The sequence below is a fragment of the Plectropomus leopardus genome, chromosome 13, assembly GCF_008729295.1.
Source record: "Plectropomus leopardus isolate mb chromosome 13, YSFRI_Pleo_2.0, whole genome shotgun sequence".
Lineage (NCBI taxonomy): Eukaryota > Metazoa > Chordata > Actinopteri > Perciformes > Serranidae > Plectropomus > Plectropomus leopardus.
The window spans coordinates 14,445,552-14,579,231 of NC_056475.1; the positions used below are offsets into that span (position 1 = coordinate 14,445,552).

The 133,680-nt window shown below is 38.9% G+C and overlaps 1 protein-coding gene across 1 annotated transcript; it reads right to left on the bottom strand.

The window, feature by feature from the left end:
* Positions 1 to 48,481: 48,481 nt before the first annotated feature.
* On the bottom strand, positions 48,482 to 118,022 carry LOC121952482 (gamma-aminobutyric acid receptor subunit beta-2). Its single transcript, XM_042499199.1, has 10 exons — positions 117,940 to 118,022; positions 117,696 to 117,793; positions 116,971 to 117,038; positions 82,852 to 83,072; positions 70,117 to 70,199; positions 56,978 to 57,115; positions 53,855 to 54,007; positions 50,763 to 51,007; positions 49,940 to 50,080; positions 48,482 to 48,948 (listed from the first exon to the last, which is right to left on the bottom strand). The coding sequence occupies exons 1-10, from the start codon at positions 118,020 to 118,022 to the stop codon at positions 48,601 to 48,603; spliced, it is 1,578 nt and encodes a 525-aa protein (XP_042355133.1). The 3' UTR covers positions 48,482 to 48,600.
* Positions 118,023 to 133,680: the final 15,658 nt, after the last annotated feature.

Sequence of the window (133,680 nt, forward strand, 5' to 3'; positions counted from 1 at the left end):
CCTATGCAGCAGTTACCTAGATTTAATTTTGTCCTGGTTTGCTCAGGTGCTCAGTGTTGCTATACTATCCATACCATGCATCATCGCTGATGAGAGCAACACATCTTCTGCGATTGGAGGCAGAAAATGAGCTGACTTTAAATGCCCTTCAGAAACGGTGACACCTCACACTGGTGGAAAGGCCATCAGGTGAAACACACTTGTGTTTTATTAAAGGGGATGCAGAGATATATTAGGTGTCTGTGTATGTGTAGGCTAGGTAATATGCATATATATTAATATGTGTGTGAAAAATTACATGAGTGCATGCCTCCTATGAATAGCTTTTATCTGAGTGCATTTGGTTGGGGGGAGTATTAAGTCATTACTTGAATGGATGGGTTGTTTGAGTAAGTGTCTTTGTGTATATTTCAATTTTTGTAAGGGACAATTTTACATTATGTAAATTATTATTTTTACTGGCCGGGACATATTTATTTTTTCCAATGAGAGATCCTCACTCCTTCAAACATTTGTCCCTTGTGAAGATGTTTTTAAAAAGAGACGACAAATACTTACATTCAAAAAATGCAAAATAATTTCCCTGAACAGCTAAGTAATGCAGCCATGGATTTGGTGCACAAGTAAACTTTGATGGTAGCAGACACATTGTGGCATTTTGTATGTTACTAAACTGCTTTCTTAGTTATGTTGTTGTGGCAACATAATTGCAACTTGGATTATGGTCAGAGACATTTCTTCCACCTAGCAAAGTGCTACCTTCAGGTACTTGGGTCTAGGCTTTGGAGGTTATTGGGGAGGATGATAGGCTTTCAAAATGCAGGAACTTGACACCAGAACTTGTTGTTCGCATCTAAGGTTTAGACAAGAAAAACTGTTTCATTAAGGACGGGTCGTGATTTCAGATACATTTTTTAAAAAACATTAAAAAAAAAAAGCTCCTGTCTTTGGTTAAGGCAACAACTGCATTTTTGGGTAAGGTAAGAGAAAGATTACGATTGTGATTTTGTGATTAAATGTTGAAAAGATAAAAAATGCTTAAGTACTAAGCATTATCTACTACTAGTAGATACTGTATAGCAAGAATGCCTATTTTGGCAGAGAACACCTGAAATATGTTGTCAGTGAACATTTTACCAATAAGTATCAACATTTCTGTGTCTTGCCAGACATGTTCATTATCTACATTATGTTGATAGAAAACATAGTATTTCTTGTCATTATGTGACCCTAAAAACATATTTGTCTACTTATTTTGCTGTTTCAAATTAGCTGTATATAAGCAGAATCTCCAGGAAGGCTGGACACAGCGCCCAATTTTCTCTGCATAATGTTTTACGTGAGCTTTTTTAAAAAACACACAAAAGAAAATTCAGTTTTGATGTGGAAACTCTTTACAAAGGTTAGACATATGCTTCTGATAGTCAAAGACAAGGTTAAGAGCTACTGTAGGTAGTGTATTGCGCCCATGACGGTCATGACGTATATTATTAAAAATGTGTGTGCATGTTTCACAGACAGAAGGCGAGGCAGTGATTAATCTTTCCTCAGGTACCCGCCACTCTAAGTTTCAAACTTTCTTTTTGTTTATCCTCTCATTCTTCATCTTCCTCTCACCATCTACATTTTACCTCCTGCCTACCTCTCTCTCTGTCTCACACACACATACAGACACACACACCCTTTAGCTCCTGTGTGCCCCCATCATGGGCAACATTTCTCCCATTCCCCTTCCATTAGCAACTGAAGGTCATCTTAATGGGGCCACTGGCAGACCAATGGAATTGCAGTTTAACACAAAGACAATTAGACATCGATAGGACAACCCACCCCCACTTCTGACACACACATACACGAACACACACACAGACACACACACACACAGTATTCCACAGCAATCCTCTCATTACGCTTACAAATCCCTGCCTTGATTGCCATCATTCCCCCACTCCCAGTCATTCCATCTGCCATCAGCCATTTTCTAACTCAGTCACTCCATCTGTCCTTTTCTCGGTCTCATTGACCCTTTCAGTCATTAGCTTTTACTCACAGTTGTCCAAAAGTAGAGAATGCCAACGCTTGCTGTTACTACTGTGGGTAATTTTCAGTTAATTGTAACACAGAATAAAGTGTACGTCTATTGTACACAGAAAGCACCCGTCTTTCTTAAGATGTTGTCAAACTCTCTGGGGTGTTGCTACCATGATGTCAACAAATGCACATAGTGGGACGACATGGCACGTGGTTGTGTTGAGGCAACAGCATATGCAACAACGGCATGGAGGGTTAGATTTAGGGCAAGGAGCACATGGTTAGGTGTAGAAAGAAGCTAATTCTAATGTGAAATGAACACCCCACTCCAGTATCAAAGTCCAGGTTTATGGGACTTGCACCAAAAGCACTGACAGAGCAGTGCTATTTGACGAGTTGAGGCTCACTTAAATTTTAATGAATAATCACTAATTAAATAATAATCATCTCCATCTCACCTTAGGAAATAATGGTCTTAACTTTAGCATTGGTCCTCTGCTGGGAGAAAAAAAAGCAACCAAAAAGAAAAAAACAACAAAAAAACAGGAAGGAATCAGACAGTTCAAATACGGGTTCAGAGTCAGTGCCTGTCTGCAGGGAGGAATGGTGCCAGCAGAAACAGCCACAGTGAGCTCTTAGATCAAAAACCTTATCTACCCTGATCCCTGTCTGCCTTCTGTCTCCCCAGTGCCCTGCCTATCCAAAACCATGAACGTTTCCTATTTAGTTTTTTTTTTGTCAATGCCATTGAAAGTGTGAGTGCATGGCATTCATGCTACCACAGTTGAGCGTGACCTTATTAAAATTATACACAGTCTTGGCAGATGCTTGCCCTTCTGGGAAGCATAAAACTAAACCATCTGCATTTGTCTTGCATGCCCAAAAAACACAAAAATCATTACATATTAGATAATAAACTCTAAATTTCCATTTGTACATGGAAGACAATAAATGTCAATGATTGTTGCATCAAGGGCAGATAATTCAGACAGTGAAAGACATGATACCTACCCAATACGATTGTTGATGTAGGCGTCATTCCACAAAACACTGTTTTTTGAGAGCCTTGTTTGATGAACATTTGTACAGCACATGCTTCAATGTAATGCAGAGAAGAGCTTAGATATGTGCATAGATTACAGCTTCCATCTAGCCAGTAGGATAAACCTCCTCAGGGCATCACTGATCTCGGAAAGTCAAAGTAGCGCTCAATCTAGTGTTTTCTGGTAACTCACACAACACTCAGACACGACTTACGTAATTTGGAAGACTGTCATGCTGAGTCAAGGGAGGTGGGGAATAACATGGCACTTAGATTTTGCATGCATTTGTGCGTGTGTGTGTGTGTGCGCGCGCGTGCATGTTCACTTGCTTGCACTTAGCACAGTCTCAGTTGATGAATAGTTTAGCAGAGTTTCATTCCATCTCATTTAAAGGCGTTACATGTCTCCCCTGGTTCCGGGTTCCTTCTAATCTCATTACTGCTGTCAGGAAGGAAAAAACCTTCCATGAGCATCAGCGTGGAAACACAGCAGACTGAGATAAAGTTGCTGTCGCAGCCTTCATTGGATAAAAATCTGATAGTGTTTGATCAGGTTAAGTTATCTTGGCTGTGTACATATGTGTGTGAGAGGAGAGTTTTGGCTCTGTATGAGACTTTCAAATTACAGATTGAAGAATCTAAACAATGATAACATGATTGGCAGGGGATGGTTCCACCACCATCATCAGATTCCAATCATCTCGGCTCCATTTAGAAATTGCACAAATTTATGTGACTCATGAAATCATTTTGACATGTGAAATGGGCTGCGATACTCTGAATATTACAGTGATTTTACAGGTAGGTTTTGTGTGTGAATATTGTTATTATTACCTTTTTTTCAATGTGAAAATAATGTGGTAGAAAGTCAATCCCAAATGTAGGAAAAAATGTGATGGTATTTGGAAAATGTCTTTTTCCTGAAGCAGGGCCATGGTAAATAGAAGAATTTTTTTTATTTAACAACTCAGACGAACTACCAAAGTCCACAAACTCATCCATCATTCACAAAAGCAAAAACTAAACAAAAATTCAAAAAGAAAAACAGGAAAAAAAACTTCAATTAAAGATCGGAAGCGCAAAACTAGATTTCCCACTGTATGAAACACTCATCCTAAAGCCCGTTTAAAGCCGAGTAGCTCCACACTGTCCAATCTTTACTGATTGGCATTTTTCATTAAGGTTTGCTGCTCCACCGGCTTCAAGACCTTCATTGGGTGATCTGCCTTGAACTCTACTCTGGCCAGCTAAGCCAACCATATGAAATTTACCAGCAAGTACACATGACTTCAAAATGCAAACAAACTCTTAGCTCACCTCCATGGCCTCCTGTTACTGCCGGGGGCTGACATAGACCGTCTATTGTACTCTGAATAGAACCATGTGCGCATTCGCATCTGTGTGACCGCAATTGTCCCTGGACATTCAATTCCAAAAGTATGTCAGAGCCTTAAGTGTCTCTGTGTAGCTCTACCCTCCACTGGATACCAGCTTTTTAATGCTCAGCCCCTATTGTGACCGCAGAAACCTTCATCAAATTGTTTTTCAACCACTTCATGCCCTTCTCACAGGATTTATTCTTAAACGCTCCTACGCTTACCCTTGCTGAACTGTGATCCGGCTCCCTTTTAAGATAGCAGCATGCAAGCAAGTCTTTTCCACCAACCCCCCATTGACTGGATGACCAATATGCTCTTGCAGTCCACTAAGCCCAGTTGTGTCCTGTGGTTACACAGCATGCAAATGTTGACACACAGCAGTCAAGATACAGCGATCAAAGTAAATCCCAAGTCACACATGAACCCGCTGAGCCACTGGTATGTGGTGCCTTCAAAGTGGCAGAGAGAAAAACAACAAATCAAATAGTTTTGTCCGCTCATTACTTAACTTCGACCTTCGATAAAATGTTAAGAGTATTTGTGAGTCCATCCCCATGACTCGATCAAGATCAGACTAAATTAATGAATGGTGCCAATGGGTTACTGGTATGTGTGAGATTAATAAGAGCTGTGAGGTGCAATAAAAACCAAGTGGGAAAGTATAACTCCCCAAGATTTGCTAAAATGTAGGGTCTGTGTGAATTTTCAGTTTTCTGGTGTTTTTGTTTGAAATTTCATTAATAAATCAGTCAGTCAAAAAATTGGTTAATTGATATGAACAGGTAAGTTCCTCAGAAATTCATACAGGAACAGACCACACTGTATTTGTAGATGGTTTACTTTTTCAGATTCAGGGTCAGTGCAGCAGCTTCCTGTGAAATATCTGCTCGCATAGCCCGTGACCATTTATTAAAGTGGCAGCAAATGTTCTCCATTTGTCTCTTTGTGCCTATGCCTTGCATTTTTAACTGTAATCCAGTTGGTACAGTCATGCTCCTACTGTATCTTCGTTTTTCACAGTAACCTGACATTTCAGTGGATACAGAAACTGCTAAAATTGTTATTGAGCCAAGCTCTGCCACTTTTTCTCACTTTACATAAAGATGGCCTTTGATGATGTACTATGAAATTTTATGTTATATATCTAAAAAAAAAAGGTGATGCCGATGTGGATCTGTTTCTGTAAAAGGGATGGGATTTCCTCAACCTCTCTTCAACCACAGTGAACAAAACACTAAAGTTCATTTTTAGCAGCATTTTAGAGTTATGCTTCAATGACAGCATACCTCTAAATGTCACTGAAATAGATAAAAAGCAAACAGTTTTAAACCAAAGGCAGTTATCTCTCTATCACTTGGTGACGCTGTCATATCATATGTTTTGTGTTGTCTATTTTGTGGCCCAGTAGTCAGTCACCACTCTGTTCTTTGTTTTAATGGTGCACAATGGACACAGTTTTGACAGCTGGCATTTATGAAGCAGCAACAAGGACTGAGATGTCTGGCTTTACCAAAAAAACACCTAGATTGGCCCTTAATGTGATCCTGGGGATTGATTTTTACTTTCACTTAAATTTCAGATGACATAGTTTACTGTATGGTTTGTTACTTGGTTTGACTCTGGCTGTAAATGGTGAATTGTTTTGCATTTAGCGCCCTTCTAGTCTTCCAACTACTCAAAGCACTTCTACACTACATTCCACGTACACCCATTTACACATTCAAACACTGGTGGTCAAGGCTACCATACAAGATGCCACCTGCTCAGTGAAACATTAATATGCACTCACACTCCCATGGCAGAGCCATTGAGAGAAGTTTGGGATTCGGTATCTTGCAGACTGGTGGAGCCGCAGATCGAACTGCTGAACTTTTGATTGGTGGACCACCCTGTTTACCTCCTGAGCCACACTTGCTCTGTGATCTTATGGATCATGTGATGTTTACAGGAAGCATAAATAGGATTATTTATTTTTGTTCACCTGTGTCTAAAATGGCTCAACGGATGTTTGTTAAAGCTGCCATAGGTCACAGTGAGTGGATCTCTACCTCTTTACCAGATTGTGCTTTAAAATGCCATATAATCTATTCAAAAGCATCTATGGCACATTTTTCAATAGAAATCAAACCAAGAGCCAAAATTGTCTATGCGATAAAAGACTGCTTCCAACCTTCCTAATCCCAAGACTTTTCGTAGGTTTTAACAGCGGTATAGTAGGACACACAGAACATTTCAGACACTGGTGATAAGAGATATACCCAATGTCTGCATAGTAAATGATGCATATTTATGTATGCATGACATTATTATGACATCTTCATCATTCTGTGAATCTTTGTGTAATCACTGATCTTCTCATTTTCTGAATAATTTTCATGTTCCTAATCTGCATAACATCATCATTTCTTATATACACTAAATGAGATCATTTCATATATAAAAAGATACCATTTCATCTTCTAAAGCTCTTCATATTACTTTTCATAATAAAAGGACATGGGTGAATTAGGATCTCTACATATCATAAAGTACCACCAGAAAGTACTTAACATAATGGAGGTTGTGTGTTACACATGGCAGACACTGTATTATTATTTGCCCAACCCTCAACCAGCTTGGAAGTTCCAAGGTGCGATTATGGTGTGAAGAATCACAAAGTGAAGAAAGAGGGTTTTAACACTCAACTTTGAGATTTAAAAACTCTTTTAGAATTGTTTTCAGATCAGCAAGCTGAGGGAAAATCACTGCTTGACAAAAAGCAAGCCTCTCCCTCAGTACCCAGAGATTACTTCTCTATTGCACATAAGAGACAATCTTAAATGTCAACTAGGGATGATCCATAACTGTCAGTTAAACCACTTCAGAGTGATGATGACATGGAAAGCTGAACAAATCCCTAGACCTTTATTTGAGAACTGAGCATGAGAATAAGACTAAATAATAATTGAATGAAAATTGCTATAATTGACAAGATGAAGAAAAATGTATCCTTGTGATATTGGAGCCGAGGCATACTAGATGCATACAAATTACAATGGCTATTCTAATTAAGCTAAGATAAATGTGTGCTTTGTTAGAGTGAAACATAAAAACAAAATGACATTCTATCAGCTGAGGGTGAATATGAGAAAGGGTCATCAATATTGTCATTATATTTTTCTTTTTGCAATATTAAAAGGTGCAAATCAATCAGTGTGCTCCAGTCCTTAATCTGCAAAGCCAACCACTTATTATGCTGCGTGCTACAGTTTTAACATTTAAGTCATGTCAGTGGTCTTCAATTTACATAGAAAACTCTTCTGAATTAGCATCAACTCCCCTTGGCTTATGCATTGCCTTGGGCACCAAAAATAAATAAATGCCAAAGCAGCTATACGTATGTGCTACACTAGCTAAACGTTAACTATGCACACCATATAATCCAACCTGAAATGTGCAATTTGCGACTTTGCCCTTAAGTGCTATGTGATCCAAATGCTCATGAGTGCCAGTCGTACTCACACTGCTCAATAAAATTCATCTCTGAGCTAAAGAATCAGCTTTCCTCTCTGCACAAGGCGACTGATTACAGAATAGTAAATACAGCGTGAAAGATGGCAAAAACTATTTTGTTTATGGCATTTAAGGCAGAAAAAGACTATAAATATTAAATACTTGCACTGCACTGTATTTCACATGGTTAGAGGAGGGTGGAGAGCAAGAAAATAAGAGAATGATGACAAAGGGAGAAAAGGGAGTCAGGAATGAAATAAAAAAGAACAGAAAGGAGAAAACTATGAATATATATATACTATGTGTTCCTGTGTGAGGAAGAAAAAGAAACCTTTATGCAACAACATAAGGCTGTATAAAAAAGCCAATGTCACACTGCCTCTCCCTAAACTCTGAATTTCTATAAATTAAGGGGGAAAAACTTCTCAGAGTCCTCATCTGCATAGCCTGTGAAACACCTATTGGCATGTCATGTTCCCCCTGTGAGAGGCAGTTTGAAGATTAATTAATCCCTCAGAACACCATGGCTCTGATGCTGAACGTGATCCCTGCAGCTGTAAACAGGTCAAAATGACTTTTGCCTCCCTTATGGGATCAATGTCAAAATGACTCCCCTAGCTTCTTATTAGTGTCAAAGCCACAGGGACGTCCCTTTTGTACCGGTCATATGAACTGAGTTTTTTCTTTTACCACTTGGCTAACATTAATGTGTTCTTAAGGATTGTCATGGCTCTCATTTTAAACACTGTAGAGACTGTTATCAATTCACAAACACATGCCAACCTAAATTCCACAAACACAGTGATGCTCAGCAAACCTTTTTTAAAATGTATAACAAGTAGTCCAAATCTGAAAGGTAGCAACACACCCAAAACTCAAAACGAAGGACTGAAACATGTTATCATTTCTAAATTACAACAGGTTTTCTTTTTGTTTGCCTACCTAAAAAATACAATATCAGTCAAAGTGGACGCTGTATGGAGAGTGTTTTCAATGTAAAGCTTTGTTTCAGTCGGATTCAGCCGTGAACAGCAATTTCTGAACCAAACAGCCGTCTGTTTTTGCAAACCGGGAGGATTGACCACCAGCTACTGTACGTAATACATTGACTAAACATCCCAAACTACTTCAAGGTTTTTTAGAGTGCCGCCTGAAAAAAAATTACTTTGAAATTAACGCCGTTGGACGTTTTTTTTCTCAAAGGGCCAACAGAAGGGATCATAGAATGAGTCCTAAAGACCTAGTATGTTCGAGTAAGAGAGATCTATTGGCAGAAATTGAATATCATGATTAAATCATTATATAATCCTTCAAAACTAAGGAAAGTTGTTTTCTTTACCTTAGAATGAGTCCTTCATATTTACACATGGAGAGGGCCATCCTCCACAGAGCCTGCCATGTTAAACATGTTCTTATTTTATTTTTTACTTGTGAATTATTATTATTATTATTATTATTATTATTATTATTATTAAACTGCCATGTTGGTTTTGCATTTTAACATTACTCTGATGGCCACCATATGTTTTCTAACATGCTTGAAAAGGAAGGTGAAGGTGTATTTAGTAGGTTGCAAGCCACAAAATGCTACACACTGGCCCTTTAAGTATAATTTCAAGCTACAATTAAAACAAAACATAACACAGCAGTAGCCAAAGTTAGTATGTCTTTTCAAGATAAAATGTTCCCTCTCAAATGCGATCTTATCCATTTCATCCATGTCATTATCTTTCAAGATTATACTTTTGGAAACTTAAGCTGCTGATCCACTCGATAAGGCATATGAATTTTCACCCAAAATGCTATCAAAGCTCTCATTAATTTATTTCCAATGCAGTCTTGAAGTGGAAAAAGAATTGCAGAGAAAACAAGGTATTATAGCAGAAAACACAGACCTCACAGAAAGAAAATCACATGGAGGTCCACGTAAAAGTAGTCCTGACCAAAATAGGCCATGCTGTAGAATAACATTGTAGGACAAACTCATGCTTTTAAACAAATGCTCCAAAGTAGGAGCATGTCATTTTTCTGTCCCGAAGGTACGCTCACAGTATGTAGGAGGCTTGACCTCTGAATGATTCTTTGGATATGTTCATAATAACACAGATATATAAGTAGTGTTAATGTATGTTGAGCTCATATAGCACATTCTGAGTAGGAGATAGTGGAATACACAGGGGAGCGGCTGCAGGTGTTATGCATGTTAATCAGCCATCACAATTGTCTCCTACATTGGCACACACATATGTAAAACCCCTACACACCAACGCATGCCTATGAATCTGTAAACAAATGTGTGCACACACAAACACCCTCCTACAGAAGAACACACTCCTACATAGGTTAACTAATTCAGGCTTGTGATGAGGAAAGGCAGAAAGCAGCACTGAGCCAAAATAGATAGACCAGTTAGAAGAAAGTCAAAAACTCAAACAAAACGAGCTAACTTTGATTGGCATCTTTGTTGTCAATAACTCTGTCATCTTTTATAATCAACATTACACACAATGAAAGCCAATACGGCAACAAAACATTTGAGGCAGCCTGTCATTACTGGAGACAAGCATGGCATATAATTATAACTGTCAAATCATTAAAATCACTTTCCCCACAGTATTGTTTTTGTGAACACGTATAGGAAAAACAAAATTCTGTTGTGATTGTTTTGGTGCTCAGGCTAATGATTCATTTCCAACGAATTGGTGGCTTTGTGGAGTTGTCTTGATGCTCAGTGATTTCTATTCTCTTAGTTGGTGATTTAGGCACACAGTGGTTTTGACTATCTTGACTTGAAGCTTACAATTCCAAGTCTGTGTGCATTTGCCTGCCAGAAGTTCACTCGACATAAATAAATGCGTCAGTAAGTGGGTGAGCTTCTACTAGTTTGGAGCTGGAACAGGTGCACCAGAAAGTCCCCTCTCTACCTCCAGCTGGTGCTCCAAACACAACAGCCCATGGCACAAACAAACACCCTCAGCTCGCATCTTCATCACTTCCCTCTTTCTGACATGTTCCTTAAAACCTTTTTTCATCTTTAATCTCTTCAAAAATCCCCGAATCCTTCACTTTTCCTGTAACCTGGCCTTATACCAATGGTGGTATTGAGGAGGTTATATTATGCTTCTGTACATTTTGATGGGGGACTTTTACTTGACAGAAGTCCCCATCCACAGATCACAAGACTTCACCTGAGAAAGGAAAAAACAAATCAAGCACTCCTGCCTGTAAAGGACACGCCCCCCTCTGGTGAAATCACTTCAGCCTAATCAGAGGCAGTACATATCGCCTTCTTCTGAAAATAATATAAAACTGCTCTGCTTTTGAACTCTGAACTTGGACTCTTGTCTCCTCCATGGTTCTCATACACTCCAGCATATCCCTAATCCACCAGATACAGAATTTGACAACAGGGGTATACGGTTTATGACAGCGTAAGTGTGCGGTGCTTACAAAACCCCCTGCTACCACCACCCAAATGGTGAATTTGCTACTTACTTTGAGATTTTCAGACTGATAAATATACAATAGAAGCCCATAAAATGTTGTAAAAAAGTAATATTCTAAAGTAATATAAAATACAACTGTGCACTGTTTTAATTCAATTTACTCTTGTTCATGGAAGATTGACGAAGCTCAACTGCCTCGTTAACTCATCATAAAAACACTTCATTTAAACTTGACAGAAATGAAATAAAAGTCACCCAATCTTGGTTACTCTTGCTAATATTTGAGTAAGCGAATCCACTGTTCCAAAAATCACCCGCTCCTGTTTGGTCGAAATAAAGTTGCTCGTGTCCCCCTGCCTGGATTGGCTGGTTTGTTAGTGTTATTGTGTCTTTTGGATCCAAACAAATATGGCGTCCACAGCAGCACAATGCTTAGCTTCTGTGTCAGTTAGGGGGTTAGAGGAATATAACTCATTTGGAAGAACGATTACACACAAATTGCAAAGAGGGCGTGACTCAGTCACAATGAGGCCTATTAGGCAGGCTTTGGGGTTCACGTAGCGATGTCAAGAAGAAACCTACATCCGGTCGCGTGGGAAAAGGTTTTTAGAGGAGCTTGGAGAAATGGCATTTTGATGCTACAGCATACATACTTCCAACAAAATGTTGTTGCTCTGATTCGAATATGTGAGGAACGCTACAAAATGATATAAAAATCTCCACAAAAAGACAACATGAAGTAGGCGATGTGAAACAGTTTCCACCACTGCTTTAGCACTTCAGCACTCTGAAAGGGTAAGAAGGCACAAGAGGGGCCCCATGGGTGGTTTTGCCTAGGGACCCCAAACCACTAAATCAGCCCTTGACTTGCCATCGTGTCGTCTCCTTTATACCCCTGCTTCCCTTGCTGCTTCTTCACCTTCCTTTTCCCCAATGTCCTCGCCATCCCTCTAACTGACATTTGTGGCCAAAGGAGAGGAGGAAAGAGTGGAATTCAAACAAGTGAAGCAGTTCCTCTGCTGACAGCCTGCTGGCCGTCCATCCAAACACAGGTCAGGTGTGAAATAAGAATTGCTCAACCAGAACTCCTTTTTTTCTGTACTGCATGTGTGTTGGTATCTATGTGTTACTGCATGTATGTGGAGATAAATGACTCTGTGCACCTTCCCTTGTTTGTGTGTGTAAGTCACACACCCACTGTGCTGACATATGTGGTTGCCTCCTTACAGCAGTACAGGTTTCCCTTTTCTCCTTCTTGACAGTGAGTGATTGGAGGATCTAATTACATTAAACTAAGTGGAAACTGTGCAACAGCTCAGAATCACACCAAACACTGGAATTTAAATGTCAATCACAAAAAAATGACACATGGCTTTGTTCCAAAGAGAAGTAATTATAGCTAGTGACTGGACACAACACACACCTTTTTCTTATTTAATGAGTGTGGTCTCCACAATAGATATTTATTACTTTATTGTTTTTTGCAAGGAGGTCTCCCCAAAACCCCATTTCTGTTTCCTCTCCATCTCCCTCATTACAGAAACAAAGGGCATCATGTTGGCGTAATAAATTTTTATTGAGACTAGCCAATATTTTGCTCACTTTAATGGAGTGGTCTTTGTTAATCCAATTAACAAGTTGCTTTTTTGTATAGAAATTGTTCATAAGTGGTCAAAGACTTCAGGAATTTTAGACTTGTGTCTGAATCAAGAGGCGAGAGATTTGACATGGGTCTGAGAACGAGTTAAAGTATAAAGCAGTTGGGCTTAAGTCTGAACATATCTAAGACTGAAATAATGAGCAGGACCACTGATTCCAGTTTAACAGAAGCGTGTGACTGTAAAAATGATACGCACCCCTGCTGATATGTAATTGGACACATTGCAATGTTTATCGATTCTGCTCTACTTTCAATGGCTGGCACCATGGGACTTCAAAACTGCATGAACAACAAAGGCACATGCACTTCAATAAAAACAAATGAATTATAAAAAAATTTTAGAAAAGAAAACATAGTAAAAATGCCCTTCATAAATGTCTGAAAACTTTTAACAAGTCACTAATTTACTTACTGTTGTTTCCACATTGCTTTATCTGTTTTACAGTATGGGATGTCAACGGTTAACAGTTAACCAGTTAACTGCAGAGGATATGTTTGACCAGTTACACTTGTTGGTTTAATGCTGCATTCACATGGAATCTGGCAAACAGCAAACCAGATGTCATTTTAGTGAATGAAAGTGAGACGGGAAAACTAGGCGAGGCCAGCACAGAATACGAGCGATGGCAACAGTAGACTGCACTGCCATCCGAAGTTAAATTTTGCCATCCTCCGGAACGGAATTTATCACTTGGATATTGTGTATCTCCCACACAAGGAGAAAACATGGTCAATCTGGTAAACAAAAAGCTAATCATTTCAGTGCAACAACACCTGGAATTGTATGATTAAAAATTGAAATCCTACCAAGATGATACCTAAAGAGTGGACATATGGCAGGAGGTGAATAATGACTGTGGGAGCCAATAATGACTTTGCCGTCTTGGGTCAAACTACAGGGCGGCCCTGTTACTATTTCATTATCTTCATCAGTATAGACACAACGCTAGCTAGCAACAGATAGTCTAGCGAGTGATAGTCTGGCAGATCAGCTGATGTACAGTGCAGTAAACAGTGCTGCAGAACTAGTAGCACAGGAGCACTTCAGAAGCAGCAGAGCCGTGCGCTTCTATATGAAATTAAAACGCAACAGAGACTCTCAGTTTAATTCATTTAATGACTTTTTTACAAACATTTAAACAACATCGATAGCCTTCAGAGATTTACTCACCGCGTGAAAAAATCTACCTGCATTTGGTGCTTGGTGGGTTTTAATTTCAGGCCCTGTTTACATGGCTGACTGGAGCCAACAGAAAAGGCACAAAACATTACAATTTTACCTCCTCTAAACAGATAATGCTTCGAAATGCATCGCTAAAGCTCACTGAAGCAGCTGAGTGCTGGACTGAAGGAAAGACCGTTTTGAATTTCATGTCTTTTTTTCCCTTCAAAATTAACGTGATTTACTAGTTAATGGTATCGAAAGCAATGTTAACAAAAGCTGACATCCCTATTCACAGAAAATCTGTTCCAGTAAAATTCACTTTTCTCTTTGGCTGATTAACTATTAATTTACCTCCAGTCCCTTATTTGAAAGTACCATTTGTATGCCATGGTTGCAAAATTTTGTGTATTTCACCTCAAACATTAAAGGCATATGGAGGTCTTGGGCCCCTCGCAGTACACCCACCCATTCTCACTGTAAATTTGACAAAAATAGAAGTGCATAAAAATAAAGACCAAATACACAGAAATATGGCAATAGAAGGCTCTGTAGGAAGACGCGGGAGCAGCCGTATGTCTGAGTGAAAACAGAATGGAGCAGCATGGATGTTTAGATTCAGGCGCTGTGGCCCCCTGTGGGAGGCTGCTCACCTGAACGCCACAGCATACCAATGAGCGCGCACACACACACACACACACACACACACACACACACACACTGAGGAATACTTGTCAGATTGACAGGATGCCTGGGGACTTTTCCATTCTGGGAAAAGGCTAATGCAGAAGCAACAGAGCTAACTTGTATGCGCAAACACACAAACACCATTGTATAAACACGAAACAAAAAAAACAACACCTGCAGAATTTGACTTAAATGAAATGCTGACTCTCACTTTGTAATAATTTATATCTACATCAAAACACTAATAAGTTTTAATGGGGGGGAAATGTAAACTTCTACTAGATTCTTCAAAGAATACTAAGAGGAAAGCCAAGCTGCCCTTGGAAAAATTAAACATTCACTTATTTTAATTGTGCATCAACATTATTCAGACTAGGTAGGGTGTGGGGCCAAGCCTCTGCACATTCATCTGGCAGCAGGACAAAAAAAAATCTTTTGAACTGGAAATCAGGTAACAGCAGTTTGTTAGATAATTGGGTTTCAGGGCCAGCTGTTGCCTTTTTTCACAGCATTCACTACATTACATCTGCAAGTCAAATTGTTGAACTAGAAACAGACAGCTTTTAAACCACCCTCAACCCCATCCCCCAAGATTGCTTTCCATTTTCCTCAAAGCCAAGCAACTACCAACAACAGGACACACCTCAATTTCCTTTTTACAGTGACCTCAGTTGATCCACTGCCCACCATTTCCACTGATGATAAAGGGTTAACAACACATTCATTTGTGGTGGCATGCAACAGCATCAGCATTTGCCACCACGTTTTGAATTACTATTTTGGGGGCTGGACTGTAAATTCAAACTGCAAAGAACTTACATTTATACTCTTTGTAACTATAAATAGCTACCAATAGCTAATATGGAAAACAAAATCACTGTCCTTTTCCAGTTTTGGTTACACAATGGTTGAAACACTTCCCTTGAGCCATGTCCGAAATTAACTTCGACTCACCAGCCAAGGTTGCTTGTGGAATAAAAAAATTCACCGGCCAAGCATTTTTATATTTTTTACAGGCCAAAATGATAAATTGCCCTTTTTTTCCACATATATATATTTTCTTCAGTACATTTCACCGAGATAACAATGTATCATGTTGGATGCAAACTTAAAGAAGAGGCCAAAGTGAAATCTGAAGCAAAACTATTTGAATATAGTAACATTAAACTAAGTGTAGCACTCTGGTAAGCAGTGATGCAGTGTGCATGTTTAGAACTTTTACTATGAAGGTTAAGAGCAGAAGAAGGAGAGCTAATGTGCTTCACTGAAGAGGCAAGAAAGAGTTTGCTGTCTTGGTTCAAACTACAAGGCCTCTGTGTTATTATTTTATTACCTCCATACATATGCGAGCAAGGCTAGCTAGCAGCAAACCAGTGGCAAGTGACTGTTTAGTGGATCGGTTGATGTCCAGTACAGTAAACAGTGCCGCGAAACAAGTAGCAAGACGATCAAGCTGCACCGCACCAGCAGAGGCGAGTGTGTATGTGGGACACAGCACAGGAGCAGCAGAGCTGTGCAACCCTAAATGACACCAAAACAAGTCATACTCTTTGCATAGTTTAATACATGGCTGGTTTTGCTAAGACATTTACCCACCAATCCAAAATTTCTATTTCCACATTAATGTGTGAGACAAATACACCTCCTAAACCCTTTTAATTCATTAGTCCTAGTATAACAACCCTGCCCTGAGGATTCTCAGCCAAAGAAGTAATGGAAAGTAATTAAAGCTGAGTCTGAAATGGTTTGTCTGAGGAAAGCTTCGCCAAAAGCTTGTGCATTAAGGTTGATGTCTTATAGCTCATAACCAACAGGGATTAATTGCTACACAAACCAATAATAAAATGCTTAATGCACTGCCCAAAAAGTGGCCTACTTTATCATACATGGTTTAAATCAATTGTATTATGCTGCCTTCCAGTGATGTAAGATAATTTGTGGAGCAACATGAAGACATTGTGAAAGCCTTTAGTCTTAATACACAGTGGACTGGTCCACATCCATAGTTATACCTCATGGATGTACAGGGATTAGAATTATATGAATGAACTGAATTTAATAATTTATCAATACCTTTAATCACGTGCCATACACCTCAAGGTGCCCAGCCTATATATCTGAATACACGTGTTGAACACATCATGTACAGACGTTGAGTCTGTATACAGATCTTTAACTTAAGTACAATACCACAGTGCAATCCAAATTGTACTTAAGTAAAAGGATTTGCATCAAAATGTCCAAAGTTTCAAAAGCACTTATTATGCAGACTGACTCGTTTTAGAATCATGTATATTACATCACTGGATTATAATTATTGATGCATTAATATGTACATCTCATTAATGTTAATCAGATGGCAAAGGCAGCGCTAATTTTAATTGGCCTACTTAATATACAGCAGGGTAGATTGATCTATAATAACACATCATTATTTATTAGTTGATTATATTTTGTGTTAATAATCATAATCTGCAAAATACCTGACTTAAATCTTTAAAAAATCATTATTGTGGAGAAAGAAAAGCACAAAATTTCCCTCCAAAGTTTACAGGAGTACAAGTATTTAAAAGTGGGAAATGGAATAATTTAAATAAAGTACTTTACTTCAGTAAAAAATGAATAATGGTGTTTATTCTAGCACTGATTCTATCATATATACAGTAAACTTAACAAATTAAACATGGTCAAGTCAAGTCAATTTTAATTATCAAGCCCATTATCACAAAGCACAATTTGCCTCCGAGGGCTTTACAGCATACAACACCTCACTGTCCTTAGACTCTCACATCGCCTAAGAAAAAACTCCCCCAAAAAAACCCTGTAACGGGGGGAAAAAGTGGAAGAAACCTCAGGAGGAGCAGCTGAGGAGGGATCCCTCTTCCAGGACGGACAGACGTGCAATAGACAGATAGATAGATACAACGCTCCTGAACGCTGTTGGTAAGCATTTAACAAAACTTGAGAAATATCAAACGTCCCGTAAACATGCTCTATAATATACATTCATCTGTTATATCAAACAGACTGGGATGAGATGACACTTTGTGTCCTCCTCCGAGACTGAACGAGAGCGTCCAGTTTCCACAGCCAAAGGCAGAACGCCACATCTTGACTGAGCACAAATAGATCGCTGAGTGCTGACATGACCTTAACATGGAACTACTAATGAGAATGTAGTTTGCTGTTAATTGCATTTATCTTCTTTGTCAGGTGTAATATTGACGTTAATTGGATGAGAGAAATAACAATCAGCAGGGCTCTGTGTCCTGAGAAATATTAAAGATTCCAATGTTACTCCCCAAAACAAGGAGGTCAAAATGCAGAGCAACTACAGAAAAACATTTTTGTGTCTCGCATTCCTTCGGTGTCTTGCTCAAGGACACATCAACCGGGAATACACTTACTAAATTGGGGATGAGGAGGCCTCAGCTTCTAGCTGAAGGGCAGGCTTTCAACTGGCTCCACCACCCTGCTGCCCAGAGCACTGTCAGTATTCATATCTGCAAATTGCTTGAGGGACTTGGGGCCCATAAGGCAGGAGGGAGGTGTAACACAATGTTCAGATTTTTATAACAGTGTCCACATGAGATCAAGTTAACAGGATGATTTTGGCATGCTCAATTTCATGCCATACTGTGAAAATTACCTAAACTGATCACATTTTAGAGCCACTCCATCAATGCACTTGCCAGAGCTTTCTGTCACCATTTTAGTGATACTGGCCAAATGAATCCCTTTTTACGAGGCCTTTTTTTTTTTTAAATGGTACATAGATTACATCATGTCTGACAGGGAATCATGGCTGTATGCATTGCAGTTAGCCTCATATTAACTCTGTAAACTGCACAGAAGGTAGCCAAGTTCATAATCACCAAACATTTTAAGCAGCAGCTCTTACTGTTTGGCTTGGGAGTGTAAAATTTGTGGAGTTCATGCCCTCCTGGTCAAAAGCAGTGTCATGGGAGGAGGGTAAGAGGAGGACTGCCGTGCATAGGGATTTACTGATTCCACTTGTGTGCAAAAATGTCAGATTATCTCTTAAAAGTAAAGAGATTCCCATTTTCAAGCCTTTGGTTCCAGATACGGAACAGTAAAATTGATTTTTATGGTTTAATACAGATTTGAGAAATGTATTAAACAAATGTCAAGCAGCTATTTAGGGACTAGTTTTATTACAATGAAACAGCAGTTATTATTGATGTCTGCTTTGGGTTTTCATAATAAAGCACTTTGCTGTATCTTAAATAGTTAAATATGCTTAAATAATATAGCACGCATCTTTTAAATGCATACAAAATAACACATTGCACTCAAACGTTTGTGCAGACGTGCACTTGCATGTTGATTAGTCGTCAACGCATTGTTTGTTGATGGGGAACAGACTTCTGCATCCTTGGCTGTGATCCAACTCGGCTGATTATACTGATGCTGGTTTTTAATTGGTGTTCATAAATAAATGCAACAGAAAGGAACTGCCTGCTTTCACTTTCCTCGCTACCTCACTCTGATAATAATCCAACGACTTTGAGGCATGATTTTTAGATTGGTCAAGATGCTGTAGCATGATCTATGATGCTGAATATTAAAAAACATCCCACTGCACCGCAGCAGTTTGTTACTGTGTGTATAACTCTCTCTTAGTAATGTAGAATGCATTTCCCTATTGGCTATAACTATCCAATTACTGCAAAAGGTGGGAGCTCACTAATTAATCAAAGTTGGAAACTTTTTGAAGGGATTGATGAATTTCCCATCACATGTGCCTTAATTAAACTGTCTCTTGGACATGTTTTTTTTTTTTCTTTAAGGTTGCATTGTCTCTTGAATCATCCCTCACCGCTCGGCATACAGAAGTGGGTTACAAGTTATAATTAGCTTCTAGATTGGCCTTTATACATTGGCTAATTTGTCCCCTAAGGATAAATTCAAGCCTTACCAATCCATGTTTTTCTGCTCTCCTTAGTTTGAATATGTATACTAAGAAAACAAGTTAATCATTGTGATTTGTCCCCATGTGCACACAGTTAAAATATGAATTCAACTTTCAATGTGATGTTGCCAATGGGGCTGTTGGGCTGAATTTCAGGAGGTGAATTTTAAATCAAATAATTTAAAAAAAAACTTACTGCACATTCAATGCTGAAACTACTATTCAAATGTGTTTTTTTCTTCTTCTTCTTCTTCTCCTTTTTTTTTTAAATAAATGTGTCGGCAAACGGCGAAACTGCCCGTCACACTGGCCTACTCACAAGTAGAAACAAAAAGCTATTGTCATGTCTGACAAATAAAGTTTTCTGAATTGCAATCTCACAAGAGACATTTTATTGCCTCTGAAAAAGTCTCAGTGCAAAACTCTATCATGTGAAAAAAATAATGGAATATTCCCACTGTAAGATAGCAAAATATGATAATGAACTCAGGGAAATAACATTGCAGGGCAAGTCTAATTGAGGTTAGAATATTTTAAACTTAGTTTCTTTTGAGATGTGAGGGGCACACCAGCAATGACTTTTTTTAATTTGTTTTAAGCAGAGCAAATTGTACTGATGACCTCTGTGACTGTGCAAAGACTGAAGGTAAGTCTGTGTTTTATTGCCCGGACTGCCAATCTTGTCTTTTATGTGACCCAAAGGAGTAAGCGTGATCACAGGAGACTGTGTTTAGCGGTCATCAAATGACTGGTTATCTATAGCGGAAGAAATTAGGAACACAATGAGAGATGAGAGTGTAGGGAGCTGAAGGTCACCTTTTGTTTCATAAAGCATTGTGACAATAGGAAATTAGACTAGGCCTGATTTATTCTGAAGTCATTTTCTTTCCATCAGGGATGGTCAGAAAGAATCACAAAAAGTGCCACTTCATACATTGAAATGCAAATTCACTTAATTAAGTGGTTTGTTAAAATTATCAATCAGTCATTTCAACCTTTTGATTGTACTTTGCCGTGATTCATCAGCTTCATTTCTTCCTGAAGCGGAAAAACAACACCAAAAAAACTCATTCGTAACTGATGTTGAAAATATTTTACGAGTGCCTCAAGAGAAGCTGCTCAGTCAAAAGTTTACAAAGGCCCGGAAGCACAAATTACTCTTTGATTTCACAAGCCTACAGACAGTGTGTGTCTTTCTGTCAAAGTCAGCACTTGAGAGAAAAAAGAAAGACAGGCTTTAACTTTGTTCAAATTAGGCGATCAGGCACACACAGATCAAGCCTTTAATGAACATGTCAGGGAAAAAAAACAGAGGGAGGAAAAAACAAAGACAACATAGAACGTGTAATAATGTTAAAGTATGATTAAGATACTTAAGCCAAGAAAATTAATAAAACAGATGAGTTTCCTTTGAAAATAACCACAATGAGTTTGCAGACTAACTTCTGATAATTATTTTGTCCTATGCTTTGTTGGAGCTGTCTTGTTTCCTAAAAATTAAGTTTAGGACTATATTAAAACGGTTCGCCAATCATGTTTGGATGAAACTTGGGTTAACTGCTGCAAAGATTGTGTTTAATGCGCTTGATCAAAGTGGAACAGCAGAGACTATGTGTTAAATCTACATATTCTTTTAATTAACCCTACATGTTATATTTTATTGTGTTTGTTTTTAACTTTTACTATTATTTCTGTAAATGAACATGTCCAATCTTGTTAGTAAAAGACAAATTTTCACTTTATGCTTGAATGAACATGAAAATTGAGGTTTTTCTCTATTTGACTTATAAAACTCTTTTTTTGTCTTGTTTATAAGCAACAAAACACTACGAACATCTGCTGTTTCATGCTTACAGGAAGTGTTATGCTGTCATTGTGAATAAGGCCGTTCTGTTACTGCTTACATAAACAACTAGGGATGGATGTGACAGATCCCATTAAAACCCATAGATCCCTTAAGTAGTTCTCCACCTCAGCCCTCAGAGAACTGCAACTATGGCCCTTTTGCATTTTAAATGCTGCTCGAAATGTGAAATGCTTTAGAAATATTTCAATAGTGCTAACCCATAAATGTGGGCTCTGATTCAATTTTCTGACAATCCACATGAGGGATTTACTCTGTGTAAGACGTCTTGTTGGAAGCTTTCCTCCCGACTTCTCATTTCAGACTCCCATGACACCCCAAAGAACAAACAGGATATTGCCAACATAGTTTTACAATTCAAGCTAGACACTAAAATTGGTAGATGAGTCGAGGCTAGAGATTGTTCTTCCTTATTCCTCATGTTTTGGGGCACATGAAAGACTTGCAGCACTTCAGTGTTTTGTATTGTATCTCCATCTGCATCTGTTCTAAATGCATACAGTCTAAGCTTGCTTCAATACAAAATGTTATGCTGTCACTGTGAATATGGCTGATAACAGCATTCTTGTGATGGATATTCCACTTCTGGGCCTTAATGGAGAGTAAAAGAAAAGCCTCCTGCTGCTGTAAGTAGGGTACTCACACTTTAACATATTAAAGGATTATTTCAAGATGTTTTTTTGTTTTGCTTTTTACCTTTCTTTTTTATTATTGCAATATGACAAAGCATATGTGTGCATTGTAGTGTATACAGCCTTTTAGCTCTGTAAGGTTGACAGTTTAATTCTGTATTTTTGTTTTTTCAAGTTATTTCTGAATCTGGAGAATTTAATCAAATGGGTGGTGGCTGCATTGGAATCATAAATTTTTAAGGTAGCAGCTTTGACAGCTTGGGGTAAATATTCACATCTAGGTATCTTAAAGAGCCTGTACAGGATAAAACTTTATTTCTCCCAAAGGAAATTTTGTAAGAGCAACTGAAACTGGCTGCTGCTCTTACGGCAGTTTAACCTTATTTAAGGAATAGCATTACTTTTAGAGAATTTATTAAAAAGATTAATGGTCTCTTGTAGTGTGACTCAGTTCTGCAAATAAAGTCATATGTCCTCTGCGTATATACTTATTCTATGGTTTACGTTAGTAAATTGTATACATTTATCTCTGTGTCTTTGGACAGCTGTTGCATGGAGTTCAAAGAAGATGCAGAAGGGAAATGAGAATCATTGTGCCCCTATACAATGAGAAACTTGGAGACGCTGGACGGTTAGTTGTGCCTGTTGCCCAGGTGACTTTTAAGCCCCGATTTTTGTCAAGTGGCAAAGGCATTTTTTGCTGTGGCCTGACAAGATGTCACTCCAACAGCAGCAACCGATACTGCCAAAAATTATGTAATGTACTGCCAATGTCACTAGACAAATTGAGTATGATTTATGAAACAAGTGGTAAGTATCATCATTTACCTGTTTGGTGAGTAATGTGAAATGCGCATGTGGTCAAAGTGAGCAAACTTAAAGTGAACTACTGAGTGCAAACTATAGCATTTGTATATGCAGGAGAATTATTAATATCTAAATCCACTGTGTGGCATCAGATGTTGTCATCACATTCTTGTATTACAGTGTCACTAGTGAGGAAAAAGTCAAGTCAGGATTATTTATGTAACCAAATACATCACTTATGTCTAAAAATACTTGCTATGATAAGATCTATGTTATTGTTTGATGCCTTTAAAATAATCAATCTGCCGTTTGTGGCAATAATGAATGACTTACGGCTTTCAAGATGATCCCACTGACTTACAAATTCAAAGGAGAAAGTATAGCTTGATTGGACACACCCTAAGAAAACTTGCCACAAACATCACCGGACAAGCCCTGAAATGTGACCTCCAGGGATCCAAAAAGAGATCACCCCAGGAAAAGCTGGATAAGTGGTGCCCAGGTAGAAATGTCTAGGAGCCAACTGGGAAGATCTTGAAAGAAGTGGCAACAGCCAAGTTAGATGGAGGACATTTGTCAATGTCCAATGCTCCCTAGAGAAGCAGGGGGCTTAAGTGAAGTATGATGTCATGGGACTTCCTTGTGATCAATATGGACACACTTTTTTGCCCTGAATTGCATTGGCAAAAAAAAAAGGTGGCTGTAATCTGGTGAATTTTGGTGACTGTAATCTATGATTGTTAAAGCTGGATGCACAGTTCTCATTAAATAGGCACAGGTTGTATCAGGGGTGCATTTATTTCAGTTACATAATATTTTTTTCCTTTTAGCCTGAGAGCCAACACTGCATATGTTCCACTTTTAGAAATTTAGGAGGGGCAGTGATTGAGGGAATTTGGGATGATGCGTCTTGGTGAGTACTTGCCCCAAGTAGTGTGTTTGTGTTTGATTATGCAAGCTTGTGCATGTAGGTTGAAAAATCTTGGATTTAAGCATGTTGTCACAAAAAGACAAATATAATATGAATTCTGTTCACATGTAGGAGACCGTGGGAGAAAGAGTCTGTTATATGAATGTGTTTGAGAAGGGAGGGCCCAAGGAAAGTGGTATAAGTCATGTTTTCACTATCACTGATGGGTAGGCGTAAAGTAGTATGTTAGAAAAGCCATGGTGCAGCATTGGTATCACTATGAGTCTTTCAATGTAAAAATTTGTCCACAATAAATAAGCACATTTGTGGTTTCATCTGCATTGTTTCATGACGGTTTAGAGAACTTTAGTTAGAATTGTTCATTCCAGGTCATTAAGTTCATATTTAGTATATTTTAGTTCCTTTCCATTGCATTTAATCAGTTTCCTTTGTTTGAAATGTTTGAGATCTGAGACGATAGATTTGGTGGAAAATGATCTATTATACAGTGTCGGTGGTAGAGACTGAGTTTTCATACTCTTTAATCAGTACAGACAGGCAGTTGGGATGTCGAAGAAAAGATTATCTTGCATGCTCCTACTTTGCAAATGCAGTCTAGTTTCTTTTACTCTGTATATTTTTTTAAATAAATTATTTTCTCTTAAATTAAGGCACTATTATTACGCTGCAGTGCCATATGCTGTTCAATGCTTGTGGCTGATGGTTCATTTAAAGCACTTGCCCTGTGATTACTAACACCTGTTATTTAATAGGAAACACCTGTGTTTGTTTTATGCTGATATGCAGTATACTTCAATAACAGTATGAACAAACCAAAAATCACAAGAATTCAGAATCCTATCTGAAATTTAGCTCTGTTTTCTGGTGCTGTGTGAGGCTCTCTAATGTGCAGCTCTTTTAAGAGAGGGTGTGGGATTGACTACTATTACTTCACCCACGACAGTGTGACAGTGGGCTAGCATGCACAATACTAGGACCCTGAAACTGATGCAGCTGAATAGAGTTAATCAATCACTTAAAGTAAGGGATGTACAATATGGGATTTTTTTGCAGATTCCAATATTTTATTTGAAAGCCATAATCTGCCGATAATGTGCCAATATTGTGTGCATTCTTAACTAACTTGTATAGTGTGCAGGCATTGTCAGCTACTGTCTGCTGTTGTTAACAGTAGCACCAGCAAGAGTGAAAATGAAAACCAACCCAAGCTTGTCTGCTTGGCAGTTTGCCTCACTATCTTTGTGTTTTTTCAGCATTGCTGTGTCCATATTGCCCAGCCCTTCTGTAGCCAACATCAGAAAAAAAAAGATTTTAAAATCTGTATACACTAAGCCATATCATGCACTCCTTGTCTGTACATTGCAGCCCTAATTATTTCCCCAATAATTGGACTTAGAAGTTACAGAGCTTTATCAGATCAAACCTGGTGCCTTGCTATCTTCCAACACACAGATCTAAGAGGTCCAATGTCTAGATCACCAGCCATCATCACTGTCTGTGCGACACTGATAGGAGGCTGATACTGTCGGGATGCCCCAGAAAATCTGGAAGCAGTTTAATCACTTATATTTTGTGTTAGCTGTAAACTACAAGTAACATTTTGTTGTTTGAATTAGTTTCTTGAGTGGGGCGCGATGACATTGCACTGAGATATTCTTTATTTGTCTTGATCTTTTTTAGATGACATCTTAGACATTATTAGTTTTTAAACCCATTTTAGTTAAGTACTGTGTTTATGACATGTATTCATGTAGGCTACTTCAGGCTTACAGGGACGAGATTTATAGAAACATCATTCAGTAAGCTTTATCATTTGATGCCATAAGTAATACCAATAATTTGTCATTTGAATTAGAGAAACAAAATACAATAGAGCTAATTTAAGTCTATGCAAATAAACAGAAATTGCATTGAGAACAATTCCACTGCTCCTATGATTATGATGATGATGATGATGCGTACATTCTCTAGACCAACTTATTCAGTGCACAGTGAACTCTGTCTGGCTGAGGCCAGAGACGCCTTATAAATAGGCAATAACCAATAATCGAAACCCAGCATATTGCTATTGCTGCCTGCTGGAAGCGGGTGTTCTGACAGTGATTGCAGAAGCAATGGCTGACATGAGCCTGCACTGATGAGCTACGAGGAGGCACTCAGCAGGAACCGTCTGTGCTGTGGCGCCGTTGCGCCATTGGACAGTTAAATGGCCAGGCATCCAGTAACCAAATGGCCTTCAGGAGGAGCCAAGAGGGTCTGGCTAACTGACCGAGTGAATGACTCATCCCGCACAGCCACACGGTTTAATCAGAGAGCACACAAACATGAGGCTAGATGCTGTGGGGGGAAGTGAAGCACATTAACATTCACATCATTTGTCACATAACCATGCATGCATAGCCTATACCACACTCACCTCCTCACATTCAGCAAGACAGTCAGCATGCACTGGGCGGCAGTGGACAGTTACTGAAAATTCCGGGCGTAGGGGAAAATATTCACACAACTGACATTGTGAAATAAAACAAATTTGGCAACTGTGTCAGGACTCTGCAGTGCAAGCATTGCCAGCATAGTTTTACAAATCATTTGGGCGCACTGGTGCAAGTGACTCTGAGTTGTAGCAACAGCGTTGGCAAAATACTCAGATTCGCTAAGCTTCACCACAAACAAATCTGTTACTAAATCTCTCTTCACTCTTTCTTGTTAGCAAAGGTTACTGTAAACAAATATTTAGGTTACAGGCTTCACATTTTTAGCAGTCACTGAGCATTACTTTAATCACCTTAAATAGAAAAAAGCTGTAATTTGTCATTATATCATCTAATAAATCTAATAATTACAGTTAATTCTGTGAGTAACTTAGTAGGCCTAAATTTAAATTTTTCATTGACTCGGAAACGATTCTGACACTAAAGGCAGGCTAGAAAATATAACAAAATAGATATGTACATTAATATTTGGGAATCCTATCCATAAATGGAGCTGATGGATGACAGGGATGAGACAGAGCAAAGTGTTTAAATCACTGGTGTGAAATATTTCTGATGGATTGTCATTAAATTTTGTACAGATCATGATCCCCAGTGGATGGATTCTACTGACCTGATCCTCTGACTATTCATCTCGCAACATTTTCTGATCAAAGTTTCAGTTTGAATACTTTGGTTAACACATTCCCATCATTCTCAGTTCTACTTTTTTGTAGGGCTGCTAGCTGTTAGCGTGCTAAAACTCTCAACTGAGATGTTGATCATGGTTAACATTTTATCTACTTAGCAGCAGTATCATAGTTAGCATCTACCTCAAAAAACTACTGTATCTGACTACAGGCTCACAGAGTCGCTGAGTGGCTGTAGACTCAAACTGGCCTGACAAATGACTTTAAGCGACTTCACTGTTGCAGACAATGTCGGAATAAAATCATCTCTCAGTTGGTGCACGCTCCCATGGTCTTGATTTTTTGGTGTAGGGTGGTTACAAAACTCATATCTTAAGTCCGTCTTTGTCTTGACATTCTGAGAAAATCAGACATGTTTAATACTGTTTTGGCTGTGGTTCAGGCAAATATTGAAGTTAAATGACATAAACATTGTCAACATCCAATAGCTGTGCAGCACCAAAACATAAGCTGCAACCTGGTTAGACAGTAAAACTGAAGAGGCCTCAAGGAGTAAACAGAAGTTTAAGTTGGCACTTATCCGATCCACAAACCAGCACTTGTGTCATTAAGAAATCATTACTTTTCAAAGTGTTCGCCTCTCATCCCCACGGTCTTCTCCCATTAAAATAGTGCAGGCAACAAATAAATGCTGGTAGGTACATTTTGACAGGCGTTTTATAGTTATTATTAAAATGCTTTCTACGACATAGCTGAATTTTGCACACAGTGGATTGGCAGATACATATTCCCAGATACATAATGTATCAGATGGATTTTTTTATTTCATGTGACCCTTTTTATCTTTCATGAGTAAATGAAAGAATGAAGAAGTAGAATACTTTACCCTACATCTTCTATTATATTGAAGTGCCATATGCACCTCCAACTGAATGGGTATAAAATCTTAGAAGTTCAAGGAGTTTCTATTTCTAAGTTGTATAAGAATAACTGACAATGAAATCTCTTTTGCTAATATGATTCAGTCTTCATTTCTTTTCTTCAGATCCCTGGCATTATCACTGTCACAGCTACGATAATCCCATATCTCATTACTGTCTTTGGTGACTGTATATACAATATCGACAACCCGCAGTTAAAGACTCTTTAAAGGGAAATGTCAGCAGCAGAATTAATATTAACAGAACTATTTAAAATGCGTGCTGCAGGAAATGTCACTGACTGACTTTTAATCATCTACACGCAAATAAGGATGTTTATTTGTGGTAATGGATGACTTTTTACACTTGAGCACTGTATTCAAAAAAAAAAGGAAAAAAAAGGCAAGGGGATCAGAAAAACCAAGATTAATTGTTTGTTACCAAGCACTTTCAGTGAAAGGTTTGGTTTCTTCCAAACTATCTAATAGTAACAGTGATTGGTGTTGGGTTTTTGCTTTCGATGCAGAGCTGCTTTACAAAGAGCATGAATCTCTACATCTATAAGATGTCAGCATTTCAATATGTTTGATCACCCTATTATCACCCACTGCATTGCTTATTCATCTTGGAGAAGGAAGTGCTGGAAAAAAATGTGTCTGTGTCTATTTGATGAAACATTGGCATGTTACATCTGTTATCTGTCATGTTTGCTGGAATAATCAGAACCTCAATGAAGGAGGAGGAAAACACGACCCGTCCAGTATCATCATGGATGTCAAAATACAGCCAGAGGGAGACAAAGCATCGAATCAAAAATAATGAAAGAAATCTCAACGGAGAAACAAAATCGTTTTCTTTGTGCTCGTTCTTACCTTTAACTTCACATCCAAACCTATAACATATTGCCAAAGTGATGCTGCCTGCTTCAAGAAATCACTACAGAAAGTGAACATTTGGAAAGTAATGATGAAAAATAATATTGCAAGAAGTATCAGCTTTCATAATACACATTCTGGCAGGCTGACAGGAACTGCCATGCTGCCATGTCAACCGTTCTCAAGCACATGATGAATGTCCAAATCTACTGTAGTCTATGATCAAATGTTTTAATTGAAATGGTATTTCAATCAAGTTCTGACAGGCTGCCATGCATTATGTAAAAACACCACATGACAATGTAAATGAAATGAAAGCAATATACTGTTACATGTTCACATCAATGCATATATGAATGGTTTTAATAATGGAGACGCTGCGCTGCAGGGAACACTGTCACTGGCATCTGTAATGTGGTCAATTTTTCAAGCACTGAGATGTTTTCTTCATAGATCCATTTTATACAGATTTAAAATGAACAAAGCTGTGTTTCCCCTCCCATTATATTGGCGGGGGGTAGGGGTCCTGGGCTGTGTCACTACCTGACGGCTGCAGTTGTGACACTTTATAGTTTGTAAAGTTAGAAAGAAAAACTCTGAAAGTTACGCAGTACAACAATTTGTGTCTGCTGTTCAAAATTAGTCTGTTAGGTAGGAATAAAACTGTAATGCTTGGTATATCTCAGTGCTACTGAGGTGAAGATTTTGGGCTTAGAGTATGAAAAAAATAATAATTTTGAAAAAATGTCCCTTATTGTAAAATTCCGTACATTTGTAGACAGAAAAAAAATCATCTCAGGTGAACAGAGTAAACATTTTAATGAATCTTTCTCAGTTAAGACAACTATTCTTTGTATTACATTTTTTTTTAGATGTTGTTAAAGTATGCAAATTAGGTATTATCCAACTAAATATGCACGTTTTGCATACTTTTCTAAAGGGAAATCAGAACTAAAACAAAACCTTGAATGTGTATTTGGCACATTTTCTGTCCACTAGTCTGAAAGAAACATGTTATGGAAGCAAAAAAGCTCAAATTCTCAAAACCGATCAGTTCATGAAAAAACTGCTTTTAGCTATAGTGTCTCCCTTTGAATGCATTTGTTCACAGAAGAGTCATTGCAGCTCAGAAATGTTTCATATTTCTATATTCACATGTAACCACAAAATATAGCTGAAAATAATGATATTGTCTGTGCGCGCACTGCGCATTTTGTATTATGTCTTTGGATTCTAAAATCCCTGCTAATGCAAAGAGATTGTGAATCTGCTCTCCCACACAACGGCTCCTATTTTGTACAGTTCTTTTTTTTGTACTCCTCGATCCCTCCATAATGAAATCAATCAGAGGCACAGAGTGCCTAACTTATTGAAAAATATTTCTGGCAGAGTAAAGGGATTTTATAATTATAGACTTGCTGGTGTGTTCAATACTTGGCATCAAACGCTTTGGAAGATTAGGGACACACAAGAAGGCATGCGTGTGTGATGTCTATATTTGTCGATAATCCTATTCAAGCCAATTTGTTCACTAAACTTAAAATCATTTACGAAGAATTAAAAAAACATTGTTATTCCAAGCTGGCATGGAATGTCACACACTTGCACTCAATTCTAAAGATGTGTTTACAAGTGCAGCTTAACAAACGGATGCTTTAGTTGAGATGTTCATCAACAGCAAGTAAGTAGCCCCCAAAGCCACAAAATAAGTGCTTTTCTGTCTTTTCAAAAACAAAATGTCCCCTTTATATGCTTTTAATGTAGTGTAAATGAGGCTTCCTGGCGCACATGTGCTGTTAAGTGGAAGTGGAGCTATTTTGGACATCTCGAGCCATATAATTTAGTGCTAATGTGGCTAATGTGCAGTTCTCTTGGCTTTGACAGACAGACAAACAGGTTAGGTTCAGCTACTTGTCTTTCCTATCCACACGGACAGATTAACACATAATTATACAACATTTGTGCACAGCTAGGGCACCCTGTGGGATCCACCTGGCATTCGCAGCCCATGGTGTGGGTTTCACAGCGCCTCTCTTCCTCTGCACATGCTACTCACAGGAAGTGGAGGTCATGTTAAATTATGACCTCATCCTCCTGGTACTCCGAGGGGTTTTATACTGTACACAAGTGATGATAACATAATTGACGTCTGTTTTAGAAAGCAGAGCCATAGGGGGTTTTGGAAGGTTATATGCAATTTTCCATCTGTGCTATTTTTTTTTTTGTCTTTTTCTGTTATTTTTATCCAGCAGCATTTGCTGAATTACATCACAGACTGTGATGTGATATGTTTGCAGACACTGGTCATCATGATTATTTGTGTTCACTAAATAACTGTCTGTTCTAAATTGGCCCATAAATGTTCATACACGAATAACTACAGTACAGATACAACGACCACCAAACACCCCAGAATATTCGCTGCGCCTTTGTTGTAGTGACCCCCAACCCCTTCATTGTCCACAGTGGAGCTGAATAAACATACTGCATGTGTAGTAAAAATAAATTTCACACCAAATTATTTTCGAATACATTCTGCAGCCTCTCCATCATTACAGTCAACAAGCTTGACATTTCATTATGATGACTGTCAACTAATCAAAATCTCATTCCTTCACATCTGTACCGGTGAAAAACAAGTCAACTTCTCTTGTTGTGCTCCCACTGCATAGATAAGCAAACACGTTGTTTTTCAGTAAGTGGCAGAGAGTTGCAAACAGAGTGTCTCCATTTTTGATGAGCGTCTCATATACTGGCTTACATAGCATTTTGTGACATGCACTTATTCTGCATATCCTAAAAAATGTATTATCACAAATTAGATGTTGCTAGAAAAGTCCTTGGAGATTGTAGCAGCCTGGATGTGAGCTGAATATAAATGTTATGTTTCCTTTTAAATAATGAAGGTACAATGCAGCAAGTTATAACATGTCTTGGTGCACATTTAAAAGAAAATACAGAACATCCTTGATTTTTAAACTGTCCTTCTAAGTACATCTGTTTAGTTTGTTTGTTTTTGGAGCCCCTCATATGAAGAAGTAAAAAACAATAAAACTTATATTTTAAGAAATGGGAGATTACTGTATCAATAACTTTAGTTTCCATGCACACAATGGTTAGTTTGAGTATATGCCACCTTCACATGCTGTAGTTCATGGTGTATAAAACACACCAACATGCCTTACTTATGCCTCATAGAACTTCAACTTGCCAATGGCTTTTGCTGGCATACGCCAGCGAAAATGTGGGTGCACTGAACCTGAAGGTGTGTGTTTGAGTAGGTACATTTAGCAGATGGTGAGATGATGTGAGAAACCATCTGGACCGCCTCATCTACTCTCTGTGTGTGCACATGGATATTTTGTTTATGAGTTTAATGTAATGATGTTTGCATTTTAATGTTTAGTTTCAAATCTTGAGTCGTACAGGTATTTAGGTGTAATCATATAACATAAGTTCTCTTGGAAACCTCACAAGGCTTATATAAGACAAATGTATTGCAATTCTGAATTCTGTTGGATCATAACATTGTGTGTGTGTGTGTGTGTGTGATTTAAAAATATGGTGGATAAAAAGGAGCATGACAACAGTGCTTTATCAAGTCATGAGTAATAATTTTCTATATTAAGAGTAGGAGTTTGTTAGTTCTGTATGGAGCAAAGTGAAACTTTGCAGAAAATATACGTCTTTACACCAGGTTGAGCTGTGTTTTGATATGTGCACATCTTAAACGCTTGCTGATGGTATGAGCAGCTCAACTAAGGCAGACCTAATCTCGACAAACAGATATATGCATATGTTTGCAGAATCTGTAGGCAATGGGATAAGGTTTTGGTATTCAAAGCATGCTGTGGTTTTTTTGTAGTCCAAGTAGCATTGACCAATTGAGTGGCACTTAAACAGTCTGTGTGGAAAGGCGAAACACATTGGCCAAAAATGCAATCTTAGAACCAATCAGTTGTATATTTTTCTGTTGGTTTTTGAATTTATCTGCATTAATATGAAGATATCTGTTTATAGAGATTAGCCCCAAAATGACCGGCCCACAAAGGAGGAAGTCTCGGCCCAGATAGCAGTGTGTTATACCTGATCTCCTATAATACTGGCCCCAGCCCACAAAGGCTTATCTTCCTTGGACGATAGCCGATGGGTTACGAGATTGAAGCAAACCACTTACTGTATGTTATTGATTTATTATGAGAAAGGAACAGGCGATAACATTTTTGTTGTCTCCTTGCTCCTGAAATTATTTTGTTACAAATTATAGCTCACACAAAATTTATGTGAAGCAACTGGAGCAAGAAAATCATAATAATAGCGATTTCCAGCTGCTGCTGTTTAAAATTAAAGATTGCTACTAAAGACTGTGACCTTACTGACCCGTGCCTTCCTCTAAGTAGCCCTACCAGGTTCCTTGACCCTAAAAATGTAGGTTTAGCCTAAAGAATAATAAGTCCAGGCCATATCAAAACAAAGACTATAAGTACATATTTCTTGGGTCTTTTTGACAACTATGAATATAAATAATGTAAAGTTTTGTAATTCTCCAAAACTGAAAAAAAGCTCAAATCTGGGCATAGTGAACCTGACAAATGTCTCTGTGAACTGCACATTTCATTCTGTCACCTCCATCACTTCTCTGGACACATTCATGAGGGAGCATTTAACTCCTTTTCTCTACATGCACCTCTCACTGTCTCTTTGCTTCATCAGTAATGACCCATTTACATAAACTCTGGGCAACAATTGTCCACGGTTGGCAGCACATATATAAACTAGGCATTCTGTTACATTTATGCTTGCACTATAAATGTTTAACATCAAAGGGCATCTGATTCATATGCATGATCAAGGCAGCAAAGGGGGTCACGCGCTCTGTGGAAACAGCTGAAACAGTGAACTGCAGACTATCTTGTGAGTTTTGTATGCAGGTGCATATGTCGGTATGTGTGCTCTGTCCTCTACTCCCACTGACTCTTGGTTGATAAATAGGCTTTGATAACTGGTATCCATCAATAAGAGAATATACCAAATGGGTACATCTATCATGAGAAAATGGCCTGTTGCTTGGCGTTTATGAAAGTCTGAATCATTAGAGCAGACAAGCTTACCCTTATTGAAATTCATATTGGTATTAAGGTCCAAAAGAAGACTTTTTTCATCATCTATCGAGCATTTTTTTTTGCCAGTCTGAAGTGAGACGTAGCGAGAGGAGGAGATGAGTGACATGACTATGAGCTAAGGATTTCATATGGCTGCAACAGCCACCTGGTGAAAGACAGTGTGGCATCAACCCTGTTTCCTGAATGGAATTAAACAGAAGGGACCCATTATTGGATAACTAGAAAGAACTGGATGTGTGTGCACGACAGTGTGATGTGAGCATGTGTTGTCAGAGAAGATTGTATTATACTGAGAGAATAGATAGTGGTACGTTTCTCGCTTATGAAATAATATTTCCTGGAAAGCTGGGCTCAGTGTGTGAGATGACTCTGTTATTGTGTAGTTTTGGGGTTTTTTTTCCCTCACCTACACCACTTTTATATTTTGGTCACTTGCTGTGAGGTGCAATAGGGATTGTGTCGGCACGTCTGCTTTTCAAAATAAGGTCTTAACATAATGTAAATATATGGAAATTAGATTAGTTGGATTACATTCACAGGAAGTGAAGGTGTAAGGGATGAATATCTTGTAAATACCAGGTGTGCCCGCGAATTACTTAGTGGCGTCAATCAGGCTGATTATGTCAAAGTCCTAAACTGTAAGACCGACCATCAACACTTGTCAACACCCAGCACCCTCGACAACATATGAACTACTGCAGTTCCTGAAAGGTTTTTTAAACCACTGCATCAAAAGCGTCATATCTGCTAATGGCAAGGGGCCAATGTGTATTGTATATGATTTTATTTTGCAAAATTATAACTGAAAAAGACATTTACTTATTAATCCACGTCTTCTAACTATTATGAAAGAGTAACATCAGAAAGTTAAGGATAATTTTAAAATTAGAATTGATTAACAGCAATATATCAAATGTATTTCCAGAAAATAATCATTTTAAATTCACAGGAAAATCTTTTCTACTACCAATGTTTATTCGGCTTTTGGCCTAGAATTACTTAATGGTTTCTTACAATGGGCTGTGCCTATTCTGGGACCAGTGCGATGCATTTAGCAAATGTGTTTTCTCCTCCCAGGCTAAACAAATGTGAGGTGTTTTATCTTCGCTCATTGTAATTCTGCACCTCCCACACAAGGACATCAGCGGTTATGGCAGTTCTGCATTAAATTGTTGTCTTTCAGCCACCAAACTGTCAGAGCGCTATGGTGCACTTTTTAGGGTATACTCTGATGGCTCATGACTAATGGCATCCCCCCCACCTCTGCATCTGATAATGCATTTCTTTTAATCTAGCCTGTTTTTCAAAAGATGCTGCATGCCTGTGCCTGTGCATATGCATGTACTGTAAATAAAAACATACATCATCTTAATGCAAGGCAGAGATCAGTCTCTTTTAAACTGCTTGCTTTTTTTCCCAAACATCTGTTCTCTTGCAACTTTTTTGTGAAGTAGTAAATGCCTGTATCTATTTATGTCAGATTGACCATTTAAATATAAGCTTTAGAACTGTGAAAAAACAAGAGTTTACAAAGAGAACAGGCATTTCTTACTGGAACAACTGGTATATTTCTTTTGCTCTTTACTAAAGCGTTTAAGTTTGAGTCAAACTAAACCTGTTTTGCTGGAGAAACAACTACATCTTGCTGTATTTTAATATTTTTGGAGGGGAACAAGTAGTGCAGTAACTGGGTGCACATTTTAACAGATTGATATATATAATGTGTGGCATGTGTTTCAAAGCTAACCAGCATAGTTGACAGGGAGTGCTGAAACTGACTTTGCTACAAAAATGCCAGCCAGTCATCCTGCTGCTACAATAACTTTGTAAAATAAAAGTAACTTGAGTAAGAAAATAAAGTAATTTTAGGGCCCAATTTAGTCATTGTTAATTTGGTTGGTTGTATTTGGATTTTTGTTGATGCTGATGTGTATTTGTTAGTATGCTACATTGTGTATGCAAGTGTTTACATTTAATTTCCTTTGCTTTTGTATGAAACACATTGTACATCTTTCGTAGGGTAAAATGACTTATTTAGCAAACATTTCTCACTTGTTGCCTGTTGGGCTCTCCAGTATCACAAAACTTCATTAGAAAATCCTGTTTAAATTCAGGGGTTAGAGGTACAATAACTGCTTGTCAACATTAGTCTGTACTAAATGTTTTATGTCCCTTGAGCCTGCTTTGCACAATACAATTTTTAGCGTGTTTTGAGCGTGTAACATTCTACTTTAATTTCTTATAATTTGTCCCCAACCTTTGCAACCATCCCTAAAAAATGCAGCAACTTGCGCACTACAACCTTAAAATGTTAAAGCCAACAGAAAGACCTCACTGATCATTTCAGTCTTTGACAAACATAAATCCTACTTTAAACTTTGATTTATCACCACACAACACATCATGTGGTGCAATCTGTCCTGGCTACATCCAGCCTAGATGTCTTTCCTTCTTCAATGATTAGTAAAGCTCAGAATGCGCAATCACAGTCACTATAAAGCAGAGCATCTCTCCCTGTCAGAAATGTATCTTATCTTTGCACTTCATTCTTCAGCATATACATCAATGCTCACATCAATCATGGTGTGCATACTTTATGAGTGAGTCCTTTGTGAAAGCGCATAGTAACTCGTTTCTCCATGCAAAGGAGCTCCCTGCACCAGAGGAGCGTCACTCTTTCTTACAATCTACAGATGCCGGATTCTCACTTCATCTTTGCAGCGCACATGGCACAGCATGTGGGCAATGCTGGAGATAGATAACTGGTGAAAATCCATTAGAGAACAGGGGGGAAATGTGATGAAACAAGAAAGCTGAAACAGGAGGATGATGTGTGCAAGAGAAATAAATAGAGGGGGAGAAAAGAGTGTGGCTCACATGAAGAACAACTGAGAGGGAGAAGGCAAGACAGAGACAGACAAAAGGAATTGTTAATATGGCTCTGCTTTAGCTCTTGTCAATACACTGTTGCTATGGTGGATGTACAATATGAATATTTCTTCCAGCCAGAAGAAACATAGCCTGCCTGCACGCAGTAGCATAAAAGGTTCAAAGTGAAGCAACAATGTGGCACAAACAAACACAAACAGACAAATGCACACACCCACACAGACACACAAATAGGCCCATTATTAGATAGATCATTATGTTCTTGACTTAAACTCAGCCTGTGGTCTTCTGCAAGCCTAAATCTTTCCTACAACTACCTCCTACTCAACAAATCCAACTCATGCTTTTTGATTTTGTTTTTTTCATAAAATGGTCATTTGCAATTGTAGCCAAGTTTCAGTTTCTAATCGGAGAACAAATATGCACAGTACAAAGCGTAATCTGTACATCCAGTGCATGTTAGAGCTGGGGTGATTTCCTCGACAAGCAAGCCAACAGCAAGACACACAGATACACACACACACACATAAGCGCACACAATCACGCGGGCGCACACATCGGGACCGACTGACAGTATCTTCGCTCTAATCAGAATCTTAATTAGTCTGCTAGCAGCGTCCCATTAACATATATTCCTCCCTAATTAACTAAAGACACACACATACAGAGGGAGAGAGGCTGAGACAGAGAAATTAAAGATGTTTCTTGAAGTCTTGTAAGATGAGAAAATAAATTAACAAAGCAGAATAACAAAAGTAAAGCTTTAATCTGTCAAACTCGTTCTGCCTAGCTGACAGAAAAAAACGCTCAGCTCAGCTATGTTGGTGGGCAAAGACCTTGCCAACCAAAGTCAACAGAAATTGAGTTTTATCATTAAAGCTCTCTTTTCAGAGGAATATTTCCAGCCTTGTCAAGTCAGCTATGTTATACCTTTTGTAAGTATGCACAGTTTCACTGGACACGACACAGAATGAGAACAGAACCAGACTGTGAATGCCAGGTGGAAATTAATCACAGCACTGACTGAAAGGCGTTTGACCAGGAATACAAAGACGGCAGACAAAGATCAGGGAGGCAATTCACAACTGATGGCGGAGACTATCTCTCAACACAGACAGGGTTTATGAGCCCACCCATGCAAGTTCACCTGTTCACTCACGCTCCACACTCAGCTCATGTTAACGATCAAACAACCAAAATAAACTCCACTGATAAAAGCCACAAGATATAACTGATAATTCCGTAAAAACCTAGAAAGTGGACCAAAATTTGTTGTTGTCTGCAAGGTCAAGAATGATCATTCAAGCAACACGACTTACTTTTATTATCCCAATGGTGCCATTAGTGCAACAGTTCTGTGTTCTGTAGCCTTGAATTTTTAGTGCCTCATATTAATATTTTTGCTAATAAGGTCTGCAAATTACTGTTGTTTGTTTTGGAATCAAACCAGCTCCATATGATCAATGTCGTATTTTTTCTTAAGTCCATCTCACCTGTGTTGTCAGCCATGCCACTACCTTTGAAACAAAGGGCGAGGGGCTACCAGATGCTATGAGCCACAGAACTGAAACTGATAGCACTGCAGCACGATACTATTTATCTCTCTGTAAAGGCAGATTGTGGAAACATTTTAATCGTCAGCGATCTAATTCCTTCATATCGCACACCCCTATTGAAAAGCATGTCCTTTTGCTCTATTTGTGGTTCAAGAAAGTCATTGTTTGTCTGTTTGGGGGTGTGAAGCAGTATAGGTCTGATTATCACTTATTATGCTTGTGTCTATTAGTTTTAAGAATCTATCTGGAAGGTAGCACATCTAACATACATGTTCCTACAATACACGTCCTTAATTGCTCAACTTGGCAGGTTTAAGCAAAATATGAAATAAAATAATAAAAATAATAATAACAATAAATCAACAGAACCTTACAGAATGCCAAAAAATGAAATATGACAATAAAGTTTATAGATTTATTGAACCTGCACATTTAGTGGGCTCAACTAAGTATGGAAAGTCAATGCGGTAGTTGTACAGTTCATGATCAAATGTAAACAGAAGTATTGCCCTATAATGACTTTTTTTCCTTTTGGACTGCACCCTGCCATCACTTCAAACTGATTGACAGACTTTGTAATCGATGGACTCAATACAAACTTAATCAGTTATTGATCTTTTCTGAAGTTGTTTACATACTAAGAAGTAACATAGGTCAATAAGACAATTTGATAATCTATGTGAAAATGCTTGTTATTCTTAATGTCCCCAAATTATTGTTTGGGCCTTTAAATGTAAAATCCATTAATATTACTAGATTGTTGTTATGGTTACAGTTTTAAATATGTTATTTTAAATATGAATTTATGAATTGCTCAGCATTATCTGCTATAGAGTGATGTTAATAAAGTGTATTTGGTCACACCACATACAGACTAAAGAGGCTTTAAACCACGTAGCCTATTATTTGTAATTATAGGAAATGATGTGGGTGTTTATCTAAGTTTAGGCTGCTGCAGTGTGTTCCTCCTTGACAAAATTTAGCTCAAAAATGATTTAAAGAGAAACAAAAGTGTTGAACACCCTGTCAGCACACTGCCTTTTAATAAGGCAGGTTTAATTTTCACTTCATCATTTCTCATCTCACACTAAGTAAAGGTATTTTTGGTTGATTTAGGTTTCTTTTGTTTGTTTGACTTTGTTTGGCTGTTTGTTTACTTTTCTTGCTTACATAACATTTGTATTTATTATCCTTACTGACATAAGATTCCTTCTGTGCCCCTTGGGGTTTCTTGATCACACCTCCATAACTTTCTTCTTTTTTTGTTGTTTTAGTTCTGTTGCTTTGGGTTCTTATTAATCCTAAAAAAAACTCATTATCTTAATTCAGTTCAATTCGAAGTGTTTTCACTGGCATGGGATAATTCAAGCGTCAAATAAAAACAAACATTGTATATAACCTACAATCGGCAAAGATCTACTGGAATTTGGTTTTTATCCGCATTGCTGCTGACTGGGGACACTTAAACACACTCACCAAACAAGAGAAAACACACATGTAAGCCAACTGCCATTTCGAATAAACATGATGTTCAACCTGAAAGCCAGGGCAATATCTGCACACCGTTTTTACACTGAACGTACCACATGCCTTGCAGTGCCAAACATGATTCACGCAGACTTTTTCATGCGCAAACACACACTAAATGTCACCAGCAAGCCACTTCAGCTAACATTAAGTGACCTGGCATTACCTGATTATCAACAAAACAGCCCTACACACTTGCTACACATCGTTAGCTCGGTTATATTCTCCACAATTCAAGCCTTCCGTTAATTTTGCAGAAACTCTGACCACCAAAACACGACATATTACAATTTCCCGACACTGCAAACAAGACAGACGACACAAAAAGTGGCTACTCCCTACCTTTGAAGTGGTCAAAAAGTCCGAATTTGTGTCCATTCCTCGCGCATTTGTGATGCATTTAGTCCGTATGGGTCCACCGATCGAAATAATCAAAAGTTTCGCATGAAAATAATCCACGTTGTGACTTTTTCCTGTGAAGTCCATTGCAAACTGTCAGCAAACTTTTCAGAGGTCGAATTTCGAATCAGAGGATCGAACTGTTTCAAAAAGTTTCGTCACTTCCGGCTTCGGCACGTCGCTCGAGAATGGGTTCGAAACGTCACGTGATCGGTACCAAACCCGGAAAGATTAAGTCTCCGTTAATGAATGAAACCATTAAAATCTTCTACAAACTAACTGAAGCATAGCATAAGACCAATGTCATTCGGTCACATAGCTAACAATGATATAAAATAGTAACCAATTCCTAAAAGAACTAAATCAATAGCAGATGGATTTGATTTGCATGACACATATTGAGGCAAGCTTCTGGGCTGCGTTTCAAACGTTTCAAAGCAATGGTTTAAAAGTATTGAAACTTTTCAAAGTTTGGAATTTGCCATTTCTTGTTTTTTTTTTTTTTTTCCTCCATGAAATCCCTTAAATCTCAAATGCATGAAACATAAAAATGCAATGAAATGTTAAGCATAATAGATCAATATGACTTACAACAAATGCATTTGCCCTTCATTTGTTTTCATTATGATTTATTTTCTTTATACAGATATATTTTTACACATTTCATACTCAAACTTCTTGGATCTTTTGATTTTTTTTCCTGTTTTTTCTCTTTCTCTGTCCATATTGTATGCACCTGATCCTATCAATCTAATCCTAGATGTCAAAGCCATGTTGATTCTACATTATTTTAGTTAAATATAACAACAACAATAATAATAATAATAATAATAACGAAGACTAATACATGTATTTCGGCCACACAGTTCATCTGACATGGGCTTTTCCTTTTGGGTATATCAAATAAAGTAAAAAAAATAAAAATAAAAGGTAGATTTTAATACACTTCCGGTGTCTCAGTTTCTGATGCAATTTCTCACAAAGTCATGCTTTTATATTACACGTATCCCTTGCAGGTGAGTCACCCTCCACAATAAAACTGGTATGATATCTTGGCTCGACAAACAGTGCCTCCCTTTGTTAGTTTAATCTGAAACACCGGATGATTTAGAAAAATGACGACATGGGTTATGCACAGACATACACACACAGCAGCTGTGGGTGATGACCAAAATGGGAGTTGTGGGTGAAAGATGAAAAGGAGCATTTTGCATTAGACTCTGATGTCTTTGTTGTAATGCCAGGCCTGCCTACAGTTCTGTGTCATGACTCATGTCCCATCCAGAGCCACCAGAGCTCCATTTCTTCAACACCGTGGCTTGGTTTCAAATTCAGCATCATGCTGTGCTTGTTTGAATAGGCGACGCAAATATGAAAAGATCTGTGTTGCCATGGGATGCAGATTCTTTTGATTACGCTGGCTTACGAATTGCATTTTGAACACGCTCGTTATGAGCTGGAGATGGTACAATAACTGCCATCAGCCGGCTTCCAGAAACCACTTTCTCTTATTAACAGCCTCATGTTAGTAGCAGGGTTTGAACCAGAACAAGACCACCAGGGCACAGATCAAAACATGGCCCTTTTTCAGGCCTAAACAGCCAGTTTATGCTGATGCAGCATTCCCTTCATGTCCACATTAGTAGGAGGGAGGACGCCTTAGCATGAGTAACACAATGAGAAACTTTTCATCTTGGAACATTTTCAACCTTTTTGGCTCTGGTATACTGGTCCGTAGCTGAATGGTTTCTTTAAGAAAGCCATAGAACTATCACCACAGCTAATACTGAAGAAATAATTTGCTATTGTATGAAAATTCTGAAAGTGAAATTAAAAAGACCTCCCTTGGCTCGGGATGCAGTCTAAATTTCTATAATAAATGCACGTCCATATACAGTGGCTGTATTAAACAGTATTTTAAATAGGGCTATGCTTATGCGTGGACCAGTTTCTCATTTGTCTCAAATGTGAGTTCAATGAGTTTGAGACAAGTCTAAAGTAAAGTGGTACGTCAAGAAGAAAGGTTTATTCACATATGATTGAAGTGAATGACAGGAGCGGGACCGCCTGTGCTGTATGTAATGCTGTTCCATCTTGAGACCTTGACAAACAGCTGTAGTATTACACACACACATATATATATATATATATACCTCCATTCAAACACAGCTCCTTTGACCTTTGACAGCACATTTCTGCAAAAGTACACTGACTATGTAGCTTTTGGTGGCAGTAAAACTTGCTGTGCTATACAAAGGCAACAACTATGTACTATTGATGACGATCTGCTCTCAATGCGGGGCTTTATGCTTGGAATACAGTCATTTCTAACCCATTATAAAAGAAATGCTGTGACTAAAAATTGATCACTAGCCTCGATGCATTGAATGTGTGAACTCCGGAGCGCTGTGAGAAATGCACTTTTTATTTTTATCTTTTCCCATAAGTAAGTGCTTTCTTATTGCTTCCTTGTGTAGAGCACACACTTTATGATGTTTTGATAAAAAAGTCTTTAATAATAGAAATACTAAATGAAAATATTTCATGTAATATTAATGAGTCTCCAGGAAGATAAAGATCATGATGCAAAAAGTCTTAAATGAGGCGCCAACAGTCGGTGCAGAAAAGCTGAATATGTTGCAGGGAGGCATGTGCAGTCTCTGATTCACTCTCAGACAGTTAAGAGGAATTTGTACAAAACTTTGCTCAAAGGTTCAGCCAAATATCGACCAGCTTTATAAGAGCTGATCTGCCATGTAACCGCTACCCTTAAATTATTACAAGCATAACAAGTTTTTATTTGTTTGAACTGTTCCCATGCAGCGTTAGGAATGTGCTGATATCACACAACTAAAGCATCTCTCAGCATCCGATAAGCATTATTTCCCACGACATTTTAATGTGTATTACTGATCTGTGTGATGGGAAGCCCAGAAATTGAAATGCAAATGCACGAGCAGCCGTTTGGAAAATTTAGCCAATATCTGTCAGCAGGTGTTAAGATGACCTTGTAACGACTAAGATTTGGAATAGTTATTCATTTTCTGACTTTGGTTGTGGAAGTTTCATTATGTTATATAAATAAATAATGACTAAATGTCAGATAAGACTTCGAAATGATCCCAATTAATTGTGTTATTTGAGGTCTTTCAAGCATGATAAAATATTAGTTGTTAACATCGGTTTGGTCTCTCTGGGATTTTTTGGTGAGCAACAAATGTTGAAGAAATATTCTCACATGCCCACATAAAACAATTTTTAGGAGGGAACTTGGATAAAGTGGCAAACATGTTTGTCATATCCATCAAAAAGTAACATTTTTCTTTGTTTTCTCTTCCTTCGATTTAATGCAAAAATAAACACCGGCAGATTTAGAACTGTATACAATATTTATTGACAATGTATTATTTTCCATAGGTTTTTTTTTATAGTAAAGACAGACACTGACTGGTACAGGGCTTATCTTTGAGAAGGGTACAGCTCTGGGTTTTTTGGGAATGTTCTCGTGAGTGGCACATACAAGGATTTTTCAAGGTGGAGGGTGCTGAGGGGGTAAGAAGGATTGATGCTCCTTGGAATGAAGTCCAGGGCAGCAGGAGGCTAAGGCTTCTTCTGTGAGTGTGTGCAAACATACACTGTCACCAAGATGTGTCATTTAGGCTTTTAGGGAAGTCACTCTATCCTTGCTCTCCAGAGAAAACTCTGCTGTCTGATGAAAACCACGCATTTAAAAAAAAAAAAAAAAACCCTCAACTTTCCAGGAATGAAGAGAGAAAAAAAAGCCATTTTCAAACCATTTACAACCATTTTTATACAAGGGATCATGACAGGATTTTGTCAGTATACATGTCATTGAGTTCTCAGTATCCCTAGAGGACAATGTAATCATTCTGTATAGTATAAATGTGAAAATCGTCAAAATTGGATTTACAAGGTTTTGCCAAACAACAGTGTTTGCTGTTTTTTTTTTTACACAGGAGTATAGAAGTATAAAAATATATGAAACAAAAAAGCGCTGTGAAGTACAAACACATATTCAAAGTGTGGAACTTATGAAGCAGACCTTTCTTGCCAGTTGACGGTGTGCTTTGGAAACACATAACTGTCTGGCTAACATACATCCACGACACACTCTCACACTCATATACACCATAACATACTACATACAGAATTATTCTGAAGATTAAGAAATATATTTATATTGGGTAGGTTGAGACATTATATGGCTCAGGTGGATTTCATACCTTAATGACTTTTAAAGTATTCCGGGTGTTTAGATTCTGCCATTGTTGAAAAAGTGTGCCGTACTGTAAACGTGTACCGTGTTCAGTATTATGGGACTTGTGTTAAACAGAGAAAGCAAACACAGTACAGAGAAAACAGCTGAAACAAGCTCACTAAGGTACTTTTCCCTAAGTACAATTCTTGGGTTTGAAGTTGTAGTTAGTGGTTTTAAGTGTTGTTAGCAGTGTGAATTGTGCTGACCTGAGATGGTTGACTTTCGGGTAGATACCAAGGCATCGCTAGCCTCTTTATCACTTGACCCTTTGTGTGTGTGTGTGTGTGTGTGTGTACGTGTGTGTGTTTGAAAAGGTGGTGTACATTAAGCTGTGTTTAGCTGATCATTGGTACAAGAAACTGTAATACTTCTGCTGACACATTACAGCAAATCCATGCTGCAAAAGAATATCAACTACATTCATGAATATATGTTACATTTTGGCAAAACCAAAGAAATGTGCTTTGACAAATAGAGCAAAAATAAACAAGAAAGTGATCAAGTGACACTCGAAAATAGACTATTTACATAGTTTCATGTCAGCCTTTGTATTCTCTTAATACTACAGTATAAATTATATTGAAAATGTTCTTTTCATCTTTTTCCGTTGAAAGCTCATAGGTGATTATTTACAGGAATAATATGGTCCAATTTCTGATTAATAATATACTATCTCATATATACATATGTATTTAGATATGTGTTTTTTGGGACATGATCCCAAATTTGAGCTCAACTCATTATCATCTATAGAAAGTTTTTCAATGCCAATGATCAGGTTTTTTTTAGTAGATCTCCAGAATCTATCTGGGTCCCTTTGCGTATGTATTTTTTTTTTTTTTTTAAAAACAACTTACAAAATAAACAAACATTTAAAACAAGAATGATGAAAAGAATTTTGTTTGACATAATCACCAGAACTATCAAAAAACACCCAAGAAACATAACTTACTTACTATGTGCAGTTTTCAATACCGAGATCAACACATTGTGAAAATGGTAAATTTGATGAGTAGCATGTAAACACAGATGAGGTTATTGTAAGTTCTCAGAAATATGCACAATGTTCAGTCAAAGTTTACATTTCAGTTGCTGGGCAGTGCTTGTGAAAATGCATTACTTTGTCATCCTTTAACAAGTGTAACTGTTATATCAATGCTTTTTAGAAAGAATGTAAATATTCTTATAACATCATCAATACTTGCAATACCAATCAGACATCCCTTTTTTTTTTAATAAATCGTAGTTACAAACTTATGTGTACTCATTTGAATTATACACAACGCACAAATGAAATGAAACAATTTAGTGAAAAAGGAGAATGTGAGCAAAAACAGAAATATCAAGGAGTTACTACTATACAGAGCATGCAGTGAGACATAAGTGTATGTGGCTACATTTTAAGTAAACAATTAGAATATTAATGTTTAAGTGTTCACTCACACCGTCACAATCTAAATGAATAGCGCACCAGGGGAAAATTAACCCTTGAGTTAGATCTTTGTTGTTGTTGATCCTAAAAGAACCATGTGACACAACAGCATGGGTGGATTATCAGACAATGGGCCCCTGGGCTCAGATATGCAAAAGGCCTCACACCTCTCCGACACAGAGGCAAGACACACACTGTGTGGAGGTTTTGCCTTTTTTGTTGTTGTTTTGTGTGTATTTGTAGGTGTTACACATCTTTTCGCCTTTTTTGGGGTTGCTTCTTCTGTCTTTTTGGGTAATTTTGTGTCTCTTTATGGTTATTTTCCTTTGTCTCTTTTCAGTTCCTTTGCATCTCTTTGTGGTCTTTTTATATCTCTTTCTTTTTGAGTGACATTTTGCAGATGAAGGCTGGGGGGGGAGGGGCTTACACTCTGGGCCCTGGGCCCTGGGCCCAGTAGTGCTGTTCAGTAATCCACCCATGAACAACGACTTCAGTTTTTAGTTTTCATCCTCGTGTGATTGATCTTTTTTCCTGATGTCCATGTAGGTAAAGTTTCCAATATGACAGGTTGTCACTGACAACGACTCAAACTCAAACTTAAGTCATTGCTTTCCTGTCTTCGATGAATGATTTGGTTCTTTGTGAATGTGGAAAAGAGGCCATTAATGCCAGAGGTCATTCAAACACAGTGTGGCAGTTCTATGGAGCGAGGGACATGACACTTTTGTGTATTTCAGCCCTAGTTATAGTTTGTACATTTCAATCCTGTAACTGAAATAAAAAGTGTGATCATAGTTGTATTAATAAAGTTCCTCTTAAGACAGCCCCCATAAGCACCAGGTATTAAAAGATCTACGGTACAGCCTCTATGGCTTTTAAGAACTTGTGTGCAAAATCTTTTATAAAATTGACCTTTTGTACATACAGTCAAAAGCACAGCATCATTAGTAAATTTTGGATTAACGGCTATGTTCTTTATGATACTCAACCTGTTTTTCAATCTAAAAACGATTGACTAAGAGGTTTTAAATCTATAATAATTACAATAATCTGGTTTGGGAGGCAGGTACAAGATAAAAACCTATTGGCAACAAAAGGACAAAATCATCTGCATAGAAAATTATATTAAAGTAATGGTGTCAAAAGCTGATATTTGAAGTTTTTGTGCTTTTTATGTAATCTGGCCTTACTGCAGACCGGGTTCTTTTAGCTTTACCATCTGTGTTCTTGTTGAACCATGATCAAAGCTAATAAAGTGCCTCTTCAGCTGTTGTGAACACTATTTTTTTTATCAGTGTTTTAAATATGTATCCAAGAAAGTGAGAATAGAGAGCTGAAAAGGGAATGTTGTTAGGCAATAATTATAAAATGTAAACAGGTGATATTTACATAGACAGGTGCTTAAAGACTAGTCTACGTTCTTCAGACACAGTCCTTACCAAAAGCATTCATACTGTGTATATACACTTTGGAGTAAAGTTCAGTATTAATAATATTATTAACATATAAGTTAAGCCAATTTGGCTATGGATGTTTTTTTCTTCCATATTTTGGGCTCTCTTTTTGTTCTTTGCTGTCTTTCACCAGACACAGTGGACAGAACACAATGATGAAAATCCAAAATGGCTACATTAGTTTTATCCATCTTTACGTTAAGCCATTTTTTTACCTTTAACGCGCTTCTTAAGTGAAATCTGAGTTCAAACCTAGAAGTTTTGGAATGGTCTTAGTTGATACTATTTAATGCCACCCTATTAAAATGGTTTATGAACTCAGAAAATGCTTAGAAATAAATAATATAGTGCTCCAGGTATATTAAAGTAGAAAAAGGTTGATCTGAAATTTCTTACACATTACATTATATTGTAAAGTGTGAACTTCAGGCCCTTATAATAATAGCATTGAATTAATTCTAGTAATACATTTTGTGTCTTTGACATAATTCATCTTAGAAAACACTGCTGAATTTAAAGTTGCTTCAGCACTTTTTAAGTGTCAGTGAAAGTAAATGGTCATTTAAAAATGTCAACTAGTTAATTTGTATCCGACTAATATGATATTTTGGCAATGAGATTTGTATGCTTTAAATCCAACATAATAAAAACATTTTTAAAAAAGTACGCAAACAAACATTAAAAAAACGGCAAGATACACAAATCACAAAATATGTAAAATATAAACAGTTATTTGGGAACAGGCACCTTATATGTTTGTAATCTCTCTTTTATAAGGTTTTCATGTGTTAGCCAGCAAATGTGGTATTCCAAGATATGATGGATCCAGTCCTGAATATAGTAATTCAGTCCAGTTTTACAAGATCACATAAAAATGAAACAAACCAGAGACAAACAACAAATGAGCAACATATTTTGCTGTTTGTTCTTTCCCTTACTGATGTCCTTTGTTTTGTTTTTTAATTGACATAGTAAAGCCAGTAAACAATGTTGAAGAAGGAGAACACGGTTGGGAAGATCATCCTCGACCATTTGTCAATAGAGTTTACATCAGTCAAGTCTGGAATGTTGATTTTTAGCTGCGAGGCGCGCCTCCGTAGTCGACTCTTCTTTTGAGTCATGTGGCACTCCAGTGTGTTTCGGCCAAAGTTGTGCCTGGCCAGACCTGCTTTCCGGTACTGCAGAGTTGAGCTGTCGTACGTCAGCATGGTATTTCGTGGGTCATTGAGGCCCAGAGCGAGCTCTGAAACGCCCATGTCGTTCTTGATGTCCAGAGTGCCCAAAAGGATGTTTTCATGTGGGTCCATCTGGAAAAGAGTCAGGTTTGCCTAGTGTATTTTCTTGCATGACACCACGTTTCTCTTAAAAAATTATATTTTACTAAAATCTGTGCTCATAGTGGGCTGGTACTCACCAGCACGCAGTACCGACACTTCTATATTTTACTCTTTAGGGTATTGTGACTTTCTTGTGCAGCGCCACTTTTCACAAGCTGCTGGTACTTTTTTCTCTGGGAAATTCATAGTGCCCCTAAATTAACTGCCTTTACCCAGGAGGCACTGGGGTACCACACAGGCTTCCCAGTGGGCACTATCTACTACTAACAGTCACCTGTCCTTTTCTCGCCTGCCTGTGCTTCTCTGTTGGCGGAACAAGAGAACAAGAACGGAGTCAGAAGATGACACACAGTCCACAGTAGTAAATGCAGGCTGGGAGCAGCAGTCTAACGTTAGTGCCGCTCCGAGCAGAAAGAGCACGTTGATCAACACTAGGACTGCAGGCCATTAGAGAGCCAAATAATGACACCACTCTTGGTTTCTTTTGGTCCCCCTCCCACTATAGGTGAAATGACCACGTTTAATGCTAAAGGGGTCACTCCTGGTGACAAACCCTCAGAGAACTCATTATCTACGGAGCATTTTAGCATCTTTTAGCTCATCATTTTGGTTTTACCTAGCAGCACCGAACAGCAGACAGATGAAGTTACTACGACTGGCTGATGAGCACAAGGTTTTTCCCTCAGGAGTTAACGAAGATAAACTTTTAGGAACATTGGTCCTATATTCCCCAGGTATCCAAAAACACAACTCCAAATAGATGCTCGTATTACCTGCATCTACTTAATGTGTAAATACACAGATACCTGGCTACCCATTTAGAGTTCCAACGTGATAATGTGATAAATGTTAGTTTTTTTTCCCACATCTTGCTCTCGTGCCCACAATAGCCCCTCCAACCCACCCCCCAAAAAGTTTAAATGTAAATGCATAGTAGCATTTTTTAATAGTAGTTTTTTACCTTATTTTTCTGATCGCCAAGTCCAATTGCTGCGTCATCAACAAAGATTGGCTCCCACATCGAGTCATGACCGTCAAGATCCCTCTGTTTCATTCTTGCATACAGGGTATCATCTCTGCCAACTACATTCCCCACCAGCCACTGCAATCAAACAGAGTTGCCATGGTTACTTAAGCAACTAAAAAGTAGTGGAAGGCGGTTGCATTTGTGTAGGCAGGTCTAAGTTGGCAACAATGGCAACATTTTATAAAATAATAAAATCCTCTTGTAAATAAGTAAATGCAAATACATGCGGGCATGAATTGTAGTTCAGCATGTCAAAATGCCGCAATGGTATGGTGGCCATTTTGCATCTCTGCAACTAAATATTTAGCTTGTGTCAGATGGGAGCACAAACTGGGAACGTGAACTCCCTCTCTCAAGACAAAGAGCCAAGTGGCTCTGAGACCTTCTTTCCCTCTGTTTCAGCTGGCAACATGTCTCATGTGGATTTCAAACAGGGTTAGTTCAGGCTTATTAGGCTGGCTTTACTTGGCACAGTGAAGGCAAGAAACACTAGGTCAACCCTCCATTTGAAGTGGTGACATTTCTTCTCTTTGCTAGTAATTATTCTGAGCTCCTTAGACAGCTTAATGAATAATTGAATTAAAACTCCACTGCAAAGTAAAGAAAGTATGCGATTCTGTGAATGTAGAGCAAAGAAACTGCTTTCAGTTGAAAATGTGAGAATGTGGGAGCATATGCAGAGTGTGTGCTTTCTGTTTTGTATTCAAGTCTTTTTAAAAAACTACAAAACTACAAAGGTAAGCTATGAGATTCTCACCTTGTTTGGATCCATCCTCATCTTTTCATTGTTGGCTGTCATTAGCTTCTCAGCTGCCCTTTTCTGACGCTGAGGGCCCCGTCCAAAGAAGATGTAGTTTACTAGCGCGTACTCCAGCAGAGCCAGGAAGACAAAAACGAAGCAGCCCATGAGGTACATGTCTATGGCCTTGACGTAGGGGATTTTGGGGAGGGTTTCTCTCAGGTGGGTGTTAATGGTAGTCATGGTGAGCACCGTGGTGATACCTGGAGGGGAGAGACCATATTTATTACATTAGCTGAGTGACTACCACCTGCCAAGGCAATAATTGTGGGCAGTGCCTGACGTGACGGCCAAGGAAAGCTAGCTGTCTTGTGAATGTTAGCTAGCTTGCCAATAAATACAGAAAAATATGATATTATATATTGGTACAATTTCCATTTTCTTACTTTCCAAGCCTGTCTCCTAACTCAATGGCAGACAGGCAACATCTGTCATATGGGGCAGTTTGTATCTTCCATGGCCAAAATCAAACAATATCAGCTGGTTAAAAACAGAAGAAAATCACCGTCTCCCCGACACTTTGCTACTGGGTGAGGCTGCAACTTTGTTGGTCAAAGTCCTCAAAGTTAAACTCCAAGTGATGTGAAGATGCAAATTTGCTTTGCCACCACAAGCGAATGTTTTATTCGTAACTCTGCTCACACTGAATGAAAGTGAACGGGAGGCAAACATAAATACCTCAGAAGACAGAGTGACCCATCCACTAATCCAGAGACCAGCAGGTCAATCCCTGGCTTCAAAGTATCTTTGGGCAAGATACTAAACCCCAAAATGCTGCCGATGACTCTTTCGTCAATGTGTGAATGTCTAATAAAACATTGTATCCTCTGCTACAAGTGTGTGTATGTGTGCATGTGACTTGTACCGTTAAACAGCGCTTTGAGTGAATTTAACCTCAGAAGGCACTATAGAGGTACAGGTCCATTTACCATCAATTTTGCTCATAATTGACCGTAGACTAATAGAAATGGAATGAATCAAGAGTGTTCAGATACAGTACTGCTTTATAAACTCCATGCCAGCAGCTGAAATTATGCTCCTTTTAAGTAATGCACTCATAAATGGACTCCTTTCATTTTTTTTCTTTTCACTAAATCAACACCTGGAACTCTTACTTACTGTGCTTCTCTGACTGACTGTGTGACAGTTTTAATTCCTCCAACTGTAAGACATCTTTGTGATCTACTTGATACCATGTCTGTGCTTGATTATGCCAGCCAGGATCAATGAACCCGAGGGGCTTACCCCCATGACTTCAAACCACGCATCGGGAGACGAGCTAAAAGACGTGCACCTGAAGCGCCGCAGCAATTTGAAATTCAAATGTCAACTTTGGTCTTGTTCATTAGCGGAGAAACCCTACTGAGAAAAGTTGTACAGTTTTCAAAAAACCTCGCCCAGCAGGCTGTGGGGATAGCTACTGTCAGATTGACTGTGCATATCAATGTGTTGAGTTTGTGCTTATTATGAGTAACGCGCTAACTCTTCCTGGTAATAATTTCATTTCATATTCCTGTCATTTTAGCAAAGCACTGGCTCTCAGATATGGTGCGCTTGCAATAGAGTGTGTCTTTGGTATTATCTATATGCAGGAATTATAAACGGCATGAGAGGCCCGATTCTAAAGCTTAAATATGATTTCCTGTGCATGATTAAATAATTGTGTTCTCGGCTCCTATAGCGCTCATAAATCCTCCCACACACACCTGTATATTCTACTGTGAAAGCACACAAAGCATGATTATTTAAGGCAATTTCTATTGAGGGTCTCAGTAAACAATTACTAAATTATTTCACAGCTGTCACAAAGCTGTCAGGTGACCACTGCTCAAAATAGGATTCAGGCAATTTTGCCAAGCTGTTGCTGCAAGAGCTTAACAATAACAACAAAAGGATTCCTGCAGCACAGTGGCCATGTGATTCAGCCTTTACAGGTCCATTTTAATGCCTGAAACCAGGTCAGAGTAAAGTGGTTCCTGAATCTAGTGTAGATTGAGGGGTGACCGAACATTTCCCAACTCTGCTGACCCACCTCCATTATGGAGCATTACCTTTTTTTCCCCCTACTAAATCCCATGCACGCCTTCCCCCCGGATCACTAAATGCAGCTCAGTCGTCAATCAGTGAAATTGCCTTGTCGACTAAAGCGAGGGATGGGTAGAAGGATGGATGAAGCTGGGTGGATGGAGTTGGGTGAAAAGAAGACAGGGAGCTTTCAATAAACACAGAGTAAGCTAGCAGCTCGATACAAACCTCACAGGCTACACAGGGTTTACATAATCAAGGATGACGGGGGGAAATTGTGACTTCCAGAAAAGCAAAGAAGCTCTGAAATCAGAGTGGAAACAAATCAATCTGGTCATCCATCATTATATGTCTGTGGGACACGGCAACATGTGTTGTATGGGGTTAGATATTTGACCCTGTTATCACCCGCAGTGATTGTTAAAGAAGTAAAACAGTGCAGTGGTATTACTTAATAACTGTACAAGGATCTTGCCTAGAATTCATAAAGGTACAAAGCATAATATTAAAGCAATTATTTTACAAAGGTCAACATTTATGATAAAATTCAAAGACCTGTATGAAATGGATTTTTAAAATAATACAAAAGTCATGCCCCTCACAGCACTGCACAGTTAATCTGTCATTATGAATACGGAAGGAAAAGTTTTACCTATTTGCCAGAAATTCTTGCAGCTAAGACATTGTATTTTATACAAGACATGGGTCACACAGGTCTTTGACAAACTAATGCGTATTTCCTTTGTGAGTTTAATTAAAGTTTAGGTGTGCTACAGATTTTCTTGCCTGATTTAATGTCAAATATTCAAATTTTTTGCCCCTCAAGTTGTCACTCCCAAAGTGTCTTGTCTCCATCTGCCCTTCCAGTGAATGATGTGAATGTTATGAGGTAAATTTAGGGGAAAAAATAAAATAAACTGATGTCGTTTTCCCTGGTCAGTCTTTTTCAGGCCTAGAGCAGTCTCCTTTTAAGTGTCCACCCCAATGTCCTGTCATTCTGTCTATATTTGTATCCCAGGCCTCACCCAGAGCCACTCTGGCAGCAGAGGCATCGTAGTTGATCCAGAAGGAGACCCAGGACAGGATGGTGATAAGTATAGAAGGCATGTATGTCTGCAGGATGAAGTACCCGATGTTTCTCTTCAGCTTAAAACTCAGGGACAGACGAGGGTAAGCACCTGCAGAGAGGGGACGGGGGAAGAACACGGAAAAAAAGGGCAAGCAGAAGCAGCGTTAGGTGTCACATTTCCGCAATATTTTCCCAGCCGTCGGGTCTCCGTGACTATGTTTTTTGACTGTTTCATTTTAGAGATAACCCTCTCTGTTTTTAGATGTCCTCAGTATAACTCCATACATGTTCTGAAAACAACAAAACTGGTCATTTACCAGAAAACAGTAATGGTCTCTGATCAGCCACATCTATGGTAAAGCTCTGATTACTTGGTCGAGGTTGGGTCAACTACTTTAATTGTCTTGTTTTTAAACTTTTAAATTATTTTGGGGGCTGATATATTTGTCCTTACTTAGAAATGCAAAAACACTCAGTCAGAATTTCTCCAGGCCTCAAATTAACTTTTGAAATGACTTGTTTTGACCTAACAACCAAATGGATAGATACTCTATGAAAAGCAATGAATTCATACAAATTAAAAGAGGGAACCAGTTAATGTTTGGCACTTTAGTTCAATAAATGACCTTAACAACCGATGGATTATTGACATTGCTAACACGAGTCAATCACAGCTGTCAATAACATTGTCACCCCCCTTTAAAGGAATACTTCACCTGCAAAATGACAATCTGGAAATCAATCAGTCATGCCAAGTTCCTTGAATTCACGAAGAAAACTTTTCCTCACATGCTTCCACAGAAAACAGTGACCACACTGATTTATTAATTGATTGACCACATTTAACAACAGGAAAACTAGATGAAAACATCCATTAACAAACTTTACCAACTCATGGGGTAAAATCCAAGTCTCATCTACTTAGCCTTAATGCTCAGTTCTTCCCAAATACATGTATTTTCTTTTGAAACTTATCTATGCTAACTTCAAAGCCAGACTCCAATAATAAAGGTTTTTTTAGTAAAAGTGCACGTGTTTGGGAAATATTGAGATAACCACTAGCAAACTGTTAAACATGGTCCCCAATAAATCAATATGTCTGCAGGTTTTGTGGATACAAATACACTGTTTTCTTCATGAATTGAAGGTAACACAGTATGACGAATTGATTTACTAATGCTCATTTTATGGGTGAAGTATTTCTTTACATAACATCAAAAAATTGATTAAAACCAGAGTTATCAGTAAAAGAAACACATGAACACACAGCAGCATGATAAGAACTCCCTTAAACAACATAAAATATCGTTAGGATTTTTTTAACATGTATTTTGATTTTTTAGTTTAGTCCATGTCCTATCCACTAACTTGGAGGGTGTGGGGTTTATGACCTATACTACATCTACCCACCAGGGGGCGATCCAAATGTTTTGGCTTCACTATGGGGAGGTGTCATGATGTCCATCTTTACAGTCTATAACAATTTGTGAAAATATCCTAAAATGTAGACTGTGCTTCTTTAACAGTTCTTCTTCCATGCTCTTTCATCAACAATAGTCTCTCATTCCTGGCTTGTCCATAGCAGAAGCAAAGAGTAAAAAGCCACGTTTGTTGTGTCCACTGAACTAAAGCATCAGTGCTCTCCAGAATTACCTGCTCTGCACTGCCTGTGTTTATACACAATATTGCAAGAGGTTTGATGGCTTCTCTGTTGAGGGTCTTCTTCTTTTTTGCTTATCCTGCTCTATTTGAAATAAGCCCACAGCAGGGGTTTTGCTCAAGGCAAATTGTATCTGCACACATAGTTCTCCCCTTGGGGAATTGGCTGTTTTTTGGTTTGAATTGCATTACAACATGGGAAAAGGCTTCACATGAAGACCTAAAATACACTGCAGTATGCAGTTTATTGGAGAGTCATGCAGAAACAGAGGAGGGACGAGGGAGGAAGATTAGTCTTTTTAATCAAAGCACAAACAACCCACCATCCTCAACTCCTCTTGGGATGTCACCACTTAGATCTCCTATTTTATTTAGCTAATGTTAGTGTCAGACATGTGTTGAGAGAATCTCTGAATTATTTCTGTATGAAGTGAGGAAACAGCATGGGCAGAAAATGACAGAACAGAGGTACAACGGTGAATATTTATTACTCATAGGGTCAACGATGACATTGGCTATCCTTGGAGTAGGAGATGACACTTCTATTGGGTAAACGCTCAGGCACTTGTGCTGAGGTTTGCATTTCAGGCAGCCCCTGAGGTCATTCACTCCATATCGCAATAGACGGTGCGTTAAAAGGGAATCCCCCATCTACTGAATCTCTGTATAAGGCAATAAAAATCAAGAAAACTCCTACAGGGGCACAGGGGAGAAAACACACACACACACACACTCACATTGTGCATTCATCAGAAAGCATTATGTTATTAATAGGGTTGGAAGGAATGCGTGACCCCTGCAGACAAAACAAGCCCTCTCATTGGTGGAGTCTCTATCTTCCTATTACATTAGTGCTCTGCTCTCATTCTGTACAGTACCCAGAAACTGTATTCAGCTGAACGGCTGTCCCGCTTACAATTGCTTGCTTGCATGACAAATTCATGAATATGAAAATGCAGAGGAGATGAATATTTCATTGTATCAGACAGCATTCTTTTTGTTTATTGCTGTTAAATAAGTCATGGTGTCTTCCGTCTCCCAGGACAGCTCTTCATTTGAAGGTTTGTATGTGCGTTCGCACTAATACATAACATTCTGCATTTCTGGAAATTAGTGGATGCTGTTTTTCATATCAATAAGTGCCAGCTGTAAAATGAGTCAATATTTATGACTTGCCATATTGGCCTCTTTGCAGCAGCATAATGATAATGAAATGAAACCCAAAGAGACAGAAGATAATTAAAGGGCTGTTTTAAGGAAAGACAGGCAAAGTGTGCATGTGCATATATGCTTCAAGATCATATTTATTTCAGGGCTAATATTATTGGATTTCATTATGTTTTACCATGTTGTTGTTTTTGTGTTCAGCCCTGTACATTCAACTATGACTCGTGCAATTCAACCTGTTTGTTACCATTACCTGTGGAGAAGACGACATTTTTGGAGATGAGCTTATGATCCACAATGGAGAACTGGGGCAGTTCGATCTTGTCCACCCCCGTCACAGCATTGTCTCCTCCTCGCCAGTAGAACTCAATGTCATCTGTGGTGTAGCCATCTGAGATAACACAGCACAGGAATTACTGAGGATTGTAAATGGACTGTACAGCATATATGTTCATAATTACGTCCCATCTGGATTCCATACAGTCATGTTAATTAATCACTTTGGATGATTAGGTTTGCATTTGTCACCATTTTACACTAAGCTGACAGCAGACACATTGGTCTTTGGTTCACATACTTCAAATACAAAAGGTTATTCACAAGGACAGGATTTCTCTTATATTGTAATTTGAGTATTGACAGTGGGAAGATATTTGCTTGGTTCCTACTACTACGACTAATATTACTACTATTACTACTATTACTACTATTACTACATCTTCCTTTACTGACTTAGGAGCTTCAGGGTTTCCCACACATTAATTAATTTGTGCCGGGCCGCCATGATCAAAACAGTTTCGGAGCTGAACTGTTCATAAGAAGTGCGACTGGAAAATGTATACCATTTGATTATGGATTGCACCACACTCTCAAAGAGCCGAGCATACTGTTGTCACAGACTTCAACAATCACACAGCTTTGGATCAAAACAATTTGGGTAGTGTGTGGAGATAAACTGTGGTGGACTTTCCTCCATCTAACCAGTGCCTGTTTTATGTGAGCTCCTTCTTTGTATTGTCGTAATACTTCTTTAATTGTGCTGGTTCTAAAAGTTTATTTTCACTAACTCTGCAGCAGCTTCTCCTCTCATCCATAAATATCATCTGATTAGCTATGAACAGATAAACTGATCAATTATCCACGCCGTGACTCAAACTGCAGCTTAGGGATAAAAACAACTCCAACCCCCCAGCATCTTTAGTTTACTGAAGCTAGCAAAGCAACACAGAACACAAAATAGTAACAACAGAAATGTCTGATATGTTGGACCACCGTGGTAAACTATACAACTTTTTGAATGTTTAAGTTATGGCTGAAAATGGCAACAGAAACAAAGAGGTTTATTGGTTTTGCATATCACCGCAATTCGAAACAATTGCCAGTTTCCAACCAGTAAGTGATAGCCTGTGATTTGTTCTACTTAATATAAAGAGCAAAAGGCCCTAGCTAAATTGAACTAGACTGGTGTAATTGAACCTGGCTTCTAAATGACATGCCACTAGTAGTAACTGTGTGTTACTGTTATAATTCGGTCAATGAGGGTGAAACAAAAATCTTTTTTTTTTTTCGTGCTTTGACACTTTCCAAGTGCCAGCATGAATTTGTTCGCCTATCATTATTAACATTTTATATTCATATTCAAGTATCCACTTGTGTGCTCTTGACTCTACTAAACCATTTTTTTGTGATAGTTCAGAATAATGTAACATTTGAAACAACTGTTGGGTGGTGAAATTTGTTAAATGATTTTTTTTCAAACCTAGATTCAGAAGTAAGCACAGAGTTACACACATTCAACTACCCAGTACAACCAGTGTAGAGTGGGGCAGTGAGCACCTCCACAACAGTTTCATGCCTTATTAAAGTGTACCTCGACATCATCGGAAGTACCCGCCATAAGCAAGGTACTGTACTCTTGACAATAACTGAATTATGAAAAATCCCGTTGAAACTATAAATTATGAAACGAAGTTGAAAATACAACATTCCATATAGCAGCTGACAGAAACCCTTACATATGTGACTAAATATATATGAGTCAACTTTATTATGTTTTGTCCCACAAGCAACTAAATTATTAAATACCAAGAGCAAGAATGATTAAATAACCAAGCTTAGAATCCATTTTCATCTCTAAAACTCAATAAAATCTGTAAAGGGACAAGAAGCAAGTCCATTAATATTAATCTGAACCAAAGCTACTCGCTCTTTTGCTCTCATTTTGGCCCAATCAGTGGAGACATGGACAGCAAGGCGGCTAGTGGGCAGGAGCAATAAATGATTGAGTAACATGGCACTCTGTAGTTAGAGCTGAAGACAAGCACTGTTAAAAAAAAAAAAAAAAAAGCCAAGAAGAAAAGTAGAAAATTTTCATTAGACCATGAAAGTTGGCTCTTGCATAATCCACTGCCTACTGTCTGCTCTGGTGCAGCTGACATGTCTGCTGACTTCGGGGCATAAGAGTATTGGTCTGAGAGAGAGAAGACTGAGGAGATGAGAATGGACAGGAAACAGCTGGGGTTAGAGCACTTCTTTAAAGGGCTGCCTCACCATTAAAGCCAAGCTAAAACTATGAGAAACTCAATTAAAACAGCAATTTGCACAGTGTTTGAATGCCTCTTTCAAACGTAATAAAGTTGTTTCGAGGCCTCCCTGAACCAGCAGAAGTCATAAAAGTAATAAACAATGGCAGACTTCTGGATAAACAACAAAAAAGCCATATGTATAACAGACAAGGATGTTTTTAAACGTTATTGCTTTCCCATTTTGGCATCCTCTTGGGCTACGGTGGGTTAAGAAGTGACACAGAGCTCATTTCTATAGTGCAACAAGGTTACATTGCTATATTCTGTAAATAGCAAACTACAGTAGCAGCGCTAGATTATCTCAGAGTTCTGACAGCTCATCACGACGAGTGTATTGAAGTGTGAACTTGCTCAACGGAGAGGCAGGAGGCCAAGGCTTGCAATACACTTTGCAGCCTCAAGACAAACAACCGAATATTGTAGTCTTACATCATAAAAACTTATAACACCATTCAGTCGCTCCCAATGTGCATGTGTAGCATTGCATTTGAGATAACAGCAGGAGATAGAATAAAGAACAATGTTATCAGAAAATGCAACATAATTATTTGTACTGGTTGCAACAGTTGTTACAACTGCATGTTTGCTGCGACAGGGATTTGCATGCATGTTGGCAGAATTTGCCTGAGTGATTATTGTTATATCATTTGATTGCATGCGTGGAAGTTGATTCTCTTTTTTTTTTTTTGCACTTGTGTGTGTGATCCTTACTTTGTAAAATGCTGATGATGTGGAGATTTAGCTGCTATAAAGTGAATTAAAATGACTGATTTGCATGCTATGTACAGTGTATGTGTGTGTGGGATGGCAGTGATGACGGGGCCGGGCTGGATGACGAATGAAAGCATGTTTGACAGAACAATTTAGAGGGAACTCCCACGCTGTTTCATTGATCAGTGCATACAACATAGACCATTACACCACCCCTCCTCTTTTCTCTCATTTTCCCTCCTCTGGTCTTGTCTCCTTTTCTCCCCCACTCTTCCTCTCCTCTAACTTGTTCCATTTTTACCTCGTTTTCTCCCACCACTTTTTCCATTTGATTACACTTTTCTCCTTCTCTCCTGTTTCTCTGTCATAACTACTATTAGGTATCCATCTTTCACTCTATCTTCCCCCTTCTTCTCCCTCCCTCATACCTTACTCTGCTTAATTAATACTCGTGTGACCTATTTAGTTGCTCTGAATTATTAACGCAGACTCTTCAGTGGCTGCTCACACTCTGACATCGCTCAGTCCTCTAGACAAGTGGATCTGGGTGCTCACCGCTTTCAAATAAACTCCCCGAGATAAATGTGTTCTCATCTCTAAGTTCCTGTAAAAAAAAGCCTGGCAGCTGCATTTTGAAACAACTTGCAGACAATTAAGTGCTTCCCGACCAAGTGTGGAGTATACGGAAATTATATTCGTCAAGATGGAATGAAATAAAGGCAGCTCAGGTCAGGGGCAGAGAGAAATAACTTAATTTCAGATACATTTCTTAAGTGATAAAACTGTGACTGAACAACCCCCTCTGCTTGAGATACAAAATTTTCCACAGTGATGTCCCGCATTGGTTGGTGGACTCTTGTTTCAAGCCTTGATTTCAGCCTTTTAGCCATCACCATCTTAGTAGAGAGAGTGGAGATAATGATAATGATAGCTGCTAGCTTAGTTAGCACAGTGCATTTACAGCTATCATTAACTATAATGATACTAATGATATTTTTTTTGCTTTCTAAAAGCTTAAGGCTCAAAAACAATATGTTTGTACCCGAGAAACTGCATATCTATCTAAGATGTCCAACACTTTACTGAATACTGCAGCCTCTCTAAGGGTGGCTAACATGAGTTTACAGAAATAGATTATTTATGTCATAAGCAACTGCCAACACACAACATCTACACTCAAATCTCTGTGGTAAAGAGAAGTGAATGCCTTTGTGCAAATCGTACACACAGCAGAATCAACAATGTGATCCGCTCCTCGTATTTTGATTGGTGATCTATATCCACTCAACTCCTTTGTCTCTACGTTTTTGTTGCTGACTATGGAATCCTTGCCTTCATGTTAAAGTTGTTACATCACAGTGTTGCCGCAGATAGATTGCCCTGATTCCCTTTGCATGAAATCCACTGAAAGGAGCGAAAAACAGTGAGAAAAAAAAATGAAAGAGGACAAAAGACGTAATCTGCAGTACATGAAAGACAAGAGAGCCTTAGCCTACAGTATATCTATTAAGTATGTAACAATGAAATGACAATAGAGGAAATGAGCTCATTGATTTCTCAAGTGGCGTAAGATGCAAACTTGTCGCTTCAGTAGAAAAAAAAGACTTGGGTGTGACAATATGTATTTTACGCTAGCACAAAGGCCCCTCTCATGGATTCCAAAGTCTGGGAGCGTTGGCAGGCCAAAAATAAATGAAATTGTTCACGATATCATCAGAGGAGATAGCAATACAATACTAAAGCTATTTAACTGGGACTCTGGCATATCTCCCTGACCAAATCTGACTCCAGGCCTTTTTATCAAGCCTATGAAATAATGTCTCAGTTGATTTGTTTTAATGGGCAAAGAAGGATTTTGGCGGGAGATAAAACAGTGGCTTTGATATTGCTCTGGGCAAAACATAATCAGGGATAACAAAGTTTGTGTTTTTAAGTTCTAAATGGTGCTATGAAACATCATATATTGGTAATAAAACTTAGAAAATAGCGCAGTTTTTAATATCTAATAAAAATCATTGTGAATGTGACATACATTTTAAAGGCCACACAGATGCACTTATAACAATCACAACAATTCTTTTTATCTGATTTTCTTCCCATCTTTAGTGAGAACAGATGGCTTTTTATGATTACAGTGTTTACAAACCTCGCTGGAGAACAGCCTGCAAAAATCAAAAGATGTCACAACAGATGTCAAACCTAATTTATTCGCCATGAATAATATTGAGAATTTTGGATGCTGCACCACCTAACAAGCCTTTAGATTAGCCCAGGAAGCACACAAGAAGTCTGTGGGAATGTGTGTAAATGATGAAATTCATGATACGTATTGGTGTCCATTGACCACACAGTTCATCCCGATCAGACCTGAAGCATTTACAATGCATGGTTTGGGAAACCTGGCTTTTTCTACAGTTCACAGGAGAAAATACATGCCAACTTTATGCAAATTGATAGACAGCAATTTGTAGCATCACACACACAAGCAAACACACATGAACACATACAGAGGCAAATGCTTTCATGGACAAAGGAAACATCCACAAACACTCACATGGGTACGTCAAATAAAACCCCCTGAACATCTGCCTGCCTCTCGCTCTTCCCACGAGCTGAGAAGGCTACTCTTCTCTTAAATATGTCTCAGATGAATTTTTGATTCCACGCAGTTCAAAGAGACTTTAATGTTATTCCCAGTGTCCAATTAAAAAAATGTCTTCGAAACTTTCTCAGTGCACAGCAAGCTGCAGCTAACTGCCTGCCTGGACAGGGACAGAACATCTGAAGATAAGATAAATAAATAAGCCGTGCAAGCCCAAGTGTAGAAAAACCATTCACACCCCAGAGGATGTGTGCAGTTTCTAAAAATGGGCTCTGATGGGCACAGATAGTGAGAGAGAGAGAGATAGACTGAGGAAGTGGCTCTGTCCATATGATGTGGATCGCTGGTGCAGAAAATATAACTATTACTTGGTAGAGATGCTGTAATGAAATGATAGTTTCATTGTGAGCGCACAGCAACCGGCTGAAATAACAGTCGTAATGTGCCTCTCGCTCCCCTCTCAGTGCGTGCAGAAATAAACAGCGATGTCTTTGTCTGATTGAGGAGGCATGTGTGAGGATGTGATTGTATTGGTGACTGCAAGTTTGTCTTAATTTGTGTTCTCTCCGTTTCCAAAGTGCTTTAATTCACAATTTCCGCTGAAGAACCATCTGCAGTCACACATATGCGAATGCTAAAGCAGCTGATCAGGGCAAAAATGCCTCTGTGTAGTATTTAACATCTGAGTGACCCTACTCTTGTAATGATTTATTGAAAAGGTGCACAGCTGCTGTACTTGTGAAGTCAATGTTACATCTTTGACCAGAATCAGCTTCCTGTGAAGGTAGGGCTACTGCACAGCAGCGTATATACTGTACATTGTAAACTGCATTACTGTAACAGTGACCCAGAACATCAGGAGGTTTAACCCTTTTAAATTATGCAAGAAATGGCATTTCCTCGCAATAAGGTAAAACCTTGTGTGGCCTACTACGCAAGCTGGAGTCCTGGATTACACATGCATCATTGAGATGCTGAGCAAGTAGTAACAAAACAAATGCAGGGTGACAGGGCTTGAGAGCTTATAAACCCAACCCCTTTCCAATGCTGCTGAATGTGAGGTTGAGGTAGTGTGATATTAAAGCCAGATTTACCTTGCCTCATACCAAAAATAAGACAGCACCTGCAGTGTATTTTTGTTATGAAGTCCTTAGGGCAGCATGAAAAACAACAGCAGAATCTTAGGAATAAGGAAATAAGTCTCTGTACTTTCTATAATATGTATTCACATCCAGGGTTTAGTATTTGTTATTATGTGTATCTTATTGTAGTTATGGCCTATGTTTAGAAACAGCCAAAAGCGCCACATGAGTTATGAGCAAAAGTTAACATACTGTCTCAATACTCTATCTGGATAATAAACATGGAGTGAAGGTATGAGACCTTATTACATGATAAGTTCTGCTTAAAACAGATGTAGAGCTTCTCTCTCAGAGATGGCCACAGACTTTATTATACAGTGTTACCTTTGCTGTGTGAAAGTTCAGGACATATGTTGAAAACTTTCACTAAAAAGCTTTTTTAGTGAAAAAGCCAGTCTGGACTTTCTGCCGACCCAAATGATTTCAATCCACCGAAGTCTAGACTGGCTAATCACGGATCCGCTCTATAGCTGAAAACATTGACAACCAATCAGGGACTGCGTTATAGGGGGATGAAGTAGCATGCAGCTGCTGCTTTCAAAACAGTGATGTAGCTCGCACAAAAACAAGTGCTAACTTTAGTATTATCAGACTAAACAAAGTGATAAGTGAAGCCTGTTCACTTATAGAGTCAATAACAACAATTATACAACAACAACAAGGATGCACTCGCAGAGTTTCTTGGAGGAAAAGACTTGTGCTATTTTTCTTGATTTATCAATATGAGAGGCTGCAATGCTGGGGATCACAGCCATGCAGAGCAGTGTTAACAATATTTTCGGACAGACAACAAGGATGCTGCCAGCTTGTATTCAACAGTCCAGATTCAGCTGCTGGATAGAAATGGAGTAATAATATTATGCTGGTAACACCAGTGTATCGCAAAAGCCTCATGGGGATTGTTGTCGACGAGATACATGTCACATATAAATGGTAAAAACAAATAAATTTCATTTAAGACCATTGCTGTCTAACTGGCAATGTATTTGTGTAATAGAGGAGCAGACGCTAATGCAAACGTAAGGATTGGCTGAAGGAGTTTTTCTGTCAGAGCAAGTAACTGCCCATTAAAATAGTTTGGACTGGCAGAAAGTCCAGATTGAGACAGGGAAAGGATGGTCTCACCAGGCTAATTCTCAATTCTCTAATTTTTTTTCATTCATTTCTTTCATTTATAAGCACAGGCTGTATAAAGGCGAGGATTAGGGCTCTGTGACGTGAGTACTTTGAAATATTAATGCACTTAATTTTGTGGTATAAATGTTTTTTTTGCAATTTAATAGGTCTATCCTATAACATCCCCCATCTCTTAAATGTTCACTAGCTATATTTCAACTGACCTTATTTTTCCCTTAACTTGTACTCAGTGAAGTTTTTCTAAAGTAACGTAAAGTAAAGTAAAGTTAAACATTTAAGTGTTCTCCATCACTGTTGTGCAATGTTTATGTGTTTATTTGTTAATTGTCCTATTCTTTACTTATTTATTCTTGCAAAATTTGCAAACCAAAATATGGGTGAGCAATTTGTGAATCCACAAAACCATTAGTCACAGGCAGGGTGGGAAAAGTCCCTGGGCCATTCAGAATGAATCATTCACATCCCTCCATCCGCTGTAAGCATGAGATTTTCTATTTTTCCCTCCATTTCCTCTGTGTGGACCTCTCATTCATGCTATCAATGATAGACATACAGGACATGGTCAATGTCCATGCATCAAGTCTTGATGTGACAGAAACCCGTAAATAAGAATAAAATGGTACAGTTACCAGGGGGAATTGGCTGGCATAACAGTAAAGACTTGTGTATTGAACTGCACAGTTTACAATGGAGACAAATACACCTGATGCTGCTTTCTCCAGGCTCAGTGCAGCTTTAGGACCCAGTGTGGCCTCAAAAATGTTCTGAATATTTCCCTTTACTCAACAAGTCACAGAACTGTTGGGAAACGAGAGGAATTTAAAAATGATTTTTTTGTGCGTGGCAAGTTGAAAATGATAACAAATTAATGGATATTCTTGTAGTATTGAAAACAATACGGTGCCTCTAAGCACAAAATAACCATGCTGATACAGCAACTGCAACACTGAACCAGCCAGTTATTACATGATTAAAAGTAAGAAGTACCAAAAATAATTAGTAAAGATCAGCATGACAGGATGAAAACCTGATCCATAAATGAATGTTCTTGGATGTTATATTGAACCTGTCAAAGCATATTAATCACTGGCTTCAAAACCATGGCTCAATACAGGGGATATTAGAAAACACTGGACCAATCAAACTCACTGGAAACAAGCCAACGGACAGAAACAACAAGAGACGGAGGTAAAAGGGGCAGAAGCACAATTGGAGACCAGGACAGACAGAAAAGATGCACTCATGGATTTGGAGAATTGTGGTACGTTATCACCAGCAGGTCGGTTAAGTTCAGTTCAGTTTAAAACACTTTTTTTTAGCATTTCAACTGCGAAAAGTTGTGGATGTAGCTAGAAACGCTGCTGTCCGTTGACTGGTTAATAGAGAATCAACACTCAGCCATAGCTCAGGGCTGGTTTAACCACTACTGACACTGTGACAAGTTTTTCATACAGTACTAAACTATAACTGTAAAATGACATTATGTTTTGCAGACTCTGGCAGCAGCTGATGGCTTCAAAAAACATAAAAAGTAAAAAATTTATTAGTGGGCCAACTGCTGGCAACTTTTAAGGTGGAACGTTTACTTGTAATGTTACTCAATGCATGAGATGACAACGTGAATCCATCAACACACCTTAAATTTCAGTATGACAACTCTGGTCACTCAATCTGTTTTTATTGTCTCTCCTGGATGATATACAATTTAAGTATTGAGTAGATCTTCAGGCATTTAAAAAACGTATCTGCCTATTAATTGTGACCGGATAATAAACGCTGAACAGATCCAGGGTTTACCTCTTTGTAGGTGTTACTTTTGGTTCCAAAGGTACTATACTGAAAGCCTTTGAAGGAAACAGCTTTAAAAGAGCACAGCTGAATAAAAGACAAGCATCCAACCCCATGAGTGGAGTCAATGAATGAATGCAGCACTAGATCTAAGACATTCGAGATCAGCAGAGCTCTCCTACTGCTTCTCCATGAGACCCTCAACTCCTGGGGCTCGGATGAAACAAAACAAGGAGTGTGTGTTTTGTTCTCCAATTTTTATCTGCTGGGCACATCACAGTTTCAAGTGCCTGCAATGCATACATATATACCGTACACACACATAAACACCCCATCTATGCACGCACACACATAGCCACACACACAGGCTGCGGTTACTACTCCCCAGCCTGTGTGCTTTAAACTTTAAGCTTGTCATCAAATTAAAAGAGAAGGATGTGTGCTCGGAGTGCTGATGACAAGCAGTGAGCGTGGAGGCACACTCATTTTTAAATAGCCCATGCCCCTCTTCTGTCTCCCCCCTCACTCTCCTACCATCATTCCCTACACCATGTTCAAACAAGTATTTTAAATGGATACTCAACAGTATGAAGTAACATTTGCAGCTACAAGCTCAGCACCATCTTACCAGAGGCATACCCGGTCGCCAATTAAGTTTGATTAAGGCATTTTTGCTCATCGTGCCCCTTGGCAACTAAAACTATAGATGACAAGCAAGCAGTCATGTGAATAGTAGTGTCAACATGAAGGTCATCCTCTCAACAGTAGCACGAGCACACTGCTGCTTCAGTACTTTCCTAATTTCTAACAAGTCTGTGACCTAATGTGCGGCCTTGTGATAATTGGAAAATGAGGCAGATGTCTTTTCATTCCAGATCACTGTAGAAAAATGTCAGTTATTTTCTAAAATATTCCATAGAAATAATATTTCAAATATTTCCATTGGACAAACTATTGATGCTCTACCATATATATTTTTGGGGGATTTGGTAAGATCCTTTGTCTGTGTCTGTGAGATTATCCATTATCAAGGAATTCCCAACACTATCCATTATGCCTGCATCCCAAATCAAACAGAAAGGGATGTTGTGAAACTCTGGAGAAAGTACAAAAAAAAATCGCCATAAACTTTATAAAATAATGGACGCAGACACTGTGATGTCAACCATTGCTTTGTGGACTCCAATTCTGAAGGCTCCAGTTTGGCATATTGGTTGTCACCATCTTGGATTTTGGGAGCCAGAAGTGACCATATTTGGATGAGAGAGTGGGATTTCAGCTTCAGAGATTTCTGCTTAATCATCACCAGAGGCCTTTCCATGTAGGAAAACAAAATGTTCAGGAATTGGAGTATGTCTATTATTTGTTAATTTACGTTGACAATCTTACTCTAGAGACCTGAGCGACATCCTCAGTCCCCTGATGGGAGCAGGTCATAAGGGACAATGGTGGTTTATTTTAGGTTCAATCTTGTCATTAAGACAAGTGAGTGAGGTCACTGGCAGAGGTTCAGTGGTGCTGTATTGTTGATGGTTTAGATTTGATAAAAAGCTGTAATGCCAACTATACAGCTGTCAGTAAATGAGAGAGGGAGGCCTGTGTGACCAGAGGTCATCTTGTCGTACCTACTGAAAAACGGGTTTAATCGGTTTGTCCCCTTCTGCTACCCTTCAACCATTTGCTGTAACAGCTCACACACAAGAACATTTCTCATCCTGTTCCACATCTCTCTCACACTAATCTGCCACAGCTTGATTTCAATTCAGTCCCTGCTGGCGTTCTCTCCTTCCTAAATTTTCCTCTTCAGTTTGTTTGGGCCTGACTCCTGCCAGCCCAACTGCACCTATCCTAATTCCAGATGTCCTCACTTGTTCCTAATGACGATTGGTACAAAATTTGTTTTATTTCAGCATTTGGAATCAACAAACTGTTTTCACTGGAAGTTTAGAATTTGATGCAATAAGCAGTACACTGGGGTAGTTATGGCTTATGTGCACATCATGGACCAAGCAAAACTCATTCCCGTCCATTAGCTGGCTACCGTCCAGTGGAGCCTTAACGCTTTCCTGTAACTTACAGAACTCAGCAGGCTGCTGCTTGACAAATAGCCCGTATCCAGGTACAGCATATTTTGAAAAGTGGCTCTGGGACTGTGTGCATCCTTAGCCTTCCATATAGAAAGTTACAGCTCTTATTTTTGCAAGTATACTGTTACTGCAGGCACATTTCTGGTAGTATCAGGCCTCTGATAAACTTTACTGGTTAACTGCATTATGTAATCTTAAATTAAAAAAAACTCTCCAATTGCCTCCTTTTGCTCCTCATGCTCTATTTCCTTTTGTACACCAGCACCAGCTGTAGGCCTTCCAGCTCACTTGCACAACTGAGTGTAACACCCTTTACCCATCTCTACATGGAAACTACATTCACATGCACTTTCAGTTGAGTTGTGACTAAACTTGATCAAGTTTATCTTGGTTTGCCAGCAACTTTAATCTTCCCCTTGATGGTAGATGAACGATGGGGACACAGTCTTGATTCATATTTGATCAGGGCTGCCCAGTTTGACAGTTAGATCACAGTTCACAAGCAGTGACTGACATGATTGTGAGCTGTGTTAGCGACTCCTCGCCTCTAATTGGTTTTTTTTTTGGGTGAGCAGTGATAGTCTAGAAAATGCCATTAGAGGCAGTAAGAGGGACATGCTTTTTTCCACAGATTTTCTGTCTCATTTACTACCTTAACAATTTAGTGACAGTTTCAGCAAATAAGACAAAGTGTTATTTTCATAAACATTACCAACGGTAGCTTTAACATTTACCACCTGGGGTTTAATGGTAAGGGCTGAGGAGATGCCACAGCACCTCTAGGCCACCCCTTATGATGTCATTTGAAACTGGGCTGCTGCAAAGGCCAGCATTAGCAATAGCTCCCTTTATCAGTAGCTACGACCATTAGCAAGATGGCTGATTAAAATTATGTCAACTCGAGTCCCACACTTCCCCCCAAAGTATGTGCGCAACATCAGAGTATCTTTCTTCTCGGAACCAATTTATGTGCAATAAAAACAGCTCTATAGGATTTATCTGAACCGATGCAATATTTTCTTCCTAGAAGAGCAAACTCAGCTGAGAGTATATTTAGGAAGGAAAGAATGCCTCTACTTTTACCAAGGGAAATACAGTAAATTGGATGGGAAGGATTATGTTGAAAATATTAAAATTCTGAGTAAATCCTCGTACTACAGTAGAGCACACATTGTTGGGACCCAGTGTGGAACCATTCACACATAGATCCTGATAGCTGATGGACAAAGTCTGAGGTCATGACGGTGTTTAAGGGTACAAAAACCTACGTCAAGAGATTTATTGCGCTGACAAGAAACAGGACAAGAATTAATTCATGAATAAATGGAAGAATTACTCACAACTTTCTATCTCGAGTGTGCAGTTCTGCTCATCCAGTGGATACCTTCTCAGGTCCATCATACAAGCAGCAGTGGTAGTGATCCTAAAAACACATGACACAATGATATGGTCAATTCACAGCACTGTGGTAGACTTTGATAGACAGCAAACTGGAGCAGAGGTTAGGTTATTGTCTTCATGTCATGAAAAGTTTATAAATATTTATGGAAAAATGTTAGTAAAGTTTAACTTGATTCACAAAAGGATGTCACAGAAGTTGGAGGAGTATTTATCATCCACTTAACCATGAGTAACTAAAGACTTCAAATCTTCATAAACCCCTACAGGTAAATGCAGGAGCCTTCGAGGGTTTGGGGGTGGCGGCAACGATGGTGGGAACTCTAGTGGGGATTACAGGGCCGAAGCTAATCCTTATGTCCCAGTTTTAGCATTGTTTGGATAATCCTGTGGGTCCTCTGTTAGGCCCAACCTGAGATGCGAGTCACAGCAAGGGATCAATCTCTGTGGGACAGCAGTGACGGCAATAGGCCAGGAGATAAGAGTGGCAATGTTTGTAGTGCATGTCATCATGAAATATAAGGGATAAACGGTAGTGTTTTACAACCCGTTGACTTCCCAAAGACTTTGCAAGGCAAGATTATTGCTTGCATTAAATGATTTTAGTAGAAATATGAGTACAAGAGTGCGGAGGAGTTAGGATTGTTTCCATTTTTTAATATGTATTATTCCTTAAAATAGCTGTTACAACAAATCTTTGGGGCAATTCAAATACAAACAAAACATATACAGCAAAAAGCCTTGTTTAAAGGTTCAGTATGTAGGACCAAGGGGGACTTAAAGGGCATCAAGTGGTGGGGATTGCAGAATGTAATTAGCTGAAACTTCTCTTGGTTAGAATTTCTTTACTGCTCATTGTTCAGGAGGTTTTTACCGGCAGCTGCAGAGGTCTCTTCCTCCCCAAAACAGACCGACTTGAATCGGAAAAAACTCATTTAATAAAGCAGCTTCACATAAAAATAAAAAAAATCCTTGTTTTTCTAACACTGCTTGTCACAGAGGGGCTGCTAACCATGGATGGCTCTGGCGAATGTACATTTAGCTCTTTTTAGAGCCAGTGTTCGTTTTACGGGCTAACATAGAAACATGGCGGTACAACATGGCGACCTCCATGGAGGACCTGCTTCCTACATAGATATAAATGGCTCATTCTAATGCAGGCATGTCTAAAGTCCAGCCTGGGGGCCAATCGTGGCCCTCAGACAGAATTTAAATGGCCTGAGGCTTGTCTTTCAAAATTTACTATCTGTGGCCCACCACGCATAATTTATTTTTCAAACAAAATCACTCAGGACTTTTTCTATTTTGTTTTTTTTCCACTCATGGCAGGACTATCAAACAGTTGTCGACATGCACCAAGTAGGAATCACAAAGGCAGAGCTTGTGTGTTTTCATTAAGAGACAATAAACAAGCAAAGAAAGACAGAAAAAAGAAAGAAGCTTTACAGAGTTGACAGCAAGGGCCACCGCTTTCAGGAGATGAATATGAAACATTTGTGTTTTTCTAATCTGTATGTGATTTTTTTTCTTTTAGTAACCCATATAATACAAGAAGCAACTGGCCAGCAAGTTTTTTTTTCACATTATCTAATACGGCCCCCATTTGAAAAAGTTTGGGTTGTTCTAAGGAAACAAAAACCCAACAATTCTTATTTTCAGGTGATTTTACACTAAATAAATCATACGTGTTATGCTATACTCCTTTGCTTTCTACATATCCCTCTAAAAACAAACTCGACCTTTAGGTGTGAGTGTAAAGTTTTGGCATAGTTGTCCATCCCTGCCTGTATGAATTTGACTGACAGCACTTTGCTTTGTGAACAGTGTTGTTGAGTGTGAATAGCTGTATGAATAAACAAGAATAAAAGAGATCGTGGGAGGATCTTTTATGTTTGTCTCCACTTAGTATCAAAGTGCTTTTCATGTTTAAAGTTCTAGACCCCTGAATAGTCACTTAAAAGGGAAGAGTATAATACAGTAGGTGCCTGCAGAATCACCTGAGCGATGGTAAACTCTATTTCAGTGCAGTCAGTGATGTTTCTGTAGTATGGAAGCTGAACTGGAAACTCAATGTTACTTTATTTTATTTTTCTCCACTGAGAATGTATATTATTTCATATTTATTTATTTTTTTTATGTCTACATAAGCAACGGCAAAATGAGCCAACTCATCAAAATGCCAAACACATTGTAAGAAATAATTTTGCTTGAATTATTTGACACTGAGCCTTTAAAGAGCTGCTTTAAACACATCACTGTGATATATAAATATTATATATATATATATTTATTTATTTATTTTTATTTTTTTTTACAAAGAGAACCAAAGTCAGTACCACATTCTCTGTAATTCTGCTTGAAGTCCTGCGCTAACTTATGCATTTTTAAACTAGACACATGCTAAGAAATGAACTGCAAATTTAACAAGCAGTTTAAATCTAGATTATTTATGGAATCCTTGCTTATAAAACTAATGTACTATTCAAAATGAATAATTTTAGTAATGTAAGTGCTTTTATGATAGCTGCAAACAGCAGTGGCCAAATAGCTATAGCCATCTGCTTTACAGCCTCTATCATATTTTGTGTATATATGTCAGCATAATAGCATTTAGCTTCCCAATCTCTATCAAAACAAACAGACAGGGATGGATAATACAGGATAATAACAGCAGCCAACCATGAGTCAATAGATAAGGTTATGTTGTCCATCAGACTTTGTGAAGGGAACATAAGGACGAGGCTGTGAGTAATAGGCTGCCATTCTTTCCCTGGCTCTGGTCTTGTGTGAGAACTTGACTCCCACTGAGGGAGTTGCCACAGAGCAGCACAGCATGGTGGGTAATCGTCTAGGCACACCTGACAACATAGATAAATTTGTGCCAGAGGAGAGGCTCATCTTGAGTCCAATCCTCTGTGTTACAAAGCAGAGATAATCACCCTTGTGTGTCTTTGTGCCTCTGTCTCTTTTGCTCTCCACTCTCTTTGCTCTGTCACTCTCACATTTCCATTATTCAGACCAAACAGCCACTGCAATGCCAATCTTTTTGCATTTCGTAATCAAAGTATTTCTAAACTCCAAGCCATCCATCCAATTGCATATTGGACATCTTTTGAGATTATGATGCAGCAACACAACAATACTTTCACAAAGCTGCTGTGGTCAGTTTTCTATCCTACAGAGGCGTCCGACTTTAAATCATGTTCAACCAAGCTCACCACAGGCACCATATGGTGAACAGGTGGGACCGCACCTTCAAAATTCAAAACAGTCTTTTTGATATACTTTGTCAATTTGAGGTCATACTAAAATAAGCCAAAAACAAATGGAAATATATGTTATTTCTAACAATGGGATAAGATTTTATTGATAGCAATGCCATTATTGATTCTGCTTATGGTCTGATTCTTTATGGATTCCCTTATTGATTTCTAATCTTTTCTTTGTGTGGAAAAGAAAGCTCCATTGTTCAACAAAAAATTTGCTAAAATCTGCCTGCTATAGTTATTATACCATAGGATATTACCCCTCAGAAGGGGATGTGGTATTTGGCTGGGAGGCAGCGGCACTCTTGTCAAATACATGACATTCCTGAAATCTAAAACTATGTTATGTAGGAAGATGTTGTAGTATATTACTAATGTTTCCACCTTAACTTGAAATGCAATTTTACATACATTACAAGTAGCACTGTTGTCATCCTTCTTTGAAAAATGAAGCAGCTTTTAGACTGTTTCTTTCTTGCTGCCATGACTTCTTCTTGTTGTACGTTTCTAACAGCATAGATGCATGAGTTTGACATTGTTTTTAATGTGCAACCATCAGGAGAGAATAAAAAATAAAAGGAACTCATAAGCTCAGACATGTACGATCCTAGTGAATCACACAATATGGAACCAGTTCTCAACTTGAAACTGTTTAAAGTACTGTAATTCCACAAAAATACTGATCTTCTTTCCCTCACCCTTACCAGCCTCCATAAAAAACACTGAAATGTTTGACACTTGATATTTTACCCACTTAACCAAGTCGTAACATGATCTTTTCATCGCTGTCAGACACAATGAAAACCAGTTGACTGTTCATTGCAAAATGTTTGAAGGACTGATGAATTGAGAGCCAGCTCAGAGATAACTGAAATAACATTTTTGTGGACATTATCGGTTGAAGAATGTGGTCTAAGATCACAAGAAAAACACTCAATTTCAAAGAATATTTCACCAAATATCAGTAGAAACATCAACAACTTATTCTCTGTATAGTTTCTTTGTCTTTAAGTATGTTTGCCTATCTTTCAACAATTAGATTTTTTTTAGATTGAGATCTATTATTATACCAAAGACGAAAGATGGTTGGAAGAATTTTATTTTAATATTTGAACATCATGTTACTTTGGAAGAGTGCAAAAGCTACAGGAGGTTTCAAATTAAATGTTGGAAACATACAGTTTATACAGTGGTTGGCCAGTGATGCTACTAAAGGCTTTCAAACATGTTTTCATAGCAAGCAACCTCTTGCAGTCGAATAACGAATGTCCGCTGGCTGTTCAAAGAGTTTGTGTTTACATGGAGTACAAAGTGACAACTTCAGCAACTTTGACAATTTCTCCCTGCAAACAATCACAATAGTTTCTCTTACAATCACAAGTAGTTTTTACAGTTTTGGCATTTTTACTGCCAAACAGTCTGTTTTGTTGTCTGGGTATGATGACTCGTGGTTCTGTAAATATCCCCATGAAGCGAGGGCAGCACAAAAAAGTGTGAAATGATGAAAAGAGAAGAGATGAGAGAAAATTTGAGGACAGTGGATGTCAGGTGAGACAGTGAGGGGAACTATCATAACAGTGCCTTTTAATAGCAATAAAGAAGTTCAAAGGGAAGAGTTCTAGCATTAACATGCTGTTTCATATTACACACCTCAGGGGTTTCCACCCCCCAGAGTGAGCCGGGAAGGTGGTTTGAGCCTAAGAGGTTTAGATGGATTCTCCTTTTCTTTCTTTCTTGTCCCCTGTCTTTGTCAGCGTTTATTTCTCTCTCTGATGGATTTGCTGCTGGTGATGAGGCCCCGTGGCTTCCAAGTGTTTAACCAAGGAGTAAATTGCCGGTTACTTTCTGGCAACTTTTTGATCTCTGTGTCAAGATGGAGTCAGCGGTGTAGAACTGAGAGCAAGAGCCCCTGGCGGAGTCTTTAAAAAGACAGTGTGGGAAAGGTAAAGGTTGCGCATGTTTGTGTGGGGTTATGTGTGCGTTCCTGTGCATGTTTGTGATGTTGCTGTCACTTTGTGTTTGTGTGTAGGTGCCTGTTTGTGTTTGCAACTGTCTGGCTCTCCATTTACCTTCACATACTTCCCCGCTTGTCCCATCCATTAAATGATGCACAGCCGCATTTCTCGCTTAGTCTTAATATAGTCCGTGGTTGCTTGGTTACTGCCTGAGGACATTGCCAACCACGCCGACTGAGCCCCATATGTTGCATCACCTGCAGTGACCCTCCATATTTACCAGAAGACTCTGTTCCTGGAGGGATCAAACTTGTGAGGTCAAATCAGGGCCAAGTAGCCTTAAGGGTTTCAAGCAGTCATTGGAAATCAGCCCAAGTAAACATGTTGACTGCTGGTTACGTATCCTGAACAGACACATCCGTACATGCTTGGTGGAAAGTAACAAAGTATACAGTATTTACTCAAGTACCGTACTTGAAGAGTAAGAGGTATACTATGCAAGATTGTCCTAGAACAAAATTGTAGAAACTAAAACAAAAGTAATCGATCCCAATCGTCACTTTTGACCACCTAGACGCATGTGCTGGTGTATTTATTTATCTATTTTGCTGTAATGATGACATTTTTCGGTTTGCAGCCCTCAGCCAACAACCGTGTGCAGGTGAAGTCGGGACTTTATGTAAAGGTAATGACCTGGAGCCAGACCTAAGTTGAACGCAGCAAGCTACGAAAATCATAGACACACCAATGAAAAAAAACACAAATGTAGGAAGGGGAATTGCCCAAAAATCAAATTATCCTGCAACATAGATGTCCATCCATCCATCCATCCATCCATTTTCTTCCGCTTATCCGGGGTCGGGTCGCGGGGGCAGCAGCCTAAGCAGGGAAACCCAGACTTCCCTCTCCCCAGCCACTTCATCCAGCTCTTCCCGGGGGACATACTGGTGCTTAAGTAACATTGAAAGTTAATGTTACATCTCTTCTTACTTTTTAACTGTATATTTTAGCCAGCAATATTTCCTAGTTTTTTTAATTCTTTCTGCAGATTTTACATACAGCATAACTTTTTAACTAACCTGTCTGAAGCCGATCTAATACCAGCTCACTTTTCCCATTAGTTCCCTATGCTTTTGTACCTTAAAAGCCGTATCTTATACATTTTAAGGATCTGCATACCTCTCTTTCATTGCCAGCACATTTCTACAAATGTCATTCAGAATCACAAAATGTGCCAGAGCTGCATTATTTGATATTTAAGATAATGACAGCATTCAGAGAGCACTCATCCTCCACAGCCAGCTGGTTCCCACCTACAGCCTACCAAGAAAACATAGGGAGTAGGTAGCCCACGGAACCAAATCACTTGGACGCTGTATCATTACATTTTCAACAACAACAACAAAAAATCACTGTCTAACGTTGGAAGACAAAATATGTCTGACATATCTTGTCTTACATTTAATGTTTAGTAATGTATTTGATTATGAGAATTAAAGTCAGATATTACTTATGTATGCCAATTTCTCTTCTTAATTTTCAGAAAAACTCTTTATTCCTGCAATAATAGTTGCTCATTAGTCCCAGCAACAAACACACAAAATAATATACAGACCTATCCTGCAGCAAATAACCCCGATACGGAACAAAGGCGACCCTCCGTTAGAAGTACCATCTCTGGCCTACCGGAAAAATACTGAGAAGCACTTTTGTTGTTTGTTATGATTTGCTTTTGCACTATTATACTTCCAGAAGTCAATTTTGGCTATTCACTGTTGTTTCTTCCCAGGTAAAAGAATGCCCTTGAAATGATGAATATAGTTTTGGAGATCAATGAACACAAGTTGTGTGGAAAAAGAACACTTGCTTGTGTGCTAACAGATTTGTGTACATGAATGCATATCAGCCCACAAAGGGAGCTGGTGCTGTTTGTCTTTTAGCCACCATAATGAATCCCTGGGATGAACTGGCAGTTTAAAGGTAAATACAGTAACTGTGTGTGTGAATATTCATCAGCTATTTGTACATTCTCTGTGTGTGGCTTTCTCTATTACCAGCATCTATGGACTTGCTGCATTCAATAACATTTCAAATAAAGAGCCACACTGAGGAGATTCTCCCCTTCAACTGCATCTTGTTGTTTGCTTTAACAGATAATGTGGCCTCTATTTACTTATTAAAGTATGCATGTGGTAATTGTGCCAAATGAGCTATTACCCGAGATGCACAGATTACTCCTCTAAAAGCACCATGATGGGCAGCTGGTCAGAAATAGTAGTTGTAGGGACGCAACTTTTTTCATATCACACTGATCTCAAACTTTTGTCATGATGGACAAATACAAATCACATTCTTACAGTCTGTTGATCAAAACGTGACGTAATTTCCCAGTCACCAGTTAAAAATTCAATATTGTCCGTTTTTGCAAAGCATGAAAAATGTCCTGGTGAAGATCTGGTTAAGTTAAGGCACAAAAATCACTTGGTCATGGTTAGGAAAACATCACGTTTTGGCTCAAAACACCCAGGTTTGGTAGCACAAAAGCCACTGGAAAAGTAGGGACGGGTAAGCAAAAAAAAAAAACACCTGTGGGAAACCCCCGATGTGTTCATAAACTAGACCCAGGTTTAGTAGCTCGGAAATGCCGCGATGTGTCACTAAAAACACCCAGGTTCGGTAAAAAAACACACCTAGGTTCGTGGCCGCAAACGCAGCTGCAACGTGCTGCAACAGCATTGTCGTTGGTTTTGAACAGTAGTCTGCAGTGGTTTACAGGTTGGCAGGTTACATGCATGCCACCATCCCCTCCACCTCCTGATGACAAAAGTCAGTTTATATTTTATGTCACTATAGAAACATTAAAAAGTATGAAACATGCAAATATAACATTTGTGGTTTGCAAAAATGCATAATGCAAACATTTTCTTCTGCTGATGCTGATAATTTAGATTTTGTTTCACGCTTACATGAAGTAGGAAAATGTTTCTCATGGTCGCATTTTACCTGGCAATTTAATCCTTGTTAGGTTTTTTTTACTCAGAGAACTCAGACAGCGCTTATTTCAGGGTAAGTTACATGCTATAACTATTTCTTGATGAAAAACAGTTTGTCCATCCGCCCACCACTTCTGTGCAGCGTCTCAGCTGGTTGCCTGGCAACCTCACAGGGACAGCTGTGACCCTGGGAAATCACGACGCCAGGCTGCCGTTTGCCTAGAAATAGTTCCAGCACGTAACCACTGATAAAATGACAAATTGGCATTTTTACATTTCTGTTTGCATAAAAAATAAACAATCAAGATGCCTGTTTGTTAGTGAGCTTTAATAGTGTGGGTAGGCATATTTTTGTTTTTGTTGTTTTAAATTTGAACTGAGCCATGTGAATACCCCCTGCTTTCAGTTTTAGTGGCTCTAGCTCTATTCTCAATGGGCATATACTCGTCTAATTCTCAACTGGAATATAAGTGTATTTCCCCAAACGTCAAACTATTCCTTTAATGTTCACAGAAACATATTAGAATATATGTATCAATGATTTCACATATTGCTATTCAAATTTGTATCCTTATTGTGTTATGTGATTCAAATTTGCATAACGCATATTATTATTCATATCTGATTTTCTTTGGTGTATGGTTTTACTACTGGCTTCTGCAATAACTTAATTTTCATCTCAGGGCCCATTAAAGTTTCATGTAGACTAATCTAATTTATTGGCATAATAAATTAAATAACTACACAATTTGTATAAAGCTTTCAGGGCACAGTAATATGCTGTATCTGCATGTGCTGCGTGGGTTTCTGTGCACCCATTGACATGCGCCAGATCCCATGACCCAATTTAGGATTTGTAAAAATCTGGTCATCCTACTTACATGATATTGAGTGTCGAGGGTGATGGATTTCTTCTCCCAGTTTCAGTCTAATCCCACTTCATCCAAAGTAATATTTGCACTGACTTTGTGTCAGAACTTTTGGAGTGCATAGGAAATGTGCAAACCCATATTCCAAGTGATTATGGATTTTTCATTTGCATATTGGATTCAGTGGTTGGGTTGATACTGTGGGTTATCCCGTTTTAAATCAAATGGCCTGAAACAGGGATGATTTATACAATTTGAGTTCTATTTCAGCATAATCTGACCCTCACAATCTGCTGTCTTCCTTGTGTGCTTTTGTCTACTTTTCATGTTTGAGGCAACGAGTGCACTGGCTCTCACATAAGAGGGAAGCACTTCAACAAAACGATCAAGCATCATTCTCGTTAGACGACCGGCGGAAGTTGTTAGATTGATTTCCTCAGGGGCTGACAGTATTTAGTGTACTGCATGTCCAGGATGCCATCAATTTTATTTTGAAAATTCCTTATTCCCACACAGCAAGAAACCTCAAAGGATTAAAAAAACGACATCATCAAACAAGTTCACACTCGTCAGGCGCTCTGTCTGAAGCAGTGTTTACTGTGTGTAGAAATCTGATGCATAATTGTTCTCTTTTTCATCAAATCAAGTGCAAATTACTTGAAACCCAGCTATGTTCCAGGAAGAATGGTTATGTCAGTAAACCAACTGTAAGTTTGACAGGAGGACTTGGTTTTCACCAGGGGATTTCTGATTTTATCTGAAGGACATAAAATGCAACAGAGCAAAAGAAAATTATTCCAAAAAAACCCAAAAAACTGATACTAATTCATTTTGCAATCGTGAATGCTCTGGCATAATTGAATGCCACGTTCAAGTGAAGGTCTTACACACATTACAATAATACACTTAGGGATCTAATTACTGTGCCTTTGTTTGGCAGAGCTCTCAAGTGGGTAAATTCAGGTACACATATTTGGTATCGTCAATATAATTTCTTTATTTTACTCAAGGCTTTAGCACTTGCTCTATGAAAATTGAAATGTGACTGATTTTCCGAATCCGATTGCTCTCTCTTCTCTACATCTGTTGTAACTGCGACACTCACCATAACCAGCAACTTTTTACCCTTTTGTTGCCATTCAAGTGTTCACAATCAGAACCACTTAGACCCCAATACACGATTTCCATCAAATCTTTGCAGAGATGCTTCTTTGGATGACATAAAGGCTGTAAAAAAAGACACAATGTAACCTTGTGCTAGAAACCTGAGCAGATTACAACGTGCTGAACTCTGTAACAGGGCGTTGGGTGGGTAATGAAGACAGACAGTATTGATGAAGAAGACCAAAGAGAGCAATACAGACAAGATTTCCTTCTAATCCTGTCCTTAACACCCCTCTCTCTCCTGCTTTGTCTGATTGTCTCTCTCTCTCTTTATTTAATTTCTCTCTCCCGCATCAGTGCCAATGTGCTGCCGTGATGGCCATTAAGATGTTATGGTTTTCAATAACTTTTTATAGTTTGGGCATTAGAGGCCTATTTGCAAAATGAACTGATGAGACATCAGTGAGGTGTGAGAAGTGCACTGTAATCATGTTAACTTTGAGAGGTTGAAACTCAGTGGAATGGGTCAATCAATTTATATTGTACAATAGGGGTTCTGTTTCTGGCAACTGGAAACACAGTTGGGACGTGTCATATTAACATATCACACATGCAAAAGTCTCAGCTTGCGGAATTTATTCTGAATGTCATCCAAGTTGCCTTCCCGGAGAATATTTACCAAGAAAAGATCAAACCTAATGTATCGTAAAAGTAGAATTACAGTCTTTGTAGCTTCAAAGGTGTCAATAAACTCGCTTTCATTGTCTGAGAAACTCAACCGTCACACTAAGTTTGAGAAGATCGAAAAAATTACAATCGTGTGCTTTTCAACTGTTCTCTGAAAGCATGGCTGAGATGAATGGATGTTTCAATCATCTGACAAGATTTCATTCAAAGTCCAACTAAAATCACAAATAGGATCCCATTTTGCAGTCAAAAAAATGTCAGTGTTCAATTCATTGTTAACAGCTTTTATATTATTAGAGAAACAAAAGAGGCCTATGAGAAAATACCAAAAATGTTCCTTTCCTGTCAGCCTCTGAAGGGGCATATCAGCGCATATGATTCAGAAATACAACAGGGGGACGGAGAGAGAAAAAAAACAAACTGCTGAAAGCTGTATGCCTTACAAGCCAAGGTAAGACATTTAATTATAAATTGCTAGTAATGGGGGGAAATAAATGAACAATTTTTTTTAACATCTCGTGTCTCATCTAGTGTCCGATATGAAACGGGTCAATTGTTGAGATCTTATGAATCTCCGACTTTTCCCACTGACTGATTTTAGGGCACTGCTCATGCTGCCTGCTACTGTGAGTGAACAAGAAGAAACTGAATCTCAAGTCAAAACCTCCGCCGGCAAAGGCAAATGATGCATTTACATGCTTCTCAGATGGACGTTTGTCCGGCTTTTGACTTTCGTCAGACGAAATTGTAATGTGGAAACAACTTGGAAACTACAAAGAAGATGTGTTGAACATTTTGATTAAAAAGAGCAATGGAAAACAAATCGGGTGAGCCATGAATGACTCCACATTGCAGCACAAGGCACAAGGATGTCAATTTGTAAGTTAAGCGGGAAAAAAATATCTGAAAAGATAATGTATGTTCAAAGCTGGTGGCTCTTGTGTAGCAGGCTGCTGTTTGGCTGTTAGTCATTGTGACCATCTGCATATGATAGAACGATGAACATTTTACACACATAAACAGTTAAATGTGACAAACTAATTGGTTTTATAAAGATAAGTTCTCTATTGGGGAGAACTGTGATAACTGAAGTATTCAAACTGTTTAATGCAAAGACAGGGTGTATAACAAAGTCTAATTTTCTCTCTTTTGGGTAAGTATTATTTTCTCTGACGAAAGGAATGAAATCCAGTTTACAGAGCAAATATGCATGCTGTAGCAGAGCAAAACGCCCACAGAAAGTTGAACTTTACATATGCCTTTTTTGCACTTTTGCTTGTGATGAAAATTATTCAGAGACTTTGTAAAGGAATTGAATTCAGTGTTACAGAAGCCTTTGGTTGGTGTTGAGCACATGTCCTGTAAATGAGGACACAAGTAGGTCACTTCATCACTTCATCAACATGCTAATTTTCGCCCGGGGGCAATATTGCACCTCACATCAGTAGTTTTCTTCATCTGGCTCTAATGAGCTAATTACTGACTGAGTCCGACGCAGCAATCATTGACTCATTGTTATATTGAAGTTGGACGAAGTTAGTTTTTTTTCTTTCAGGTTGTTTGTTTGATTTTAAAAATAGAACGTACACTGACAAAAGATTAATTTTAAAGTGTTTAACAACAAGAAGCAGAAATTACTAGAATTTGTGCAGTGTAGTCTGGCATCTGGCGCCATACTCGTCGAGTATGTGGGAGATTATCTGTATTCTGTTTGTTTGGGGGTTTTTTTTGCATATGTAAACATCTAACATCTTGGTCTTGTTGTGTAGTCAGAAATGTTATTTCAAGAGATTAAAATCTCACCTTAGACCGTACAGTACGGTACCGTCTGGGTGCAGCCGGATCATTCTATTTTTCACTGTGACTCCGTGGACAAACGATTTCTTGTCGTTGAGGAAGTAGGTGTCGGGGACCCAGAGCTGGTCAGCCACCCGGTTATCTAAGGTCAGGTTGAGGGGGATCTCAGAGTAGGACAGCCGTTTGTCTCGCCAGGCCTGCTGGAAGTACATCGTCAATGTGTAGTCCTGAGAGTGCACGGACAGGGGGCAAAGGAGGACAAAGAGGAGAGGGAGGGACAAGCCAGGAAATCAGAGGGGAAGGAAACAGATGAATTGGCCCAGGAGGTGGAGGAAGAGAGTTGGATAAAATAGGGGAGATAGGGAGGGAGAAGAGAAAGGAGACACAGTTACTTCAAAAAGCAACCATTTTACTGCTCTGTAATACTTTTCCACTACAAGCTTTCAGATTAGACCAGACTAGGCTTCAATATTGGATGAAGTTCACTTAAAAGCAAAGGGAACAGTAGGAGTACAGGCCAAAAAACTCTCAGTACAAAGCAATGGGGAATTCTTTCTTTTCATAGAAACATGAGGTTTAGACAGACGGTGTTAAAGAGTGTGTATGTGTCAGGGAGGGGAGAAAAGACAGAGAGAGACAGATGGTTATGGTTTGGTGTGTGTGTGTGTGTCCATTTAGGTCTGGTAATTTATGATAAAAATATGTATGCGGCTTGCTTGCTTGCTTGATTGTGTGTGTTTGTGTGTATATGACATACATACTTAAAGAGAGGGAGAGACCACATGTTCCAGACAAATGGAAATACCCTCCAAGCAACCTCAAAAATCTGTTTTACAAAATATCTCCTATGCGCTCTATTTGCTTTGACAGTAGCTGTCTTTCCAGGATTAAGTATTGCTTGCGAAATGAGCTCACTATGTTGTACTTGCATAACATATTCACCCATTTCTGTCTATTTGTCCTCCCATAACTAGAATGGCAGAGCATCCTCTTGCATCACATCAGGTCGTGCACAGACAGCACATCGCCTTTGAGGGACTGTATATGTCGGCTTTACATAGTAAAGACGGACATCAAAGTCTAACAATATGCACATTTTTTCTTCATCATAGGCATGGATGGGATGAAGAAGAAGCTTGTTTGTGCAACGGTGTTCCTGAGGCTTGCTTGTACATATTTATATGGGCACAAAGAGGTATCTTGTAGTATTTTTGATCAGTATTTATGCTATGGAGCAATCTTGTGAACGTTCGTCTTTATTATTTGAACCACATGCTTTACACGCATGTGCACAAGGTTGCAAAAATGTGCACACGGGCATGCAGTTAATGACTTATAGTTTCATGCAACTTTGCTGTTCAACAGTTGGTGGCAATGTTGTGGCAAGAAATGCACGACTGCGACAGCAAAAAGTAGAAAACTAACAAGCTACTAAGCAAATATTAACCCTCTGAAACCTGGAAAGATAAGTTTCCCTGTACTGCCTTCAGATACTTTTCAACATTTCAATAGGATTTAAACCTCTAAAAGTTCAGATTTACTTCAAAAAACATGGAAGAAAGGCCAGCAGCAACTCAACCACAAATGGCCTGTGAACTGCAAAATAATAGTAGGAGTTGAGGTCAGTGGGTAGTTTTCTTGTAACTACTTCTTGTAACTTTTTCTTGTAAAAAAAAAAAAATCAAGCACACTTGCTCATGTTTCAAAGGGTCAACGTAAACCATTCACGTCTCAAAATCTTAAAACTAATCAGCTTTGCAACAGTTTTATAAAGAAGGAAATGCATTTTTCAGACCTCAAGAAAGCATACAATACCTTATGGTGAAAGACAAAATGAATGTAAAAATAAAGGAATAATTTGATGATGATTTTCAGTCAGCTTTGTACAATAACAATGAATTGTGGGGAAACTTCCCTCTGTTTTACCAAGGAAGAACCCGTCTCTATGTCTATTTCTCAAAAACACACCAAACTGATCAAAGTGTAAAACTAAGCATTGCTTGTCACGCATAAAACAAGATGACATAACTGTATTGCTTATTTCTTGCCTTAAATGTCTTCAGAAACAAATTTGTGACTTGAGACTTTGTGAAGAAGAAGCAGGTTCTATACTGTTCAATTTGTTGTAAAACGGAGGCTGATAAAAGAGAGACCAAATGGTAAAACTGGGCTGTGCGAATCAAATAAAATGATTCAGTAACTTCATTACTTATTTTTCGCCTATAACGTTTTCAGAAATATATTTTACCTTATCGTTTAACTATGATTTCTGATTGCACTTTACCAGCCGGCTGCCATATTGTTTCATGTGGAAAAAACGGCCAAAATTGTCATTAAATTATCAATCCACCAGTGATGCCTTGCATTGTGGTAGTTGTAGTTTTTCTACCTCTTGAGCAATCGCAAATGCCACAGCCCTTTTACAGTGTTTGCTCTGGTGAAAAAAACTAGATATAAGAGCTGGTAAATTCACTGTAATCTTAAAATGTAAATTTAAAGCATCCATAACATTGACTTTTATAAAATTCAAGGTTGGGCTACTTTTTGTATTGTTTTAATGGCACATGCAGACAAAAACTTGAAAAAAGACATACAATAGGTTAATAATTTATGAACAAATAGAGGAAGTGTGATAACTTGCAGTGAAATTCCCTGATGCTAAATCTAGGGCACCATGAAACAGTCAAGCAAGCAGTCAGACGCTCATGTAGCTCACTGAAGTACGAAGCCTACCAATCATCCATGAAAAACTAAGTTAAATAAACTTGCTGTCTCAGGGAACTTTTTTGTCATGACTGGCACATCCACTTCCTGGCAAAGAGGCTGAACATGCATTTTTGAATATGCCCGTCGGCTACAGATCTGACATCCCACAGCACCTTGGGAACTGGAGGCTTGGATATTGACTGGATGGAGTCAGGAAAACAGGAGCAGCTTTTCATAGTGAGGCCCTTGTTTGACTTAAATAGGTTTTGTCATGTTGTTGTTGTTTGTACCTTATTTGGCTTGGGGTGCTGACAGCCACCAGTTTGAGAATTTAGTTTTTCAAAAGACATAAATAGTATAGTGGCGCGTCTAGCATCCAGCACTATAATTGGACTTGGAATGGGGATAGACTTATTTCAGTAAATTCAGGTTAAAAAAAAGACATGATTGATGGGGCTTCCATTTTTTTTTCATTTATGAAAGAAGCAATGTGGGTGTTTTCATATTGTTTCGTACCGTGCCAAAGCACGATTGCAGCCCCCCCCCCGTCAGCCTGCACGTTCGTTATGTTGTTCCTTGCCCGACTACAAGTATTATAAATTATTATAAAGTAAATCCTTTAATTAAGTAAAAGTACTAATGCCACAAAGTAAAAATACTCTCTTTCAAATTAAAGTCCTGCATTGAACATTTTAAGTAAATAAAAGCAAGTGCATTCAGGAAAAAATAAAAAATTATCTACACTCCACCATTGCTTGTGTATGGACACAGTCCAATATAGTACGTGGCAAGTAGTATGTTCGTAGCTGGTTTAGAATCTGCCAATACAAACAAAGAAGATGAGGAAACCTCTCACATCATCAACTAGACACATTTGTTTATGTTCTGTGCAGTTCAGTGAATGATCCAGTTTTGTCCTGTTACTGTGCCTGTTTTTATAATTTTTTGAGACGCACCAACGATCCTCTCGCCAGCCTCCCTGCATCAACATCTACCATACAGCTATGCCTTTACAACTTTACTGCAACTTGCAGTCGTCATTAAAAAAAAGTGTGGATAAGCTTGAAGTTATTATAATGGTGTTGTCCACAGCATACACATACATGGACACGGTTGCTTTCACACCTCCTGAGGACCGTACTTGAGTGCACATGAACTGTGTCTGGGATGACCTTTTCAAACAGATCAGGTATATTTCACAGACTGTGTCACAGTCCGGTATACTTATGTTTACACTAATCAAATGAACTGGAATTTGGGGTCAAGTGTACCCAGATCTGGGCCGGGATCCCTAATGTGAAACCACCCAAAAATTCCTTATTTAAGTTAGTTTGAAAAGAAATATCTAAAGGGGTACATGGAGGCTTCATGAGATGTTGGATGATTGCCACAAAAATAAGGCAGTTCCTACATGACCACATGGGAATACTGTGCTTGTTCTCACTTACAGTCTAAAAGCTGTATAACTCTAATATCTGGGTGGCTTTACACTCATAGCAATGGATCCTTGGGCTGCACGTGCTGCCCTCCAAACACTTCCATCCCTGGTCAATGGTTACGTAACAGCTCACACTCTGCTCTTCCTGGAATGCTGTGCACGGCTGCACATGTGGCTGAAGAGATGCTTGTTGCCATGTGGTCCTCCTAAACTACCTCTCCTGCACTCATCAGTACACAACATCAAATAGGAGGGTTTACTGTGATGTAGGAAACATCAGACAGGCTTTCTTGTGGGAATGCACACACAAGCACACGGTGTCTCTTCTCGTCTTGTTAGAAATGTGGACATTGTAACTGACATCTGCTGTGTGTGTCAGTGCATCACTTCCATAGATCTGTACATGCGCTGTGAGTTTTAACAATATGGTAATCCTGTCGTGTCAATGTATTTTTTGCATGTGGGTATTACATATGTATGTGTGTGTTTTTGCTGTGTTTCAGGATCACAGCCAGTGCACAACAAGGATAAAAGAAAACAATGCAGCTTTGATTGTTCACCTGGCACTGTGGATGCAATTTGTTATATTGAAATATGCTTTGCAATACTGTATGTAACAGCAGGGATTAGATAACAAGAGTCATGATCCTGTGTAGTACAACACCTGCCAACCCCTGCACTCATAATAGGCATCATTTGTAAAAGCCATGAGCCATTCTGGCACATGAACCAATCTCCCCATCACAGAGTCAAGTTTTTGAATGTGAAGTACTTAAGTAGCTGTGAGAAGTTAGACAAAAACTGACAGCCATGGCCGAGTAAGAAGGTGCCATGTGGCGTAATTATTAAAGACTGAATGATTCCATTGTCATCCCTGAGAGCCTATTAATGCAGGCCTATCTACTTGAGGATGTTGTAGTTTGCTTTGTGGGACAGCTCTGTGGAGGTGCCACTGTGGCTAGTTTACCGTGAACATAAAGCTCTCCTCAAAGACAGCTTTAGTGTGCCCCCTCTCTTTCTCTCTCTGTGGGAGGAGGAGGTTGTAAATCACCAGAATAACTGCAGCGGCTGTGTGCATGTAAGTGCAAGGGAGGCTGTCATAACAACAGTCATAATGAGCATCAGTACATAAACTATGTCGAAGAAAGAGAGAGAGAGTGGCGGAGAAATGGAAGGAGAAAGGAAAGGAGACAGAGAGTGATGCAGGATGAATGATGTTGGAGTTACGAGTATGCTGCGCTGCCAAGCTGCCAAGCAAAGGACAAGTGATCATTACATTCTTGCACTCCAAGCCACTACAGAACGTGAGAATCCATTATAACTAATAACTAATATCCACTTCCACAGCGTGCTTCCTGCTGTGTTAATGTTTTGATTTTTTTTTTTGTTAAATACATTTCTAACAGATTGTTTTAAGTACACATGCTTTTTTAACCTTTTGAAACCTGGAGCAATATAATTTTTCTTGATCTGCTTTGAGATGCCTTTCAAGTATTTAAACATTTGAACCCTGAGGAAAATTGGTTTGAATTCTTCCCCCAAAAATGGGGAGAAAGCCAATTAGCACCTCTATAAGAAATGATCCATAAATTGTAAGAAATTAGTAGATAAGGGATTTTTTTTAAACAACCAGGGGAAAATGTCTAAGGAAAAAAAGGAAAAAGCTCGGAAAAAAAATATTATCATAATTAGAAATCAAAAAGTATGTCACAGAATTATAATTTTTAAGCACATTTTCAACATCATTTCCTTTATTTATTTGTTGGTTTGTTTATTTTTTTTTCCATTTTTTACTAATTTTCAGGACATTTTCTTGTACTTAAAAAAAACTAAGCTCTTGATAATTTGTCGGTCTCTTCTTTTCTCGTTGCTTGTTGCCATCTTTCCATGTTTTTGAAGGAAATTAAATCAGTTTGCTCAGGTTTCAAAGGGCTAATTTGTCAGTCAGTCAATCAATTAACTGTCAGCCATCAGTTTTATTCATATTCACTACTCTTGTTATTTTGTGTTCTAAAATCTCTAAAACCTGTACACTTCTTTAAAATAAGCTGTGTCCTTTATGCTAAACACCTGTTTAAAGTTACAGTTAATACTGCTGCTCAGCACTCATGACAACATGCATTACAACAACATTATCATCAAAAGTCTGCAAGGATGCGCTCCAATGCCAAGGGAATATCTGGCACTGCAAGATCATCTCCATTTGCTCACCTGACCCACTGCTGGCATACACTGCACACTGAGAGAGACACTGTCATCACCACTCTTCCATAGCTTGTAGCGATCTGAACAAGTGAATAGCAAATGGAACAGCGTACACATATTGAAATAAGTACTATGACCTGCTCGTCGTCTCGAGTCATCTTACCCCCAAGCCACAAACGGGTGAAAAGCCTCAATTAGTCATAATGACCATGGTCCATTCTGATATGAAAGCAGTTTGGGACAAAATGTAAGCCTGTAACTGATATTTCGGCTGATTGGAAAATAGTTAATATGCAGATTGTGGAACATATGCGAAAAACTTAAGTATGATGCTTGGTAAAAGCGTCTTTAGGCAGTACACTGCTGTTCTGGTTCAGTTGGAAAACTAAACTCCAATATTTGAGTCTTAAATATAGCCTTTTTTACTGAAAAATACACATTGGATGAGTAATCCTAGGTTTTTTAATTGGAGCCAAATAACCCACAGAGGTCTCTTCCTCTCTAAAACTAAGGAACCAGTAAAAACACTTAATAAAGAAGTTCAAAGTTACAAATCAGTGCTCCTCTACTGTTTGGCTCATTGCAAATGGACTGTTAGCCAGCACCATTTTTCTCTGATTCTCAGACATTATTTAGTTTTTACAGTGAGGTAAATTATCCACAGAGGTCTAATTTACACCAGGAAAAACACTGAAAAAGCAGTTTCACATAAAAAATTAGATGCTGTTTGGCTTATTTTGGAGGGGCTGCTTGGCCCTATTCAGAGCCAGTGTTTGGTTTGTCCATTCTGGGGTACTGCAGAAACATGGAAGTGCATCAGGGCCGTCTCTGTGGACGAGGAGCCACTCCCTATGTAGATATACAGCTCATTCTATGGTAACAAAAACACATTTCAGGTAAGTATAAACTAAAGAAAACATACTTATTTTCCATTTCTGTTAATATATCCCCCTAAATCCAATACACTGGACCTTATAGAATATGAAAAGCTGAGCAATACAGCAGTGGTTAATAAATAACAGTTAGATGTATGGAGGTGAGATGTATGACATTTTAAGTGGTTGCCCTATTATGTGAATGGGTAGGAATTGGCACTCAAGGAGTTAACCTGTGACAGGTGACCTCATGTTCCTCATTGGATCCCAATGTTTCTTAATTGAAACATAATCTGTGACAGGGCTCCAGCTCACATGCTCTATAGTCCTATTCAGATGACGTATTCCTAAAAGTGCTCCTGCAAACTTCAGCTTTGTGTTTCATTACTGAAAGGGCATATTTTACAGTCAGAGTCACTGTGTGGGTGTATTTCTCAAACAGAGGCAAAGAGTCCAGAAAATGCTGTATTTACAGTATATGCTTGGTCAGTCAGCCCTTCAGGCAGCCAAATTGTGCAGAATCCCATATTGGCATTTCATGCAATAGATGTTAGAGTTTGAGTCTGATATGATTTGACTGCCAGGGCAACTCATGGATGCCGAAAGTGTTAGTAAGAAACCATCTCACATTACTCAAAAAAATAACACATGCTTTGCTTTCCGCCTGTGCCCTAAATTGCTCTTGAATATGAACAATCCATAGCTGTCTGAGCCTCTCTGTGTTCCATTATTTGCTCAGCATTATAGAAAAACAAAAAAAATCCAACCTCTTCTTGCTGTTTTTTCCCCAAAATAGATCAGCAGAGATAAACAATTGAAAATCAAAACAAAAAAAGAGATGCTCCAGCTGCCCACTCTGACCTCGTCAGCCCCATTCATCCTCCAAGCTGCCCTGTCCACTAACCCCTCACATCTCATCCCCACCCCCGCACCACATGGCTTCTCTTGGGCTGAGAAGAGCATGAAGAACTAATATTATACTTGTTTTATTGGACTTTTCAAGCCCTTCTACAAATCCTATTTTGTGTATGTATTAATTGTTCCAACTTTATTTTTGTCTTGTAACTGTCCCTGCAGACAGGCTTTTTTTACAGTATCTTCTTTTAGTCTTCTTTTAGTCCCAACAAGTCCAACAATTTGAAAGACAAAATAAGTTTTCATCGTCTTTTTTTATCAACACAATTACAAGCATTTTCTGATGTTCTGATGCTATGATTAGTGTTTGGTTGGGTTAAAGCAAAAAAAAAAAAAAAAAAAAAAGACTTGAGTGAAGAGGCTATAATAATATTTTTACACCAACTACATATCACATTTCTATGTATGTGAGAGGGGGTAGCTTGTCGTGAAGAAAGCATGTCACCCAACTACGCTGTTGCCCTTAGCTCTACAGAGTGTCGTCAAGCTGTTCTCGTATACTGTTTGTGCATGTAACTATGAAAATTAATGCACCAGAATTTGTATAAACCTCATAATCATGAGCCAGTTATTTGTATATAACTCACATAATCAGATGGCTAAGGTCAAATGAGCACTGATGGGAGTTAAGAAGAAGGTAGTATGAAGAGCAAAACTCTGCAAAAGAAGGCAGGTTGAGGTGGTGGATGGGTCAAACACAGGACTTTCCCAGAGGAGACTGTTGTTTTTGTCCTGAGTTAAACCAAGTGAACTCTGAATCATTTTAAAGTGCATCTTTCTTTTCCTACAGCTAGGCTACCAGACTTTACTGGCCTAAACCAAACCTACGTAACTTACTCTACATTAATTAGTTTATGTTAAGTACGAAACGTTATGGTACCCAACCATGTTTCACCTGCTAAAACTAGCCTATGTAACTTTATGTTAAGTACATCACATGAAAATGCAATTTGTGAAGTGCTAATTTCTAAGATACTGAATGAGTCTGTCGTATGATGATATGTTGGTGCCTCATTACATCTCTCAGCTAGTTTTGGTTTTAAGAATGAATATTGGACTCACCAAGTGACCACAAACACAACTCCACCATATCAACCTGAAACATGATAACATGTCTATGTTGTGTTCACAGCTTGTTTCCGCTGCCCCCGAGTGGCCAGAAAATCAATAACGGCAGGTTTAAAGTAAAGGTAAGGTTATATTTTTCACCTTTACTCCTGACAGACATTAGAGTCATAATTCACATAACCACTGGAGGTCCTTCTCATTCAAACATAAACAAAATTCATACAGGACTTATGAACAAACAGCTGATGCAGTCGATTCTCATGGGTGGTGGACAATGGAAAATGAGGAGAAAAGCAGGGTAACAAATTGAGAGAAATTGTGGGTGCGATGGGAGGAGGATGACTATGGAGAACAGAGGATGGAGGTTTAAATCCACAGGGATAGAGAAAACAGAACGGGATCAAAACAAGGATGACTAAATAGTGAGCACTGGTTATATATCTCTTTCTTCCCACTACCCTTGAAGCCAGTTTTCCATTTCAGAGCTGTGGAATGGTGTGGTGAGTTTGCTGGAAGGGATGGGGGGTGTGGGAGGGTTTTAGAGGGGGGTAAATGAAAGGCACTGGAAAGCTCAGTGGAGCAGTGATGCAAATTGCTTTTATTCTCACAGCTCTTCACTTCCAGTCTCTGATTTCAGCACCAGCAATGACCTCCCTCTGCTACTTTCTCCCCACTCCTCTTTTATCCCCCTCCTCATCTGCCCCATCCATTCCCTTTTCCCTCTCTTTCATGTCATTTTTTTCCTATTTCATCTCCAATTTTCTCCCTCATTCCTTTACGTGAATCTCCTTCTATTTCTCAGAATAGCTTCCCCCAGCTCTCCTATATATTCCCTCTCCATCTATCCATCTCAATCTCAGAGGAGCTCCTGTTGCATCTATTTGCATGTAGTGGGAAAAAGGGGGAGAGGGAACACATTGGTGGTGAGGGTGAATGGCTTACATCATTACCACTAAACAGGCACAGCCTAGGGACCCACCAAAAGAACAAGACAGGTGGATCAGCCTCCAAGGTGTTTTATGGTTACAGGAGTGTCCTGTATGGATTTAGATTGGAATATCTCCTCCTCAAATCTCACTGACATAAAGCTCGGGAGTTTCCAAAATTGGTGTATTTTGCATTCAAGTAAAAGGGCACCCAAGACTGATTGGCTTGTTTTTCCTTTCTGGGGGAAAAAAAGTAAACCTGAAAGTGGTATATGCTGCTTTAAATTGTTCCTACAGTGCACTGACCTTGAAGAGTGGCACTGAATCCTAAAGCAGGCTGCCTCCGAATCCTCTACCTGTATCCTCTCTGTGTCCGTCCTCCCCTCTCCTCTTCTTCTCTCTTTGAAACACCTTTAGCGTGGAGGAAATGTGATCCCTCCACCACTCAGCCATATGTCCATACTGCACTCTATCATCCGCCTACTTCAGTTCCTCCAAAAAGCCCTCCAACAACAAGTGGCTTTCAATTTCCTGTCTCACACTGTCTGACGGCACAGTCCTTGTGCCAGGGTATGAGGAACCTGGCATAGGGCACAGCATTTCCAAAGAGCCCTAATAATAAACAAGCCTATCCCCGCAGAGCTGAGTGACATATATCCTCCTGTCTCTGGAGATCTGTGTGTATAGTCCTTAGGATTCAGCCCTATATCTGGAACAGCTTGTACACTGCATGGAGTAAATCTGCAACAGGAAAGCATTCAGGGGTTGCTGCAGGGGTTTCATTGGCCCGCTTGCTCTAGAATAAATAACGTTGTTATCTTTTATACCAACAGTGAGACTGACAAAAAAAAAAAAGTATACCAAATTAGGCAAACAAGAAAATATCTATAACTAAAATGCCATGATAGATATGCTTGAATTTGCATAACAACATTACTCTGGCAAAGACTGGGTAAACTTTTTGTATTTTTCTTCCTGCAAGACCATTTTCTTAGTTTATGGCATGTCAGAAACACAATGACGGATTTCAATAATGCCCAGACTCTTGTTTGTTTACTTGTACTTTGTCTAACCTCCCTTTCCATCACACTGCTCCTCTCTCTTTCTCTTTGTGTCCCTCTTCCTCTGTACGTATCCCCATTTTCCTTCAATACTCTTTCATCATTTACTCTGGCACGGACACAGCTTTCAAGAGAGCTCGCCGCTGAAGGTGAATCAAATTTAAAGGAACCTTTTTTCTCTTCTTCTCAGAGCTCTCCCACAGAAGCAGAGGTTCGCAGCTTTGCCAGTTGGCAGTGGTGCAGCTTAACTGACTACATACAATTTATTAGAGTCGATTGGAGCATCTGCAGGCCCTTTTGTGTCCCCGGAGAGGAGGAGAGTGGAGTGACAATTCGAAGAGGGGGGCGGTTGGTGGTGATGGTTGGGGGGAGGTGATGGGGAAGAGAAGAGAGGGCAGAGTAGGATGCAAATTATTAGGGTGGCTTTTGAATCCAACTGGAAGACAGGGGGGGAAGTTGATGGAGGTTTCACTCTCAGCTGTCATTCAAACAAGATAGAAGGTTAGCTGACCAAGGATAAGGGTTGTAAAAAAAAAAAAAGAGTCTTTGTCTGTCTTTCGTCCTACTTACTGCTTCTCCTGTATGAATTGATTGTGTGTGGATGTGGGGGGCATGGAGGTACTTACATTGTATATGTGTTTGTGTGTGTTTGAGTCATTGTACAGCTGGTATGTAACTACATTTCTTCCTTTCTGCTGCTGCTAAAGCTTGCTGTCCTTTGACTGCCCCACATACACAATCCACATACAAATACACTGATCCACTAGTGGAGTCCCACATCTCATGCAGCATAGGGGTCTGGGGAACTGAGCATGAAGCTGATTGCTATTCAAACAGAGTACCAAGAGGCACACACCACATACACACTTTGTTTACACTGAGATAATACAATATATAGACATCTGTGGATCGATGGCGCATACAGTGGTTATCTACCTATATCTGTACAAATCCAGTTCACGTGTGTGTGTGTGTCTTGTGAATGTTTTTTTCATTGTCCAAGTACAGGGCTGTGTGAGTCCAGATTTGATGGCCTGCATACAGTATCTCCTTCAGCAAGGACACCCTTAAAGAAGCAATATCTCCTCACAGTCGGACTGACCTACAAGAGACGCAGGGGTGCTTTAGGAGGGTGTCAGCTTCAGAATGTGTGTACGGGTGTGTGTGTGTGTGTGTGTGAGTGTGTGTGTGTGTGTGTGTGTGTGTGTGTGTGTGGCAATGACACACGGATAACAATAGAGACATGATATTGTGGAGAGTAATTCAATCCATCTTCTCAGTAGTACCTAGCACAAACATAAAAAATAGCATTGACATGAGGATATAACAGGACTGGCTGTAGAGCCATTCTTCAGTACAAGCAAACAAGGTTTTTCCTCTTCTTTACTTTTTTTAACTGTAGGAAACAGATCACTTAAAAACTCAGTTCAATGGTTTTCATTCAATCTGGCTTGAAGGAAAACCACTGGGATCTCTAGATATAGCTTTTGCAAACTAAGGAATGGTGCTGAGAGGTAGCGTTGCTAAGTAACTTGTGATATGTAATTTAATTAACATAAATGTAACTGTAATCAATTACAGTTACTGCAAAAAATATGCAGTTAATTTACAGTGACTGATCAAAATGTTGGTGATTACAAAGGGATAACATCCAAATATAGTGTAATAATAATGTAGTTTGTGCACTGATATTTAGTCATTTTTTTATGTCTTCTCTCATTACAACACATTCTCACCGCAACTTGTCACATATTGCTGCTTTCTAGTGAACTTCACGCGCATGTGAATGGTGCCCTTTGGCATCACGCACTTCCACCAAAAGCACTGACAAAGCATTGCTATTTTACAAGTTTGTAATGAGAAAAGGCTGCTCATTGATAGCTGCTGCTTTAAAAATGTCGTAATAGTAGTACAAATGTCGTACAAATTTAGCCTAAATTTAGCATAGCTTAAAGTAAGGCTATCGGTAGCATCCATGCCTATGCCACATATTTCCGAAGACATGCGTCAGCAAAGCAGTTGGGGCAAATTTGGGTGCCACACCATCAAGGGTAGGATGTCTTAGAAAGAGTTGTCTTTACATCCAGACCAAGTCCATTCATTTGGCAGTATGAGCTCAAATTTTGAATGCGGTTTTTGACAGGTCATCTTAGTTGAATTTATAGTACCTCTCGTGTGCAAATAAAATTGAGCACATTGCTCAAAGCAACCTGAGGTTGATGTGCTTGCGATCAGCTGACCACACTACTTTGGTTAGCAATGTTGTGTAACAAGAATACCATTCTTTGATGGAAATTGAAAAATATTTTCCTTCTGAGATCAGAAAAGGGCTCTCACATTAGTTCAGTGTTAAGCCTTTTTTTTTTAACCAGTGGTGAAAATGTCATCATCAACATAATTTATGTTTATTTATCTTTTCAGCTTCATTGCCCAGTAAAGTAAAAATCTATATTACTTTAAATTATTTAAATATTTACATAGCTTACTTGATTTTTAACAGGGTGAGTAATCTATAACCTATTACATTCAAATGTAACCTTGTACCAGCGACATATGACATTAACTATGTTTTTTCCAAATGTAACTTTTCAGCTACTAAACACTAAAATTGAAACTGCATTCACCTCCATTATATTGTCTAATTGGCAGATTGCACTGTCACCTTAACATGTATAAAACATGTTTAAAATCAGTCTTTTAATTTGCCTGATGGCATGAATATTTTCTAATAAGACATTTTAAACACACTGATTAAAGTATTTAAAGTTGGGTTTCATACAACAAAATAATGGTTAATAATAACTTGATATGAGCATCAAAAAGTCTTAATACCCATAGTACTCTGGAATGAAAGTGCATCTCACACAAACCCACACACACATGCTTGTCAACACTAATCCTCACAATGTTATTTGTTTTTCCAGGGAGATGTTCCTCTCCTCGTCTCACCCTAACTGACCTCTTTAACTGGTGAGGGGGATCAAGATTATAGACTTGTTTTTTCATTTCCCTGCCATTGGCTTAAAAAAACTAACAGTATTTTCTCAATAAGTCCTCTTTGTAATTGTTGTGTAAAGTTCGATATTAATCAAATAAAAGCCAGACTGACTACATTTCATTGCAGAGAAGTTACACTGCATTGTTCCACATATAATTATAAAATCTGCTACTCCACAGAAGAACAGAGGGTGATAAAACACATGAGTTGACTCCTGCCTGTTCCTGGCGAGCTCTCCCACTACTTACCAAGCAATAAAACACTTAGTACTTCAATGCCACAGACATGTACAACACACTTAGGAAGTCCTGAGAGCATTGGTGTGCAGACTATGACCACATACACGAATGCAAAAGGGTGGACATATATTTCTTGTATGAAATCTCTGTGAGTGGGAGATGTGCAAGTGGGAGAAATTACAGTGTCCATAAGGAAAGCATTTCAAAACACTTACATGCCTTGCTAACCTCTCATCCATTATTTTGTCTCTCTTTTCCTTGACTTCCCTCCCATAGCTGACAGTCTCAGGCTAAATTATTAAAAAAAAACTGTTTCAGGCTTCATCTTTAGCATGGAGGCTCATACTAAACTCCCTTTAATAGCACAACAGGACACAGCATTGCTTGTGATTGGCTATATTTTTCAAACTGTAGTACTTTATCAAAAGATAGAGGGAACTACAAAGGAAGCCTAAGACCCCTGAGCAGGAAGACTGAAGGTAAGTATTTTTCTTGCTGCACTTTAAGGAACTGCACATTTCAAATTGAGCTCTAATCACATTGCCAAATCACTAGTATATAATGTATAAGTAAAACTGCAGACAACCAAAGAACATGAAGTGCAAGCGTATCACTCAAACCAAGAACAACTGCATTATCCCTCTCAACACTATCCGCCATCCCATTATCAGCTCTTAGTGTCATGTTCACCTGCTGTGAAAACCAATCCACACCCGCCGTCTCTGCTGTTTGGCCATTATCAACTTCTTGTATTTTGACAAGCTGTGATGAAGCAGGATCTAGTCCTGTGCTCCACTGACAGCAGTTACCACACACTTTGAAATCTGTGTGATATTTCCAGACATGAGTCAAACCACAGTGACCCATTAAACAAATTATAAGGTTTTGATGAGAAGACACAACAGCAGAACCATGTAAGTAAATCTATTCCGCTTGTAAGAAACACATTCATCAATAAATGTGACTCCAAAACACATTTATCTTACACAAATCAAATACAAAGACCTTTGAAAGTGCACCGCTTTCACTTTGTTTTTGCCTTTTCTCCACACTGGCTGGCATTATGATACTGCCCAAAATGGTGTATCATGTATGATTTCATAGCATATGACATGAACTTCTATGCAGTTGCATCTGTAGTCTGTCAGACAAACATGTGTTTTCAATGGCAAATGGTTATGCTGTTGATGACTACATGTGTATTAAAAGGTGAATTGATAAAGTGCAGACGACCAGAGATTATTAGCCTGTTTGAACATGTAGCATCAGTCAAATCCCTATTAATTTAGTTTAATACTCGAACAGTTGTCTGACAAGGAAACAGAATCACTTTTGTTATGAAATCAGCTTTTTAGAAACACAACATAATCATCACAGAGAGAGAAGGCAACCAAGAAGAGTTCTCACAGAAACTGAATGGAGCAACTAACTATGTTTGTCTTTACTACAATAGAAATAAAACTAAATTTAAGATTTAGACAATGGATCAAGGATGAATGTCCAGAAATACAGTATATTTAGAAATTGTAAAAAAAAAAAAAAAAAAAAAGAAAGAAAGAAGGAAAAAGGCACCTCTCATAATCTCAGATTGTTATCTCTTGTTTTCTTTTTGGTGATTTTAGCGTAAATATGAACTGTTAGTGGTCAAAGCAGCAAGACTTTCCATAATAAGGGGTTCATGCAAAATGTAAGCATAAATACTGCAGGAAAAGTAAACACACACAAATAAAAAGACAAGGAGGGTTTGATAGGTTTAAGTGTATTACCCTGAGATTTAGAGATCTTTGTCCTAAACAACTTTTAAGCTTTGTTGTGCAGTGCAGGATAAAGTGTGACTGATGTTGCCCAGGTGTTTTTTTCACCTATATGTTTGGCCCTACATATGCTGTATACCTGTACAGTACACTGAAGCCTAGCATTCTGGATGACTTGATAGTGGACAGGAAGACAAAAAAGTGAAGTCTGGGACCAAAAAATGACAAACAGCTGAACAGATTGTTGTCTTTTTTTGCATTTTCTTTTCTCAAACAAAGCTCAAACCAACATCATATCATCCGTGACTTCTACCATTTCATGCACAGCCTCGAATTTATATTTTCATTTTATTTTTGATCATACTATATGTGCTATTATGGCACATTTCTTTGTCAATAGCGTTCTCATTTATTAGAACAGAATGTTCATACAAACTTTATTTTCTACTGGGCCTCCTTCCATCCCAATTCCCGTTTTTAATATAGAGATGTAATATGGGCCAATTTTGTAATTTGGACAGAAATAAACATAAACAGAATAAACATACAGATTGTTGCTCTGCATTACACCCCTAAGCCACACCCTGGAGCTGATACATTATTTTGCTGACAGCAACAACCACTAAGCCAAATATACACACCCGCACGCATACTTACACACTTGAAGCGCACACACATGATTGCGACCTCTGTCAGGTCACTGCGGGTGGATGAGCCGAAATGAAGCAATCTCACTCCACTCACACTTTATGGGATATCATACTGAGTGTGTCAGTCTGAACATGTTACCTTGATTAACAATCTAAAAATAGGTCCCACACAATGATGAGTGTTATCCTCCAAACTTAGCACAGAGCAGCTGCTTACAAACAGGAGGCAGCGGTGGTAGTGTTTAGATGTGTTGAAAATAACATGCCTTAAGAGTTTATGGAAAATGGATGGTTTAAGTTAAACTCATCAACTGTTGCTCAATTACTGCTAAAATGAAAAAAAAAGTAGAGCCTTCATTCACATCCTTACACTTGACTCTTTCCTCATTTATCCATCCTTGACCCTTACTGATCTCTCCATACAACATACCCTTTCTTTAAAACAATTTATACATTCATAAGTGACCTTTGTGAACTATATATACTAAAATTTCTGGTTCTCATCTTTGGAGCTAAGTGTGCACATCAAACTATGAGTGTCAGGCATAATGCACCACTTTTAATACATGAATAAGCACCTGGCCCGGAGCCATATCAGCCCTGTGACTGAAAAACACTGCAGTCAACATTTCTTCAACGCCAAATAGCTGTCAGTGAATATATCAGCACTGATTACCACTACATTATTCTGTTTGCATAGACAGTGAGCCTTTGGTTTAAGACATTTAGTAATTTTGCGTTGTGTTTTTGTTAAGCCCTTCTTGTCTCTTTACGTTAACAGAGCATATTCATATTGCCCTGGGATATGAGTTAATTTAGTGCTCAAGTTGAAGCATTTTCAGCTGGTACAGACCTGGCAGCAATTTTTGGGGCTAAAAAATAAAGCCAACACATAAGTGCGGAAAACTGCAGTTCCTTAAATGGCCACCTGAGGCTGACTCCAGACGCCAGTAGATTCCCATTGACCCCCATGTAAAAATAAACAGCAACAAATAAACAGCAATTTAGGACTCTAAGCTAATTTCAACATTTTTTATATGACTCACCTGTTGATTTTATCATCAAGGCTTAAAGTTCTGCAATAGTCAAGCACCTGGCAGCTTTGAGTGAAAGGTGAGTGCCATCCATTGACAAGTCGGTACCACCCACAAAAACTTTGGTTGGGAAACTTAATCATGGAGTATTCTCAGATTTACAGGGGCGAAGCCATAGACCTCTAATTCCAGTTTTTTTTTTTCAGTTCATGACATTTAACTGAAACATTTTGGTTTTTTTTGGTCATTCATTAAAAAAACCTCTAAGGAGTCAGATGTTTAGTTTTTGCAGTAAGTACACTTTGCATAGTTAAGGGCAGAGCTGCTTAAGTGGCTGTCTGCTAGGCTTTGATATGGCCTGTGAGTCACATCCAACCCTCGCTCATCCACATCTCTACCCTCTCATCCAAATATGTTGACATGGCTCCAAAAATGCCAAAATGCCAAAGTCAAGGCTTAAAAATTGCAGTCCACAAACCAGTGGGTGACATCATGGTTACTATATCCATTACTCTAAATAGTCTACGGTATGGTGCATGTATTTGCATCAATCTGTGCCTCCCCCTTTAGTTTGCCCTTTTTTAATATTTTTATATGTTTGGTCTTCCATGTGTGAACAGCTGCAGGCTATTGGATTTTAACCTTAGATTTTAAAACATTCTGGCCTACAGTAGATTGTGTTATCACTTATGCTTGTGAAGATGTGGTAGGTATATGAATATATGTATATACACACAGTATATAAAGATTCACACATATGAAGTTATAAGTTATCTACACATGGTAAGTAGCTTATTCATGCTGGTGTTTATCATGTACAAGTTCAAGTGAAGTTCAGCAAGTTTTACTGATTAGTTTTCACTACAACAACTCAGCCAAAACTTTGCGCTGGTGAATGTGAGTAATAACACACAAACAAACAGAGCAGTGGGGATAGTGAACTAAGAGAGGTCTCCTGAAATGGAAGGCCAGCCGATTAACCCGCTTCGATTTGTAACTCTGTCTAATCCCCCCGCAGCAGGGCCCCAGCCTTGTGTCATTATCAAACAGGCAAAGGGAACACACAAGTGAGAGAGCGAGAGAGACCAGCGAGTGAGAGAGAAACAGAGGGATGAGCGAATGTAGCAGAACAGAGGACAGGTGTGGAAATTACTGCCCTGCAATGAGCGAATGGCACAATAGCAATATGCTGTCAATTCCCCACACTCTGCCCACCGACAAGAAAACAAGATGCTGCTGTTTAACAGTTAGACCTACAGCTGCAGGGAACGGGCTGTCGTCTGATGGCCAAACATCCACCTCATCATTCACTGTCACAGGCAACAGTGAATCAGATGCCTAACTAGTGAGCTTGTTTAACCTGGGGAAATTGATTACACGCCTCCCTTCGCCTGACATTTAGAGCCCTGTTATTAATTGTACAATAAGCAGTGTCTGTAACATTAATAACGACTTAAGCAGTACATCTTTGTTGCTTCGTGACAGTGTGTGAGCATGTGTGTGTGTACTGCAATTGGTGTGTGTCATATCATTTATCAGATGTTAGATGTGCTCAACAGATACAGATATACAGCATATATATAATTTGAGTTGTATAACAAGGCTTAAAATGCAGTAATCAGGTCTTTAGATGATCCTGATCAAACACATGAAGAATAACATACAACAAAGTGCTGCCACAGGCTTCTTAGTATGATTTAATGGAATCAGTGGTTAAGATTAAAGAAAGCTTGTTATGCAAAAGAGAAATAAAAAGATTTTCCTACACAACTAAGCCTACATCCATATCAAAGCTTAATTTTCAGTCATATAATTGTTGTTCACCACGTCCTCTTTTTCTTCCTCATTTCATCTATATGAGTCCTTTTACTATAGCAACCCACAGGGGCGCTAAATTAAGCCATGCTAGAGGCTCTGTGAGGCATATTTGGCCAAACTGGTGCTTTTAGTGAAATGACAACATGCCATAGGGTTATGTTAACCATGTTCACCATGTTAGTTAAGTGTGTTAGTATGTTAGCTCTTGCTAATTAGCAAACGGGGGGACCAAGTCAGTGTTTTGCTGGTCACAAGTAAGTCTCAAGTCTTTGCACTCAAGTCCTGAGTCAAGAGTCACAATGCCCAAGTCAAATGCCAAGTCCTAAAAATAATTATCGCTCTTAAACCAAATGCAATGCCATTTAACAGCAGTGACAATGTCTTATAAAATTTATAAAATATAAATTATAAAATTTATATTTACTTGTAAAACAAGTTTGTTAGAAGCATTCGGCATCCTCCGAGGCAGGACACTGAAGCTGATGCAGAATTCCCAAAAACTGCAGTTCATAAAATGGCCACTTGAGGCTGGCTCCAAAACAAATGCCCAACTCTACAACAGAAATAAATGGTTTTGGTCTCTATAGCTAATCTCTACATTCATGCTAACTATACGGGGGTTAATTTTTATATAAATTACCCGTTTACATCTTAATAAGGCCCAGATATCTAAGGGCCAAGCTCCATAAAGCCAAGATAATGACGGCCGAATTGCCAACCTCGACTCTTCAAAACGGCTGACGACCCCAATTTTTTCTTTTTTTTGCACATGAACAAAGATAGCTTTGGTTAAAAAAAACAAAAAAACAAATGGTGCTCAGTAACGTACTTAAGTTCCTCAAGGTTTTTTCAGACTTGACTTAATGCTGTTGAATTGGTTCAAACTAAATCAATCATCTGAGGAATTAGGTGTTACCTTGCTGGGGATGAATAGTTCTAGTTGATGCAGGAAATTAAGGGAAATAAATTGTTTAATGGCAAACTTTTTAAACAATATACAATAAAACAATATCTTTGGGCTTGTGTGAAGGTATCAAATATTTTCAAATCAAAAAGCTCAAGTCCAAATCAAGTCACAAGTCACTGGTATTAAATCTTAGTTGAGTTGCAAGTTTTTTTTTTATTTTACTTGAATCCACATCTCTGCTAACAAGCACTTAACACCAAGTTCAGCTAAGACTGATCAAAAGTTTTGCATGCACATAATGGAGATAGAAGTTAGAGGATCCCAATGTATTCAAATTAATCCTGTGGGAAACATCTGCATCATATTTTCTGACAATGCATCCAATAGCTGTTGAGTTACTACACTCATAACCGAAGTCGCTGGATAGACAATAATTCAAGTCTGAGGATTGTAAATAAAAACCTGTAGATAGATAGATGAAGAATTGGAGAGGCAAAGCAAACAATGAGCACAATCCTGGGAAAAAATTATAACTATAAGAAAGAAAGTGTGTAGAGGTTACATACTCTGCTGGAATCTGGAGGAAAAGTACATTGAAAGAGTATTCACCAAATAAAAGCAAAAGTTTGGGCAGCTGCAGAAACCTGTTGTGCAGACTACTGATGAGATTTAAAGAGATATCTGCAGTGAGAACAGAAATAATGGCTGCCTAACGCTTCAGTCACCATTTTCCCAGACATCTTTGTACACACAGCTTATGAGATTTTGAGTGCACAAAAACCTGAGGTAATCTTGTCATAGCGACAGCTGCTCCATCTACCTCTGCTCCCTCCTCCGCCTCTAGCTTCTCTCTATTGCCTGTTTTATGAATTTTAACGTCTTTCAGATGCGCCATTCCTCCCCTGCCCACCAACTGTTGCTCTCGAGTTTTACTTGTCCTGTTAGGTACCTGACTGAGTCACCTGCTCATCCCGTCGCTCCTCATCTGTACTTAGCTGCAGTATGTACAGGGGATATCACTGCCAAATTTTCTATGTTGTCTTGTTGCCTTACTTTTCTGTTTTCCTTGTCTGTACCTGTTTATTTATGGCCATCTGCCTGCCTTATTATCAACTGCCGATAACCCTCAGTATTTTGGATTTGTTTGCCCCATCTGATTGACTTTGATTCCAACTGTTACCCTGCTTATTGACAAAACAAATACTTATTTACCTACAGAATGTGTGATCTGGGATTTGTGATTATGTGTTGAAATGTAGTAATCTATACTCTGATTATATTTGCAGCCCAGTGGCCACAAGAAAATGTTTGCATCTGACATTTTTGCAAACCATGAATATGTTACATTTGCATGTTTCATATGTAGTATCAACGTTTTTAGAGTACTTAGTATTTGAAATGACTTTGTCATTGGGAGGTGAAGGAGTTGGTAGATGGCATGATAGCAACAAAGGTGAGACGGCTGCCATGCTGCAGACCGCTGCAAATTACTGTTTGAGACCAACAAACAACAACACTGGCTGTTTTCTTGGTGACCCTTCGCTGCGTCTCTATGGGTGTTTTTCATTGACACATTATGCCATTTCAGAGCAATGCTCAAGCCACCAAATTTGGGTGTTTTTTGCTATCTGTTTTTCAAGATTTTTTTATCTACTCTGATCAGACTATGTCTGTGAAACTCAAGCCACAAGCTCATTTGTCCCTATATTAAAGAAGTAAATCACTAAAAATGGTTTATTGTTATATATTGTAAGTTCTTACTACAGATGCAGCACTGTGGTTTTTGGCAATTTTTTCTCAAACCAGGGTAAACAGTGCATTTGTTGAGGACTATTTTCAGTTGCGGTTTTATACAAATGTGTTGTTCTGGTGAGAATTTGTGGCAGCAGAACAACATGTGTGGGGTCCACTAAAAATGTTCATTGTAATAAGGAAACATGTCACCTGGAGTGGCTCATGTATATTTCTTAACAGTTTTTGACCAGCAGTAGAGGTCTTTGGCTCAGAGAAATTAGACTCAAATTGATAAAGCTCCTATGTTATGGCTCCAGGATATAAACCACAGACAATAAGGCAGCTTTCAGTCCTGCAGAGAACTGCATTGATAATAAATCTTTTCAAAGTGACTCACAGACTAAAGCATCATTATGACATTACATTCTTGCACTTCATCATTCAGTCACATTTTTAAATGTTTAACTCACATCCAAGTAACTAGAAAATTAATAAAGTGCTGTGAAGTAGACACAACAAAATGCCAAATCTTGAGTCTGTGCCCACGCTCAGAGCAATGAGGGTTGTTACCTGAACTTTTTAGCATTCCAGTGGCGGAGACGGGTGCTTGCACTGATGTAATGTGTAACATATGGTTTCTATCATATGCGGGGAGTTATACAACGCCACTGCTTTTACATGTATTTATCCTAGTCTGTCTTTACTTGTTTCTCATTCTCCATTTGAAAAAAACTTCCTCTTCTTTCTTTCCTTATTTTATCATCATGATTACCATTATCATTACAGCCACCACCTTCATCATCATTTACTTTGAGTTAATTGCCTCTGGTAATGAGTAAACACCTACCCATATGTTATTGTCATTGGTGGCACAAAAATCCTATTTTCAGTGTACAAACAACCCATTTAATGTCTGCCCTTTTACTGAATTTAAGTGGCACACAGCGTTATCTAAATGGATTACTAAAACTCTATAGGGAGGTACATGTATCTAAACCAACCCACATGAATAATGCAATGGTTTGTTTCAGCACTACACTCACACAGTTCATCCATTCCTCATTCGCTCCCTTCAACACCCTAGTGACTTTCTTCTGCACAAGCTTGCTGTTTTTTTCTATATTTGTAAGTAATGTATACAGCTTCTGTGTATGTTTCCTGTTTTTTGGGGGGGGTTTTTTGGTTTTTTTTTATGAATCTGTTGATAAGTGTAGCACGTTGTTCCAGATCTCTTCAGGTGGGAAAGAATAAGCCAGGTGACTTGATGAAAGGGCTGTAAAGGGAAAACTGAAAATTACACAGTGAGTGGGCTGAAAATATTTTGCCACCCAAGGTGCCTAATACATAACGGATTAAAATAGATAGCAAAAAAAAAGTTTCCTAGGAATACTAATGATACGTGTGAACATAATCCACCATCACTGAAGTAAATTAAATGGTATCATACATGATATTGCAGGGAGTGAATTACATTGGGAGCATTTGAATAATTCACAATAAATAGAAAATTCAGACCTTAATCTGCCAAATTAACTGCTGTATGACATGGTGAAAAAAAAGGGGAGAAACCTCAAGGAGAGCAGCAGAGGATGATGAGGGATCCCTCTTCCAGGACGGACAGAAGGCAATACATGTTGAATAACAAATGAAAAACAATCATGGCAAAAAGGAAAGAGAAAGAGAGAGGGAAGGAGAGGGGGAGAGAGGCACAGCAATAATGTAAACAGACGCATGTCATATTACAATAACGATAGGTGTGAAATTATTAAATGCACTGCTCTGCATGTTACGCTTAGTGTGTTGTTGCTTCATGCTGCGTGCATTACTATTAGTGCTTAAAAGCTATATGTTGTTGATTCATGTTGCCTGCATGGCTATGTTGTGCTAAAACACTATGTTGTTGCTGTGCTATTGTTTTGTACTGTTGTTCTGCTGTTTTTTGTTACTTCCCATGGCTTGTGTTCTGTCTTGGGAGTTTCTGTTTGTTGTAGCTGTTGCTGTCTTTATGGCATCCTGCTGCTGTTGTTATGTGAATTTTATCATTTTACAGGTTTCAAAACATCTTGCCAAAGGACCAAAGTTGAAAATTAGCCTGATGGCTAACACTGGCACATTTACAGAAATGTTAATTAATGTGAGTTGTCCTTGTAAATAATAAAAAGGAGAAATGAAATGAAGTTATGCTGTCTGTGGCTTTTGGTGTCAGTATCTTGCGTCGAAATCATTGACAGAGCTGCAGTAGTTGATAACTTTAGGATGAGAATGGGCTGGCACTGCACGTTGCCCCTGACCATGATGGGAGCGAAGTCAGGTGACACAGTACAGAGAGTAAGAAAGTACTTATAGGGCTGTGGTTGGCATAGTGGACCTGCCAAACAAACACAGGACTTTAACCCAGGAGACCTGGGTTTGTGTCACGTTAGACCCAAAGTCAATGTAGAGTTATGTTAAGTTATGTGCATATGTCGCATTGTCATATCATGTCAGTAAATGTGATGCGCGATACACAACTATGATTCTTTTCACCAGTAGGGGTGCTAATCTGTAAGATATCATATGAATCATATGCATAACTTTTTATGAAGAGATCACTTTTGTATGAGGATATTTTGACTTGTTCGCAATGCTTATCTTATTATCTCCAAAGCATTCAGAACGGACTAATTAAATGGGGGGAAAAAAATCTACCTGTTGTGTCACAAAACAGTCTGCTTCAGGATATCAGCCAAAAAAAAAAAGAGCTCTGATAAACCCACTGGATACCAACTACCCAGCACTGAACTAAACACAAACACAGTTAGTGACTCACTGGTGAATACAGAGAAACATTCAGCATCCTAAAAGAGGAATCTTTCCCTCAGGACTTGATTAATTCCAAAACTGGGCTAAAAGAAGTGTAAATATTGAAGTAACATTAATCGGGTGGCCAGAAACATGACTCATGCTAATGTTGCTTTGTGTCTGCTGGTTGTGTGATTTGGCAAACTGTTTTTTTTTCTTTTTTTCTTTTCATATCAACTTTGGTAGGTTATAACGTGGTTTCAGGATGTTCTGCTGCCCACGAGTGGCCAAAAATAAAAACAAATCTGATGTTACATTTAAAAGTTTTGTCAACATATGGTACAAATGCTCAGTATTCATGCTTAAATTCAGTCTCTGCCTCTGAGATTGTAGGATTGTTCTTGTGTAACTCTTAATTGGGTAATCCCTACTGTTTTACATCCTCATGACAGCAGAGTCAGTACAGTGATTATACTGAGTTGACACTGCTAACAGGGAAAGATATAGTTAACCAGTCGTCTGATCTTAAAAATGGCAATTTTGCCCTAACTGTTTTAATTGTCGACTATTTTCTTCCCTTATTAAATATGCAATAAGGTACCTTCTTTATGCACTACACCATAAGTCATTTGCTATCCTTTAATGTATTTCAAAACCTATTCGAGCAAGACTGATGTATCATCTATACTAAGCAGCTAGACTAAATCAATACTGTTATCATTAGAACCATAGCTTTCTTCATACATTACGTTCTGCTCCAGCTCTCTCCATTACAACACCAAGTCAAATCCTTGCTGAACCCTAGTTGTCTCTGCTCTCTCAGTTACGTAATTCGAACAGCTACTTTCCTGGAGGCTACGTTGACATACCAGTTTATGAGGAAGCATGACTGGAGAAAAGCGAGCGATTAGGATTTGGGAATGTGTGTGATAAAGAGTGTACATCCTCACTAGAGACTTTCTAAGTGTACAAGTATGTCCACGTCTGCTCTACATGGTAGCTTAATATAGACTGTGAATAAGAGAGGAGACACTGCAAAAGTCACTCCAAAGGACTTCAGTATCTAAAACTTTTAATGTCAGTTATGAGTACTGTAATTACCCTTTACAGCCAACTCGAGAGTTTGATTGGTATGATTAACCATTGCACATTTCCAAAGCAAACTCATTTTTGTTTTGCAGCTTCTATTTGTGCTTCACAATACCCAAACCAACCATCTACAGCTCTGTGGATTACAATAATATCTTAAACTCTACTAAGTGCTTTATCACCCGTGATTACATCTGGGGACGAAGGTCAATCCCCATTTGCTCATTAGCTCGTTATGAGTTTTAAATATAGTGTGGAGATCATTTTTAATAGTTTGACAGTTCATTTCACAATAGGACAGAAAGTTGGAGTGTATTTATTCCGCCCCACAATTGGGATGCGTTTCAGTCTGTGAATCTTCACACATTGCCTCTACACTCTCATTAGTTACTATGCAACCATCATGGAGCAGGAGTTTGGAGATAATTTGAGCGCTGACAAAGACTGCAGAGATCAACCCTTGTGCATAATTTTGGTGAAACCCGAGCCAGACAAAAGCGTATGACCAAAGAGACAATCATGTCTCTGTCTCCTTTCAAAAAATTAAAATTAAGCTGCATTCATCATCTTTAAAGATTAATTACACACTCCATCTTTAGATTAGTATCATTAACATTACAATTAGCTGATTAAGGTGAGCTGTTCCTCACCATTGCCATTACAAAGTAGGCATTAAATGTTTAAATGTGTGCCAGAAAATCTATTTAAATCATATGGACTTCTACTTTGGCTCATCAATTTACAGTTCTGCCCACATCAGCAATAGCCTATTGAATGCTGCTGTGAAATAGATCTAGTCTGAAGTACACATGCAGACTTAATATCATTTTAAAGCTCTCGGGTCCGGATGAGATATTACGCAATACCGCATAAGTGCTTCCATGATCTTCCTTTCCATTTATTATCAAATAGTAAGAGATGATCTCTTGCCTTTCAGCCAACATCCATTATAGTGTGACCATTTGTATGATATATATTAGGTAGTAGCATATTGTAGTGTTTCATTCAGGGCCATCAGTAATGACCTGCGACTGCTGGAGCCGCCTCCCACACACACACACACACCCCTTCACGTCAGTGACTGCCTACACTGCCACATACAAAACACATCATCTTGCTATTTGTACCACTGCATCAACACCAACACAAAAACTGATCTTAAACAATCGCAACACCAGTAGCAGCGATTGCAGCACCACCATCAGATCACCATACACGTCTCTTAGCAATCAGATTGCACATCAACACCACATGACAGAAAAAATTACCATAATATTATCACCGCATGGCCTTCGGTTCAATAAGAACAATTACATGTGCATGTTACACCCAACAATATTTATCAGATACAACCATAGCAATGCACGATGTTATATTAACCACAACAATACAATAACTTTATCCGAGAAAAAAAGTAGCACTCACCCATCACTTGTAAATAAAATCCATCCATCAATCTTCTCTGATGAAACTTTCTATGACCTCCTCCTGCAGTTGCAGTTGCACCTCCTGCTTTAGATGAATGAGCAGCTCCTTCTCTATGGAGATAAAAGCCAGTGCCCATAGTTGTGTTTGTCCAGTTGTATTCCTTGCATATATTTTGATGCGTTTGAGAGCCGAAAAAGATCGCTCAACTGAGGCTACGGACACTGATATTGTTACCATCAAGCCAAGTCCCGACATACTGTCTCCTCAGAAAAGTCAGTAGATGACTTGGGCTCTTCCGCTGAAAGTTTGTCATGTTGTACATCACTTTGACTTCAGCTTTGAGTCTGGGAAGGTCAAACTTTGCTCTGTAGCTCTCATTCAGACACCTGAGCTCTGACTTGGAAAATGTCTGCTTGAATTGTGGGAACAGTTGTGAATAAAGCAATGCAACAAACAGCAGCCCCTTGTGATCTTCAAAACGCGGTTCAGGGTGCTAAAACCGGAGCTATTCCACGTTTTCAGTGGTGTTTAACAGTAAACATGACCAGCAAAACAGCTTGTTCCGCTCAGTGCTAGCTGTTAGCCACTCATAGCGGTCATGGTTGCTCTGAGTGAAATGCCGTTCAAAACCTTTGCTTGCCTTTGTAAACCCATCCAGTTTAGGTGTTGGTCTTTCGCTTGTAGTTATTTCTTTCTTGTCTGCAAGCGGTCCTCTTGAAAAAGGAACTTGAAGTAGGTCGGCAACGAGGTCGGTAGCAGCTGTAAATGTAGCGGCCATTGTTTTTGTCCGTCAGTACCTACATAGCTGGTTTGCTAACGTCAAAACCCGCCAGTTGAAGCTCAAAGCTGATGACGCACCAAAGGCTCGCGCAGCGATACATTGCAGAGCCCGAGGCGTCTTGTCACTACATATAAAAATCTGATTGGTTGACAATACTGTCACTCAAAGTTGTAATCAATTTGCAGCTCTGGGCTCCAGCAAAAGGCTAGCACTACCACATAGAGCTGGTCTGAGGAGCTGTGATGCATTTAAGTGACATAGGAAATCCTAGTACTCGTCCATGAGAAAAAAACACATATTTGTTTCGTGGATACGTCGCACACTGAACAAGTAATTACATACATATACATTTCTATTTAATTATGAAAAACAAATTATGATTTTGATTTTGACAGGGACAGCAGAGAAAGCCTAGATGGCCCTGACAGCCTACCACTGATAGTAAGTGCCTAGTTTTCTGTGCAATCTTGATGCATTCCTAGCAGACATATACCATCAAATATGTCTTCTGTTGAGAGGTGGAAATAACTGAGTACAAAAATGGGGGGCTCTGAGTTTCACAAGTCCTTCTCCAGCAATCAATAAGCTCCTCTTGACCTTTATGTGCATCAATAATGGTATTTCTGCCTTTTGGAGGAGGATAAGAACTTTAGTTCATCCGCAGACAGGAGTATTTCTTCCCTTGTGAAAACTGTTGGCTTAGGATTCAAGTGCTCAGGAGCTCAAGCAAAAGCAAATATTGAGACTTAAATGGTAGTGGAAGAAAGTGCACAAAAGAGAATTGCTGCGAAGAACGAACAAGAATGAAACTCATTTCTCTGTATGCCTTCTTTCCATTTTCTCCATTCTTCCTTTGACCAGGGCATGAATTAAAGCTCGCCATGCCACTTGCCTTGGGTCAAATGTCTAACATGACATTGGTATTCAGTGTGTATGTCTCCCTCTCTGTATGTCCACCTCTGAGTCATGCACAATGAACCCTCAGCAGCAGTAGGTACATGACCTTCTCTCCAACACCAGCATTGCTTCTGGCACTCAACATGGTTACTTGTGAATGTCAGAGCTCTCTCCCCTATCTATCTCTGTCTCTCTCTCTGTCTGTCACATACATACAGAGGTGAAAAATTTGACTTCTAGGTCTTACACGATCATATCCTATTCCTTTTCTCCCTAGCAGGCTTGGGACTCTGGCCCTGGCACCCAGGAACAAGTGACCTTTTGTGCGTATGTAATGAACGCCTCAGCCTCCTCATTCCATGCCTGGCTCCAGGCCTAAGTGACATGTAATGTAGTTTTCTACATGGTATATGACTCAATAAAACAAGCTATTCAAGCCAGCCATTAAGAAGGAAAGGCAGTGGAACAAAATTTTCCAAAATGGGCCCCTCATCCGCATTCACTCTAACATTTGTTGGTACCAATGGATGCCTCAGGTCATCTAGCTTAATTTGATACCAGTATCTTTACTATGTTTTATAAAGTAAGCCTGGTAAAGTGGGTTTCATTTGCTAGTCTGCATAGCTCCTCACTTTTGCTATGTTCAGCCACATTTAGCCTTGCTTGTCATATCTTGTGGTTCTTCACACTTTTGTTGTGGACAGAAATGTTATCATTGTAATGGTAACAACATATTGATTGATCATGAAAATATAAACTTGATCTCATTCAAAGGTCAACCTTTGACCTCCCCTGTAACTACAGGGCTTCAGCTACTGGTGCACATTTTAACCACTGACTGTAAAATAATGGGCAGAGCATGGGGGTCTGTGGGGATTTACTAGCCATCCAAAGCACTGCAGTTTTTGCCACTTGAGTATTTATGTTTCAGCTCTGGTTTTCAGGAGGTTGCAGCTTGGTTTTAACCTTAAAACATCTAAGCCAGGGGTGTCCAAACTTTTTCAATCAGGGCCAGATTAGATAAGAAAACTGGGGGCTGACTGCTTATCGTATCTGACGGGCTATTTGGAAAAAAAAAAAAATCAATACAAATGACACAAACACAATTGTTTCATCCTTTAGTGAAAAGTACTCAACTCTCCACTGCTTTTGAAAGCAGCTGTCCTCACCATCAACTTTACGCCTCTTTGCTGTGGCCATGCCTGCTACCTAGCAGGATATGTCTGCTGTTGGGTAACTGTTTTGTTTGCGTGGTGGTCATCTGTGTATGAAAACACATCTGTTCCGCCTGCAGAGTTCCTACTTGATACATGTCCACAAACTGTGTGATAGTGCTGCTATTGTGAGTTGAAATGAAAAATGCAAAGTGATATTGCTTGATTGACCAATATTGTGTGGCAGACCATATATAATATATCTAAATAGTCAAGCCAAGGGCCATTAAATATTGGTTCAAGGCCACAGCTGGTCCTGGGTCGGACTTTGAGCTTGTCTGATTGAAGCACATTATCTGTTGCTACCCTTTTATATGGGTTTGCTTCGGGTATTGTAAGTAACTCTGGAGAAAGATGGTCAATTGTTGAGTTTCATTCCCAGGTTGTCAAATACCAGTGCTTTGGGTTGGTAGTCGGACCGAACGACACTTAACAATAAACTATCTTTCTCCAGAGTTACATACAGCACTTTTAACTAAGAGCCCTGCAACATGCCTACGTCCAGGTTGTGCATTTGGACATCAGAACTGCTTACGTGACAAAATACTGGAGAGGACTTCATGTCCTCTGGGCGACTCACGCTTGAAGGCTTGCATACTTAGTTTGGTGACTCATCTAGAGTGAGCTAGAGACCTGTGTTGTTTCTAAATGGGTTTTCTGCTCTGTGACATTGGAAACAAAGTGCTAAAACAGATGGTTTAAGACAAACCTCTTTGCAGTTCCTTATTTTAATGGCCCCCGTGGAAATATCAAATATATACACTATGTTACCACTCGTTCATGCCTCTGCTTTTAATGCGAGGCCTTTAACAGAGAGAGCAGTGGTGGGTGATGGAAAGATATATTGTTAATAGATGCCAAAGCATGGGTGTCCCGCTCTGCCGTAATGGCTAATAGGACACTGCTGGATACATCCCTCAGTGACATCTCTCCATTATCCTCAACTCTGTTTCTCATCTGCTCTCTAAAGAAAGTACACAGGGTGGTTCTATCCCCGCACCAAAATAAGTGGCAGACAGAGAGCCAGATGGGGGAGAGGAAATGGAAGAAAGGAAAGTGCTTCTACACCAGCTGCTATCCTGAAAAGTGGTTACATTTATAGGAAGGGGAGCAGATCAAAGATGCCGAAACCATTACGCACACATGTGGCCTCTTCTTTTCATGAGACTCCAATGGGTCAGGTGGTAATGACTCCCCTTTCACATTAGAGGGTGTTTAGTGGGCCAAAGCTGACAAAGGAATGGGATGATCAAAGACGCTGCGCGGCACTGGCTTTGTGTGTTTGGATGGAGAGTGAGATTTTTTTTTTGTTTGGCCATGTGTGTGGGTGGGTGTGTGTGGATATAAGCCTCGGCCCTGACGCACTTCTGGGTGAAAGTAATGAAGCTGGGATATACTCTACTTGTTTTTCTGAAAGTTGCAGCTCAGAGGAAATGAGAGCAGTAGAGAAAATAGTAAACAAAGCACAACAAACTTTGGAGTGTCACGTACTACTGTGTACTGTGTACTGGCAACACCATGGCTGCAAATCTCACTTGCACCCTCTTCCCGCACCCTCTTTTGGATTTCACTTTCTCTACCTAGGGCTATAAATAACGATTATTTTCACTATCAATCTTTCTCATGATTATTTTCTTGATTATTGTTAAGCAGTTTGGTCTATAAAATGCCAGAAAATGACTGGAAATGTCGACCAAAGCCTAAAATGGTTTCCTCAAATTTCTTGTTTTATCCACAACACAAAGATATTCAATTTACTGTCATAGAGGAGTAAAGAAACCCAAACATTTTCACTTATGAGAAGCTGAATCAGAGAATTTTGACTGTTTTCCTTAAAAATGACTCAAATTAGTTAACTGATTATCAAGTTAGTTGACGATTCATTTCATAGTTGACAACTTATCGATTAATAGTTGAAGCTCTAGCTCCATGCTATTTTAAAACAATCAATACCCCTTTTATTTGTTGCCAAGCACAATTTTGTGGTCATGTAACTCATTTATATACTGTTGGGTAGTTTAATTTACAGCATGACAATCATATTCTATAAAAGCATCATATATTTGTAGCGCTGATGTCCTACGAAACCTGGGATATCTTTTAAAAGTCAGCTTTTATATTGTTAGAAAAACAGCCCCGTTTTTGACTGTGACAATGCATTTTCCAGCAGATCCAAGAGGGTTTTTAAGAGATTAACATTAAAAAAATCATTACCCTCAATCTCGCTGCAAAATGCTAGATATGAATAGGATGAAACAGATCCTATGCATTAGTTGATTAGGGTTAGATACAATACTGTCTTACGTAATACTATAGTATTTCATTCCTGGAAATACATCCAATGTCTACCCTTGCAATATACATTCTAAACTTGCATGTACTCACACACACATGCACAAGCACAACATAGCAGCATCTGTCAAGCTCTTGCATTGGTTACACAGGTAAAACATGCCTTTAATTATGAATTCCAGGCCTCCGTGGAGGACTCTGTAGACCTGCACTGTGGATGTGAGCGCCTGTGTGTGCAGATGTATTTGCCTGTGGTTGGTCTTCTGGGTAAATACATGCAAATAGACATGGTGTTATGTGTTTCCTCATCTCATCCCTACACATCAACATAGTCAACAGGAGCACAAAGATAACAACATGAGCAACAGCCTTTGGGGTGCTGCTGCCAAAAATATTTCAGTGTTTAATCATCCCATGATATCACAACATGACTCATATCACAGCTAGTAACACCAAACACAACCACAACAGCAGGACACATCTGTGCAAAATGGAAATAAGTTGTAAATAAAAACAGTGGAGGTCAATGACAGAAAGAGTGTGTTAGAAAAGAGAAAGCTGGCAATGGACCTATCAGAATCTCATGCATATTACCATAAATATCAATTTTTGCTCACCTTGTCAATTGTGCCTTAAGTGTCAAGAGTGACCTTCCATGATGATAAAATGCAGCCTTGAGTTTTCTCTGCAAACTGAGCTGCAGTTCCACCAGCTCATCACTAGGAGGTGCACTTGTATGAAGCAAAACTTAAATCTCCACACTTCATATCCACAGCAAGTTCCTCCACTGTCACTATTTCTAGTTAAGCCTAATAAACCAGCAATAACAAGCAATCTAAAAACATTTCTCATAAAGCAACATATATGTCAGTCTGAAATGTTGCCAAGCTTGAGAACTGGGCTATAACTTCCACCTATAGGAAAGATGTGATTGGATTGAACTTTAATTTCCCCCAAATCATTGATTTAGTGAAGTTAGTGATGCTTGGCTGTGTGCCTGCTCAGCAAATTAAGCAGCAATCATCTTAAGAGGCCCAAAACAAATCGACAAATGTCAATCAATTCCAAAACCCTGGAGAGGTTGATGTCATGCCACCAACCCCCAAACAAAACGATCATTGCCTTTGAGTCCTCAAACCCACAAGTCGATGCGAGTGATCGGAGGAAAACACACATTTACATAGAGCTGCTTTAAGAGGGGGGTTCCCCCGGTAGTTTGGGAGGGTATTTCCCCTGGTAGGTTTACGCTTAGCAGGGATCATTAGTGTAGAGTGGTCACCCATTGTCAAAGTGGACGTGATAATGGCCTACTTACCATATTGACTTCTGACACCATGTCTATGCTGGCTATGTCTATATTCATCCCCACTCCAACCGGAGCACCTAGGGCAGATCAAAACAACGGTGAGCAACACTGTACACCAGGTGCAGCCTGTGTGATTCACTGACACATTCTACGCTTGATAATGTGTGCGTGATGAAAACACAGATTAACACTTGTGAATTTAGCTGTTGTCAGCCGGATAACAGTTTACAGTGGTCATTTTTGGGATTAGATGCGCTGAGCTGCGGTCAAAGTGCTGGTAATTCCCCTAAAAGTTGTTGACATGAAATCACCTATAGCCATAAATGTGTTTCTGTCGCAGGAAACACCTGAATTTGATCATGAATAGAAACAAAAAAATGGCACATAATTATTTATAATGCCAGCAAACGTGCACTGAGAGTTGACAGACATATTTTTTTTAACTGTAGCGATTTTTCATTCAAATAAATGAGCTAGTGTTTTCTTTTATCGTTATCACATCAGTCATGTGTTCTCCTTTTAAGTCGCTATACTCTGGGTTGTTTTGACACATTTTACCTCAATTGTATCACCTAATATGTCACAGACAGTGGCAGGAGTCGATAAAAACGTGTCTTACTTTCCGAAATTAGAAACAAAATTGAGTTATCGGTGATTATTTACACACTGTACTATTATATGGGCTGACAAGGCGCAAACTCGGACAGAGTTGGTGATAATACGAGTTCATTTACCTCCGAAATCTGGCCTCAATCGTATATCATAACCTTTCAACAGTCTATCCACCGTTTCTTTTACCAAAGACATATTGCTAGGGTCATTGACACCGGCACTATGGAAGAAAAAAAGAGAGAGAAAGGTGCACAGCAGATTTAAATAAGAGACATTCTTGGACCATAAAGTGTCCAAGTATTTTCCATGCCGTCTGTAACACTTGGAAAAAAAATGAGTGGAGCATCCTCCGACCCTCTCACTTACCTTTGGGCGCACACCGCGGTCACTACGAGAGGAAACAACCAGACGCAAAAACACCTCATCCTTCTTTTTCTAAACACTGCCATACTTGTGTTATATATATTTTTCTTTTAGTGAAGACAGACGAGGTCCAACTTATTCTTGCCAGTGCAGTAATTCCAATGCCGGGCGCATGCGTATTACCGACCACAACATCAAGAAGCAGCGCTGCTGCTGATGGTAGTGGCAGATGTAGTACCCCTGCCACGGAGGAAATTTAAAGGAGAACCAAGAGTACAAGTTACTCAGGGGCACACGGGGGTCTCCCTGGTTTCTTTACACCCAGTGTGGGTATTTCAGAAGCAGTGACCGTGACGGGATAGTTGGTGGTTCGAATCCACGGGGGCGAGGTGGAAAATGTGGGTGGGGTTGTCTCTCTTCTTTCGCTCTTTAGACACCCGTCAACCAGCTCATCTAGTTGTCCCTGAGCAAGGCACTTAACCCTGGTGCTCCGACAGAGCTACCCGGGGGATCCCAGATGTAGTCTGGACGAGACAGCTCTTAGTGTAAATGTATGTAACTTACTGAGCGTGAAGCAGAGCAACACTAGAGAGAGCGTTCAACTTTTAGGAATCAATACGATTTTTCAGCTGACTACCAACCCAAACTTTTACTTCTTAAAGCGGAATGCAGACATGAAACTGATAAAAACCGCATTGTCGATTATTAGTTGTATTATATTTGCGTGTGTTCATTGAAAATTACTGATATGGCTCAGTGACATCACCCTCCGTGTATGGGTGTGAACTTGCACGTGAGGCAGATGCCGAACAAGGGAGATAAAACTGTTCTTGTAGCTTGTAATTTTTATGAGTACTGTCAGGCAGGCTCCCACGGGATAACTGAGGGAACAGAACAGATTCACCGTTTGTTCACTCCTGCCAAAAAAAAAGCCCCCACTATCGCTTGGTGACTCTGTCCATGGTGCTGAAATTTGTGAATTCAGTCAGCCCCTCTTTCTGACTCTGTCCACGGTGCTGAATGTGCTCCCCTCTCCCACCACCGCTTTTTCGCCACACAGCGGGGAGGGGGGTTCCGTGCTGTAAATGCATCCCCGCACCAACAGTTTGCTCACGCATCGATTTCCAAGCACTTGGGCCTCTGACGCGAAAAGCGAGAAGCGTGGCTTAATACTTTGAGCGGCGCGGTGCCAATACAGTGCCTCGGGGTTGGAAGCGGGATGCATGGGGCAGAGCAGTATGCACTGAAGCCTACACTCAGCACATCTCTCGCAGCCATGCACGCTTGTGGCTCCACGCACTGGTAAGCAGGATGTGCGCCACTGTGTAAACTCGGACACGAATCGTCATGGATATGGTGAGATCAGAGGCGGATGCTCGAGCAGTGAGCCCCGTGTAGGAGTCCTACAGCAGTTCTGCTGCCTGAGAGAGGAAGGGGACAGAAGTGATCCTACCAGGAAGATGCCAAATGTACTGAACTGTGAAAGCACAAGTAGAAAATATATAACTATCCATAAAAGGACACTACTCATGTGAGGTTTTATTGATTTGTTCACATTAAATATTTGAGTAAATTTTACTATTAAAAAATAAAATAGAATTCTGCACCGAACGTGACCTGACGGGGGCGCCTTGAAATATGAAGTATTTAGATGCCAGTAAAATTCAGTATGATGGGTAATTATTATAAATATTTTATTTCCAGCCCCATTGCACAAATTGCCAATATATCTGCAGGAGGTTAATATGAAATCATTGGCAGACAAAGATTAGTTTGGCAGCTGCATTTTTGGCTTTTAATTCACTTTACAAGCCTCCGCGCAGTTCAAAAATCCAATTAAAACGTAAGTAAATTATTTTCTACAGTATCTTTCATGTTATTACCCATATTTTTGTTGCATTGTGACAGAGTTAAGAGCAAAATTTGGAGCAGTGCATTGTTTAGGCATTGAAAATGGGTCATAATAAGTTTGTTCCCACACCGTTATGCAATGTATACTGATTTAACCTAAGGAAGTACAAGAAAGTATTTATTCTTTGGCAACACAGTTTGTCTCTGTTACAGAGTGTGGTGACATGGTTTTCTGGTTGTTTTCCTTGAAATATTAAGTAATTTGTACTTTTAAATGCACTGTATGCCCAGTTTATATGGCCTCTGCAAAGCTCTGGACACTCAAAATAACATGTGCTTAATGTAAGACCTCTTTTGCAGCCTTCATCTGGCATTAAACCTAATATGGCACATCTCTGCAGCAATTTTTCTTATGCGATTTAATTATGTGTGTGGAGGAAAATTGATTCACTTTCAAATTTTTTACGATTCCTGGATTGATTTCCTTATATCTGATTTTTTTTAAATTTCAGTTTGATAAATATATGTAAAAGTTATGGTGTAGTCTGTTAGCTTGATGCAAACACGTAACAGGAACTGCCCTTTAAAATGCTGATGGAAATTAGCACTGCAATGACAAAAATACTATCTTAACAAACTGTCCAATTTTCTTCACATGCTTAACATAAAACGACATGTGTGCTCATATTTACAGGCCTATATTTCCTATGTTCTGTTGAGAGTAACAATGAGCTTCTGATTTAATATTTCTAATTCAATCTGCTACTCTTCTTCAGTACTTCAGCTACACGAATCCCAAAGGATCAAAACTCAAATCAAAATTCCCAATGGGTTTAAAAATACAGCACCCACTAGGCGGAGAAATCATGTGCCAGGAGAGGGCAGCACATTTAAATTAGCCTATATATGTACATTTTCTATTTTGTTTCTTGTTCTTACAGCACTGGCTTAATAAGCAAGAACAGCTAATTGTAGCACTTTACTTCAAAAAGTATATCTTTTCTTTTTATTCTTTTGCACATTTTACTTAACAATTTTATATACAGTCAAGTCCAAGATTTTGACAGGACATTCTTTAATTTTTAAAGTTATTATTTTTTTTGCTGTATTGATAGGACAGGTCAAGAGTAAAAGGGGGGAGAAAGACGGTGTAATGTGCTGCAAAGGGCTGCAGGCTGCAATCGAACCTGCAGCTGCTGTGGCAAGGACAGAGCCTTTGTGCTTGGGGCCCCTGACAGGACATTTGTCAACTCAGTTTGTTAATAAAGTTAATTTAAATGCTCATATTTGTGCTGTATGCAGTTTTAAGGGGCTCTGTTAATTTTGGCCTAATATCTTGTTATTTTCTTATGGCAATAGCTTGATGAGCAGGACCAGTGAAATGTAGCAGTTTACTTCAAAAAGTATTTTATGTACCACTGTTTTATGCAGCATAGCAATGATGCTGCTGAAATAAAACTATGATGTGTGTTGTTTTCAGAAATATGACAATATACAGACCCTAGAAGTGAATGATTTACCTTTTTCCTATGGTCTAATGTTAAAAATGCAAACAAAAATGACCACAAATCGTAATATTGGATCACAATAATTGTATAATTGCTGTACTTAAGTATCAAAATACACATTAAACTGGTACCAAGTATCAAGTATAGTGATAGTATTAAATAGTGAGATAAACATTTCATCCAAGCCCTACAGTTTACATTTTCTTTGTCTCCTTAGTATAATTTGCTTACAACAAACCACTGTAGATAAGTACTGTCCATTGTATTGTTGTTTATCCTGGTAACTATTCATTCATTCATTTTCCGTAACCACTTGTCCTTGCAAGGGTCGCGGGGGTGCTGGAGCCAGTCCCAGCTGTCATCGGGTGGAAGGCGGGGTACACCCTCGACAGGTCGCCAGACTATCGCAGGGCCGACACCTATAGACAGACAACTTTCCACGCACAGAGTCACACCTAAGGGCAATTTAGAGTCACCAATCAACCTGATTGGCCTAGTAAATCTGACCTGCATATCTTTGGAATGTGGGAGGAAGCCGGAGATCCTGGAGGGCACCCACCCAGACACTGGGAGAACATGCAAACTGCGCACAGAAGGGCCCCCGCCCATTGAACCAGGGCCCCCCCTTGCTGTGAGGCAACAGTGCTAACCACGACACCACCATGCCGTAACTTAAAGATCTAAATAAGCACAATTTATTTATTTGGCATTTCTTAGAACTAGTTAATCAATCTGAATTCTCTGAACTCAACATTGAGCTATCTTTTATTTACACTACCATGATCTTGCAAGCAAGGGTTTTCAAGACTAAGAGGTCTGTGGAGACTGCCCAGATTTTACATAGTGTGCATGTCTGTGCTTTGCAGATGATGTGGTCCTGTTGGCTTCATCACGCCGTGACTGCCAGCATGCACTTGGGCGGTTTACTGCCAAGTTTGAAGCAGTCAGGATGAGAGTCAGCACCTCCAAATCTGAGGCCATAGTTTTCTGAACAGAAACAGGCAGTTTGGTGTGGTGACAGCAGTGATGCAGGTGTTGCACCGAGCCATTGTAGTAAAGAATTTACTGATCCAGAAGGCAAAGCTCTTGATTTCCTGGTCCATCTACTTTCAAACCTTCACCTATAAGTGTAAGCTTTAGGTATGACTGACAAAATAAGATTGCATATACAAGAATTCAAATTATTCATTTCCCCCCATAGAGTGGCTTTGCTCAGCCTTAAAAACAGGGATGAAGAGCTCAGACATGTGGAGGAAGCTGGAGTGGCGCCACTGCTCCTTTGCGTTGAAAGTGGCCAGTTCAGGAGGTACAGGCATCTGATTAGGTAGCGTTCTGGGTGCTAAAGTTTTTAAGGCACATCCAACTGGTAGGAGGACAGACCCAGAACACGATGGAGGGATTATATATCTCATCTGGCCTGGGAACACCTCAGGATCCCCAGGAGGAGCTGCAAAGTGTTACTAGGGAGAGGGATGTGGGCAGCACCTTGCTCAGCCTGCTGACTTGGCGACTTGGCTCTGGATAAGCAGATGAAAATGGACAGATGGATGAATGTATGCAGGATACTGCTGCTAACCACAGTTAGTTTAGTGACTGGCAGTGGTGCTACCTGCATACCTGCTGGTGGAAGGAAAAAAGCAAGGACCAGTGAGAACTCTAGCATGTTCCTGAGGAAGGGCCTGTGTCTGCTGCAGGGTATGCAATAAGATCAGCACCCTGGACAGCACTCATGGCATTTTTTTTTTTACATCCTTCTTTAATGAACCTGCCACCATGCTTTATGTCAGTCATGTAATCATCTAAAATGGTCTGCTGTCTGAAAAAAAACTCTCCAAGTTGTTGCTTTTCATGTATGCACAGATGTTAGTGACGGCAATGAAAAACAAGTCAATCTAAGTAATGTACAAGTTTGGTTTGGTTGCACATAAAGGACATGATTACTATCCATCAAGGCTCTACATATCATGACCTCTTTTAGCATGCACTTCACAGCACACTAATATTCATCAGAGGGCGAACAGATGGTGAAACCATGAAGCGCTTCACCAATCACAATATTGTGAGTATAAAAAAAGTTGTATTGTAACTGGTCAATGTCAGTGGGTGGATGTTCCGATCCCTTTGAAACTGGCACTGAGGCAAGCAAAGAACCATTTTGACCTGCTATGCTGTTCTTAATGCCTGATTTACTGAATTGTTTAACATTCCCAAAAGGGCTCTAGCTCTCCTCTTTTCTCTCTATCTATGTCGTTCTGCATCTTTGCACTAAGAGAAAATAATGACTGCTTTTTTGAGCCCCTTATGCATTTCCGCTAGTGCAATATTCAGGTTGTCTTGTGCTGATGAATAAAAAAAAGGATGTCCACAATGTCTGAAAAAAGGCATTTGTGTTGTTTCATGTCAGTAAGTGGGTTTGTTTGCTGGCATCTTGGCAAGATGATGGAAAATGTGCGTGTGTCACAAAGAAGCTTGTGATCTTTCTCTCGTTGTGTGTGTGTGTATAAGAGAGAGAGAGTGAGGACTCTGTGCCTGAGTACACAGATAACACATCTCAGTCCAGTGTCTGCCATGACATTGACTTTTGTTTTTCTAATAAATAACCAACATGATGAAAAAACTCAAATATTGGCGCACAATTTCACACACCAGGTGTTTAGCTGGGCATAACATTTGATGTCAAAAGCTGAAGCTCTTCACAATCGTATATATATACACACACAAACAAACTTTGTCATGGTTTACCTTTGGTGGAATGGCTTTTTGTACCCAAATTGGAATTGAATCCTCATATTATAAATCTTGAAAGACCTTTGTCCCCACATTGTGAATAAACAGACACACATGCAATTCTCAAACCTTCAAAGCCAATAATGCCCCTATGAGGATTCATATTAAGCATAGAGTTTCTTTTTATTCATTTGGTGCTCAAAGATTTTGAGATTTTTTAGACTTTTTTCATGTTCTTTCATTTTCTATTTAAAAAAAAAAAAACACAATTTCATTATAAGAACAGGTTCATATTTTCTTTTTTTAAAAATGTGAGGTTTATCCATGTTAAGTGGTGAGGCTATAATTGTATTGCTACCCACCATATGTGTCATAAATGAATGTTTTCTCAATTAAATCTTGCTAAAGCTATTGTAAAACCTCACCAAATATTGGCAAACTAATAAAGCCAGTGCAATCAGCTTTTATTTATTTACACATTCCAGGCATACCCAGAGGGAAGGTGGTAAGGAAAGAGGGTGGATTACTATGCAGTGCTTGATAAACCTCTACAGCTTGCCGTCTTACTGTGGAGTTTGCACCTGGTCTGTTCTCAGCAGGTAACACCTCCCTTGGATCGACTGTCTGATATCCATCCAGCCCCACGGAGATGCAGCGGCAACATGCCAAAGCACATGGCCAAAATACAGTAGCATCATTTCACCCACTTACTGTCATGGCTGCGTCTTTGAATTGGCCATCAACAGTGTAGAAATCCAATAAATATATGAATCAACATTTGTACAGTTATCTGTGTATTTATGCATGTTTCTTTTTCGCTCAAAACAAACCTCATAAATTTGCATTTAAGCTTGGATGACCAAATAACATAAGCTTCCACAGATAACTCACATAACATTTAGTATAATCAAACACAATTTGCCAGACAGAGATGAAAATTACACTCTGCCTTTCTCTGTAATTAAAACACCTCTCTATATTTCTCTTTTAGGTGTACTGCAATTACAGCATTGACATTGCTGATTAAAGCTCCTTAACTCAGCAGGAGAGCTCTATTAGAGGCCTGTGGAAAGCACATTTAAATGATGGCCTTCTAATTATTGACAAGGTGAAGCTTTAAGGCTGTAAGATGCAAAAAGAATCCAGAAACTAAAAAAGAAAAAAGAAAAAAAAATCTGACAAGTATAGTATAATTACAGCTGACTGTTAAATGACTGATTTAATTTAATCATCTACTTTTGGCACTTTTTTCTGGAAAGGAAATAACGCTTACCACATACTTACCGTCATGCAATGGTGGAGGATATACAAAGAACATTTGTCTCAGAATAAGCTACAATTCTACAGTTTCAAAGTACTTCAGTACAAGCCAAAGTGTTGTATTCAAAATTGTACTCAGCTTAAGGTGAGCAAGTATTACTGCCAGAATGTACATAAAGCCAGAGGCCAACATCGACTGAAAGCATGTTTGACTTTGCGCTGATTATACACTCTCTGCCGTCTGTCAGCAATAGATTACTATATATACCATTATTGGATCATGCACAACAGTTTAAGCAGCAAAGTTAAATTGTGAATAGCAATGCATCGTGTTGTTTAAACTAGGATGTAGAATCCTAACTTACAAATTAACAAATTGCTAAAATTTTTTTAATAATGTAGCAGTCTATAAGCTAATTTATTTGCCTGTGAAATTAAACAGAGGTATAAAGCTGCACGAAATGAGAGTACAGTGTTCAAAAATCATACTTAAAGAATAACTGCAGTTTAAAACAGCTTTGGTTTATAAGTTTAATTGTTATGAAATCAAATAGATATTGAAGTTTATGTTATTACATATGTTTTCCACTGATCATCAACTATGTCAGGGCCTGGCCCGACAGCTGGCAGATTACTTTTTAAAAAAAAAATTAACAGTAAAAAGCTCAGCTAACCTGCTTTATTAGGACTGTGTGGGTTGTTTTGATCAGATTTTACTGACAGTTATGATCACGACTTCTCAGTTCAACCCAAATGACATCCATAAATCTCCCACTGAAAAATCAGGATACCAAAAGAAGGCTCTATCCCTGCATCTTCCAGGCTGTGAGAATCAATCCTGCAATTATGTTTACCAGTTTGTCACCATACCTAACAGATCCACAGTCCACCATGCTACCTACAGTGGTTGCCCTCCATCCATCACTATTCAACTTTACTGGAGGCAAAATAGCTCATCAACATATCCTCAAAATGCCCCTGGATGTGTCCTGAACTGCAGGGTTTCCATGCAAGCCCTGGCACCACCAGAGAGCTGCTGCTGGCCAGAAGGTCCACCTGTCCCTGGCAAAATGTCACGGTGGTGGTATCGACCTCTGAAGTGTAGATAAGCAGGACAAACGAAGTCCATCAGCCAACCTTCATGCCTCATTACCCTCCCTCTACCAAAGGAGGCGCCACCTGCTACCTCCTCAAGGTTGTGGTGTCCTTCCCCACCTAGTTACCACCAAAATAGGAGATAGTTGGCTGATTCCTTGCCTACCTTCACACACACTCTCTCTCTTCATCTCTCTCTCAGTCATTCACTCTGGCCCTGACAGACGTTGGTTTTCACTGCCAGAACTGCTGACAGGAGTCCAGGGTGAGTGTCAGCTTTAGCCACAGTTGGAACGGGTGGAGAGACGGAGGGAGAGGTGGAAGGAGGGGAGGATAGGAGGATTATTTCAGGGCCTCTGCCAAAAGCCCCTCTTTTGGTATCTTGGCGTCTGAAGTGATGATTTAGACGATGACACAGGATGATAACACAGCAGTTGGCCTCTTGTGTCGCCGTTTCGCCATGCCACATGCAGATTACAAAGATCAAGAGCTACTGTGACACAGTGAGGCCGATACTTGATGCCATTCAAAGCGGCACTTAAATTTCATTGTGGCATATCAGCTATTTAAATAAGGAAGAATTTATACAATGCAGATAGCACAAAACTGAGACCTTTTCTGAAATAATTTACAACAGATTTACTTAAAATTGTTTTTTGTTTTTTTTCAGGTAAAAAGTCAACAAGTAGCCAGACGGTGCATTATGAGGTGAAATAAATGTAGAATAAAAACAAAGGCTGAGGCAAATGCTTGGTTGAAACAAGTATCCAGTACAAATAATGTACTTTTTATGAGTATTTGTATCATCTGAGTAAAATGTTAACAATTAATCAATATCAATATCTGAACTCGTGATGAAGGAAAATCCTCATTTGGGCAGCTGTGTTCAATCTCTGAAGCTCAATTCTGATTCCTTTCTGTAAGAAGAAAGGAGTGTGCACATGGCTCTCTGATGCACAAGCGAACATAAAGCCAAAATGGCAGTGCTAATAGTGCCGACAGCCCAAAAGGTGGTAACAATAGGCAACAGTACTGACAGACCTAATAATGTTAACCGGTGCAATACTGTCCAACAATGGTGGGATCATCAGCAATAACCATATTAACGCAGTGCAGATTGCCAGTAATAAGACAATTTGTGAGACATGAAGGGAGGGACTCATATGCACACACTGCCAGTCTGGCTACCAAATCAAAGAACAGAGAAGCTCAGATTACAACAAACAGAGAGGGGGTGAACCTTCAATCTCTGCCCAGGTTGCCATCACTCCACTACTCCTTTTTTAATGTTAAAAATCTCATAAATAGAACCTTTTAAAGTTAACCAACGCTTTTATGTGTTCAGGTGAATGAATTGCAACCGTGACAGACAACCATCTGTTCTGACCTGGTCAGGCTTAATCGTATCAGCTCAGTTTGGAGATACATCTCCGCAGAGTTGGCCAAGTACCACCTCTGCAGGCTCGCTGACTTTAACTTGACATTGATTCTTTTTCCATAACTACAAGTGGTAACCATAGAAACTGAATACTAACTCTATTCTTGCATCTGCTGAGGGAGGAATATCATATGCACAAAACAAATTTAGCAAAAAAAGAAAAAAAGTGATTTGTGCATTTTTTTGATAATGGAACAAATGCTGAAAGAACACAAGATTTAATTCAGAAGATGTGTGGCTTCTCTCTTGCACATCACGGTAATTTGTTGTTAGGTATGTATGTTTAACCACAGAGTTAGGATTTTTTGTGAAGTGGTGTTTGTGACCATTCCAGGGGGCTTTGTTTAGTAAAGGTCATGATGTATAATAAGAGATACAGCTTCAGAGTTTTTCATGGAACCAGTTTCCTAGACATATTTCTGCATGTGTGTGTGTGCATGTGTGTGTGTGCGTGTGTGTGTGTGTGTGTGTGTGTGTGTGGGTGTGTGTGTGTGTGTGTGTGTGAGGGGATGGTGGCCTTTTTTCGGGACAAAGTTTTATGCTGTATGGTATACTTTCATGCAGTAATTGTAGTGCAATAGTGTTTCAGAAAATAAAAAAAAATCTAAATGCACTTTTCATCCCCAACTGAAATGGAAATTTTTTCATGTAAAACAGTTGATTACATATAGAAGCAAAGATAACACATGCCTCAGCATAACAAATAGACCCTAGTTTAAACCAGATCATTTATAGTATGCACTGCCAAATTGAATGTCCTAATCCTTAAGTGAATAGTTATTGTTCATCCAACTTCCATGTTGTCCTCTTTGTGTATTTCACTGGGGGCTGTTGGCCGAGTTTTGTGCTGCTGAAGTTTGTCTGTCTTTTCCTTTTCTTTCTTTCTGTTGTCAGCAGTTTACAGGTCAGCTGAGGCAGTAAGAAAATAAACTTTTCTCAGCCAGTTGTCTTGCAGTTAAAATGGAACAGGTACCATAGAAATATGCATGTGTTCATATGTTCTTTATATTGTCTTTGTGGTCTTAGTGACCAATAGAAGCGCTTTGAAACACAAGAAACACTGGTATTCACTAGTGGCCGAGGCAACCATGCAAGATACCATCTGCTCATCAGATAAACATTCACACCCACACTCACAGGAGCAACTTGGGGTTCAGGGACACTTTGGCATGTAGACTGCATGAGTCAGAGATCAACCACTGACATTATCATTTGTAGATGACCACTCAACCTCCTGAGCCACAGCCCTCCCTATTATTATTTATCTATTATGGTAACACTTTATATTAAGATAGCCCACAAATATTTACCATGAAATAGCTGTTTATAAGCATGCATATTAGTACTGGCTCTTTATTAATCATTAAAAAGCACTTATTAATGCCTTATTCTGAATGGCATCATTTTACAACTACAAAGCCATTAATTAAGATTTTTCCCTATAATCTGAAAATTACTACTTCTTGATTGCAACACTGCATAACTTTACTGCATAAGAATAAATTATATTTAATAAAAACATAGACTATAGTAAGTGTTATTAAGGGAGAGTGACTAGTCTTGTGGTCCTAACCCCTTAAAAGGCTCATACAAAGTAAAGTAAATTAAGTAATTATTGTTTGGCAATTTCCTTACTTTATCAATGAGAAGTTATTAGGAGGTTATTGAGGAAGAACTTATTGTTAATGGCCTAGTTGTAGAATATGGTCATGCAGAATAAGGCACTAATAAATGCTTTATAATGACTTAAAAGCACCAATATGCGACTAATTTAAATGCTAATGAGCAACTAGTTCATGTTAAATAATTCTACCTTCTTTTACAGGACGGACAGACGGACGGAAAGACGGACAGACAGATAGACAGATAGATAGATAGATAGATAGATAGATAGATAGATAGATGTGCCCTAAGTGTTGTGCTGAAAGTTCTGTGCTATTTGCACAAAACATCAATTATTATGTGCATAACATTTACATTTCAATAACAAATACAAACCTTGAAGAATTAAAGTTTACTGAATTGACTTTCTGTTGTTTCTATACTGCCCTTATTCCCTCTGTCTGTGCTGCAGGCTGTTGGCAGCTGTCCAGTGCAGTTCATTGTGAAGCTTTTGGCCGTAGTCGGTCGAAAGGTCATCGGAGGCAGTGAGGACAACTGTTTTCTCAAAATCAACATTTATTTTATCTTACTATGATATGGTTTGGTCTCCATGGAAACTGCAGTGGATTTTTTTTTCTCAACGTTGAATCCACTGGAGGTGGTGCAGCACATCAATTCTGAGGAGTAGAGATTTTAAAGAACTAGTGTCTGTGTACGCTGTTGTGGATATGTGGCTATGGGGGAGAGAAGCAGGCTGTACCCACGCTGAGTCCCAAAGTTTTCAAACCACTAAGATGAATGTCAGGCTTAAAAAGTGAGGTTCGAGAGGGAGAGGCACTGACTAACACACACCGTCACTAACATATGCACATAATGCACAACATGTAACCTACAAAATTTGTAGTTGTGTAATTCCAAGTTGTGTATGAATCTTCATTACCAACAGTTATTTTACATCCCTAAAGAAAGATGGAAATACTTTTGAAATTGGTGCTACATGACTAAAGAAAACAGAGGAAAAAAACATGGCATTCACTTTTGCTCGGCAGGTAGAAAACCTACAAGTACCAGAATGAAGTGCACTGTACCAGACCACAAAAACGCTCCTGCTAGTGGGTGAACTAATGCAAACTTAGTCCCTGTGAGAGAGCTGGCTGGTAACAACAATCTCAATCTCATATTACAGTTAAATGGTACACTAAGACATGTTTCTGAAACATCTGAGGCGAGAAATAGGCAATGCAACAACATAATTGTGGTTTATATTTGATCAGTGTTGCTTAGTTTTATCGCTTGATCTCCTTTTTTTCAACCTCCATTTTCACTGAGCAGAAAGCAGCATGGTGCCTACTTTGTGTTCACAAAATCATGCTATTACAGCTAAACAGGGCATTAAAATATGTTTTTGCAAGTGTGTGCAGTGCATTAACATTATCTTGGTTTATATAAGATTAGCATGGCCTAGTTTTACTGTCTGATTGGATTTCGGTCCAAGTTTGAGACAGAGAAAGTGGGGCGGGTCTGTCTCTTGATCCAGCTTTATACTCTTTGTGTCCATAGTGGCGGCATGGGTGGTGGGCAATACAAATGCAATATGAAAATGTTTAAGTACAACCTGTAGTTCACGTAACAGCCTGAGAACTGGTGAAACTCAACTGGATGACATATTTTTCGTGGGGGAAGAAGGGATATCTAGGTGCTGGTTAGATGGAAAGAAAGTTACCACAGTTTATCTACACATACTACCCACATTGTTTCAATTCAAAGCGGTTTGAAAACTGGTGAAATATCCCTTTCAGTTATTCTAACTTTACACTAACCCTACACCTCATCCAAGTCACTTTCAGAAGCAACGACCAGAAATTCTTTGCCTTTCCATTCCTGTGAACACATTTAGTTCTTAATTATGGTAACACACAAACACAAACACACACACACACACACACACACACACACACACACACACACACATTCCAGTACACATACTGAGCTTCTCCTACTGTAAGTGGTTACCATAGATACCACATGGCGAGGCTCATGAAGTACAGTGGGTCCATCTCACGTGGGAGCTATCGTGTATTTATAGAAGCACTGTGGTGTGGCCAGAAATGAGTTTAGACAATGCACTTTTTGGGTAATAACGAGCGATGAAATGCCGTAGTGTGTGCTGCAAGCTTCAGTATGTTAGCAGTGACTTTGAATTGTCATTGTGTAGTGGCATAACAAAGAAGTTGGATGTTGCTGAAAGTACAGCGAGGCATTCAGAACATTTAGATAGAGGTCTTTTTTTCTCCTGTTTCTTTCTTTCTTCGTCATCCTTTTTTTCTCTTCCTCACGGCATGCCTTTCTGTTTGTCAGTGTCAATATGTTTTCCACAGATTTTTTTTTTTTTTTGAATGACTAGCACTGAGCAAACAGTTTTAAGAAATCCCTTTCTAGCTCTGCCATCTGAGAGCTCCTCTCCCTTCAAAAGGTCAGCGAGTTTTGGAAAGTTTCTCATAATAATCTGCTAGCTCTGCACCAAGCTGCGTGTTATGGGAATCAAATGCCGAGTACATATCATGACATGTTTAATTAAATCCTATTTTCTCGAATAATGAACTAATTAGCAAACTCCCACTGAAGGTTTTTTTTCTTTTCTTCTTCAAAACACGTACGATTTGGAAGTATGTCCCCTTATCTTTCCCAAGTAATTGTAGTTCCTAAACTGACATAATTGAATTGCTAGCCGCCCTGGCATACGAGGTGCATTGTTCTCAAGGAATGAAGCACACCTTATTGCAATCCATCATAATCACTGTGCCTTTTTCATCTCAATTCAGACTTAAGCCCAATGAATGGTTCAGTGATTATATTTTGTGGAAATATTGTCTATTGGATATAATGGCCGCCTATTATTTAACATTGTTCACTTGACACGGTGCTTTCAAAACTAATGACCAATTACAGAGAGGTATGTATTGGGCTCAATGGAATAGAAAATGAAATGAGAACACGTTGGCTGTGGCAGGATAATCAATAAGAATGGTGAAAGGATTCACCTGAGCTGACTATTATTTTTATGGACTTTCAGTTAGGAGGATTAATATCTGTTTTATACTGAATAATGATCTGAATTTACATAGCTTCCTATTTATCCAGTGAAACCATCTGCTTCTCCACTCTCTAAAGCACTTATGTCTGGCTGGGCGCCTGACGGAGCACACTGGTTTCAAGACTTTGGTATCCAGGAAGACAGTAGTCCAGTCAGGAAGACAGGCATTACATTTTAATAGCTGTCCATGAGTCAGTCAGTCAGTCAGTCAGTCAGTCACCCAGCCAATCAGGATATGCATCATTCTATCAATGGACCATTTAGCCCGCCAGTCAGACAATCAAACTGCCAGCAAGCCTGTATATCCAGGATCATGATCACTATACTGACAGGAAATCAGGTGGACAACCAGGCAGACAAGATATAGATGTATGCAAGAGCACACACGCGAGCGCACATATAGAATGCTGATTTAGGTCATGGCAATCATCTCTAATCTGCACCCATAGAACTAAAACTGGTGGAGAGGACATTGAACTGTTGGACGTGGTCATTCGACTAAAGAAATGATGATACACGTCCCAAATACATCTGCACCAACCTCTTCCAAACACTTATCAAAACCCACCTTTTCCAAACTGCTTTTAATGTGTGAATAGTGTTGTGTGTATCTTAGTGTATTTTATTCTATAATCTTCTCTATAATGTCACCTAGCTTAATCTAACTTAATCTTAATTGCCTTGGTATGCCATCATGAAAAACACCTTATTCAAACTTGACAGTGATAAAAACTCACCAAAATCACTTAAATAGTCTTGTTGGCAATACAATTAGTTAGTCCACTGTTCCAACAATTACCAGCTCTGGTTTTGGCAAAATAAACCCTTAATTCACAGAGTTAAATATATTAAAAAAAACTTTCATACTGCACTTACAATGATGACATAAGAGATTTAATGTTTCATGAAATGGCTTGTCTAAACATTTTCTGGTGCTCAAATGACAAAAAGTGAGGCTGCTTGTTAAATTTTGATCTAAGTTTGCCAATTTTGTCCCACAAGCCTGGAAAAGAAGGCAAGATAGATTGTCTAATTAGTATTTATTTTGATTTTTCAGTGATCCTTGAACTCTGTCTTGATTTGATTTGATTATGTAGGACGCTTTTCTTCCTTTGCTTCATTTTCTTTCTTTTAATTGTTATCTGCTAATGTGTATGTTGGACATAGCT

Excerpts from the sequence above, each read along its gene's own strand:
- LOC121952482 (XM_042499199.1), bottom strand. The coding sequence starts at position 118,022 with ATGGCAGTGTTTAGAAAAAGAAGGATGAGGTGTTTTTGCGTCTGGTTG. Across the intron at positions 117,039-117,695 it reads ATTGAGGCCAGATTTCGGAG|GTGCTCCGGTTGGAGTGGGG; the intron begins GTAAATGAACTC and ends GATCTGCCCTAG. Across the intron at positions 70,200-82,851 it reads ACCGTACTGTACGGTCTAAG|GATCACTACCACTGCTGCTT; the intron begins GTGAGATTTTAA and ends ATGTGTTTTTAG.